This window comes from Opisthocomus hoazin, chromosome 1, assembly GCF_030867145.1.
Source record: "Opisthocomus hoazin isolate bOpiHoa1 chromosome 1, bOpiHoa1.hap1, whole genome shotgun sequence".
Lineage (NCBI taxonomy): Eukaryota > Metazoa > Chordata > Aves > Opisthocomiformes > Opisthocomidae > Opisthocomus > Opisthocomus hoazin.
The window spans coordinates 22174710-22318888 of NC_134414.1; the positions used below are offsets into that span (position 1 = coordinate 22174710).

At 45.0% G+C, this 144179-nt stretch overlaps 1 protein-coding gene across 1 annotated transcript; it reads left to right on the plus strand.

Moving 5' to 3' along the window:
• Nucleotides 1-24561: 24561 nt before the first annotated feature.
• On the plus strand, nt 24562-100852 carry LOC104333073 (E3 ubiquitin-protein ligase rnf213-alpha-like). The gene is given in 67 exon segments (XM_075418513.1): nt 24562-24649; nt 25963-26083; nt 27204-27286; nt 27668-27764; nt 27857-27896; nt 28221-28289; nt 28404-28580; nt 29210-29424; nt 30108-30400; nt 32707-32912; nt 34263-34436; nt 35077-35275; nt 36153-36217; nt 36613-36808; nt 37175-37294; nt 37373-37471; nt 37693-37821; nt 38021-38225; nt 39017-39196; nt 40737-40868; nt 41682-42262; nt 43279-43444; nt 43643-43860; nt 44450-44587; nt 45119-45298; nt 46228-47698; nt 48501-48694; nt 49363-49518; nt 50450-54040; nt 55001-55134; nt 55279-55374; nt 56667-56782; nt 58351-58479; nt 59187-59251; nt 59711-59855; nt 61099-61240; nt 61462-61635; nt 62304-62437; nt 62649-62806; nt 63080-63283; nt 66058-66248; nt 67153-67273; nt 67692-67792; nt 68360-68533; nt 69650-69825; nt 69904-70000; nt 70085-70199; nt 70837-71020; nt 72201-72412; nt 77435-77536; nt 77739-77954; nt 79474-79555; nt 79959-79993; nt 80092-80186; nt 80565-80715; nt 80868-81033; nt 81589-81680; nt 82103-82357; nt 82566-82701; nt 83683-83766; nt 84010-84178; nt 84312-84507; nt 87197-87274; nt 87804-88004; nt 88202-88291; nt 88702-88862; nt 90254-100852. Coding segments are annotated over 66 exon segments (14835 nt in total). The 5' UTR covers nt 24562-24649; nt 25963-25977; the 3' UTR covers nt 90432-100852.
• Nucleotides 100853-144179: the final 43327 nt, after the last annotated feature.

Below are 144179 nucleotides of genomic sequence, written 5' to 3' on the forward strand. Positions count from 1 at the left end.
AAAGAGCGGCTCTGGCACTCGGGTTGATTTCAGCGTTCTTGAGGCAGAGGGGCTGTGCTTGTGCTACAGATACTGTCATTTGGAAGACGTGCTCTCGTCGCCAACTGAACCAGCCAAAAGAGGATTTTAGTATGCGAGGGAGCAGGCACTGTAATAAAGCGAGATTAATGTGAGCTTAGTGCCTGTTGAATGAAGGCTGTCATCCATGGAAGACAAGGGGAACCCTTCCAAGCTGCGACTCCGTTCGCACGTGGAGGGCACACTCTGCCTACCCTAAACAGGGCATTGCTGGAGCTCAGGTCGGAGCATATTAAATGCAAGAAAGTTGCTTACAGATTTTACAGCTGTACAGGTGACAAATTACTGCAGGTATTTCTTCAGACATCGCTCAGTGATGACTTCAATCAGGTTGCGACAGCTTCCCCGATTGTCTTCTAGGAATTCACCTGCTAAAATAACATAGTATTTTAACCTACTTCTACTCCCATGCCACTTGCTCGCTGTGTGATATCTGCAGTATTTCTTCTCAGAGTTGCAATTCTATTTACCAACCACAGATTCTCATGAGTTACTAATAGCTCTCATTGTCTTATCAAGAGGTTTTTAACAGAAGAGGCCACTTAATCAACTGAAAAGGGAAGGAAAACCACTGAATGCCGTGTCATATTCAAGCTACAATTTTTCTTTTTTTTAAATTTTTTTTTCATTTTTTTCCTTTTTAAGAGATTGAAGTTGCAGTAGCTGAAAAGGGGTAACTGCTGTGCTCATTCTTGGCTTTCATGCAGAGTGCCCAAGTTTATATACTTCAAACCACAACATGATCTACAACAGTAACAAAAACCAAATATTCAATTTTGTTTATTTAACCCTGGCATGTTGACTGTACTCTCATTATTATTGTTTACCACTGCCAAGGGGCAGCATCCATTGGGTCCAATCTGGATCAGCTTTCCCCTGTGCTACACTCTGCACATATGTAGTCCCAGAAATTGATGAACAATTTGGCTGTGGTGGGAGGATGGACTAGATGACCTCTCAAGTTCCCTGTGAAGACTTGGTGTGCAAGGGCGGTGGCTGGGGACAGAGCTGACCTGAATGGCAGCGTGTCCAAGCGCATGCCTACGTTGTGTGAAAAACTGTACCTTGTGGTGGCAGTTGTAAGGATGTGGATTACGGATGCCTACACAAGCATCTGGACCATAGGCAGTACCCCAGAAACAAAGATGACAAAGATGGGAAAGGAAGCCAGTAGGAGATGAGCAGTGAGTTTGTGGCAGAGCCAAGACTTACCTAGCAGTCTGATTGCCATTGATTTACCTACACTGCCTCTCCTGGCTAATTTGATGGTCTGAATGATATTGTCAGTGAGGAAAGCAGTGTGAGCATGCAGGGTGTGCTGTGATTAGAAATGGCACTGCTGGGGAGAGGAGCATCAGAGCAGTCAAGCAGAATTTTTCTGTGTATTCCCTCTGTCTTCTCTCCTGAGAGGTACTTGCCTTTTAGTCCCAGGTCCTTTGCTTTCAGCTCTGTTGCTGCAGCTTGCACCGCTTCTCTAAAACGTAAAATGCAGTTGCTTTCAGAGTGAGTGAGGCAAAGGGAGGTAATGTTCCTTCTGCTCCTGAGTAGATAAAAATGCCACAGCACTGATTCTGCATTGCAGGGAGAGGACAACCTAGCTCTCAATAACCAAAACAAATAACACAGTTACTGAAATACTTGGGATCATGGGTTAGCAAGTTTTTTTTTGCCAATTTCTCCCCATTCAGAATGTAAATGCCCCATAAAAAAAATACTGCTTTTTGGCATTTGGCCACCTTTGTAAGTCAGTTGTCAGTAGCTAAATCAAACCAGTGTTGGAGTGATTTAACCCTGAATACAACAGAATGAACTGGGTTTTGGCTATTCCCCCCTGGTCTGAGAATAAAAATAAAAATCCAAAGATTTTTCCTAACAAATCAGAGATTATGTGGGCTTGTCCATCCCTTGCTGTAGCTGCTCAGGAGCATGAATTAGAGCAGCTGTGTACTGGAAGGGGGAAGGTAGTTTGAGCAGGGGCTCCCAGAGCCATTTACTTAGGCAGATCTGACAGGTGCTGAGCTAATGTGTCTTCCTTGCTGTTGAGGAAGCAAGCAGGGCTCGGTAGCAGATCCAGGACAGTTTCACAGAATCACAGAATGGTAGGGGTTGGAAGGGACCTCTGTGGGTCATCTAGTCCAACCCTCCTGCTGAAGCAGGGTCACCTACAGCAGGCTGCACAGGACCCTGTCCAGGTGGGTCTTGAATATCTCCACAGAAGGAGACTCCACAACCTCCCTGGGCATCCTGTTCCAGTGCTCCGTCACCCTCAGAGGGATGAAATTCCTCCTCATATTCAGATGGAACTTCCTGTGCTTCAGTTTGGTGGCATGTTCATTCTCTGTTACTTGTAGTGTGCAACTGGGGATCCCAGTCAATGGCCAGGATTTGGTTCCTGTGAATCAAAGGGGTCCCATGTGCTGCCTAGGGTCAGCTCATCTCCTTGCCACATTCTTGGAGTGCTATCATCTATTTTTGTTGTCCCCTCCTTAGTAACAATATCTGGGCTGGAAATAGAGGCTTCCTACATCTTTTCCCTCCCCAGTGCACTGGCTGGGCACAGACGTGATTTAATCTCATGAAATCTCCTGCTGTATCTGAGGGGAAAATAGGAACTAACCTAGAAGAATGGGTAACTTGCAAGGGTGCACAAACGCATTCAAGAGCTGCATACAGCGCTCACCCAGCAGTGTCTGGATGGTCAGTAGAGAAACCAGGTGGAATTTCTTTAGCTTAACACTAAAAAGCACAAGGTTGAAAAAACACAGCCTGTCCCTGTTTTCTTAAGGATCCAAATTCTTTTTTTTTTTTTTGGTGGCAGAAGAGCAAGAACTTAGGAAAGAACAAGATTTATGTATTTGACCCCTTCAGCCTGGTGAAGGGGTGAGCTACACTCCAAAGCAGACTTTCAGAAGCTGAGACCACAACAGTGATTGATTGTACATTAATCCCCAATAAACATTTTCCAGGACAAACGGCACAGTTCAGAAGATATGAGGAGGGACAACATGCTGCAAAGCACTAAGAAGCAAGCAAGCAAGCAGATACAGCAAAAAATGCAACGATATCAAGGCCAGCTTTGAAAAGAACATAGACCTTACAAGCCAGGCTTAATTTAGCCTGGAGTAAGGGAAGATTAATAATGAACATAGATTGCTCAAATGAATCATATCATAATGGATGCCCTGAATGTCTTGTGATGGATGGCTAGACAGCATTTAGTGCCTCTAACACTGGTGATTAAACTTGAGTACAAAGCAGATAGGAAGGGGGTTTGGGTCAGAGAAGGGCACAGGCAGCGTCTGCCAGTAGGAGGGTGAAGCCCACCTCCTGGGACACAGTCATATCCTCCAACCTGTGATACGGGGGAGGAAATCAATTAAAAGGGAACAGCCATTGCTCGGACAAGGACAGCAATGTCAGGCAATGCAGAGACTGATGGATGTGTTCAGGAGCAATCTTTATCACCTGGAGCTTCAGTGTGGGTAGTTGCAGAGCTACATTGCGTTAGGAGCTTGCATGAAACTGCTTTTCTGCCCTGTGCTCTGCTAACTTGAACAGCATTTTGAATTTGCAGTTTAGGTAGAAGCCTGAGCATTTCAGACCAATTCACAGTAGACAGAGATAAAACTATTAGTAGGTGCTCTGTTAATAATATCTTTTTACTAATACAGCAGTGGCTCTTCAATTTACTGGCAAAGGCAGCAGAGTTTCCTAACTGGCACCTGATAAATGCCGTGTCTGCCTCCCTGGGACACCTGCCAGTAAATAAATTCAGTGCAAGCTATTGAAACATTGCTAGGTGGTGAACAAATGTCATGTAGGGCTGGCTGGCTGGACCAGAGGAGCCACAGAGTTTCACAGACTGTCCCTCACTACCTGTCACTACCAGCCTCACCAGGGCAAGTTGTGTTCTTCTCCCATGTCTCTCTTCCCCAGGCCATGTGTAGCTGACCCACTGGAAAAATGTCAGAACCTGTGACTCTGGTGAAAGCTGGTAAAAGCTACAAAAAAACAAAAAAAAAGGGGGGGGGGAGAATAGCAGGGTTTTTTTCCTGCACTGACGATAGGCACAATCTGAAAAAAACCCAGAAAACCAAACAGAAAGAAAGAGGCTCTCATTACCCTCCTTGCTGGGTAGAAGCAAAACTAATTAACAAAGCAGCAGGAGAAGGGGTGTGCCACAAAACCTTGCTGCTAAAGCATGACCCTTTTTTTCTTTTTTGCCAATATTTTTGTACATTTTGAAGCCCTGCCCATCAGAAGTTGTAGGCGACAAACTCCAGTAAGTTGCTAGACCCTGTCTTCTCTTCTGGGACCAATGTTTTTGTAAGTGTGGAGCAAGAAATGGCAAATGTTCCTAGCTGCACCATGACTGCTCTTCCCTTTCTCACTGCACTATAGCCCATTGACAACTGTATTTATTGCTAAGAGGGAAAGCGTATTAAAAAGGAAGGAGAGTGTACCAGCAGCCTTCAAATGACATTCCAGTAAATGTAAAATGAAGCCAAACTCACAAAGTGCATCAGCTAACCGTGGACCACCAGCGACTGGTACCCGTGTCAGCACACCACAGGGGCAGATGGAGAGAGGGAACAGGAAAGGGAGGCTGAAAGAGAGGAGGAAGGAAGGAAGGAAGGAAGGAAGGAAGGAAGGAAGGAAGGAAGGAAGGAAGGAAGGAAGGAAGGAAGGAAGGAAGGAAGGAAGGAAGGAAGGAAGGAAGGAAGGAAGGAAGGAAGGAAGGAAGGAAGGAAGGAAGGAGGAAGAGAAAGGGAGGAAAGAGGAGAGGGAATGAAAGAGGAAAGGGAGGGAGAGAGGGAGGGAGGGAGGGAGGGAAGAAAAGAAGGAGGAAAGAAAACAGGGAAGAAGTAATATATTACTGCACTAAACACATGGGAACTGTGTGTTATACAGTGTCATAGATACACCAGTAAGCAGCATGCTTATAAAAAACCTGTTTCCCTAACAGGCTTTGTGATTGACAGCAAAAATTTACCAGTTAAATGTAACTGCCAAGCATCAATTCCTCTGTTAAAATCCGTCCAGGATGTGTATGACGAAAGTCTCATTGTGGTCCTGTAATATGTGTGAAGTGAACACAGCTCTTTAAATGTATTCTTAGTCTGATGCAGCCTTTCCTTCTCCAGGCATTGACTCTTTGTTGTGCCCACTGTATTGAAGGTATAAAACAAAATAGCAGAAAAAGCCTGAAAACTTCTCTCTGAAAAGCAACTCTACCAGACAACGCACTCCTATATTCAGCAGATCTTCTCTGTGTCAGTCAGATCCTCTCTTGAGTGATTAAACAAGCTCTCACTTTCAGAAGAGCTGACACAGCCCAGAAACTGATTTACATAATGCAGAAGAAGAAGAATTTATTCACTACATTTCTGCTGTGATTAACACTGTAATATGAGCTTACCGCTCAAATATTCTGCTCTGAACTATGCAGGTCTGAGCCTGTGCTCTTGGCTCAGGGCTGTGGTGCCTGCTGCCCCGCAAGGTACCACTGTCCTATATCCTCCAACCACAGGGCCACGCCAGTGCATCCAAAACACAGGGTCAAGAGAGGGAGAAAGGGCACAATAAATATCTGTGAATTGGGCTTGGATGTTGTAAGCATGGACAAAGCAGTAAACACTGTGAGCATCTGGCCTGGTGCATGCAGTCTGGCCATTCTGAGCCCTGTGTGTCGTTAAAGATCACCTTCTGTTCCATATACATCAGGCTACACAGCAGCACAGGAGCTGCTTTCCAGGTAGCGCTCCAGGCCACTGTCTTTCCTACAGCAGCAAACAAGCCCATTTGCCTCAGGGGAATAGACAGCAGTGCCAGGAGGGACAAGCATGCAACAAACTGTCTCACCCAGATCAGAAGTCTTTATTCGTCTTCAGCTCTGCTTGACGGAGCAGGCGGGTTTCTCATCTTTAAAAGCCCTTTGCTTCAGTTAGCTTTTATCACTCTGGATATGTTTACAGGATTCCTTGCTCCTTGTGTGAACACTTAAATTGAATTTATTCCTGTGCTTCCTCCCTTCTTTCCTTCCACTCCTCCCACACCTTCCCCTTCAGCAAGCTCGTCCTGAGGAGACACCCATTTTGAGGAAAAATCCTTGTCTGATTTTATGAGGATGTTTGTATGTATACACAGTCTCTGCAAGTCTTGGTGTGTTGGTGTGTTCTGCATGTCATATTTTATTGATTTTTGAATCTTAGAGCTGGGCTTCTATATCCTCTTTTGGGATCCTAATATGCAGTCTGAATTTTAAGGTTGTAAAGCTCTCTATAGATCGCACTGAGACCTGAAATAAAGCCCCCAGGAGCATGGTCTGGGAGCAGAGGTGTAACAGATGAGATTTTACCTCAGACTCATTTCGAGGTTCGAATTATTTAACTGTAGCTGCAAAACACTGCAGTAGGGCCGCTGTGAGCCTCCCAGCTATAAAAAAAAAAAACAGATGATGCCTGTTAGTGTTGCTATAGAGCCAGAGTGGCATTTTAGGATTTAAAGAGATATGTGATATCACAGATATTTTTTGTCTGCCCTAGCAAGAGATGTGGGCAACGGGGCGCTGGCACCAATTGCCAGGGATGGGAAGCGCTGGGGGCACGAGGTTCAGGAACATGCTGATGCGCCTTTGCTGGCGTTGGGGTTTGACTAGAACTATTTGGCAGCACCCCATACCAAGTAAAGATGAAAACACCCACGGTTCAGAAGCCAGGCTTCCCATGGAGGGAGGTCACGGAGGGCTGCTGAACACGTACACAAGTCCTGGTTTAACGAAGTGCTGCCTGGCTTTCAATATCAGAGGAGAGACCCTGTTTCAGCTGTGGGAGAGCCGCCCGACAAGTAATCGGCTGGTAACAGTCTCTGCAAGCACTGTGGGGTAGTCAGACAAAAAGGAAAGCAGGGATACAAGAGATGAGAAAGGTCACCGAGTGTATGAAAACCAGGGTTTTTTGACACATGGGATTTGCATGTCCCAGAGACTGACAACGACTAACGAGGCAATCCAAAGGATGAACAGGGGACTGAAGGTCTCCTTGAACTATTGATTACCAGTCACTGGGGAAGACTCTTTCAGCTCCACTAAAAAGATAACTTCCCTGTATTTCATATTGCAGTAAGGCTGAACTGAATACTCTTGTTGCTGAATTACTTCATTTTGGTTTGTTGCTTTTACATTGTCAAGGCTTTATTTCTGTTCAGCAGCAGGTACCCCTCACCTTGTAGCATGCTGTACTAACCATGCTTTTATTATGTATTTTTAGATCTTTCCCACCGCGTGCAGAGATCTGTGGGTCTTCTTTAGCCCAGAATATCAATAAAGCTTGCTACTGCCAAAGCTGCTGATAGAGGTACTGCATCTACTTATTCTGATCTTCCCTTGGAAAAATTACATTGTTGCAATAGGAGTGCAGAGCAGGGTTCAAGGTCCACTGCATATGAAAACAGAATTGATTTCTCCCAATGAATGGAGGTTTGCAGCTCTTAAGGACATTATACGATAAATATGTTGGCACATACTATGCATTTGGCATGCTAAGTAGTTCACAGAACTACTCCTTGCAGCATATTTTAATGAAATGCTGACAGTTTGGCATCTTATTGGATAGCTGCATTCAGTGGCATTGGTCACAAATGACGGATGTTAAGGAAGGCATACAAAGTACTCTGTAAGACGGCAGCTCCTCCAAGACTGTCTGCTCTATGTTGCTACACTGTTGGAATTTATCATAGCCAGCAACGAGAAATCAATAACAAGCACGTGGCTTTCCTCCAGTTCAGCATCTAGAAACTTTTGTCTCTAAGCTCCCACAAAATAATTGCATGCAGAGTATTTTTCCGAAAGAACCTGGCCTTATCTTCTAAAGGGATACCGCTAGCACCCCGTGTTAGATGAGCTAGGAGAAAGAGCAACTTGCTGATGGAGCAGCTCTGCCTCTTGCTCAGCTCCTGCTTTGCTGGCTGGTGCACAGGGCAATGCGGCCAAAGATGGAGGGAGCAGGGGAGCTGCTAGGGCCCCTCCTGGCTCCAGCAATATCTGAGACATGCCAACACTGGTGCAGAGCCTGAGACTAGCCCTACCTCTCCACTGCTTTTCTGTCTCTGTTTTTTTTCTTTCTGTGCCTGAGGAGAGGATTTATTCATGACAACAAGATAAAAAAGCTATAATCACAGGTGGGATTTTTTTGCTGAAATAGTTCCACGGTGGAAGTAATCAAACTTTACAGACAGTTCTTCCCAGAATATATCCTCACCTGCTCCTAAGCCTACCATTACTAAGGTGTCTTGCTAGAACAATGTTTTACTTACATTCACTGCGTCAAACAAATTAACAAATAAACTGGTAGCACCCTTCCTCTCCCGGGATCACAACTCCCTTTCAACAGGGAAAGGCTGGAGACGTGGCCTTGATTCCTCATATTGTTGGTGCCACCCAGTGTTGATAGACTGGAAGTGGCACTGGAAAGGGAAATGCTTGAGAAGTCACAGGTGACCAATACCTCTGGCGCCTAACCTGCAGCCACAGCCACACTGCCAGACCTGTTGTGACCATGCACTGTCTAAAGACTACAGTGCATGGAAGAAACATGAGATGAGGGGTTTTTTTTAATTTCTAATGCTGATTGAGATCAATTGGTGTGAAAATGTGCATGGGTGGGCATCTAGGTATTTAGTATCTACAGTAACTGGGTATCTCTCAAGTTGTTCTCTCAGTGTGAAACTTTACGCATGGGGATGCCTGGCTGGAGCACATCAACTGCACACAGAAGCGTAGTGACACATGATGAGTTCACACGTGTACATGGTCCCAGGTCTTAGGTGAAGGTCTCCATGTTGAGGATGCCTTTTCACAACAGCCCCTGTGTGCAAGTCCCTGCCACCAGGCACAGTTCTTGACTGAGCGCTGTGGCCTTTCTCGCTAGGTCTTCCCATTTCCACGTAGCTGATGGGCTCATCACATTATGATTTCATGCCCATTTTCATGGCTTATCCTTAAATCCAGCCTGGCCTAACTCTGTGAACACTTCTATCACCTGCAGTGCATGCACTGTTACAGATTCAGATTGAAGGAAAATGGAGAACACCTTGGTGATTCAGAGCAAGAGTCCTAGCTTCATTCTTTTAGAAGTGCAAGCAGTGTATTTCACTTTTTCAGGGGTGTTCAGTTCACTGAGTAGGGGGAGTGTGGGGCTGTAGATATAGACTATAATAGTACAAACACTGGTTGCAAAAAAATTGGTGCAAAAAATGTTATGACCTCTTTATACAAAAACTATTTCTGAGCAGCGTCTAAGTCAGGCTATGAAAAGAAAAAGGGCAACTCCATAAAGGAAGGGACAAAAGATGGACTAGTAATAATCTGCAGCTTGCCACTGGAGCAGGCATGGATGATACCAACAATGGTCCAAAATGGAAAATGTGAACCTGTCCCAGCAAAACATATATTCCTATCTTTCATGGATCACATCCATTTTTGGTAGATACATGAGGATCTGTCTCCTTTCTGATGTTGGCAGTATTGTGCAGGTTGCTACACCAATTCACTTCTCCCTGCATCGAACTGAGCTGCCCCCATGAGACATGCCCCTAAGACCGTGTTGAGCCTGGGAAGTCAGCTGGGGTTCAGGTTTGTATCCAGCCAGAAAGTGAGACATTTGCTGCCTCAGGGTTGTTTTGACCTTGAAAGACCACTCTCACAGGGATGAGTACACAGATGCCTTAAAGAAGAAGTGTCAAAGAGGGCATTGAAAGACTCCGTCCGCTCCCAGTGGTACTTTGTCCAATTTTGGTGCAACTGCTCTGCAGTTCGTCTATCAGAGAAAGGAGCCAAGCACACAGCCATCAGTACTGGAAACCAAAGCTGCTGAACTAGGGCCACAGAGGAAACACATTATACATCCCTATTAAGAAGTGGTGTGTATAGGAAAGCATGAGAAAATACCTGAGCGGTAGTGAAGGTGGAGATCCTTCTGAAACTCAGTGGAACTGCGGCTCTGAATTAGGGTGGTTCCAGTATTAACGACTTTCATTCCTGCCTTCTGAAGACCTCCTCATCCCCTTTTTCTTAGTTCTTTCTTGTTAATTCCTCAGTTTTGCCAGGTGGAGCTGTCCACTGTGCTCACCTGTCAGACAGAAGTCAGAGATCAGGTTAGGAAGGTGAAAGCCCTGATAGAATTAAATCTGCCCAGGGATGTCAAGAACAGCAGGAAAAGCTTCTATAGGTACGTCGATAAATGGAAGGCGAGGGAAAATGTGGGCCCTCTCTAGAAGGAAAAGGGAGACCTGGTTACCTGGGATATGGAGAAGGCTGAGGTACTCAATGACTTTTTAACCTCAGACTGCACTGGCAAGTGCTCCACTGCCCAAGTCACAGATGGCAAAGGCAGGGAGTGGGAGAACGAAGAACCACCCACTGTAGGAGAAGATCAGGTTCGATAGCGTCTTAGGAACCTGAAGGTGCACAAGTCCACGGGACCTGATAAGGTGTATCCGCGGGTCCTGAGGGGACTGGGAATGAAGTTGCTAAGCCACTATCCATCATATTTGAGAAGTCGTGGTAGTCTGGCGAAGTTCCCATTGATTAGAAAAGGGAAAACATAACCCCCATTTCAAAAAAGGCAAAAAAGTGAGACTCGGGGAACTACAGGTCAGTCAGTCTCACCTCTGTGCCCAACAAAATCATGGAGCAGATCCTCCTGGAAACTATGCCAAGGCATATGGAAAATAAGGAGATGACTGGTGTCAGCCAACATGCTGACAACATGCTTCGCTAAGGGCAAACTGTGCCTGACAAATTTGGTGGCCTTCTATGGTGGGGTTACTGCATTGGTGGATAAGGGAAGAGCAACTGATGTCATCTACCTAGACTTGAGCAAATCTTTTGACACTGTCCCGCAGGACATCCTTGTCTCTAAATTGGAAAGACATGGATTTGATGGATGGACTACTTGGTGGATAAGGAATTGGCTGGATGGTCATACTCTAAGGTTTGTGGTCAATGACTCAATGTCCAAGTGGAGACCAGTGACGAGTGGTGTTCCTCGGGGGTTGGTATTGGGACCAGTGCTGTTTAAGATCTTTGCCAATGACATGGATAGTGGGATTGAGTGTGCCCCCAGCAAGTCTGAAGATGACACCAAGCTGTGTGGTGTGGTTGACATGCTGGAGGGAAGGGATTCCATGCAGAGGGACCTTGACAGGCTTGAGAGATGGGTCTGTGAGAAACTCATGATGTGCAACAAGGTCAAGTGCAAGGTCCTGCACCTGGGCCTGGGCAATCCCAAGCACAAATACAGGCTGGGCAGAGAATGGATTGAGAGCAGCCCTGAGGAGAAGGACGTAGGGTGCTGGTTGACAAGAAGCTGAACATGACCTGGCAGTGTGCCCTTGCAGCTCAGAAAGCCAACCATATCCTGGGCTGCACCAAAAGAAGCATGGCCAGCAGGTTTGTGGTTAATTAGCTTCATATGTAGTTTCAGCCAAGAGGAGTAACATGGTACTTCCATGCACACTATCCAGAGCTTTGCATCATTAGTGTTTATTGATATGAGATGTGGGTCAGTGCACATGCATATATTTCAGAGTATCATGATGACTGAGTCACTAGAAGAAATTTTATTCTTTCTTGAGTGGTCAGGTGACAACTTCTTGCCTAAAAGTACGAGAAAAGACATCTGACCTGAGAGAGGAACATGAGCATCTCTAACCTTAGTACTGCCCAGCCTAACTATTCCTCGCCTTCCTTTTCCTTTGTTCTGTATGGGTCTCCACTCTTCCAGTGGCCATCATCTGCTCCTGAAACACCAGGTCTGTGGAAGACCATGTGGTACAACAGTGTTTGACTGGCCTATTGTCCTGTGACCTCAACTTCACTCACCTTCTGTCAAAGGATTCATGCTGCTCGTATGGGACAGCTGTCCCAAATTAGCCGCAGAGGTGAAAAACCATATTGTGGTTTCTAGATCATCGTAACTGGTTTATCCTTGGATTGCCAGGTCTCCCCTGTTCATTCACACTTTGGAGTCACACTTTGGCCATGGTTTCCCACTCTGTCCAGTTAGCTGAGATCTCTCTCCTATGCTTCTGCAGAATAATCCCAGAAACAAGCATTGCTGGAGGAAGACATGATTTTGTCCTGTGTCTGCTCTGCTCTTTAAGCGGTTGTTACATAGCAGTGACCGAAGTAAGAGTGGCTCTTTTACTATGTTTTACAATACATTTTCCCCGTTTCGTTTATCCTGCTTTTGACAAAAGCCTGTCTCAGCAGTAACTTGTTGCACTGCCAGCTGGCAGTCTTACAGCATGTATAAGCCTAGAATTGCAGTCGCAAACCTTGGGCAAATGGACAGCGATGGCTTACAAGGGATGGTTTTGACTAAAATGCCTTACATGCAGTTTGCTAATGCACAGACACTGGCATAAGCTCTCAGCTGCAGAAAGTCCTTTCCAGTCCTGTTGCCCAGAAGGACGCCAGCAGCAGTACAAAACAGCAATAAATCAATCAGCCAGACACTCTATAAGTGCATTGCATAACCGGGTAAATAAACAAGCGCTAGAAACAATAAAACACTGTAGCTATTTTCACCTTGTCAGGCTGAGCCATTCCAGACAATCAATAGGGGGTACAGGAAAGGTCACTGACTACCTGAATAAATCTCATCAAAAAACAACGGCTAAACAGCAGTAGCTCCCTTTGAGAAGTGAAAGTCATGGCCTTTAAGAGAATAACCCAAAGATTGCAAGTTGGCAGTGAAGAAACATTAAAGTACAAACATTACAGACTATAGAAATGCTGTAGAAAAGTAGGATATTCAAAGCATTCATCTTTTTTTCTCTGTTTCTTACAGCTACAGAGGTCTCTATTCCCTTTTGACACATGGAAGAGAAGTTCTGGAAGAAAACGCTTGCTAAACTAACCTATTGGATGCACTTGTAAAGCAATAGCTCTACATATATTTTGATGTTATGGAGAGCTTTTAGCTAAAAATGAATCTGAATACTTTTAGACCCCTAAAGATATTATAAAGCCTAACGTATTTTTACGTAGGTCAAGAGCCAGGTTTAAGCTGTTTTAGGATAGATTTTGAAGTTACCAAAGTCACCTACTGAAGTCAGTCTCCTGCCCAGTGCTTAAGAAAAATTTGGCTGAACGCTTACCCCCTGCCCAGAGGTGGTCATGCTGGCCACACAGTCACACACCTTGGTGGATGCACTTGGGCAGGCTAACATGGATACTAATGCTAAGGAAGCTACTACTTTCCAGCCTGTGTTGGTTGAAAAGGTACAAACTTCAGCTGTGAACCATTAATTGCTGATCTTAACCTACTGTCTGGCATGGTTGTTGTTTGCTGCTCCGTGCTAATCCAAAGCACTGAATACTTATTTCCCTGCTATGCGTTACGGTACAACCACAGTCCAGTAAATCTACAGCTTTCTGGAAATCTCCATGGCACTGTGGCACTGCATGGACCACACAAGGGCCTGCAACATGGCAGCAGATGCTGCTGTATGATCATTTGCATCTTTCAATCATCCTCCACCAGAGTCTGCAATTCTGCTTGGGTGTTTGGCAGTAGCCACCAGCTCTACATCCATCTGTGCTGCTAAAAGATAAAGTGATTTTACATTAGACTCAGAGGTTTGCAGACAGTTGCAGACAGGGATTCCAGTTCCTTTAAGTCCATAACTGTGCAGACACCAGGTCAGCCATCAGCTCTGTCCACTCAGTGTGCTGAGCCAAAAGTAGATTGGTATCTCCGAGTACCTGTGTTGCGTTAAAGGGGGGTAAGGGGAGTCTGATAAGTGGCAAAAGGAGAACCCACTCGTTGAGTCACGAGGTTCAGAGAAGACCTCCTTGCGTTCTAAGTTCTCTCTCAGAGGAGAGTCTAGGTGCAGCAGGATCAACTCCTAGTCCCAGACTTGGTCAACAGTTTATGTCTAAAGGGTTAAGTGTGTAGCCACTTAGAGATTCAACTTGTCTGTCAGAGCCCTTCCAAGGACTTTCACTGAAACAGTTTCACGAAGTTGAAACAATAGGTAATTTATTCAAGTGACAGGTATCACAGATTCGGGATTGCCGTTGATAAATGCACAGTCTACAAAAGTTGAGCTCAAAGTAATAGTTTAGCACTTTAGTTAACAATGTGTTCCCGAGGATATGCGTGACTCTTACCAAAAAGGCATCCCTTCTTGGGGGAGGAAGAGAGGTTCAGGCCCGTCAACCCATCCGTCAGGTAAAGTTCTTGCTTGGCTCCTCCTCCCAAAGAGAGTTTTCAAGTGCCAGTTTCTATATGTTTGGAAAATCTTTTGGCGAGGTGGGACTAAGTCAATTATTGTGTATCGATTGGCTCTTGGAATGCAATGTCGTGTCATCAGAAGCGGGACTCAGCAGTGTGACACGCCTTCGGAGCTGGCATCTTGGTATGCACATCCGAGGGCCATCTGTTCTTTATCCGAAGCAATCTCTGAAGCAATCTCTGGCTGAGTGGCCTCGGGGACACCCCACAGATCACTGGGTTTACAGTGATGGGCTATCCCCCCTAACTGCTGTCTGATAAGATAAGCACCAGTTAATTACTCCCTTTGTTAGCTCTTTGGCTCTTGACGCCTCGGTTGAGAGATGCCTCAGTTCAAGTTTGTCTTTCGTCTTGCATTTGACAAGTCCAGCAAGGCCATCGTAACCTGGAATAAGACAATTATCACAGGTGCTTCATATCTTTCTGTTGACATCAGTAACAGACAATTACTCTCACAGTGTGAAGACTTGAGAAGAGAATCAGAAGGCTCCATCACACACAATGCCATAACTCCAAACATTCCCCCCTTTCCTTCTTCTTTTTGTTGCTAAGCATGATGTCATATGGTATGGAATATGCCTTTGGTCAGCTGGGATAAGCTGTCCCAACTATGTCCCCTCCTGCCTCCTTCTGCACCCCCACCCTACTTGCTGGCCGGCCAGTGTGAGAAGCAGAAAAGGCCTTGATGCTTTGTAAGAACTGGTCAGCTATAATTAAAATGTCGCTGTGTTATCGACACTGTTTTTATCACAAGTCCAAAATATAGCCCCATACAAGCTACTATTTAACTGTATCCCAGCTAATATCAGCACTTTCTCCAGCCCTTATTCCATACCATTTATATCATGCTCAGGTCCCACACTATCCACTACATCCTCATTAACCACCACCCCGCTTCCTGTTCCTTGATATACACACAGATATCATTCCCTTGGTCTATGGACCACCCCTGTAAAATGCTTGTAAAATGTCCATAGATGTCAACGACTTAGGGCTCCATCTGTCGTGGTGGTCACTCAGGACAGAAGAAGTGGTGTGTTGTGTGGAGTTACTGGGCACTAAAGCCAGCTCAGATTGGGTCACTGCTGCACTTGCACTGCTTCTTGTAAGGCTTGTCCTCCATTGGTTCAGGGTTCCTGCTAAAGTAATTCCTATACCATGTAACTCAAATCATGTGTAAGAACAATTTAAAGGTATATCCATTACAATCTCCACCCCTGGTCCCTTTGGGCCAGGTTGTAACATTTAACATTTCAATTAACTTCCGCTCTTGCCCCTGATCCAGCTTGGACTGATCCACACACCACAGTCCCTTAGGGGTGTACATGCTCCAGCGCAGCCTTATCTATGTGTACAGTCTCTTCAGAGGTATACGTGCTGTGGCACAGACATATCCACAGCCACAGATGCTTCAGTGTGTCCCACTCTCACATGAACTCATCCACAGGTTACAGTCCCTTCGACTCGAGTTCTCACTGGAGTTCCAGCCTGTCCAGTACAGCAGCACAGAAACAACAGCAGTGCCCTGGCCATCTGCCAGCCCAGGCACATTGCCATTGCTGCTATCAAACTGTTCCCAGGCACAGCAGAGTAAGATGATAAGCAGTACATCAGTACAGCAAGCAGCAAAAGAAAAAAGCAGCTGTTAACCAGCACTGGACTTTAATATACCATAAGGCAAGCAAGCCCCATGGCAAGCACAGGAGTCTGCCCATTAATAGCTAAACAGCTATAATAGCTATAAATCTCATCTAGCACACTCCAATAAATCCATCATTATCTTGAACCATTCGAGCCCCACACTGGACACCAAAAAAGACTGTCACAGTTTAACCCCAGTAGGTAGTTCAGTACCACACAGCTGCTCATTCACTACCCCCTGGTGGGATGGGAGAGAGAATCATAAGGGTAGAAGTGTGAAAGAAACGTGTGGGTTGAGATAAAAACAGCTTAATAGGTAAAGCAAAAGCTGCAGACACAAGCAAAGCACAACAAGGAATTCATTCACTACTTCCCATTGGCAGGCACATGTTCAGCCATCTCCGGGAAAGCAAGGCTCCATCACACACAATGATTACTTTGGAATGCTAACACCATAACACACACACACACCAACCAGCCAACCAACCAACCAACCAACTAACCAACCAACCAACCAACCAACCAACCAACCAACCAACCTCTCCCCTCCCCTCCCCTCCCCTCCCCTCCCCTCCCCTCCCCTCCCCTCCCCTCCCCTCTCCTCCCTTCCCCTCCCCTCTCCTCCCTTCCCCTCCAGCTTTTTATTGCTGAGTATGTTGTCAGACGTTATGGGACATCCCTTTGGTCAGCTGGGGTCAGCTGTCCCAGCTGTGTCCCCTCCTGACTCCTTCTGCACTGCCTGCCTACTCACTGGCAGGGTGGTAGGAGAAGCAGAAATGGCTTTGATGTTGTGTGACCATTGTTAAGCAATAACTAAAACATCCCTGTGTTATCAACGCTGTTTTAATCATAAATCCAAAACATAGACCCATACAAGCTACTATGAAGAAATTTAACTCTATCCCAGCCAAAACCAGCACACGAGAAGTGGTCAGTGCTTTTTTAGTTACCTCATTAAGCATCTGGGTTTTAGTAAAAAGCTTATGACAGCAACAGCCAAAGCCTCCGTAGCTGTGAAAACAGGAGTTACTGAGAATCAATATGGCCAAACACTCGGCTTTTATTTAGGGACCTAGATGGGATTGCCTCCCTCTTTATTAGCAACATTCTAGAAGTGAATCAGTACTTAAGACTAAATTACAAGACTACACCTGCAATGCACCTGAAGACAAATTGCACCAAGTGAGAAAAAACCTTCACAGAGATGAATTAAATTAATTGAGATGATCAGATATTCTAGGCACAAAAGAGGGGTGGGCTGTTCTGTAGTGGTTGCTTTGACAAAGAGGCTCTTGGCCTGCTGTCCTGTCACTGTACATCGGACTGAGGCCCAGTCAGAAGAGGTGTTTTCAGCAATGCTCCATAAAGTGCTAATGATATTTGAATAAGGTGCCTGTATGAAACTTCTGAAATCTTCGTATGAAGAAAGCCGTGGTCCTTACTAACTAATAAACTGCTTGCTGCCCTTTGTCAGCAAATGCTCGCTTGCTGTTGGCAACATGCAGGAGGGAGACAGCACTATCTGTATCTGTGCAGGCTAACGCCTCCCTGCAGAAAAACTCACTGAGCCTTTGGGCTAACAAAATGTTCCACTTGCCCAATCTGAAACCATTGGGTGAAAATAACTACAGGAGATGCACCATTATCTACCCAATGGCACTAGAGGTTTAGTGGACCCTGGGTGGGTTAGGACCAGTAGCATTTTATGCCTCTCAAGAGAAGGTCACCATGGGCTGGGAGGTTGCCATAGCAGGGTAAGTCATGTCACCTGTCCAGTCGTAGTAGAAGTGATGCTATCTGGTGAGTGAGCAATTTGTTGGGTGGGGGAATCTCTGTTAACATATAGAAAGTGCAACATCAGGCAACAGTCGGATCTGTTATTTGTATGTGAGCATGACTACAAACAAGGTGAGCAGGTCCTGAACTGCCTATGGACCAGCTGCGTAGCTGTGATTTACACCAGCTGGAAGGACCTGAGCTGGGCAGGGCAAGTAGTAACCATTTGGTCTCTGCTTCAGGGAAAAGTCGTGCCAGGAATGTAGATTTGGGCAGTCACTTAAGATTAAACGTGGAGAAATACTAACTGTGCTGTAAATTCCAATGACAAAAGGAAAATGTGTGGAAGTATAACAACATAAACATAGGCTGTGTGCCCTCAAAGTGACCTGCTCTTTGAAAAGGTGTTGCCTTTTGCCATCAGAAAAAGATCATCACACAGTGGCTACATCAAAAACGCCATAAAGAAAGGAAAAGGCACATTGGTCAACAGTATCTGCAGAGATAGAGTAATTCAGATCATAACAGAGGGGAAAAAGAGTTTCACTGTTCTGATCTATTCTTAATATGTCAAAATGATTTAACAGAGAGTTTAATTACATGAAGGAATGAAGAGCATATTCCTCTTTCTTAAGAAAGAAAGGTTACTGATGAGATGCAGCCAGGGGAGCATGCCACACTAAGAAAATAACCTTTGCTAAAACACTTGGGAGAACAGAACTACAGTTTGAACTCTGCCCATTGAAAATAAGATTAAAGATTATTGCTCATTATAACTGCACGGTAAGAAAACAGAAGAACTTGTGTTGATATTCTCAGGGCTAAACAATGGTTTGCAGAATTAGAGATTGAGGCTTCTGTAAGTTAGTTTTATGGCAGTGAGGACAAATCTACATGGCTACAGACCAAGCATACCTGTTGAGTCTCTGTATGTGTGAACAAATAAGTTGCACCCACAATTTAGCAGATTGATTCCTAAATTTGGCATATGAATTTTGCTAATTCCATTTTGAATATTTTGCAGAACTTTAGGTGGTGTAGTAAAGCAGTGTCAGTGAAGAATTAGGAGAGAAAATACTGACAATTAAATAAGCTTCAGAACAAGCTATGAAAATTGCATAGCACAACCTGCACAAGATGTTTCAGAAAGAGCACCTACGTCTCTCTGATCTCCTGTACTGCTTGCGATGTGCCTTAGTGCACACAAAAGTACGCTTTACTGCATTATTTGCGTCTGCTGTCAGTCTCTCAAAAGCCAGGTGCCACAAACCAGATACAGGAATGTTTAGCTCCATCCTCCAACCTTACCCAAAGGAGGCAAGAAGCTCTAGAAATAAAATGTGTCCTCTGTGTCTACCACGTAACTCACACAACCTGCTGGTACAGCTATGCTGCGGGGCAGTTGCAAACCTGTAATTTCCTCCTGCAGATGAAGCCCCTGGGACGATTTACAGAGCACACAATTGCAGTTGCTTTGGCTTCCTTTCAGCATTTCTAATCAGATCCTGTCCATGTTTAGCACACATCCGCTTTGTGCAGCACCAGGAGCACAGTCTCTGATGGCCTGAGGCAGAATTTCTAATTTGTCCAAATAACATTCAGCATAAGATCCATATGATAATTAATTAGCTGTCATTAAAGCAAGAGATACCTGTGATGTCTCTGACATTTATTAAAGCCTTTTCATGGATTTTTAATCACAGTATTGCCATGGCAAGATTTCATTTTATTTAAAACAAATGTTGTGCCTTGCAAAATGTTTTAGGGCGGTGTTTTTTCCAGATTCCTGAGAGTCAATCCTAATGATTGTTTCTCTCTCTCAGTAGTTTAGTAAAATGATTGTGACAGCAGCACTATGATTCAAATTGTCCCCAGATCAGGAGCCTCATGCATCTCAGACACAAATGTCTGGGTTTGCTTAAGCTTTGGTACAGACATTAGGCAGCATTACTACACCAGAACATTCACTCCCCAGAAAACGCATGGGACCAAGGGTCTCTGAAATAAGAAGTGAGAATGTAAAATACGGAAAGAAAAGTGGGGGGAGGGTGGGGAGCAGGGGAAAGGGGACGAAGGACCAAAATCAACCACCTCAGAGAGAAAAACAGGAACATCAGATTTTCCAGAAATGCAAACTCCTGATTTAAAGCACAACAATTTTGAGATCTACACTTATGTAGATCTGATATGAATCAAGAAGGGTTTGACTTTTTATGAGAAAAATGAAGGGTTATCCTGTTGCATGTTTCAATGACTTGAACACCAGTTTAAAAAGCTCATTTTTAAGCAGGATCTGGGGATTTGAGACCAGATCTTCAGTGATATTTGGGTATGAAACTTTGACTGAAATCATCAACAGTGAAAGGAAAGGGAAGGAAGCCGAGCAGTTGGCTGTAGGACTCCTCAACCCTCTCAAAGACTGGTGGGAGTAAGAGGGGCCTGAGAACTGTGTTTTCTAGACCCAACTCCTGACTGGTGAAGACAGGGCATGTTTAAGATGTCTGCGGTGCATGGGGCAAGTGTTGGGCTATTCCAGAGAGCAGAGGATAGACTTTGCAGGAAGTTTAAACAAGGTATTTTGTGCTATTTCTTTCCTATCAAACTCTCTCAAATTTCCCTTTGGGAGGTCCTATGTTCACACAACAGAAAGTGAATACAGACATGAGTTAATACCTCCTCACTACTAAAGTCAAAGCGGTTGCTCTCCATCAAGGGAAAAAACATAGCCACAAGACCAACTTTAGCTCATGACCTGTCACAGCATGTTAGCACTCTTCAGCTTTTTAACATGGCATGGCAAAGTAAGATGCTAATTGCAGTGGCAAGATAAGGGGAAGAAACATATCAAAGCACATATATACTTTCTACACATACATTTTCACCTTCACACAATAGTTTTTTTCAAGCCTTTCCTGATCCAGTTTTTTGTTCTGCACTACAGTATCTGAACTTTACAGGTTAACCATATCTCTCACATGCATCATAACAGCTTCAGCGCTGCTTGACTTTATAGTATCATTACTTTACAGCTTATAGCTTGCACTTGATCACTACCCAAAACCAATCCTCCTAAGTAAGCCCAAGCACTGTAACTTTACAGAAATGCTATGTCTTCAGGAGGGATATTTTTCTAACAAGCAAAATAACTATAATCTTTTCTTGGTAAAGAACTAGCTGCTGAATATATCATCCTACCCACATTTCATTCACTTACGTTGAATGGTATAGGCCTCCCAATGAGCTAGTTTCTTCTACTTGCGCTTCTGCAGAGCTGAAAACCTTTTAAGGGCTGACACCTAGCAAGACCCCATTTCAAGAAACAGTGCTATTTCAGTCAGCTAATCTGTATCCCTTGCCACACAAATAATTCCCAATGGTATTTCTTTTGGTGGTAAAATGAAGTGGCAACTCCTAACAAGATCAGGAGATAAGATATCAAACTACATAATCTCTTTTAGCTCAAGGGGCTCAGACTTTTTGTAAGTGCTTTAGTCCATCACCAGGACTAGATAATTTTGCTACTTGAAAACCCCCGCAGAAGAGCTCTTCCTACCTGACGTTTGCCACATACATACACACACATAAGGATTACTCGGGCAAAAACTATATGAGTGAATAAAAATGACATAAAAGTGACAGGTCATTCAGATGATGTGCTCATAGGCTACTATAGGTGCTACTTGGAATAGTGATACGGATTTTAACATGATAACTTGAAAAATTTCACTATTCTTAAAATTTGGTACAGTGATGAAGTAACATTAATGTGATAAGGCAAATGCAATTTAAAGTTAACAGAGACAATAGTCTCCTAGATAATATAGTTTATGTTACAGAACCAGGCTTTATCTTTGCTTTTAGATAAGGAAACAGGCAAAATATATCCTGCAGTATCTTCTGCTTTGTTTGCAGAATCCCTTGATGCAAAGTGCTTGTTTAAAATCATGTATTGCAATGCTGATTTCTGTGATTCTCAGCAGGATTTAGGGCTTCAAAGTCTGAAAACTCTACAGGGGAATTTTACTTTTCCAGTGCCTTCTTTATATGAACTGGTTGGTCGACTTCTGTTAAATAAAAAAAAAAGGAAAAGGAAAAGAATAAGACTTAAACACAAGCTTTAGAAAAATGTAAACCCTAGAAGGCAAACCAAGCAAGAGTTTCAGTAGAGTAACACAGACATATGTTCAAAGAGGACATTATAATGCTCTGGTTTTGCTTCAAGCTCGGCATTCTTCCTTTCTCACCCTTGCAGCTGCATAAAGTAGCAAATATGGGAAAAAAAGTCAACACTGGCTCTTTTTCAACTCTGTTTCTTATAAGCTGTTTTCAGTGACAGACTGGCAGCTCCTCTGTGCTTTCCTAAGAGCCTAGAGATGCCTTTTCTCTGCGTTTGGCTGGCAGGTGCAGCAGAACCCATTCTGGCAGAAGGTATCAGAAGCAGTGGTTGCTCTGCCAGAGGGCTCCTGTGAGCCCTGGGACTAGGAGTGGGTCTCAGCAGCCAGCTCTGCACAGGCCTTTCACCACCTGTGGGCCCAGGGGTGGACACCAGCCACCCCAGTCATGGGTACGAAGCTCGGAAGTGCAGAGGAGCCCCCCAGGCGGGGGGCAAATCCTGAGGAGCACAGCATGGAGACCAACCGTCCTGTTCGAGCTGCCAGCACTCTGCAGCTGCTAGCACCGAGCTGGGGGCTGTGGCAGTTTGCCTGTTCAGCAGGGCTGGATAAGGCTGCGACAGGGAAGGTGCTCACCAGCAAAGGTTCAACAGCTCAGCATCTCCGTTACCGTGCAAGGCGGAGCAAGTATTGGACAGTCAATGCTTGCTCACAGGCTGCAGTCCTCGCACATCTCCTTGGTTCATTGATGTGTCAGCCTCTCCCTAGTCGTCTGAGACAGCAGCCTTATTGTTATGCTGAGCTTTCATCCCACTGCTCTTCCTCTTGCTCTGAACGTGCTTTCAGTGGGTAGGGTGAGGTCCAGCTGCCGTTACGCTCTGCTGAACTTACAAATGCCTCGTATTTAATTTGCCTGCTATTTTTTCTCAGGCATTGACACAGTTTCTTTTATTTCTTTCTGAGTCATGGAAGAGGCTATGAAGTAAACCTTGTACTGCAATGACTGGGGCATGGAGTGTGACTGGGAGGCAAGGTCTGGACAAACATTGTATCTTCTGTCTTTTTAGTAGGAGGCAAATTTGAATTTTCTGAATTCACAGAGTTGTAGTGATGTGGGGAATTGAAAATTAGTTCGATTTTGCTATAGCTTTAGTTTAATTTTGTTATATAACTTTGCATCTATGTTAAAGTAAGAGTTAAACACTGTTATTCAGTTTAGTTCTGTTCTTTGTAATCTTGCTAACAAGGACTGTTGTGGCTCAAATGTAGCTAACAAGGACTGCTCGTGAGACAGAAGAAGAGAAACAAGGACTGATAACCAGAACTTTGTTGTCCGTAAAGAAGCAACTCTCTAGCTGAAACTGTTTCTATGGTTTAGGACTCAGCCAACACAGACAACTCAGGAATTTTTGAGCCAAAGGTGAAAGCACACAGAGAGGAAGACTACGAGTCTTCATCCAGAAGACCCCCACAGACGACCACCAGACGACACTGCGCACGTGCTAAAGGGAGGTGGGGTATGATAATGAATTCCTAGAAATAATTACAATAGTCCAGCCTACTTAGATAAGCTTTGTAATAAATAGGTGCATGGTTTGTGACTCGGTGTGCAAGTTAGGAGGAGCGAACCCCCATGCACCCGGTGCCGCAATAAACATACCTGCTTTATAACTCTCTGAGTTGTGAAGTTTGATTCCGCACGTCAGTAGCTTCATATGACCAAACACCAGGCTATAAATGTCTAATTTCAATAGACACCTGGGTCCCCCACGGAGCATCCCAGGCACCACATCACCCACTGTGGGTGAGGATGAGCTGGGTCACCCACTGAGCCTGTCCAGGGCTGTCAGTCAGGACCTCGAGGGATCTGCAAGGGAGGCTGCAGATCAGGTCTCCCCACAGCAGCCTGAGGATTGCCCATGAGCAGCTCCAGAGCCTACTGCCCTCCTGATGGCAGCCCTGCTGGCAGCCTTGGGCACGTTCTTCAGCTGGCATTATTCCACTGTGCTGGGCAGTGTGGCATTGAGCTCTGGCTGTCAGCCCCATGTGCAAAGACAGAAGGCCATGGCTGGCATCTAGAGCGTCCATTGGGCCAGGGAGGGTCTGAGGGATCTACGGAACTAAGACACATCAATGATATCTGGGGACTTGTACAGAAGGACCATGCAGGACATGTGGCAGGAACCTCATGTTCCTGGGGACAGCCAGAGCTGGGGAGGGGGGGTGAGGGGGAGAAAGTCCCCAGATCCCTGGAGGCACAAGGGTGGTTGTAGGGCTGAGACACCTCAAGGGCCCCTGGGGCACAGAGGGATATGTATGTGGGGCGAGGGAATATCCATGGGATAAGGATTCCTAGGGCCACTGGAGGATCTGTGGGGCAGAGACACCAGTGGGATCGCTGGGGAAGCCAGGGAAACGGGGGAGAGGGGTGAGATCTGTGGGGCTGAGGCACCCACATGTTCCCTATGCTGGAGAAGCCCAGGGCTGCCCATGGCGTGGCAGGGCAGTCACACACCCCGGGGGGGCCCTTAACCCTCTGTGGGCCATGGCTTGTTTTCTTGCAGAGGAATTTCCTCCTCCACCCTGTGATGGGAAATAAACTGTGCTCCACCGCCTCTTGACCATTTCTTTCACTTTCGCCTGATTTCTGGGAAATGGTAGCAGGCAGACCCAGGCGAGTATAAGAGGAGGTGACAGCCCCAGCTCGGTGGGGAGATGCACCTGAGGCGGCCACAGCACAAGGTAGGGGCTGGGGCAGGTCCTCCTGGCTTTGCTCAGGCCTTTGCAGACTTTAAATCCAAGGGAAGCGGGAGGCTTTGGGTGGATGTTTCTGTGGGTGCTTTCCCCTCGCAGGAGACCTGTGTCAATCCCGGGGCTGCACCTGCTCTCTCCCAGCCAGCTTGGCCCCGGGGCTCACCATGCAGAGCCTCAGCTGCCCCCGAGCTGCCGCCTCCAGGCTTTGGTCTGCAGGCTGCCCAGCGGGGCCGAGGGAGCCTCCGCGTCTGGGTGAGGGCAAGGGGAGACCATCCCCGCCTCGGGTTCCCCCGTCACAATTCATGATCCGGCCAGTCTCCCCGTGCACCTGAGGCAGAGGCAGAAGGGTTTACAGGGCTGTTCAAAATGTGCTGCTCTTGCCCTTTCCTGCATGGCAGGAAAAATAATACTTGGAAGGAAAGGGGAAAAATTGTCTTTTGAGTGTAGTGATAAGACAAGGGGTAATGGCTTGAAACAAAAAGAGGGTGGATTTAGCTTACATATAAAGAAGAAATCATTTGCTATGAGGGTGGTGAAACACTGGCACAGGGTGCCCAGAAAAGCTGTGGATGCCCCCTCCCTGGCAGTGTTCAAGGCCAGGCTGGATGGGGCTTTGGGCAACCTGGTTTAGTGGAAGGTGTCCCTGCCCATGGCAGGGGGGTTGGACAAAATGATCTTTATGGTCCCTTCCTACCAAAATCATTCTATGATTCTATTGATTGTCTTCTAGTTCTTCTGTTTTGGCAGAAAAAACAAAACTGCAAGCATGGGAAAGGGATTGAGCAGGTTTTAAGGTTTTAGACACTAAGCTGCAGAGAGAGATGAGCAATGCACAATATAGCTGAGAGCAGTATTAGCAAGGAGGAAGGAGAGGACACCAGAAAAGGTGTGAAACAGTGCACAGAGAGAGACTCCAGGACAGAAACTTCAGTTGTTTTTCCTTTGCTTTCACAAAGCGGAGCTGGACTGGGCTGAACTGTGTTCGAAAAATGCAGTTCCTCAAAACGCACCCATGAAGTTGCATTTCAAGGAGAGGATGTAAAAAACACCCAATTTTTACCATGCTCCTAAGCATTTTCAGAGGTGTTGGCAAATCCCTATGTGGCTTGAAGAGGGGTTTGAAACCAGTGGGGTTGCAACCACTAAACAAGATTCTCCTCATTGCGTGGCGGGGGAGGGGAGGTAGAATGAGCAGACCTGGGCTTCTCAGACTTATCTTTGTGATCTTTTAACCTTTCCTTTAGACCTTTAGCTTTGAAGTTGCAAGTCTCATTGCTGAAGTTTTCTCCTTGGCTGCCCAGGTTTGAGCTGCTGCAATGGAGAGTGCAGCGAGTGACAGAGAGAATGACAGCACAGAGAAACCTCATCCTGTGCCTCTGTCTACCCAGGAAGACAGAACCAACCAGCTACACCAGAAAGCAGGTAACAGGAAATGTTGTGAGTGGAGGAGATACAAACAGTCACTAACCCGGTGTCTCTAACCTAGCAACTTCCTCTTTTGTACAGTAAGGGGAAGCCAAGTAAAACTAACTCTAAAACGATACTTGCCTATTGAAGACTTCCAGCTCCTGCAATGGAGAATGAACTTTATCCTGTGTTTAAAATACCTGAATGTTATTTATAAGGAAATGTATATGAATGTATAAAAAATTGATCTCCCATCAGTGCTACCAGAAAAAAAAAAATTATTCTTCAGTTACTAAAAATAAAAAAAAAGAAAGAGAGAAGAAAAAGGTGGTGAACTCTGTCCAGTTTCCCTAGGCCCAAAGATAAGCCGTCTGCAAGAAGCAGCATGTCACACTTGTGTGACAGCCAGTCTCTTATCTCCTGTGCCAGGGGTTTAATCAGGGAGTCTGCAGAACTAGAAGCAGAAGATGCCACATATTGTGCTAAAGGCCCTGTAGTAAATTTTGTCCCCAGTGGAGATACACACCCTGCCTTTACATTTGTATGCTAGTCCCAAACTACGGGGAGAAGCAGTGCTGATGTGCACATTTTTCAGGGTGCTGTCAGCAGGCTGGGTGGCTGGCTTAACATCACCTCACAGGCACAATCTGCTCTTACCACACAATTTTGACACGGGCAAGTTTACTCCTGGGTAGTTTTCCTTGGAAAGGGCAGAATGTGGCAGAATTTCAGCAGCAGGAATTGGAGCTTCCTGACTTCGTAAAACTTGGTGCAAGCCCTGCCCCAGATCAGTCCTTGTCTTCTTTTCTATATGCTTCCTCTTATCCTTTTCAATCACATTTTCTTTCCCTGCACTATTGTTAACTTGTCTCCTCTAAATCCAAATAACTGGTGGGATTAGATATGCCAGTCTTTAGCTGGCTCAGATGAGTCCATCCACCAGGGTAGAAATCTGGGCTCTGTGACTGCTGACCCAGCTCAGGCCTTTCAGTCGATTCTAACTGGGAAAGGGGAGCATTTTAAAAGCAGTGGATGCTCATTCATTATTAGGAGCAAAGTGAGAGGGCTTGGCATCGTTGTAGCAAATACTGTGAAGACGGAAACTGTACTCAATACAAGCATTTTCTTGCACCAGGAATGAAACCCACAGCACCAAAAAGCAACAAGCAGCAACTTCTCTGCACAGACCATCAGACAGATACCATGCTGGCTTCCCAGGTATAAGCTCTAGAACAAAACTTTGGGGTGGGAACCCTGTTCCTCTAGGTCTAGGGTAGTCAAGTTACATGATTTCTGAGCATCACTTAGCCAGGATCTGGAGCTTCAGGGGAATCCAGGGACCCATCCTCTAAGACTTGAGCTTCACCCTATTTTGTGTCACACAGAGAAACTGGCAAAATGAGTGGATGCTTGTAGGTTGCAGAATATCTTGACCACAGCTGTCTGGAAGGGGGCTTATGGCAGCGGAAAGTAGTTGGGAATGATACAACCACATTAATTAGATATCCAGAGCTGAAATTTATAGTCCTTCCCTGTGAAATCTGCTCCTCTGTGTTATTCTCTGGAAAGCGTGTCCTGATTTCTGAAATATTCCCAAAGGGAGGCTGTGATATGAGTTCATCCCCAGGACGGGTGAGAAGCGACCCCGCAACTGCATATGACAGCAGCTCCTCGGAGATACTGTCCACCAATTCAGGTACAGTGTGACTGGGAAATATCTTGATGAAGCAGAAATTGGCTTGGTGCATCTTCTGCTGATGTTGACTCAAGCATTCTCTTCACTTGCAGGTGACTGTGAAAGCAAAGAAAACCAAGGAGCCAATAGCAGGTTTGTTGATGTGGAGATCTATGCTGTGCAATTTCCCATCAGATCTCAAGGAACTTGAGATCTGGGAGCTTGCTGGGAAAATAACTGTCTTTGGGAGGTGTAGCTTTAGTAGTGTAAGGCTACTCCACCCTTCAACTCCTTCCACCAGCAGATGGAGATGGAGACAGGTAAAGGCCCTCCAGGACAGGAGCTGGTCTCTCTGCAATGCCCCTTGGTCTGCGGCGTGCAGTCTGTATCTGAGTTGTTCACACAGTGGCTTGATACTTGTATGTAGGAAGCTGGGACCACTGCAAATGCTTTATGGTAATCGGGATATTTGTACAGGACTGGAAGAACTGGTGCAGAAGATACTCCTCTTCCAGGACCCGCAGCCAGAGGCTGGGAGAAATGCATGTGAGTGTCTGAATGCTGCCCTGAAGTCCTGAGGTGGATGAAGTGAAGATGGCAACAGAGTGGTGGAAGCGGGGCTTGGTGTTGACCTTACAGTATTTATGTCCCTTCCAATAGCTGCCTGGAGAATCCGTATCTGTCCAATGAAAGACTTCAAACAGAAGAAACAATGACCCTAGAGTTTGTTGCGGTAATGTCAAAAAAATCCAAGTTTCCTGGAGAGTCATCCAAGATGTGTGTTGCTTTTTACATGCAACCTGGACAATACCAGGAATTTGCTGTTCTGAAGCAAAGGTAAAAATCATACCTAAATGTAACTTAATGTCATGTTTTTGGAAAGCATATAGCTTACTCCAAATTTAGGGTCCCAGCCTGAGATTCAGCTCCAGGCAAAGCCACCTAAATCTAGGTGTCTGTAGAAGTGAGTTACAGTGTTAAGTTTGACTTCTGTAGGTCCTGCGTCAGATCTACCAGATCTGCACAGAGGGCTAAAAGATTATGGAGCTTCTCAGATGCCACCAGATGCCTTGCACGAGAGAAAATGGAGTGAATAGAGTCACCTCAGGTCCGGCACAGTTGCAGCACTCAGCGGGAATATCTCTAGATGTGTTTCCCATTCTTTTTGCAAAGCAGCTGCAACTTTGGCTACAACCAGGGTTGTTCACATCAAGACTTCTTACCAGTTATTCTTATTTCTCTCCTGTCTGACAAACCTTCATGCTTTGGTCAGGTTATCAAGTTTTTGTCTGCCATTACAAAGGCCAGAGGCATTTTGCGGAACTTTGCATTTTGAGCATGAATGTTGGTTGCTCATTCTTGCTGCATGAACTGATCTGTACAGCCAAAGTCCATCTGGGGTTGAACCTGATGGAAGCTCCTTATGGTGTAGTGACTGATTCATGTTCTTCTCTATTCTGTTCTAGAAAAAAACTGTTCGTGGGCCGTGCAACGATCCCCATTTTCGATCTACAGAGAGGACCAATTTTTTATAAATATGCTATCCTTAAAAATATGCACTCATCTGACCGTGAAATGAGATTATGTGATTTAGAGCATATTTATGGAATGGACTCCAAGAATGTAGAGAGTCAATTACATCGAGTCATAAACATTCCCAAGGAAGAGATCAAAGCAGACGGTAAGTGTAGTAATCTCTTCAAAGGTAAAACTGGCAAGAAGGGTGACCAACAAATCCTTGCACACAGCGGACGAATACAACCTCTCCCTTGTTTTGTTGCACAGTGGGCAGCACCTGCATCCTGCAACAGAAGCACTATTGTGGGGATTTTTGACACATAAGCTTATGGGCTATTTATTTAACACAAAAAAATTCTTTATGTAACACAAACACAAACTGTTCTGGAAGGAGTGTTTTTTTTGCTTTCTCCCAGAATAAACTCAGACTTTTTAATGTTGGGTAAGGGAGAGTGTGTAATGAAGCCTTGAATCGTTTGCATCTACCACCAGGCCTTCCATTGCCATTTTGGAAGGGTGCAGGTGAGCCCGAGGACCAGTGTCAGATCTGCCACCCTGCATAGATGTTTTGAATATGCCAGAATTACTCAAAAAGTAGTAGACACCTATTCTTAGGGCAATTGAATCAGCCATGGGCTATGCACACCAACCCAATCTAAAGTGCAGGTGAGATCTCTAAGGCTGAATTTAAATAAGCATGGTGAGTTTTGTGCATTAGTGGCTCAATTATGGCTCAGCTGGGCTTGGCATTCATATAAAGCAATTCATATTGTTAGCACAGGGCCACTTTAAGACTCATCCTTAATAGGTTTGAAGGTCCATTCACAAACCCTGATTCCTCCCCAGGAACATGGACCACTTTTGAAAACATGAAGTGCTACTTTCATGAAAAAGGAAAAAATTCTTTTAAATGCTTGTCTGTCTTCAAATTCTCATCTTCGACAACAATACCCCAAAAGTCAGTCAACTGCGGTATCATAGAACTCTTTGCAGATGAATTTCTCATGTCAATCAGGCGCCAGACAAGCTTTCAGAATTTGGAAAGGAAACTGAAGATCTACAAGGAGACCTTCAAAATCTATCTTGGGGATGCTGCAAAAGGCAAACCTTATTTTCCAGCTGATCTTGCTGAGAAAGTGGTGAGTATACACCAAGCAGCTCCCAGGTAGACAGACCCCTCAAGAGAAATTTCTGCAGGTATCACTAATTCCCTGTAAGGTTCTGCACCACAGCCAGAGGACATCAAAAGGCTGGACCTCATTTTCATTACTTTTTCCAATTTCTGGGTTGGACCTAAAGACTGATGAGGTCAAAGGATATCTTCTATTGGAATCAAATCCAAATGGTGTCATTTCTAGAACTAGTTTTGAGACTGGGTCATAGAAAGACTACCCTGGTTTTGAGAATCCTGTATGGAAAATCAGAATTTCACATGTAGTTGTGTTCTGGCTTCAATGCTTCATTTTAAAGTCCAAAGTTAGATTCCCATTTGGCTAATTTCTCAGCGGTATGAACCAAAGATAGGGTGCAGTTTAAGGTTGCATATACCTAAAATAAAATTGGTATATGGAAAAATAACTGGGTGCATACACGCTCAATGTCTTAGCTCCTGTTGTACGTGCTGAGAAGTAGTTAACAGAGTCTTTGAAGGATTGGAAAGAGAGTCAACCATGCAGTAGGCACCGATATTTAGTCAGAGGAACAGCTTACCAGTCCTTATTGACTGCAATCATGGATTCACTCTGGGCTGAGTTTGCGTCTTACAGGTATTTCTTTCCTGAGCTGAGTACTACCTGCAGTGTGAACAGGTCCGTCTCAGCAAGCCCCACCCTCAGCTCCCTTTATTACCCTCAGAGATCCATCTGCAAGGGACAAAGGGGAGGATGTTTGTCTCATCCTAAGGTGGACCATCTCTTGCCACAGATTGAGTAGGAATCCTGGAGGAAAGGTTGAAGTCAATATTCTCTTTGCTCATGGAAGTAAAATCCTATCCTGCAGATGCAATAAAAAGGCAAAATCTCCATGGCTGCAGTAGACCACTGATGTCCATTGCTATTGCAGCATGGCTTTTGTCTGACATGGTACTAGGTCTGGCTGGGATGGAGTTAACTTTCTTCATAGCATGTGGTGCTATGTCTTGCATTTGTGGCTAGAACAGTGTTGATAAATGAATGTTTTGGCTGTTGCTGAACAGTGCTTGTACAACATCAAGGCTTTCTCTCTCCCCCTGCTCCCCACAGTGAGCATGCTGGTGGTGGATAAGAGTTTGGGAAAGGACATAGCCAGTACAGCTGACACAAATTGACCAAAGGAATATTCCATACCATATGATGTTGTCCTCAGAATAATAGCTCAGAGAAATGAGGAGGAAGGAGGGATGTTTGCAGGTATGGCAACATCATAAGACGAATGTTAAACATGCTGAGGCCCTGCCACTCAGGAAGGGGCTGGACATCTGCCTGACAGTGAGAAGTAGTGTATGAATTTTTCTTTTTGCTTTGTTTACATGCACAGCTATTGCTTTCCCTATTTAACTGTCATTATGTCAATTTTTGGGTCTGTTTTCCTTCTGTTTTCATCCCAGCCCACAGGAGAAGAGATTAAGTGAGAAGCCTGGTGGGTGTCTGGCTGTTGGTCAGGCTCAACCCACCAGTGCTGTTTAATGGAACCCTTGTTTGAGCTGAGGTGCCACATCCACCTGGCATTCTCTGGGGCTTGCCTCAAAAGGAGTCAGCAGGGTATATCCGGAAGAGGACTGAGTACCTTGGTTACAAATGGTTAGGTGGGGATGTTGTCTTACATTGTGGATGTATCCTAAGAGGTTACACATAGTGGAAAGCCTGAAATACACCTCGGCTACACAATATGCAGAGCAATGCCTTGTAAGTAATCTGTAGGGAAATCCCAGTGAGAGGAGCTGAGTCATAGGTGCTGCATCTCTGTTTAGGTGAAAGTTTGTTTTCTGCCCTTTGGGTTTCTCAGTCATGGTGTCATACTCCTATAACAAGCTAGGCCACTCAGACAATCACCTTTACTCCTTTTGACTTCCTTTGATTCCACAGCCCAGATGGAAAATTGAAGATCTGTTTACCTATACTTCACCTGTGGTAGGGCTTGAGCGTCCTAGAATGGGCAGCCAGTAGAGTTCTGGTGCCAGTCTGCATTCAGCACATAAGAACTGCTTGGTAAACTTATGAGAGCCAGGAAAATATTCTCCCTGGGGTAGTGCCATTGAGACAAAATGGAAGCTAAGAAACTTGTTAGTTGTTGCAAAGACAGGAACCTGTCTTTAAGTAAGTGGCCTAACTGAAAGGCTTTTGCCTCCAAATAATGATTCTTAGCAATTTCCATCTTCCATCCTCCTTCCTGAATCCTTCCCAGCTCCTCAAGTAAAGTTGTCTTGTCTATCTTTGTGAAACTCCCCTTCCTTATTCTCTTTGTCCAGTTGTATGACAACATAATAAAGTTCATGGACAAGATCATTGGATACCTGGAGACAGAGGAACATAAAGATTATGGGCTCCTTTTTGCCTTGCACACCTCATTTTGTTATAACATCTCACTAAGCAAAGACATAATCGTCAAGGCTGAAAAACTCTTCCAGGCCATTGGACCAGTTCAAGGCAAATTCAAGCATCTGAGAGGAAAGAGGTAATTAAAAGGCCTACAAAGTTGATCAGGGCTACAAAGATGATTTTAGGAGCCTGGAGCATCTCTCCTATGAGGAAAGGCTGAGGGAGCTGGGCTTGTTTAGCCTGAAGAAGAGAAGGCTGAGAGGGGACCTTATAAATGCTTATAAACATCTTAAGGGTGGGTGTCAGGAGGATGGGGCCACATCCTTCTCAGTGGTGCCCAGTGACAGGACAAGAGGCAATGGGCACAAACTGAAGCATAGGAAGTTCCGTCTGAACATGAGGAACAATTTCTTCACTTTGAGGGTGACTGAGCACTGGAACAGGTTGCCCAGGGAGGTTGTGGATTCTCTTTCTCTGGAGATATTCAAGACCTGCCTGGACAAGGTCCTGTGCAGCCTGCTGTAGGTGACCCTGCTTTGGCAGGGGGGGTGGACTAGATGACCCACAGAGGTCCCTTCCAACTCCTAACATTCTGTGATTCTGTGATTCTGTGAAAAGTGTGATCCTACTTTCTTGAGTTACAGATCCTTCTGTGGTCATTCAGTTCATTGGGCCATTTTCTCTATGGAGCAATTGTATGAAGATAGAGGTGGAATGGGGTCCCCCAGTACTCTTTCCCCTTCACTTCAAAGTTTACTAGCTGTATTTCTGCCACTGGCTGCCATAACCTGTGCAGCCTTTCCCCTCTGCCAGGTCTCCAATGGAAGGAGAGACAAAGGTCCTATTTTTGGCAGGGATTGGTGTGAGATTCAGACCCTTACATTTATGCACCTGTGCAGGTGTCTGGGCTTCTGTAATAATATTTGGAGATCCAAGACTCAGCTGGGCATCAGTGTCATTTCAGATGCCATGTGCTATCTCACCAAGCCTCCTGCTGACAATTTGAAAGGATTAATGTCTCCCAGAAGTTCTGGTTCATATTTGAAAGCCCTGCAGGTCTGTCTTGGATGTCCCAGTCATCTCAAAGAGAGTAAGACACTTTTGTGTAGACAGCTGATTTGAGCCCTACAAAAATGCATACATTGCACCACAAACTCAGATTAATGTATTCTGTCATGCTGTTTTGATATAAACTATAGCATTTGAGTTATTTTTCTTTTGATTTTCCTTTGCTACATAAAACTTATGGAGGGAGATTCTTTGGGGAAAACTGGGGTGAGATTCATTTGTTGTACATGGATGTCTGATGATAAGGTCTCTAAATCCAAGATCTCGCTCTCTCACACACCCTCTTGCATCTAAATGTTGGCAAGATGAATGCCATCGGGTGGAGGGGAAAGCACACAGCTCCCACTGCTATCCCAGGAGGTGGTTTTGGGAGCTCTGACCACTGATCGAGTTTTTTTGAGGTTCTGTTTCTTTTCAGCAATTATGTTTCAGTTGTGAAGGAAATGTGCTTTAGTAATAAAGGCAACACCTTGTGGATCTGGCTGATTCCACTGCTGTACGCAATCACAGAGGAGATGGAGGACCCCCTTTTTCCAGAAACCATTCCCTTGCAAGACTTGTTGCAGCTGAGAAATAATGAGGAGAACCAGAGGTAGGTTTGAAAGGCAGAGATCGTCAAGTCTGGGTCAGGAAAATAAGCTGTTGTACTGTTAGAATAATATTTTATTGCTTTTGCTTGTGGCCTTCCAACCACGAGAAACACTGTGTTTCTTTCCTGGGATGAAAGCCACTGCCTTTGTCATGCATGCTACTCCTGCCCTAGTCTCTAACTAGGAGAAGAGGATGCTCTTGAAGGTGAATTGAAGGAAGGGGAAGACTGAGCTGAGGACTGTACAGTCTCATTCAGCTAGACTGTTGGGAGTGGCCTCAGGGAGAGAACTACCCCTAGATCCTCATTTGGGCACTGTTTCACAGGGAGGAAGGTGGACTCACTCCAAAATCTCCTGTCTGCAGGGAAAGTGGACAAGAAGCAAAGGCATGTATGTGCACTCACACAAGATGGTGTCTCCTGGGTTGAAAGTCTCAAACAGAATTTCTTCTTTAAAAGCCTCAAAAATATGTCTTACTGTGTAAATTCACTTGCTGTAAAATCCCAGATAACCCATTCAGTGTCCAGCTACTTCTTCTTTAAGTTCAGTGCCATGTTTGCCAGCCACAGGAGCACATAAGATGGCTTAAAGTGCCTCCTGATGCTCCAAAGTACATCTGCTGTTGATGGTCCATTTTCACAGGAAAGTCCTGGCGATGATAGAGATTCACAAGTCATTCATTGAAAGCTGCTCTCCACTGGCAAAGACAGTCTTAGAGATGCTGGCACTGAAGAATTTCACCAAGGACTGTGTGCTCCAAATCAGGCTTCCACCTCAGCTCCTCCTGCAGACTGTGTTCCAACGCATCGTTCAAGTCATCTGTAAACCATCCCATGTGCATGTAAGGCAATCAGACAATACATTCAGTAACCAATCAACGTATTGTTAGTGTTTCTTTCCTAGGTTATGGAAAGTTGTGCAGTTTTGCACAGGTGAGACAGAAGTCTCCCTGGCTCCTGAAGAAATTTTCAAAAAATCCAAAGGGGGTGAATCATAGGAACCTGGAGTGAGAGCTCAATACCCATGTTCTGAGAGTAGTGGCAAAAGAGAAATGGAAAAGGGATCTCATTGGTTTTTGCCCTGGTTGGAAAATGACTAGCAAATGCTGTGTTGAGTGAATTCTAATTAGAATCTTGAAGCAATTTTTATATCCTGTCTGCAAAAGCAGTACCCAAAATGCACACTGTGAGGATCAAGCAATTGGAACTTTGTTTAAAGATTGAAAGGATGAAAGAAGGAAGTTAAAGTTCTGACTTGCTTTTCTGGGGGAGTGATTATTTTTAATTCAAAATTGGTCTTTTTTGTGGGAATCTACTTTCTGTCTTTCCCACTGGACTGTTGTAGACTCTGAGGCGCTGGAGAGGAATTCCACTTAAAATCTGCTTCTTGGTGGTTATTATAGGGTTTAGCCCCAACACAATCTGATTTGTACTTAAAAATACTTGAGCTAAGCCCTCCCACACCATCCTCTGAATTCCAGAGATCTTGGAGACAGCTGGCTTCTGTGGGATTTCAAGTGTTTGTTTTAATAGGAGCTAGATCTGCATTTCCATCTGGAAGTGGTAGGGTTTTTCTTAATCACATATTAGCAGAAAAAAATTCTCTGAAGATTTCACACTTACCAGTTTCCGGAGGAGACTGCCTCAGCTCTAGGAAAGGATGTGCTTTCACAATTGTTTTCAGTTTATGTTTTGTTTTGTTTTGTTTTTCCTGCTCAGGAAAAGGATTTGAACGGAGTTTTTAACAACATTGCTCACAGGATGGAATTATGGTTCAAGGACTTGTAAGTGCTAACCTTTTGAGAGGAGAAATACTAAGACAGCTCTGTGGAGGAGGTGGGAAGGAATGGCTAGACTTGAAGTTGAGCAGAACAAGGGACATTGTAGTAATTTTCCTTGTTAGTTGTATGTCATAATCCTTTCAACCCCTCTGGGGCTGAGGAGTATCATGTGGGAAGGAGGTCCATGTGGGAATCTGTCCTGTCAGACAGTCTACATCCATCTCATGTTGCAGGATTCAGCTCCAAATGCAGACCCAGAAGTGTCTCTTGTTAGCTGACATTGCAAAGCGTTGTCCAGCAAATGAAGGTCACTTGAGCTCAAGGGTGTGTTGACTGTTTTTTAAATGCTATTGTTAGAATAAGGACAAGAGGTGTACAGTGTTTTTCTGTGTCCACAGGAGCCTGCCGAGGGACATGGAGCAGTTGACAAAGCCCGCCAACACGGAGGATGTCTTGCTGTGTCTGAATTTAACATATGCATTGCTTTCATTTTCCTTAAAGCATTGGCATGCAGTACCATTTAGCTTGATAATGTCACTGCTACAAATACTTCAAGTGTTTGCTGCAAAATCAGATGTATTGCAAGCAAATCAGGTAAAAAATAACACCCATAGCTTTCATGAAGACATATACCCTTACTTTTTTAGCTGAGAAGGGCCAGGAGTTCATGTTTGCTTCACTGAAACATGGCCAACTACAGGAGAGACAGCAGAGCATGTAGCTACCTTTTTCAGTTATTTATTCTAAGCGTGTCAGAACTCATGCTGGGGTTTGCATGGACAAAGAGGTGCAAACAAAGCTGGTAGCATCTCAGAGTGTGTCAGCCATTTTTCTTCTTCGAGGCACTTGATAGCTGTGGAAAGGACTTTGTTTTCACTCTGCGCACAGCAGTTAATTATCAAAAGCCAGCGGGAAAATCTGGCTCTCCTTGCCAATTCTCTCCTTTTTTTATTTCCCAAGGAATTTCGGCAGATTGTGTCAGAAAGATTCAGTGAGTTTGCAGGTTACATAAAGGAGTGGCTGGAAAAATCTTTGCCCAGGCCACCCATGGAAAACAGACACTTCCTGGAAAACATCAAGGTGAGTAGCAACCACCCACCCTGGAAGGTCTGTCTGTACCTTGAGGCCCAGTTGACCAGCTTTGCTTTTCTGCCATAGGTGTGGCACAAGCTGTTCTTGTTTGAGATCCTCTGTGTGGAATGGACTCAGAAATGGCAAAGCCTGATATACGACATGGTTGAAAGGTGGCTGAAGAAAGTAAGTTATGGTTATTTAACTCCAAGTAGGGTGGTGATGCTCAGACTTCTCCTGCCTTCAGGATGTTCTGTTTTGTCACAGTCAGTGTTTGGATGATGGGAGCTGAAGCAGCCAGCTCCTTGGTAGTATAGAGGGGCATAAGTCCTACCCCACTGTAAGAACCCAATGATATTGACAAGGCCTCAGAAAGCAACTGCAGCTTAAACATTTCCTTACTCCAGGCAGATGGCAGAAAACTTCTGGACTTCTACTTGGAATTCATGCAAAAGGACGAGTTGTGGAATGCAGATCTGGAGAACTGCTTTACAAACTGTGTCATTCAAAAGATTAAATGCCTTGAGAAAAGTGAGGTACAGATTTTCTGTCTAAATGCCACCATCCCCTCCGGCACAGCTGGGAGTTTCTATCTCCTGCCACACCAAGCTGACCCACTCTGCTAGCTGTGCTTATTTGGCCTGTGCTGAGTGAGCGGGAAAGGAATTTTGTGTAAAAGTACAGGTTTTGCAAAGCCTATTGACAAATAAGAGGAGAAATTTCTTGTCCTTACAGGACCCCATGTTAGGAAAAATGATTTCCAAAGTCCTCAAGACTGACAGGTCAACTGTTGGAAAAGTGCTTTCTGCTGTTGTTGAGAAAATATTCTCAGACAAGATGAGCATACTGGAAAAAGCAGACAGCTTTGTTGAGAGCACGGGCCCAGTTCTTGCAGAGGTGCTCAGCAGTTCTGTGATCTATGACCTCCTCTCCGCTATCAGTGAGTTTCCCACAGAGTGGCTTTTTTTAAATTCTTGTTTTGGAAGCAAGCTTTGATGGGCTGTGAAAGCTAAGCAACCTCTGACACACACATCACTAAAATCCCTCACCAGACAAAAGTTCAGACTAGGAGCTGGGTGAAGCTTGCAATCAAATGCTTTCTTTCGCTAGAAGGCAATATGACGTTTCACCAGCTCTGTTCAAAGGTCTGCCAAGTTTGTATTCAACACAATATGGGAGAGACAAAATGTTCACATATCCTGGAAAACTGATGTTTCATTTCAGAAACTAAGAAGAATCTAAATTTCTTTTTCCAATTGAAATGGTGTTTTGTTGCACATTCATGGGAGGTGTTTCATTTTTTTAAATTAAGAATATTAAAAAATATTCGTCTCTAAAATAAAAAAAATAACAGAAACACTAGTTGTGAAACACCCCAGAGGTTTGTATCCTGCGTGAAGGGGGATTATAACCAATACTAGGCCAGAGTTCTCTGAAGATACATTTTGCTTTTAATGTACCTGAAACAACTGCAAAATGCTATTTTACATTGACTGGGAACAAAGCAATATTTTTCCCATATGCTGGTGCTGGCCACTTAATTGGAAAACAGTCAAATCTGTGCAGTCCAAGAAGGCGGCTGTAACAGATCCCCTTGCTATGCATGGCTTAGAGGCAGGGCACTGTGAAGCTGCTAACCATACCTGATGATGTATATCAAAAAGAAATCCAGTGGGAAAACTGCTGCTCTTGAACATACTGCTCTATCACTAGATTTTATTTATTTTACAGAAAAATCAGAGCACAAGCATCAGAATAAGATCAAGGACAAAGCAAAACTCCTGCTTTCCCAGTTTTCCAGTTTCTTCTGTTTTTTGAGGCACGGAGTTTTCTCAGGAGACATCCCCTGCAGCATACTGCCCATCATCTTTCAGCATGAAGAGCTATTTAGGAATATAGTGTGCCTCTGCGGTAAGCTCACAGTTTCCAAATGTATTTCCTGAAATGGTAGTTCCATGTGGTATGTTCTGCTATGCAATGGGGCAAATGGAAAACATATCTATTGGAAAGGTATCTAAAGTACAAAGAAAACCAAAAATTTTCAGCAAGACAACAAACACAAAGGCAAAAAATATAAAAGTTGAATACAGGCAATATTTTCAAGCTCTGTTAACACTAGGATGGACAGAAAACTATACCCTTCTTCTGTACAATGGATAGCAATTAAAATATTGCAGTGTTCTTGTGATTTATTTTTAGAATTGCATTTCTGTTGTCAGAATCATAGAATTATAGTATGTTTTGGGTTGGAAGGGACCTTTAAAGGTCACCTAGTCCAAACCCCCTGCAATGAGATGTCTTCAAGTACATGAGGTTGCTCAGAGCCCCATCCAACCTGACCTTGAATGTTTCCAGGGATGAGACATTCACAACTTCTCTGGGCAACCTGTTCCACTGTTTCACCACCCTCTTTATAAGAAATTTCATCATTATACCTAGCCTAAGTCTGCTCTCTTTTAGTTTAAAACCGTTACCGCTTGTCCTATTGCAACAGGCCCTACTATAAAGTTTGTCCCCATCTTTCTTATAAGCCCCCTTCAGCTACTGAAAGGCTGCCATAAGGTCTCCCTGGAGCTTTCTCCTCTCCAGGCTGAACAGCCTTTCCTCATAGAAGAGGTTTTCCAGCCCTCTGACCATTTTTGTGCCCTCCTCTGGACCCACTCCAACAGCTACATGTCTTTCTCGAGCTGGGGGCTCCAGAGCTTGGACGCAGGACTCCAGGTGGGGTCTACCAGAGCAGAGCAGAGTAGAGGGCAGCATCCACTCCCTTGACCTGCTGGCCATGCTGCTTTTGATGCAGCCCAGGATACAGTTGCCCTTCTGGGTTGCAAGCACACACTGTTGGTTCATGTACAGGTTTTCATCCACCGGTACCCCCCAGTCCAAGGGCTGCTCTCAATCCCTTCAACCTCCAGCCTGTATTGATAGCGAGGGTTGCCCTGACCCAGGTACAGGACCTTGCACTTGGCCTTGTTGAACCTCATGAGGTTCGTATGAGCCCACCTCTGAAGCCTGTCTAGGTCCGTTTGGATGGCATCCCGTCCTTCAGGCGTGTCAACTGCACCACTCAGCTTAGTTTAGTGTTTTGATTTTTGTTTTTCTGTTGCAATTTATGCTGGTTATAGAACAACCTTCAAGGTCACAGGCCAGTTGCAAAATCCATCTGTATTTTACAAAAACCTGGAAGAAAGTTCTCTCAGATTCTTCTGCAATAATAAACTTCATCCTTGTGTCTCAGAGTGTTTTAGACTTTTGCAGTGATCACATCAGAATGGCTCTGGGATGGTACTACTGCTTTTAGATCCAGTGACACAGCCTTTGTGCAAATCCAAGCATATGTTTTCTAACAGCAGTGGTTATTTTTTCAGTAGCTCTTCTCCTTCTCCAAGTGATTTTCTCAAAAATCCTTTATACCTGAAGTCTGAGCTTGGGTTTTTTGTTTCTTTCCCAGATTCCTCTGTCTCCAGCTGTATAGCAACAGTGCTGAAAGTCAGAAGGCAGGAATATGAGCAACTGGAAGAGCAGAAGAAACAGAGATGCTCATTTCTGCATTTATGTAGCAGCATAGAGGGTGTGATAAGAGGTACCATCCATTCTATTTGAGAGGATGGGATTGCCTATGTGGTTCTTCAAGGGGGAACTAACTCTTAAAACAAATAGCTAGAAGGAAATCCTTCAGGAAATGGTGCTGCATGACTGTCTAGTGGCAAGCAGTAGCTGGGAGGAGAGAGTGAGCAGGGAGCTCTTTATGAAAAAAAGAAGTGGGGAAAGTCTGGTAGGGGTTTATATATGGAAGTTGTTCAGAAAAGTGGGAAAATCTGTCTCATGGGAGAAGATTAAACAGTGCCAGGTATTTCATTTTTGCAAGAGAAAGATAAGATTGGATTACATACTTTGACAAATATTTGTAGGAGGAAAGTACATTTCAGACAGGAAAACAATTCCAGACAAGATCTGGGACCTGAAGAGAGAAGGACAGAGCTATCAAAAGGGAGCAGAAATGTATATTGGTTGTGAAGACTCACCCAGTGAGCTCTTCCTGCTAGACAGCAGAACTTACATGTCCCAGAGTTAAAGTTCTTGAATTGGGTGCAAGAATCAATAGAAGTGGCTCTCCGGATGGGGTGGGCCAAATGGTGCGGTAAGTCTCCTCAACCTCTACTTAAGGGCCAAGTTGTTTACTAATAGTACAGACACTACCACAGTTTCAAGGCCATGGTTTGCAGGCTCCTTTCCTCATCATGGCACAACTGATTTTGTCCCCCAAGATCTTTGCCACATACATAGACACACACCCTCTGGTGTTGCAGTCAGGTTCAGAATATTTCCATGCTTAGAGGGTAAATGTCTTTTTAGCTGGAGAGGAGCACTAATTTTTTGTTTCCACCTTGTTTAGTGGACAGCAGCGCTGTGAAAAAAAGCATCAGCAACAGAGGAAGTTTTAAGGATCAGATGTCTGTAAGCATATTTTCTGTGAATGGCAAGAAGAAAATTTGTAAATTGCACCTCCTTGCTAAATACAGTGACATGATGGAAAAAATTCATATCTTAGAGGAAAGCAATTATTTTCAGCGACTGTGGAAGCAAAAAGCAGAGCAAATCAAAGCCACAATCCTTCCTATAATGAAAATTCTTTCGATAGAAGAAGTGCAAGAAAACATCTATAAGCCAGCCATTGCTGACTTTCAGAGTACTTATCTGGCCCTCAAAGAGTTTTCCATCACCCTTGGGACTTTGCAGCGCCATTTTGAGAAGCAGTTAGCAAATGAGAGTCAACTCATAAAGGAGTTTAGAATTATGGAGATGAGTGAAGGCAAAGGGAATGGAAAAGCTGCTTGGGTAGATGCTGCAGTGGAGAAGATTAAAAACTACCTGACCCTGTCTACAGTGGTGAGCACTGCCAAGATGATTGATGAACTGCGCAAGACACTCGAACTTAATGGAAATTTTCAGATTCTCAGCGACCTAACAAAATATGTATGTAGGATACACATGGATATCTGGCCTATACTGAGTACTTTTGTGGCTTCTGGGTTGGCGGGTCTGAACGGGGAACCTCTACTTTTGTGTGTCTTAACTTTTAACTAAATCATACTGGACACAGTGGATGGAATTTTTCTTCTGGAATATAAATCTCTACTGTTGTAGCTGTCTGTCTTTTAGCTTGGCTCCTTTATAGTGGAGTAAGGGGAGTCAGGAACATGATTCAGCTAACCTTTAATCAGACTCCTGGTTGCCCATAAATGAGCTCCTGGTGCCATTAGGGATGCCCAAGGGCATCTGAGGCAGCTGTATGAGGCCAATGGATGCAGGCATCTGTTTGTGTCAGCAACCAAATGCTGCATCAAGTGATTTGGAATAGACAGGGAAGTATTATCTTCCCCAACCTCCATGGAAAGTTTCTGGCAGAACCAAGAGTTAAAAACTACAGGAGTTACCTAACAGATCCCAATCTATTCTCTACCAACTCCAGCAATTCTTCATTTGGCTTCCACGTCATCTTTTTTGCAGATCTCCAATCCTGATTGCTCCAAACCTGTAAAAGCTTAAATTTTGTGTTGTAATAACCTTTCTAGTATGGTAGCAATGATGGGACACTGAATGTGTGGCTCCAAAGGAGCAGCTGTGTGTTCTGTAATTTTTTGTACTTTGGATAGCTTTCCATATTTTGGGTGGGTTTCCCCCGAAATTTAAAATTGCAGCAGACTTTGTAAATTATGTGGAAAGGTCTTTTTCATGATGAGGACTTCAACGCAGATGTCAGACAAGTTTTATATCATGACTCTGTTCCTTTGCTGCAGGGACTTGTACTGAAATAACTAGACTAGGTTTATGAAATAGATTGGAACAGCAGACTCTGGGGAGCTGGCCCTTTGGAAAAGACCCTGAGTGGTTGATGAAACTTTGATGTACGGGGCAGAGGCAGAGCTTAACTTCCCTCTTCTCTTACTAATGGACATACATCAGTAAGTCTTGTTTTGGTTTTTTTGCAGGAAGAGCAGGAATTCAGGAATAAGAGACTTGATTATATGACCCAGGACTTCACGGAGGTGAAAAATAGTTTGAGCAACATTCCACAAGAGACACTGGACTTTTTGAGGGAGCTTCTTGAATGCACAAGGAAAGGTTTTGTCTCCTGGATCAAAACCATAATAAAGGGTGAGTTGTACTGAGATGTAATAGAGTCATCAGATCAGAGAGACAATAGAAAGGGATCAGTTAGTCCCTACTTGTCACAATAGACAGAAGCATTGTATGAATCAACTATGTGAACTCCTCAACTACGAGTCAGCTATGAAACTCCTCAAGTATGTGTTTCATTTTCGGATTTTTTTGTGGTTTGCTTTTTTTCTCCAGACAAAACAGAAATCCCTGTATTTGTGGAGCTGGCATCCATTTCCGCAGGTGAAAATGACATAGATATTGACAGAGTGCGGTTCTTCCGTGATGCCATAGCTGTTTCAGCACCCATTATATTTGACCTGAGACCCACATCTGGATTTGAGCAGTTCTGTGCAGCCCTGTCATTCATCAGAGAAGCCATTGCAAAAGACAATAATCTGCCCAAGAAGTTGGTGAGTCTACAAATACCATGTTCCAAAATTACTTGGACTTTTACCAAAAGACTGAATTGCCAAAGTCTGGTGTCATGACCTTGGGGAGTCAAGACATCCAAGTGAGCATAGCAGATGACACAAAACCTATGAGAAATACATGCTGCTTGGGACTGAAATCCAGTTAGGACACCTTAAAAGACCTCACTTCTCTATGTGAGGGCAAGTGGAGAAGACCCATCAGGTGTCACATACAGAAGAAGTGAAGTGAACCCAATCCTCTCCGTTTTAGGAAAGTCTAGTCTAGCACTATCTGGCATGATCCTCACCACAGAAATTATAACATTCTCCTCAGGGTTCCATTTAACTGCTACCCTTCCTCCAAAATGCCAAAGACTGCCAAACAACAGCAACTTCACAAAATACTTATTCACTGGCTTTGGCTTTCTGAAAGCTTGTAAGATAGATGCAGATTTGGGTGCAACAGCTGAGCTATGTCTCTTCAGGCACAACAGGCATAAAAAACCTCACTGTTACCAAAATCCTCCTTACAGAGCTTCCAACTGGTTATCAGGTTTCATTCTGTTGTGTTGGGTTTTTTCTTTAACAGAAAGATTCTTGTGATAACAGAGAGTGGTTACAGATGGTTCATGACTCTCATGGCTCCATAGAGCTTTCCTCAATCTCTCAAGCCAGAGACATCAACAGCAGAGGGATTTTTATCATCTCAGCACCTCAAAAGTTCAAGGTAATGGTTTTCCACACCTTGAAGAGTGCTTTCCGGGAGGGTTGTTTCTGCCCAAAGAAATTAACATTCTTGAAATCCATTTTCAAGGAGCATGTCAGATAGCCTATAGATCTCTTTTCAGTTTTGAAAGAAGCACAACCTCATGCCACATTTTCCATTAAGTCTTGGTTGTTCTTAAGGCAAAACAGGCATTTTTTTGTCCACAGTGAGGAGAGGAAGCAATATTTTATTAAAGAAAGGAACTCACTTGATCTCTGAGAAAGTAAAAAAAACGAAAGGGAAAGATTTAGGATGAGAAATACCATTCCATTGTTCAAGGAGATTGGTGCTTTCAGAATGCCCTGAAGGAGTGAGCCCTGCACAACAGAAGAGAGAAGGAATGATCCGCATCTTAAGACATGGGAAAATATGATGTGTGGCTGTGATATGCAGGGATGTACTAACTACTGTTCTTGAAGGCTCATTGCACAAGGATGGGGAATTGCATAGAGAAGAGGCAGGGCGGGGCTGATTCTCTTACTTGCTTTCCAGACTGCCCTTGAGGACTGTGTTTCAGTGCTACTGCTGAAGGACAGCACAGAGGAAGCATCTCAGACAGATCAGAAGGCTAAAGGATACAGTATGGCTCAGCTCACAGAGCTCCGGAACAAGCTTATGTTGATCACCACAAAAGCTGAGCAAGGCAGAGAGGAGGCGAACCGCTTCCTGGAGGTAAATCACAGTGCAACACCAATATGTGCTTGGAAAGCAGTGTCCATAAGGATTTGGTTTTTTTGCTAGATTTCTTTCATGGAGACTCATCCTTGACCTGCAGCTCTGAATCTTCAGGAACAGAGGTAGCAGACTACCAGATCTCATGTGTCAGGCAAATTATAGATACAGCCATTCCCTCGCAAGGTGATGGTGGAGCGTGTAGAAGTCCAGCTCTCTGAGGTCTTGGCTTCACCTGCATATTAATGATGTGGATATCTCCACCTAAGCAAGTCATCTAAGCTCCTGCTGTGGTGAATGAAGAGAAACAGGAAACTCCAGGGGTGTGATGGAGGTCACCCCAATGTGGGCACCCACGACTAACCATATGCTTCACATACCAAAAATGCATTTTCTTTATTTCGTATACAAGCTGTTTATACAGAAGGTGTTTGAAGTGAGGTGTTCTCTTACATAACTGAGGAACCACCTCAACAGCTTGCTGTCTGATCAATTGTAGGCAGTGCAGTGCTTCAGTCAGAGATGAAGAAACCCCACAAGGGCCAAATATCTCAAAGGTTGTGGTTTTGAGGGTGGGATACCGCTCATCATAATATTTCAGGGTGGGATTTGCTTGCTACCTGAGACAATGGATCTGTCCTTCATTTACGGACCCCCTTCCTGCAGTAGACATGTACTAGTCACTATGGAAGAGGTATTTTTGAAGAGTAGTAGAAGTCTTTCAGAAAAATGTCCACTTCTAGAGCATGTCCTTGGCCAAGGAATGTATCCTGAGTAGCAGCTGTACATAAAAATTGAGCCAAATACTTTTTTGTTGTTGTTATTTAACAGGTTTTAATAGATCTTTGGAAGAAAATGTGAGAGGTATTCAGTAGTCGTTGAAAATACACAATAATTCATTTCCCTATTTTGTCTTTGGCATGTTACAGATCCTGGAAAAAGTTCAAATGGTTGGAAAGTTGTACCTGCAACTTCTCAGTGTTGGCAATATCCTCTTCACAGACTGGAGGGCTGACATCTACTGCAATCCCCAACACAGAGTAAAAGTTTACACAGAATTTGGAATTGCTGGCATCCTTGTTCAGAGCACCAGACCTGTCCTGGAGGAGCTGGATGGCCTTTGCAAAGCAATGGAGTACTGCCTCGTAGAGTGGAAGAAATATCTGGAAACTCAAAGGGACACGTACTATCATCTCAACCTATTCACTGCACACCAGCTCTTATATTTGTGTAGCCAACTGGCCAAAGCCCACAATAATGTAATAGAGCCACAGATTCTTAATATGCTTTCTGTTCTAAAGCATGACATTAAACCAGAAGATATTAGAAAAGCCCTGCAGCAAGCCCTCATGATTCCACTCGACTCTGTCGATACATCACCAGCAGACAAGGAGTCTGTTACCTGGCATGACTATGTCATTCGTTTTCCCCAGCTCATCAAAAGTCTGGCTGAATCTGGCTATGATACTTCAGTGGCAAAGGCAGCCCTGCAGAGCTGCCTGCCAAAGTCTGACATTACAGAGCAGAAGCTCATGAATTTTGCCTTTGAACGAGGTGATGACAAGGAAGAGGTTGAAAATCTGAGCAAATTATATGATGAACAGCGAGAAGCCTTTTTGCAGAAGTCAAGGAGGTTTAAAAACATGAACAGAGATGTTGACCAAGCAACTTTTAGCACCCTTGCAGAAGATGAACTGACTACCACCTTTGAGAGTTTGCCATCCATCTGTGACAAGGTAAATCTGCTCTGGGACGCGTACTGTAAGAAATTCACTGGCCTTGTATCAGACAAATACATCAGCCTGGATGTCTTCGGTGAAACCCTGAAGCAGTTAGCAGCTCTTGAAACCACATGTATCAAGAGAAGTTTACCAATAGGCCTTGAAGCCACAAAACCTTCTCTCATCATGTGTAAAGAAGATGAAATGTTACTCTGCATGCTCTCCGTTTACGGACACACCAAGACAGCACCTTTCCCAACATATGATGAGGTGCTGGTGTGTACACCCAACACAGAGGAGGAAGAAGTGGAGCTGCTTGTCAGGAGAGCTCTTTCATCTGATTCTCAAAACCAGAAAATCTACTGCTTGCTGGGTGCTGAGAAATTAGTGTACAAAGTTTCCAAGCATCTGGAGTTCTACTTCTTCCGCATGTTGCAGTCTTCTAGAGTTCCTGACTACAGGTTCATTATCTTTTGCAATGCCAAAGCTCACAGTTCTTATGTTATCACAGCCTTCGACACCTACAAAGTCACTATCCCATGCTACTCTAAGACAGAAATCCAGGCATACTTGAGCACACATCTCAAAGTGCCCTGTGGGACAGCCCCTGTTGCTCAGGCCTTCGAAGAGCCCTATCAGCAGAATGTGAAGTTCATCTTTTCAACTCAAGCAGGAATGGGTAGGTGTTAGTAGTCCTACTATAAGTCATGTCTCAAACCAGGAGGCCCTGAGAGGAACATGGCGCACAACAGAGAGCCCTCCACTCTCCTCACCTGTGTTTAGTTTTGGGTAGTGAATTTTAAGATGGATTTTAGGCCACCTGGAAAAAGTCCAAAGGGGAATAAAAATGTAGTCTAGAAAACACGAGCTTTGAGGGAGCTTCCAAACTAAGAAGAAACAAATAATTGTGTGAGACTCTGGGAAAGAGCAAGAAAAAAGACTCTCTCCATGGTATAAGCTAGATCACAGGGATGGGAGTCAGTAGCCTACATAAGCCTAGATATCCTCTGAAAGACCATAGGCTAGCCCAGCTAGGCTCCACCTGCCATTCCAGAATGGAACAAGTGTTCTGTAGGCCCTTTGCAAGCCTCAGCAAGATGTTGCATGCATCCTACCATTTCTGAAGTGTTTCAAGACATGTCTCTCTAGACAGTAAGGTTCTCTGACATTTTGTAGGGCGGGTCTGAGGCAAGTTGGTCAGGATTCAGGCCTTCTTGCTATGTTGGTATTGGTAACCTCAATGGGGCTGGAGTTGGGGCATGAGCTTTGTCTTGTGATGGGCCATACTGCTAAAATTGTGAGCTTGGAGGATGTCCCTCATGTGACTGAGAGCCGGTCCCAGGTATTGTTCTAAAAAGGCTATTGAGACATGGCCGCTCAGTTTGGCAGGAGTTCAGATGTCTGGAGAAAGACTATCCTACGCATATGAAAGGGCTGACTGATTCTGAGGGTGAATCTTGGCCATCTCTTCTGTTCCTTAGGGAAGTCTCTCTTCGTGGATAATACCCTCCAAAGGATCCGTGCCCAGCTGGGTGATTTACCAGTGGTTCACAAAACCATTAGGCTGATGGAGTCAGAGATTGATTTCCAGTTTCTTTTGGAGGAGCTACTCTCTGTCGAGGAATTCCCGACTGAAACTCGGCCCACTGTCTTCCATATTGATGTGACGCCAGCGGTGAGAGTCTTTATCTTGGTGGTTTAATGTGGAGTGTCCAAGACCTCACAGGCTTTTTAGAGGAGGGTACTTGCACAGCTTCTTGTCCTGACGTATTCTCATCTACAGTGGTAGCAGCAGGTACTTCAAAGTAAAAGTTAACAACAAGAGCTCTGGGTACAGTCTGGAAGCTCAGGTGCCTGCCTTTGCCTTGTTCCATGCCCACACATGGGGAAGCTGTATGAAATGGATCCCATTTCATAAAAGCAATTTTTCCTCCTACAGTGGTATCAATCAGAGTGTAGGGCACTGGAGGATGGCTGAATTCAAATCAAATGATCAGACATAGAAGCCCCCATACGCAGGGAAAATGAGCAGTGGATTTTCCATCTCACATGCAGTCTGCTACCTCTCTGGAAGGGGCTTTATTTAAACAAAAGGTAGTGGGCTTAGGGCAGAGGGTGAATCCAGATGACCTAGTTCTACCTTGGAAGGCTGCAGAGCACCAAGCACCCAATCATATTGACAATTACAGCTGTCACAGCATGTGCTAGAATAGCAATCCTGCACAAGGATGGGAGCAAAACTGTAGCCTGGCTCCAGGTACTACTACCTGCCATGGGTAGCAGAGAAAGTGTGTTTTGACAGACATTTCTTTCACCAATTTTCAAATGTTTCTTCCCTGTCAGGTGTCAACAGGTCTTTACCAGCTGCTGATTGAGCTATTCATCCTCAGACACATCCTGAGTCCCAGTGGCTTGGTCTGGAAGTGCAAATCCTCTCACCTTTACTTGACTGAGTACCTGGCAAACGGGAAAGATGTTAGCCGTACAGGCAAACAAGAGGTACTGTTTTGGGGATGGTGTGCTCTAGGTCAGAGGAATAGTAAAGGAGGATCATAACATAACCAGGTCTGCACTTGCAGTAAATCTGCTGGAATACGAAGTTTCTTTTAAAGCTATGCATAATTTAAAGTCTGTCTCTCCAGTGGAGTGATGGCTCATCTACCTAGCAACAAGAAGTCCCAGCATGTGTCTACTCTGGAAACGAAATGTAAAGCACTATGCAAGGCTTGGGGGCTTTTTTCAGTCCATTCCTCGTGTAACATAGACATCCCACATATTAAAAAAATAACACAAGTCTCCCATATGAGAAATAAGGGAGAACACTCTAAAAGAGGAAATTAGGGATGTTATGGAAAGTTAGAACATCCTGAGTGTCCTGGGGAGGGTGAACAGGGAGCAAACGTCCACCATCGCTTCCAACACAAGAACTAGGTGAATCAAATAATGTTAACAAGATCAGCTTAGAACAAATTAAAAGGGGTTGATTCTTCATGGTATAGGTCATAAACCCGTGAGGGTCCTTCCCAAAGGCAGGTTGACACAGGTGCAAGGTGAGTCTGGCTAAATATTTGGAAGGGAAAGGCATTGTGTCTTTCTAACTAGAGAAAGCAGATGCAGACAGGGAGTACCCTGTGCTGAAACCTGTCTGTTTGGTAGATCATTTGGGTGGAAACAATCATGCTTGTTCTATTCTAGCTTTTCACTGGACATCCACTCAGAACCAGGACCTTACAGGTTATGGATATGTCAGTACATATCCATCTAGCAGCATGTGTGCAGCCTTGGACAAATTTGATCTACATACGATTTTCCCAACTTTCTGACCTATTTGTGTGCAGAAAAAAATAAGCTCTTGTACTGTAGGCAAATGCAGAAGTTTGGGCAACTGTCCTCATTGTAATCTGTGCAATCCTTATTTACTTTCTTTTAGATGTCCAGTGAAACAGAAGAAAAGTTTCTGGATCTTTTTCCTGCTGTGAAATGTGTATCACCGATGTGTGTACTGGACTTGCTGGAACACCCCAGCTCTGGTCGTCTTTCTGAAATGAAAGAGGAGCAGTTTGACCGAGACAAGTTAAAGAGTGAAGCTTTCCAGAGGTCTTACCAATACCTCAGCAGATATGAGAGGAAGGAAGACCTGGACAATTTCCTTTTTGTCCCTGAGAAGACTGAAGGGACAGAGAAAGAGTGCTTGAAGCTCTTACTGGAGTTCTGTGGAAGATACAACCCTTCCTGGACTGAGCTTAGCAACTTCACTCATTTCCTAAACTTCCAGCTAAGCAAGTGTGAGGAATCGGTTTTCTGTAGCCCAGCAGCTGGAAAGGATTTCCAGGGGTTTAAAACATTTGTGGTAAAATTCATGATAACCATGTCCAAGGACTTTGCTGTGCCTTCTCTTGACATCTCTGATGAAAGCGTGCGAAGTGCAGAAAATGATGCTGAGGAAAACAGCATTATGAGACAGTACCAGCTAAGACGAAAATGGGAACAAGAGTCTCACCCCTATATAGTCTTCCATCCAGAAAATGACTCTATGGAGTTCTTGGGTTTCCACATCAACAGTAATTTGGATGCTATTGATGCCTATTCTCAAGCTGTCTTGGAAAGGAATGTTATCAAAGAAAAACTATACCGCACTTTGAAAGACCAGAATGTTCCTTTCAATAAGAAGTTTGAAGACTTGCCCAGAACAATGCAGCTGGAGGTCCTCTGCAGAGTATTTGGTGTGAGCTGCATCCAAGATCCAGATGAATCATATCAGCTGACACTAGACAACACCATGAAGATGCTTGCCATTCACCTGCGGTTCCAGTGTGGGATCCCTGTAATCATCATGGGCGAAACAGGTTGTGGGAAGACAAAGCTTGTGCAGTTCATGTGCAGTCTACAAAGAGCAGGCAGGGACATTCAGAACATGGTGGTGGTACGTGTCCATGGTGGCACTACCTCCAAGACCATCCACAAGAAAGTTAGGCACGCAGTTGAGCTGGCACGCATCAATGAAGAAAAGCACAAAGTGGACACCATACTCTTTTTTGATGAAGCAAACACATCAGAAGCTATCTTTGCAATCAAAGAGGTGCTGTGTGATCACAGTGTAAATGGAGAGAAGATTCTCACTAAGAGTTTAAAAGTAGTAACTGCTTGCAACCCTTACAAAAGTCACACCAAAGAAACTGTAGAGAAACTTGAAAAAGCTGGCTTGGGGTACCTAGTCCGAAGTGAAGACACACTGGAGAAATTGGGCTACACTCCTTTGCGGCAGCTGGTGTATCGGGTCAAGCCCCTTCCACCTAGCTTATTGCCTCTTGTCTGGGATTTTGGAGAGCTGAATGAAAAGACACAGAACCTGTACATCAGAGAGATTGTAAAGTCTGCCATGAAGAACAAGATTGCCATGGGAAATTTGGACATCTTTACCAGTGTCATTTCAGCCTCTCAGAAGTTTCTCAGAAAGAAGAAAGATGAATGCAGAGTTGCCAGTCTTCGGGATATAGAGCGCTGCATGAGCATTGCGCTCTGGTTTTATAAATTAAGAGACCTGCTATTTCCTCAGATTGATAATAAGAAACACAAAAAGAAACAGGATCCAATGTTAAATGATGCACAAAGGGCCTTGATCCTTTCAGTGGGAGCTTGCTATTATGTATCTCTGGAGAGCCGCAAAGATTACCTAGAGGAGATCGCAAAATGCTTTTCTGTCCCTGCATCCCTGCTGCACCAAGAGATTGAGCTTTGTCAAGAGGTATTTCTTGATAACCTCTCTGTTAATGAGGCAATAGCCCGCAATGATGCTCTGAGGGAAAACATCTTCATGATAGTTGTATGCATGGACCTACGAGTTCCACTCTTTCTGGTTGGGAAGCCGGGAAGCTCAAAATCCTTGTCTAAAACCATTGCTGTGAATGCCATGGAGGGCAGGAGGTCCAAAAGCCAGTTGTTCAAAAGATGCAAGGAGATTCAGCTGGTGTCTTTTCAGTGCAGTCCCCATTCAAAGCCAGAAGGGATCATCTCTGTTTTCCGACAATGTGCACAGTTCCAGAAGGGGAAGAATCTGGATGAGTTTGCTTCTGTGGTCCTCCTGGATGAGATTGGTCTTGCAGAAGACTCACCAGAGATGCCACTGAAGACACTGCACCCTCTTCTTGAAGATGGATGTATTGATGATGAAAACCCAGAATCTTACCAAAAAGTTGGCTTTGTAGGCATTTCAAACTGGGCCCTAGACCCTGCCAAAATGAACAGAGGGCTTCTTGTATTTCGGACTGACCCTAGCAAAGCAGAGCTAGTGAAAACTGCAAAGGGCATCTGTGCTTCACAGCCTCACCTTGAAAGCATTGAGTATTTGTTCCCTTTGCTGGCAGAACTCTACTGCAAGGTGCTAAAAACACAAAAAAATGAGTTCTTTGGGCTCCGTGATTTCTACAGCTTGATCAAAATGATACTGTCCTATACCCAGGACAAGAAATACATCTCTCAAGAGGAGATCATTATAAAGGCCACTCAGAGAAACTTTGGAGGCTGCAGTGACATCAATCCTGTCGAGCTCTTCCGAAATTGCATCAGTGAGGTATATCTTCCCCGTCACCAGGAAACCAGCCACACACTCCGTTTGCTAAAGGAAAATATGGGCAAACAGCAGGCAGGACTCATGTCTCGATACCTCCTGCTGCTGACAACCAACCATGCAGCTTTCCACATCATCCAGATGGCATAGCTTATAGATGCTGAGAACTGTGAAATCATATTTGGCTCTGGCTTTCCACAGGATCAAGATTATTCCCAGGTATGCCGGTCTGTCAGCAGGGTGAAGATCTGCATGGAGACAGGCAGGCCTGTTGTTCTTTTAAATATACACAACCTTTACGAGAGCCTTTATGATGCACTTAACCAGTGCTTTGTTAGCCTGGGGGGAAATTACTATGTGGACCTGGGTCTTGGCACTCACAAAGTGAAGAGCCGTGTGAAGGACGAGTTCAGACTCATTGTGATAGAGGAGGAGAACATAGTCTACACCCAGTTCCCCCCTCCACTGCTGAACCGGCTGGAGAAACACTGCTTGGACATGAACACCGTTCTGAACTGGCAGCAGCAACAGCTGAAGCAGGACCTGCAGACCTGGGCCAGTCTGTTTGTCTCTGTTGACAGCAGCAGGTTCTCCAACATTTCGTCCACCAAGCTCAGTCCCAAGGAACAGGATGTATTCATTGGTTTCAGCAATGACACATCTGCAGCTGTTGCTTTGGAGAGCACTCGGAGCAAGTCCTGGGGAGACCTTGAGCCCTATGAAGAGTCAGTGCTCTCTGTTGCCAAAGGGAAACTTGTTCAGTGTGCAACCCCTGACTCCATCCTGCGCCTTAAATACTCCCTTTTGGAAGGTGCTGAGCAGATCCAAGACTTGTACTTCCACAAGCAGAAGCACAACAGCCTTGTCAGTGTTTTGGAAGAGACAGTCAACCGGCGGCCAAGGAAGGAGAAGACCACTGGGCTCTGTCTGCAGGTCCATGTACTTCACTGTAAAGTAATGAGAATGGTTTTTATTTTCCAGATGAGGGAGATTGCCACACAACCTCCATTAAGCTACTGGATAAGTTCCACTGTTTAACAGTGATGGGCTTCTACCTGTCCTTTTTGGTTCCTGCCCTATCAGTTGTATCACACACATGCCTGACTTCTGCCTTGTGGTCCTCTTTAGCCAGGATGCACTCTGCTTCTCCTCTTGACCTGGGTATGGTAGATCTGCTAACAGACAGGCTGTGGGTGCCAGCTTCTAACTCTGAAGACTCTGGAGGTTCATGGGTAAGATACCCAGGGCATCATTCATTGTCTGCAGACAAGTGACAAGCACCGATGCTATGGGGATCCCACCAAGCTTCCAGCAGGACTTTAGGTGGTTCTGGTAATTTTGCAGGTCCTGAATCGTGCCCACTGCCCATCTGACATCTATTTTCAGGAGCCATGCCAAGCAAAGCACCCTGATCAGTTGACCATCACAGAAGCTCAGGAACCTGTGTTGCATAAAGACACCTAAAAGAGTAGCAGTTGAATGCCCAAACAGGATCTACAGTACTGAGAGCCCACAGCTTTGGGAGAGAGTCAGCCCAGTAAAGTCACATGTGGTGACCATTGTGCTAGGCCCATAACGTTGCATGGAAAGGCTCTTCCAGTCCTCAAGGTTCAAAGTGCTCATGTACATCTCCCAGCAGGATTCCTTTGGCGTCACTGCCTCACAGCATGTGAGTCATTCCTAAAAATGCAGCTCAAGTCTAAGTCTCTTCTAGCACGAGGAATCAGGGGTTTTCTGGTTGTTAACAATGGTCCCACTCTTTTTCCCTGTAATCAGGGCACATTTCTGAGTCTTGCCATTAGGAAGCACTTGAAAAAGTCCATAAGGGAATCACTGGAATTTTCCCACCCATTAGGGATGGTAAAACAACAACTACACAATATTTTCCTGGAATTTATTTCCATTTCACTGCAGGTTTCTACACATGCAAGACTTCTAAATGAGAGAGACTTAGAAGAGATAAAGAAGACACTTAACCTTCAAAATAAAATCCACTGCCTCTTCCTAAGCCAGTTTGATACCGAATACACTTTCCGCCAGGAACTCAGGTGAGGAAAGATTTACTTCTCACCTTTGTTTGTTAATTTTATAAACTGGGAGTTTGGGGAAAGGGGGAGAGGGGGAACAGGGATAGTGGAGAACAGAAGTGGTTTTATGAACAGAACAATAACAGACTTTTTCACTGTCTGCAGGAATTATTTTGCACAATCATCAGAAGAGAAATTGCTCCTCATCCAGTTTCACTTTGATGAGCCACAGAGCAGCAAAAGGCTTCTAGCTTGTGCCAAGTAAACATCCTTCTTTCTTCCTTCTTTCTATCTGTATTTCTTTAGTCAGGTGCAAAGGTAAGGGAAGATGCAGTGGTCGAATAGCCGTGGGATATAGTGATGGCTTTAGTGACCTGTTCAGTGGAGTCTTTGCAGAGGTTCTCATGTACCTTTACGTGTATATCTGCGTGTGCACGCTTATGCCTATGTTCTGTAGCTTTAATTTCCGAGGCTGTGCTTGTGAAGATATTAAGGTAAAACATCCCTAACATCTCTGCTTTAATTAGTCTAAAAGAGCATCTTCTTTTTTCTGGGACCGTGTTTTATACTTCCTTCCCACATTAAAACCATCTTCCCCAACATGGCTGACAGCACAAACTACTCCACACAGGGCCTAACACCGGATGACTTTTTTCCCTTTAGTCATCAAGCCAAAGGACTTCAACTAACAGCTGGTGCCATTTGAGACATCCTAGGGATCCAAGACACCTCTCAGGGGTGAATGACAGGACACAGGGCCTACAGGAGACTTAAGCCCTTCTGGGGGCCATTGAGGGCTTAAGTCATTGACAGTAGCATTATATGAGATTGGTCTTAAGCCCTTGAACTACATTAGTGACACGTCTTCTGTCAGTATGATCCCTCTTACCCTCTTCTCACTCTCCTACATTTCCTTTTCATATACTTTCTTTACCATCTCAATTAATGTGCATGTTGTCTGCTGAAATTATTTGTTCTGGGTGGATTTGTGCTTTTCTAGAGAGGGACTTGAACTTTTCTGGTGCTTCTTCTAGGAAAGCTATGCTGGGTTTTGGCCAGTTTCCCCACATGTCCTGGATTGATCTGTGTTGTGGCTTTTGTTGTCTAATTTGTCTGTACATTTGTGGCAGATATTGCTAATGCTATTCCTATGATTGCCAGAAAGAACATATGATTGGGCAGAGACCCATATATATAACAAAACAAATTCAGATTAAAATAAAGATTGAGTATTCAGCAGGGAGGGAAATTTGTCATGAAAGAGCTTACTGAGGTATGTGACTGAGTCATTGCGTGGAGAGTATGTGGGGAAGATATGTGGGTGTGAGTCTTGAAGTAGCCAACACCATCGTGGTTCTTGACCTTGCTAGAGCGTGCCTGGGCTGAGCTGAGCTCCTCTTTTCCCTTTCCACCACTGTAGCGCAGCCACACCTTGAGCTGTTGGTCTTTCCGAAAGCTCTGCCTGAGCCCTGGAAATACAGGGGGTAGCTTTGGGACTCTCTGTCCAAATAGCTGAGAAAATTGACTTTTTAGCCTCTTTGTCCCACTTCCAGGTACTGTATCATAGATGAGAGAAGAAAATCAACAGGCACAAGCCCATCACATGTTGTGCTGGCCACTCAAGTCCCACGAGTTCTGGGAGGCTGCAGCTACCTGGCATTTGACAGTGGTAAGGTTGAAATTGCTATTTTGCATCAGGGAGAGTGTGGGAGGGAAAGGAGAGGTTGTGTAAGGGCAAGAAGAAGGATCCAGGGAACCACAGACCAGATAGCCTCACTTTGATCCCTGGAAAGATGATGCAGCAAATAATCCCGGAAACCTTTTCCAAACACATGAAAATCAGTAAGTCGACATGGATTTCTGAATGTGAAATTGAGTTTAACCAACCTGGTAACCTTCTATGATGAGATGACTGGCTTGGAGGATGAGAAGAGAATGGCTTTATCTTGACTTTCATAAGGCTTTTGACACTGTCTTAATAACATCCTCACTGACAAACTATTAAAGATGGACTAGATAAATGGACAGTGAGTTGGACTAACAAGTAGCTGAACTGCTGCACTTAGGAGGTTTTTCTCAACAGAACAAAGTCCAGCTGGACACCAGTCACTAGTGGTGTTACCTCAAGGATTGATACTGGGGCCAGTGCCGTTTAACATCTTCATTGATGACCTGGATGATGGGACAGAGTGTACCTTCAGTAAGTCTGCTGATGATACAAAACTGTGAGGAGTGCCTGATATACCAGAGGGTCATGCTGCCATCCTAAGGAACCTGGACAGGCTGGACAAATGGACTGATGGAAACCTCATGAAGTTCAACAGAGGGAAATGCAAAGTCCTGCATCTATAGAGAAATAACACCAGGCACCAGTACAGGCTGGGTGCTGACCAGCTGGAAAGTGGCTTCGCAGAGAAGGACCTGGTGATCCTGGTGGAATCAAGTTTAAGATAAGCTAGCAACATGTCTTTGTGGCAAAGAAGGCTAACATAGACTTCATCAGGCAGAGTGCTTCTAGCAGGTTGAGGAAGGTGATCCTTCCCCTCTACTCAGCACTGGTGAGGCTACACCTGGATTACTGTGTCCATTTCTGTCCTTCCCAGTATAAAAGAGACACAGACTTGCTGGAGCAAGCCCAGTGAAGGGCCACAAAGATGGTTAGGGGACTGGTGCATCTTTTATATGAGGAGAGGCTGAGGCAGTTGAGACAGTTCAGTCTGGAGAAGAGAAGGTTCGTGGGATCTTATCACTGTGTATATGTACATGATGGTGGGCCTAAAGAAGATGGAGCCAGACGCTCCAGTGGTGTCACATGGCAGGACAAGAGGCAATGGGCACAGACTGAAATACAAGAAATTCCATTCAAACATAAGAAAAAACTTCTTTATGTTGAAGGTGGTCAAACAACTTTTGGGTTATAGGATCATTTTCTTCCCTAGTTATTGGATGAGAATGACAGTTAGGGCATTTTTGCCCATTTGTACTAGCAAGAAGGAGAGGGGAGAGCAGAATGAAATAAGTGAAGTGTGTACTCCCTCCGATCAGAAAGGAACAGGAGGTGGTAAATTTTCCATCTCTCAATATCTTTGTTATCCAGGCGGCTGGCTGGTAGGTTAGGGGAGCCAAAGTTTACTGATTTTTCTGGATGGGTGTGGTGTGCACAAAGGAGAGCAGGTCAACTGCTCACAGCAGTTATGTAAGGTACTACTGTTCCTGTCATGCTTACTGCCTCCCCAGGTGAATGGATGTCAATCCACCTGGATGATCTGATGCCTCCAGACAACTTTACAGCCAATCTAGGCCAGCTCGCCAAAATGACTATTGCTGACATTTTCATGACCGCTTTCCAGGGACGTCTCCCGACAGGTAACCAGCCACTACCTGCACAGCTCTGTCCTTTCCTCTGTCTCCCATTTACTCCACCTACAGCTTCAAGTAGAGCTAGATGAAGTGGTCTGTGGAGGCACTGGCTTTGGGTCTCAGCAGGACTTCCTGCATTTGCTGTTTCTGCAGTCCTCACAGCACTGCATTTTTTTCCTCCTGGTCTACAAGTTGTGACTGCAGGGTAGCAGGGTACCTAAGCTAGTTCTTCAGTTACAGTTGCAAATTGGATGTACTGATGTGGCATTCAGCATACAGTAAACACACTTATTCACTCTGATTCCCAGCAAGTCTTTCTGCCCTCCATGACCAAATAAAACCACTAAATATTCCTGATCTGGTGAGTTCAAAGCCAACGCAATACATCCCTGCCATTGTTTTCAGGATGTATGGACAAAGGGAGCAGCTGGGTAAAGTGGTCCCCACCCTATGAACGAGAGCAGCTGGGGAGGGAGTCCATTTCCTGTGCTGACACCCGCTTTTCCTACGAGTCCCAACCAAAACTGAGATCTAGTTACTGGGCATTTCTCCCCAGATGGGACAAAGCCTGGGTTGAAATTTCTTAGATTGATAGCTTTGCAACTTTTCATTGATTGTGAAGAGACTCCAGATGGTTCCTTTGGACAGAAGTGTCTATTTTTCAGGTTTCTACATTTTTTACAAATGAGTCTTATGAGTGATTGTGATTTCAGGTTCTCCAGAAGAGTCTTCTGCTCCTGAAGATCCAGCCAAATCCAGTCTTTTTCCAGAAGGAAATGTATGATTTATTTCTTTTTTCTTATTTCAGCTGCCTGACATTACGTGGGAACTGGTTTAGGAAACAATAGATTTCATAGGCTTTTAGGGATCCAGTTATGCTGGTCACTGGTTCAGATAGTACATATGCCACAGGAAAAAAAGTAGTTGCAGGTCTTTGTGAATTACACAGTGAGGGTAAAGTGGTCCCCACCCTATGACAGACCAGCACAAGGCCAGAATAAGGCCGTTTAAGCCTATTGTGAACTTTGACAAAGCATGAAATCTCTTTCCCCATTTCTCCATCCCTTGCCAGGGCTTTTAGCACTTCTCTGCAATGTTTGGATTGATTTACTAGGGATGGGATGGCAAAGTAGACATATACCTGGCAGTCCATTGTGTCAAGTTCAGTAGGAATTGAGGGAGCAAATGCAATGGAGTGTTAGGCGACTTACAGACCTCCAATCTTATCCATTCCCAGCTCCTCAGCATCGACTCTATCATCAAACAGAGCATCCAGAAAGCTGTGATCCAGCTGGAAGACAAGACAGATAACAGTCGGCGTGCCACTGAGAGAATCATGATCATTCATAACTTGCTTTTCCAGGGTCACAGTAGAACCACATGTGAGTACAAATCATGGCCCAGAGTGGGTTAGCAGTTTTTATTTACATATGGCTGCATCTTGCACATTGCAAACCATGGAACAGGGGAAATTAAATGAGTGGTTTAATGATCTGTCCTGGTGCCTGTCTAGGCCAGTATAGGGGGAGGTCCCAAAGGAGAGAGGACTAGGATTGCTCAGGGCCTCTTCTGCTCTCCATGCACCCCATGTTGTGTGTTCTCAGAGTCTGAAACATCCAGATTTTTGCATGACCTTTGATGAAGTCCTTGGTAAAAAATCTGAGGCAAAGGTCACTTTATACTCTCCTGACTATTTTGGAGTCTAAAGCCACCCAATTGATTTCTACACAGAATTGATACAAATTATTTGTGGAAGTGATGTGGTGCCTTGATAGAAAACTGTGGCTTTAGCAAAATGCAAAGTGTCTGGTTTCATCATAAATCAAGCGCCAAAATCTTTGTAGGTGCATTTGGAAATTATTTTTTCCTGCAAATGGAAAGACTTTGTCACCATGGTGCATGATTTGCTCTTGATTGAGCAATAGGTTCCTGTCAGGTGCCTAGGATGTTTGTTAATGACTGAAAAAGAGAAGAGACTATGTTGCCACTTCAAAGATGTGATGGATCTGGGAAGTCCTTGCAATCATATGGTAAAACCAGAATTTAGTCTGCACTAAATTTTGGCTATAAGAAAATGTCCCTCAGGAAAAGATATTTTCTTGTGCTTGCATAGTGACACTTTCATTCCTCAGCACAATATAGAACAAATATTGCTTGTGGTTATATCAGTACTGAAAAGGAAACAATTCCATCATTTTTAATTTATATTGATACTAGTGTCATACCAATAAGAACAGAGTGTCAACTCTTCTGCAGCACTGTGACTATTCCTGTGACATACAATACTAAACATTTCTCCATATCAACATGAATATGAGAGTATTTATACACCAAATAATTTAATTCATACAATTATTTTTAAAAGACTGTGACAGAAAAAAGTGGATTTTCTTTCCTCCATCAAAAATAGCATGCCTTTACTAAATGTTGCCCCCAAAATCAACTCAGTAGCAACAAAGAGGAAAGGCAAGAGACTAGGGTAGAATATAAAGCCCCTGGTTTTTATAGTGGAGGAAACACAAGAACTTAAGTAGAGGTGTCTTTCTATGACTGGCTTTTCTTTAAAAACTTTGCATGGGAACCCCTTTTGTTCACAGGTTCTAATAAACATTGGTTTATAATTAGTTTCTAGTCATTTTATGAATGTGCTGAAAGTGCGAATTTGCCACCTCCTACAAGAACGTGAGAAAATAAGCTTTGAGCCAAGGGAGTGGATTTTCCGCAGAGCTGTCTCCAGTGAGTTCATCCTTGAAGATACTTCATTCAGGTACTTATATCTGTGCATCCCTTCCCAAATTTCTAACAGGTCTGTTTCTGAGAGCATTAAAAGAGCTGTAGTGTGTGAAGCACAATACTTAAAGGGTTTCAGACGTGAAAACCAGGAGGTATATTGCTCTCTGGTATATAGACGTAGATGTGAGTTTCTGATGAATAGGGGATTGGTCAGGTACAAAGTAGACATTTGACAGGCCATGTTATCGCTTCTAGGCGTGCGCTCTGGATGCATTTAGAAGACATTGTGGCCAATCTGTTTGCTCAAATTCTCGCAGTGGTGGATGCAAACAACAACCTGGATCATCTCTCTCCACTGTCTCCATTTTCAGAACTGTGGCTTCAGATGTTCCAAGAAGAATCATTCTTGAGAATTAAATATACCAGCAAGTAAGAGACTTGGTGGAAAAATACAGTATGTACATTAGGAGAATAAAAACCTGCTTTCATAATGCAACCCTCTGCAGAAAGAGAGAATAAAACAAGAAGTCTGAAGTTAAGATAAGCTCACACAGCTCATAACTTATCCTTGATAAGTCCTTTGTGTCACAACATTTGAATCGGAATCTTCCTGACCTCTTAAACCTTCAGCAGCTTAGAAACATTACCAAGACTCCAGTTCTTTGGAACAGCATTTAACACAGCGTAACATCAGAAACATTGTTCAGAATTTAGAAACTTGAATTTGAGTTCCCTAAGGTCAGAGCAGATGAATCCCTTCCCCAGCACAAAATACATTTAGTGTCCAACTATCACATTTTAACTGTTCAGTCAGCTTACTCTGAACAGCAGCTGTGGTCAGAGACAAGACAGATGTTGTCTGACTCAGCTGCCTTTCCCCTGCTGCAGTCTTTTCCAGCCTTCAGCTCCCAGTGACAGGAACATTTTCTGCTCCTGCCTTGTTTGCAGTGTTGCTGAGTTTATTTATAAAATATCTTTCTGTGCTTTTTAACCTTTTAAGCAGAACATATACCAGTGGCAGTCAGGAATTTCTCTGATGCTTCAGTTCAGTACAGATAGAGCATATTACATGATTGCTTCGTTCTGTGCCATTTAAGGAAACAAGATTCTAAGATTTCCGTGTTGTCAATGACTGAAGACCCGAACACATCTGTTTTTTGCCAGTTCCCATTCAGCTGGGTTTTGAAGGCCTACCTGGAGCAACTGTGGGAGAGAGTCTATAATATGAAAGGTAACATCAGACTTTTCAAGCAGGTATTGTTCTTTAACCCACGGAAGAAGATCTCAAAAGTTTGCCACAATAGCCAAAGGTTGTGGTAGGAGCAACCATAGCAGTTCTGTTCCCCATGTAACCATAATGACCTAGAACATTGGTGGTGCACTCCTGTTTTCCTGTCAACTTCTATTTTCTGTTTACCTGACACCTCTGTCCTTTCCTCTAGGTCATCCAAAAGTGCCAATGAAGGAACCAGCCAAATTGTTCCAAGCACTAATCAAGAATGTGTTGCCGCCAGATGGCAGTAATCCAGAGATGATGCAGTGTTACACGAATGACTTTCTAAGGATGACTTTTCCTGGGCAAGATATTTCTGTCTATGAGGTAAATGGGGTTTGGTGGAGTACAGGCTTTAAATGGCACTGGCTTGAGTCACAGTGCTGCAGATATCTATGGTTCCAAGAACCGGGGAAAAAAATTAGCTGCTCCTCTTCTGCACACTTCCCAACAACTGTTGGTGCTCAGTCTTAATTCCACCTTAAGAAAAATTTTTTTGATGGAGAAGGTTGACTGGACTGCTTCAGCAATGCTGAATGCCATTCTCAGTCCCCTGCTGTTTGTCTGGAGCAGAAATAACACCTTTCATTTTACCTGCAGATTCTGTCAAAAGCTCTTCTAGTCAATGCGAAACAGCTCTGCTTCTCTGTGGGGCAGGAGGAGATGAGCTTTTCCCCCATTTGGCTTCATATGGAATATTTCTACCTACGAGAGGAATATCAACTCTTTGTAGACTTGGTAAAAAGTGATGAGACTGTAACAAGCGAGCTGCAAAAGATGTATGAGAAGGACCCGCCAGAAATGGTGAGCAAAAGGGAACAGCTGGTGTTTTGCAGAGCAAAATGACACAGCCTGCTACTAACAATGGTCATGAGCAAATACTCAATGAAAGTGTGTAAGAAAAGAGTCAAGACTTAAGGGGATCATTCCTTGGAAGTATTTTCCAGCTTCCAGTAAGTCTTAGGGAGTTTTTGAGATAGTGGTCATACCCAGCTCATTCATACAAATATAGAATGGTTTGTGATGCAAGGGACCTACGGCTCATGTAGTTCCAACTCTCCTGCCATGGCCAGGGACACCTTCCACTAGACTACATTGCTCAAAGCCCCATCCAACCTGGGCTTAAACACTTCCAGGGAAGGGGCATCCACAAATTCTCTGGGCAACCTGTTCCAGTGTTTCACCACCCTCACAGTAAAGAATTTCTTCTTTATATCTAATCTGTGTCTATGCTCTTTCAGATTAAAAACATTACCCCTTGTCTTATCACTACAGGCCCTTGCAAAAAGTTCCTCTCCCACTTTCTTGTAGGTCCCCTTCAGTTACTAGAAAGCTGCTATAATATGTCCCCAGACCCTCCTCTTCTCCAGGCTGAACAGCCCCAACTCTCTCAGCCTTTCCTCATAGGAAAGATGTTCCAAACCTCTGATCATTTTTGTGGCCCTCCTTTGACTCATTCCAACAGGTCCATGTCTTTCTTATGTTGGGGGCCACAGAGCTGAACGCAGGACTCCAGGTGGAGTCTCACCAGAGCAGAGCAGATGGGCAGAATCACCTCCCTCGACATGCTCGCCATGCTTATTTTGATGCAACCCAGGATATGGTTGGCTTTCTGGGCTGCGAGTGTACACTGCCAGGTCACGTTGAGTTTCTTGTCAACCAGCACCCCCAAGTCCTTCTCCTCAGGGCTGCGCTCAATCCATTTGCTGCCCAGCCTGTATTTATGATTGGGATTGCCCAGACCCAGGTGCAGCACCTTGCACTTGGCCTTGCTGAACTTCATGAGGTTTGCATAGACCCGCCTCTCAAGTCTGTCAAGGTCCCTCTAGATGGAATCCCTTCCCTCCAGCATGTAAATCACACCACACAGCTTGGTGTTGTCCGCAAACTTGCTGAGGGTGCACTCAATCCCACTGTCCATGTTGCTGGCAAAGATGTTAAACAGCACTGGTCCCAACATCAACCTCTGAGGAACACCACTCGTCACTGGTTTCCACTTGGACATTGAGCTGTTGACCATGAACCTTAGAGTATGACCATCCAGCCAATTCCTTATCCACCAAGTAGTCCATCCATCAAATCCATGTCTTTCCAATTTAGAGACAAGGATGTCCTGTGGGACAGTGCCAAATGATTTGCTCAAGTCTAGGTAGATGACATCAGTTGCTCTTCCCTTATCCACCAATGCAGTTACCCCACCATAGAAGGCCACCAAATCTGTCAGGCATGATCTGTTGTTAGTGAAGCCATGTTGGCTGACACCAATCATCTCCTTATTTTCCATGTGCCTTACCATAGTTTCCGGGAGGATCTGCTCCGTGATTTTGCCAGGCACAGAGGTGAGACTGACTGGCCTGTAGTTCTCCGAGTCTCACTTTTTTCCCTTTTTTAAAATGGGGGTTATGTTTTCCCTTTTCCAATCAATGGGAACTTCACTGGACTGCCATGACTTTTCAGATATGATGGATAATGGCTTAACAACTTCATCCGCCAGTTCCTTCAGGACCCGCGGATGCACCTCGTCAGGTCCCGTGGACTTGTGCACCTTCAGGTTCCTTAGATGGTCTCAAACCTGATCTTCCCCACCAAAGGACCTGTGCTTCATCCTTCTCTAACCATTTTTTAATTCCATTTATACTTTTTGGTCTTCAAAACTTCCATAATTTAGTCTGCACTGTGTAGAAACCTGTTACGCATCCTTTTGCTTGTGTTGTTCTGGGAATGACATTCATCACTTCTTAGACGGGCAGACATTATAGGTGATGGTCGCAGTATTTAACTTCTGGGCTGGGGTCTAAGTTTGGATTCAGGCACTGTAGCTTATATGTCTGCAGGTATGTGTCTACATTTGCAATGGTCATCTGATCTGCTGTGATTGCTAGGGAAAACATAGGGTTTAGAGACAGTGGAGAGTGACTCACGACTGAAGGGAGGGGTGCAGATCAGTTGCCCACGAGTAGGCACCTGCTGACATTTCAGGTGCTGTCAGCCTCAAGCTCCTGCTGCAGTAGGGCATGGAGTTTCCTGTAGGCCTTGTGCCCTATCTGCCAGCTACATATAGATGTCTCAGAGATTCAAAGGCATTTCAACCGACAGCACAGACCTACAGTAGGGCAACTGAATCCCACCTAAATATTTAAGTCTTTCCAAAGAACAAGCCATTCAACAATCCTAAACGTCTCTCTGTAAAATGGAAGAACTGTTCTTTGGAGTACCTTTTTCTCCCTCCTGAACACCAAGGGGACTGAAGGCAACAAGCTTAGAATCTTAGAGCTGAAAGTTTCACTGTGGAGGGAAACCAGTGCTCTGATTCAAGTATTCAAACAGTATTCAAGACACAAGTGCAACACAGTGTTGTACTGTGGTACAGTTATGGATTCTGTCCTGTTCTCACTTCCCTACCTAATGAATTTCTCCTCTGGTATTTGTTGCTGTGTGCACCAAGCTAAGGTTTTCAAAGAATTCCTCATCACAGCCTCCAAAGCTTTTTTTTTTTTTTTTTTTCCACCAAGGTGCAATGGGTCTAGGTCATCTATAAAAGCTTCTTTTTTCTTCTCTCTTTTTAAATATAATTTCAGTTTGTCACTCTTGACACCTTGAACATTCTCCTGAAGAAAGTGCAGCCCACAGACAATCTTCTGTCGTTTGAGGGCTGTAAAGAATGGCTTAGAAGGGTCAAGTCCATTAAGCCCTGGATGCAGTGGATCAGTACGGACAACTACCAGATTCATCTTTACCAGAAGAAAAGGGAACTCCTGAGGCGTGTGTTGTAAGTCCGACCCTTCTCAACAAGCTTATCTTCGTCTTTCAAGTAAAAAGTCCTCTTTCAGACAAGCCAGTTTTTTTTCCTTCAAGTTGTTGTCATGTGTTCACCAAAAGATTCTGCCAGCTCCCACCAAAAGATTTGAAAACTAAAATGTTTGAAGCTTAATAATACAGTCTGTGGAGAACAATTGCTGATAGCCTACCCTTTTACTCTGGAGTTCCTAATTCAGTGTTTCAATGAACAGAAAGACTTCAGCCAAATGTCTGGGGCCTTACCTCGCCTCTTCTATGAGCTTGGTGCCTACAATGTGAGCTTAATCCATCCTTTCTTTGGGAACCCATAGTAATTAGTTTGATAATCTTGATCCCTGAATCTATTGGCTCCTTTGTAATCCTTTGCTCATTCTGTTGTCTGGTTATCACAAAAGTATTGGCAAATTCACTCCAAAAAGCTGTGTTAAGAACTACGCATTTTGATCACGGTCATGCACCCTTCATTCCTTGACAATAAGACCTATTTTCCTGAACATCTGACTGCATGCTTGACCATGCCCAGGATGCTTGCTGTAGTAGATCAGATATCTCCATAGACAAAACCCAGTAATGACTCAATAACTCAGTTTGGTCTGGGGACACTCCAGCAAGTGAGGTAGAAAGGACCATGCCATATTTTTCTCTCCTTGTTTAGTCTAGTCCTCCAAAGCCAGCTCAAGAGGTCTTGTGTCCTCAAATAATCTCACAGTACCTGGGACCTGTCATAGAAATCTTGGTTGGAAGCGACCTCAGAGGTCTGTAGGCCAACCTCCCACTTAAAATTGCATCATTGACAACAGTAAAGTAGGTCACCTCTGGCTTTCAGTGGCAAGTCTTGAAGCTTTTTTCAACATCCCTGTGTGTGTGTTTTCCAGACATCAATGGACCTGCACCAACATTGTCTACATGTTCTTTGACCACCTGCTGCACAATGAGACACAGATAGATGAGAAGCTTCTGAGACTTCTTGTGAAGCAGTTCATCTTCACCTGGAATGTATGTGCTCAGTGTAGCTCTTGCCTGGACAACTGATAGCCTTAGAGACCAGCAGAGTTTGGAAGGAGCCTTATCTTCCAGAGATTCCTCTGGCTCCAGTGTGAGGGAGGACATAGAAATAGGAAGAGGGTGGGAAGAGGGTGGAAACACCATCCAGCACAAAAAACACTGAGATTTCAGAATCATCATGAAAGCACCCCAAAATCGGAATTTTATTTAAAATAAGGTTTGCTTGAAAGCTTAAGACGTATTTCAGGCCAATTATAGCTGGCATTACATGAGCAAAGTTGCTTGGTGGGTCTGTTTGACTTTGGTGTTTTATTATGTGATTTTGTGGTGCTGACATCCCATATTGTTCGTCTTTCATATGCCAAGAAGATACTTCCATTAAGCTTTCACTATCCTTTCTTTCCTACAGCGTCTGACTGAAACGCAAAATTTTGAGCCAGCAGAAAGTTTTGAGTTGGTGACAAAAGTGCTCAAGAAATGCAACCAAAATGCTGACACTGTGTACCTTGTGTAAGTCCATGCCAAAAAAAAAAAAAAGGCAAGCTGTTCTGGGGACATTTTACATCAAAACCATTTTTTGAAAGGCATGGGCTAAGATTGTTACTAGTCAATGGGGATGAATCTCCACAGGCCAAAGGATTCCCCCCAGAGACTCCTACTGTCAGGACATGTAACACCCAACCTCAGAAGGCCATCGAACAAAGTCTTAGTCTTCCCTGTGCAGTGTTGTGCCTGGCTGGTGACAGAGACAACCCTGGAACTGAATCTGGTGTAACTGATGTAGGTACCCACAGGCCTAGTGAGACCTTGAATAAGGCCCACCCCCTTCACCCAGCCACGCTTAGCATGACAGGCCACATGTCTTAGATGGGATGGTCCTTGGTGGAGCCACTCCATTATTAAACTAGTAGATGTTGCTCTTATTTCTCTGCTTGCAAGTAAGGCTAGTTAAAAAAGACCATCCAGTTTTGATGCCCACAGCAAACACTTGATGTGAGGATCCCACACCCACCCTCAAGTCTGGCACCAGTGTAAAATCAGCTGTTAGTTGTGTCTTCCTTTGGTGGCATCTTTCAGGAAAGGTGTGAAGGACTGCAAGAGCTGTCTACTGGAGATCACCGACCCAGCAGAGCTGCCCTGTGGTCACATTTTCTGCTCGCAGTGCATCTGTGAGTGGAGAAGCAAGCAGTGTAAGATCTGCAAGAATAACTTCCCAGAGGATTATACACCCACAGCTACAGCAGCCACAAGGTATCCTGTAACTAGTAAAACAACTAGTTTTGTTGTTTCAGTCTCTATCACTTCGTATGAAACACTGGAATAGTTACCAGAGTAGAGGCTACACAAATGTCATTAACACGTGAGCTCCATGGAAATGTCAGTATTTACCATGTGTAGCAAACCTTTGGTGGTGCAAGTATTCACGTGAGTGATCTGGGGTAAATTCTAGCCCTTTTACTTCCATCTCAACAGGACGTCTATCCAGGCATACATACTACATAAGAATCCATTTTCCTTTTTTCTCTAGCTATTTTGAGTGGAGATAGGAAAGAGGGAGAGCACAGGGGAAGAAGAAAGTTTGTCCTCAGTATTCAAGAAAAAATGCTGTAGTGGGTTTTATGGGAGTCAATTTCCCTTTCTATTTAAAAAGTGTAGTTCTCTACAGTTTAGGTGTACTTGGTCTCCTGGTCACATTCAGAGAAGCAGAAAACCATAGAACCATAGAATTATTAAGGTTGGAAAAGACCTCTAGGATCATGAAGTCCAACTGTCAACCCAACACCACCAAGCTTGCTAAACCATATCCTGAAGTGCCACATCTACCCTTTTTTTGAACACCTCCAAGGATGGTGACTCCACCACTTCCCTGGGCAGCCTGTTCCAATGTTCGACCACTTTTTCAGTAAAGAAATTTTTCCTAATATCCAATCTAAACCTCCAATGGCACAACTTCAGGCCATTTCCTGTCGTCCTATCACTAGTTACTTAGAAGAAGAGACCAACACCTGCCTCCCTACAACCTCCTTTCAGGTAGTTGTAGAGAGCAATAAAGTATTCCCTCAGCCTCCTATTTTCCAGACTAAACAACCCCAGTTTCCTCAGCCAGTCCTCATAAGACTTGTTCTCTAGACCCCTCACCAGCCTCGTTGCCCTTCTCTGGACAAGCTCCAACACCTCAATGTTCTTCTTGTAGTGAGGAGCCCAAAACTGAACTCAGTATTCGAGGCACGGCCTCACCAGTGCCGAGTGCAGGAACATGATCACCTCCCTACTCCTGCTGGCCACACTATTCCTGATACAAAGAGAAGTTGTTGCTTTGCTTTGTTGCATCTTGATGGTAGATCTTGATTTTATTCCCCCCTACAGGGAAGCTGTTGCATGTCACAACAAATTCAGGAGGAAATGTAACTCCTTCTTTGTGGAGTTTGTCACCACTTCCGTCTTGGGAGACAGAGACCCACCATCCCCAAAAGTCATCACTCAGCTAATCCAGTTTGTGGCCCGCAAGCCACCCAGCCCTGAGCACCAGACAGTAAAAAGGGGTAAGAGCCTGACCTCACTGGGACAGTGACCTGATCTTGTACTGAAGGAAAGTAATGAATGTCATCCTTCATTTTTAGTGTGCAAGTCAAAAAGTGAGCTGTCACCTTTTGAAGAGTGCATGGACACCAGTCCAACAATCAAGTCCTCCCTCTTGAAACTGCTCCTGCGACATGGGTTAGCATGAGCTAGCTCCCAGCCTGATCACTGAGACACAGGGGCTACATGGATGCTCACATTCTATCTCTTTTTTTGTCACAGGTTCAACAACATAAAGGTTCACCTGGAAGAATACCTTTCTGAGATGGAGGAAAAGATAACCTTCAACAAAAGGAACTGGAACCATTTCAACTTCATGGTTGTGCATTGTCTGGAGGTAAGTGCAAATATCCTTGAGATGTTCCTGGAATCCACATTCAAACTAACCATCATTTCCTGTCATGCCCTTTGCAGGTCACACTCTTCTCTCTCTTTCCCCTCAATGGATTCTGAGGCTGTCTGGAATTGGCTGCTGACCTCCTTTGGTTATGTGCCTAAGTGTAGTCTGGAAGAACCCAGGCCTGAATTAATAGGGTCCAGTTACAGTCTGAATTTCAGAGCTGGAGCTCCTGGAGGACAGGAGTGCCCATTGCCTGATTTGTAAGCCACAAGCGCCTCCCTTGAGCACAGCTGATACTCTAAGCAGAACTGCCCCGGGTCTTTGTTTCACTTTGAACTGGTGCACTACAGATATGCACAAGCATCTCTTCATCATGTGATTCTCCACCAAGTGAATCATGGAGGCAGTCCTCTCTTGCTAGAGAAGCAGAGTTGGGGCTACCCTCAGAGGTGATGAAAAATAGTCCACCTGCAAAGCAGGTCATTGCTGGGGACTTGAGATTCACAGGCTACAGCATCACAGCAGAAATGAGCTCTGCACCTTGTGAAAAGGCTTAGGAAAGAAGAAGGGACTACCCAGAACTTATGGCAGCTTTGGACTCCTAACTTTTCCTCTCTCCTTTTCTGTTGAACAGGATTTTCTGTATCCTTCTTCACAAGAAGATATCAGCCAGCTTGCTGAAAGCTGCCTCTCTACTGCAGACCTTTCTGCTTTGTGCTCACAGAAGGCCTCAAAAATTGACACCCTCCAGTTCATAGCCCGTCTCCGTTTCTCCATCAGCCACGTGGCCACTGTGCTTGGCAGACGGGTGCTCTGTGGTGAGTTCTTCTGCTAGCAGTGGAGAGCATGAGATATGTGTTTTCTCATAAGCAGGTTTAGAACAAGCCAAACATTTCCTAGTACAGGAGGTTTCTTCTGAAAAAACAAAAGGGAAAAAGAAGAGGAAAAAAACACAAGGTTTTGTCTAAATTTAAGGGGTTTAACAGACAATTTTTCAAGAGGTGATTTAGGATCAAAGGGCTAATTTATTTCTTTTAAATCTAGATAATTTTTAACCCTCTTGTTCTGATAGTGTAAAACTATTTTTTGCAGCATTGAAACTGAACGGGGTTAAAGTTGCTAAATGTTGTATATAATCAGGTTGCATCCAAAGATGTGCACCCAAAATGTATATATTACCTAGAACTTGCTCTGAAACCATTTTCATTTTTCTGGATTATTTTCTCAGTATTGAAACATCTAATTTTTGTTCAGAGTTAAACTTACTTGAATATTGGCATTTCATCTGAAAGAATAATTCTCCAGGCTTAATGGGTGGTGTGCAGCAGTGTATCATGATAGTCATTTAGATGTCTACAGGTAGGTGCATGTGCTTGGGCTCTGTTTTCCAATTAGTCTGTGAGAATGACAAGCAGAGTCAATGCAGTTAACACTGAACACATGTGAGTCTTTTGGTTTAGCAGAGGATGTATTGCACCTTAAATTCTGTTGATTCACTTCCTTACATCTTTGTCAGCTTTGAAGCGTGTCCAAGTAAAGTCTGAGTAAAGAGACCAACACAATCTTACCTCAACCCATATAATCAATGGAGATACAGGAGACCTTTTATAAGGCTGAGATATAAAATAGCCCAGAGGATTCCCACTTCTCTCAGCAACCTAGAACACAGCCATGAGATTGCTCTCTACCTTCTGGACAGCCTTTGAGAGCTTTCCTTTCTGACCTAAGATAGATGCTAGAGAAGATTACCTGACCATGATCCTATATGGGCCAAAAATGGGAAAACAGTGGGCCATTCACTCCCCATATTCATTGCCTAGTATTCTACTTCCCTCCATGCTGTAGGTGTTAAGAAGCCCCAGATACTATGGTTGTAGGCCATATTTCTACTCTTAGTGAAAAAGTGTTTTTGCAACCTAAGCATGTAGTATGCTTGTAAAAACGATCTATGATACATGACTGCATGGGAGTGAACCTAATGGGAAATCTCACTGGTAGCTGCAGATCCGAACATACCATCTCCTGGTGGGAACAAGCAAGAAGAGCAAGACCTGGTGAATGCAATGAAGAAACTGGTTGCAAATGCACAGACACCATGGCCTCAAATATTCCTCATTAGAAATCTCTATCACAGCTATGGGTTCGTCCCAATGCAGAAGATCCTTCAAGAAGAAAAATGGATTTTACCCAGAGGGGTTGAAATTTCACAGGTGAGTATATTCCAAAAGCCCATCTACAGGTCACTGAATTTGTGCCACCCAAGCATACACATGTACACTGGCTTGCCTTTGCAGACAGGTCTGAGGGTGTACAACTGGCTAATTTGAGCCTTGCCTGGTGAAATATAACTTGTATTGTAGCCTGTGTAGCCAATGGGATAGTATTCACCCAACTAAAGTAATGAAAAATTGCTTTGAGGGGCTTTCTTCCAGTCTGGGGAGAGATACAAGCTCCTCTAGCAAACAATCATCCATCCTTCATACCTGCTTAGCATGTGACTGTTCCCCTCGAAGGACCTATTTATGTATTTGGAAGATTGCAGAAATGAAACAACTGCACAGCAAAATTCAAACAGAACCAATTTCGGCGAAGCTACTGAAGGTGAACGGTTCTGGAGCAGAGGCTCGCGCCGAGGGACCCTTTCTCCGGTGGCAAAACCGCAGCGGCGAGGCGGCAAAAAGCGCGGAGAGAGAGAGGAGACCCCAGCACCCCCCCCCACCCCCCCCCACCCGAGCGGGAAAGCGGGAGGTGCCAACGAGCGGCAGCTCTGACTCAGCGGGGGCGGAGTCGAGTGTGACAGCGGCCAAACCCCCTCAGGGATAAGAGCAGCCCCCAGGGAGCGCGGGCGAACAGAGCCGGCAAACAGAGGCGGCGCAGCAGCCCGGGAGCGGCGCAGCAGTTTGCGCGGCAGTTCGAGCGGGCAGGGCGAGCGGGGAAGGCGACAGGCAGGGTACAGCCGCCCCTTCTGGCAACTCAAGTAGTGGGCATCGCTCTTCCAGGAGATATTCTAGCCATGGTTACCACCCGTGGTAAAGCTGTTGCTCGAAGGAGTGTGGGGACCTGTCCAGGTCTCTGGCTGCAGTGAGTGCCTGAGCCTGGCGCTCGTACCGGCGGACAGCAGAGACAACTGCTGTGTTCGGTGCGAGCAGGTGAACGACCTGCCTCAGCCTGGTGGCAGAGCTGAAGGAGGAATTGAAGAGGCTGAGGAGCATCCGGGAGTGTGAGAGGGAGATCAACTGGTGGAGCCGCACCCTGCCCTCCCTGAGGCCGAGGCAGCAGGAGGCGGCTCCACAGAAAGCAGAGAACCCCCTACCCTCTTGCCACCGAGCAGAAAGAGGGGGCCTAAGAGATGGTGGGGAATGGAAACGGGTCCCTGCTCGGGGGGGCAAGCGAATCTCCCCCCAGCCTCCCTCACCGGCCCAGTTGCCCTTAAGCAACAGATATGGGGCTCTGGAATGTGAGGGACTGGCCACAGAGGATGTGGGTGAAGGTGAGGCTCCATCCAGGGGGTTGCCTAGAACGAGTCAGACAGCCCACGTATTACAACTGCCTCAACTAAGAAAAAAAGGAGGGTCATTGTCATAGGTGATTCCCTTCTGAGGGGAACAGAGGGGCCGATCTGCCGACCGGACCCATTCCACAGGGAAGTCTGCTGCCTCCCTGGGGCCCGGGTTAGGGATGTTGCGAAGAAACTCCCTGGTCTGGTGCGGCCTTCTGATTATTACCCCTTCTTGGTAATGCAGGTTGGCGGGGACGAGATAGCAGAAAGAAGTCCCAAGGCCATCAAAAGGGACTTCAGGGCACTGGGGCGATTGGTTGAGGGATCAGGGGCGCAGGTGGTGTTTTCCTCCATCCCATCAGTGGCAGGGAACAGCACTGAAAGGGGCAGGAAAACTCACCTGGTTAACAGGTGGCTCAGGGACTGGTGCCATCAGTCAAATTTTGGCTTCTTTGATCATGGGGAGGTGTACACAGCACCGGGCCTGCTGGCGACAGGTGGAACTCAGCTATCTCAAAGGGGAAAAAGAATTCTTGGCCACGAGCTGGCGGCGGTCATTGAGAGGGCTTTAAACTGGGTTCGAAGGGGGAAGGGGATATTGCCCAGCTCACTAGGGATGAGCCTAGGCTTGGAGTGCCAACGCCAGGGGTGAGATTGACAGCCCAGCTCAAGTGTGTTTACACCAATGCACATAGCATGGGCAATAAACAGGAGGAGCTGGAAGCCATTATACAGCAGGACGGCTACGACTTGGTCGCCATCACAGAAACATGGTGAGACAACTCGCATGACTGGCATGCTGTCATAGATGGCTACAGACTCTTTAGGAAAGACAGACCAACAAGGAGAGGTGGGGGAGTTGCTCTATATGTGAGGGAGCAACTGGAACGCATTGAGCTTGGCCTGGGGGCAAGTGAAGAAGGAGTTAAAAGCTTGTGGGTTAGAATTAAGGGACAGGCTCATAAGGGTGACATTACGGTGGGTGTGTACTACAGGCCACCTGACCAGGAGGAGGAGGTTGATTGAGGCCTTCTACAGGCAGCTGCAAGCAGCCTCACAGTCACAGGCCCTGGTTCTCATGGGGGACTTCAACCACCCTGACATCAGCTGGGAAGACCATACAGCTAGGCAGGCGCAATCCAGGAGGTTCCTACAGAGCATCGATGATAACTTTCTGATGCAAGTGGTGGAGGAACCAACAAGGAAAGGCGCGCTGCTGGACCTCGTGTTAACAAACAAGGAGGGACTGTTGGAGGATGTGAAGGTTGGAGGTAGACTCGGCTGCAGTGACCATGAAATGGTCGAGTTCAGGTTCCTGCATGGAGGAAGCAGGGCGATAAGCAGGATCAAAACCCTGGACCTCAGGAGGGCTGACTTTGCCCTCTTCAAGGAGCTAGTGGGAGGAATCCCATGGGCCAGGGCTCTCGAAGGCAGGGGGGTCCATGAGTGCTGGTCGCTCTTTAAACAACACTTCTTCCATGCACAGGAGCAATGCATCCCCCTGAGAAAGAAATCTAGCAAAGGAGGCAGGAGACCTGCATGGTTAAACAAGGAGCTTCTAGCGGAGATCAGGCGGAAGAGAAAGGTCCATGGAATGTGGAAAGAGGGGCAGGCCACTTGGGAAGAGTACAGAAACGTGGTGAGAGCATGCAGGGATGCGACGAGGAAGGCCAAGGCCCACCTGGAATTGAAGCTGGCAAGGGATGTCAAAAACAACAAGAAGGGCTTCTTCAACTACATCAGCTGCAAAAGGAAGGCTAGGGACAACGTGGGGCCACTGCTGAATGAGGCGGGTGTCCTGGTGACGGAGGATGCGGAGAAGGCAGAGCTACTGAATGCCTTCTTTGCTTCAGTCTTCAGTGCTAAGACTGGCCCTCAGGAATCCCAGGCCCCGGAGGTAAGAGAAGAAGCCTACAAAGAGGACGACTTTCTCTTGGTCGAGGAGGACTGTGTGAGGGATCGCTTAAGTGATCTGGATGTCCACAAATCCATGAGCCCCGATGGAATGCACCCACGAGTGCTGAGGAAGCTGGCGGATGTCATTGCTGAGCCACTCTCCATCATCTTTGAGAGGTCCTGGAGGACAGGAGAGGTGCCCGAGGACTGGAGAAAGGCCAATGTCACTCCAATCTTCAAAAAGGGCAAGAAGGAGGACCCAGGGAACTACAGGCCGGTCAGCCTGACCTCCATCCCGGGAAAGGTGATGGAGCAGCTTATCCTGGAGGCCATCATCAAGCAAGTGGAGGAAAAGAAGGTTATCAGGAGTAGTCAGCATGGATTCACCAAGGGGAAATCGTGCCTGACCAATCTGATAGCTTTCTACAATGACATGACTGGCTGGGTAGACGAAGGGAGAAGCCGTGGATGTTGTCTACCTTGACTTCAGCAAGGCTTTCGACACAGTCTCCCATGATATCCTCCTAGGGAAGCTGAGGAAATGTGGGCTGGATGAGTGGTCGGTGAAGTGGATAGAGAACTGGCTGAATGGCAGAACTCAGAGGGTTGTCATCAGCGGCGCTGAGTCTAGTTGGAGGCTGGTGACAAGTGGTGTCCCCCAGGGGTCAGTACTGGGCCCAGTCTTGTTTAACTTCTTCATCAACGACCTGGATGAAGAGTTAGAATGTACCCTCAGCAAGTTTGCTGACGACACCAAACTAGGAGGTGTGGTAGATACACCAGAAGGCTGTGCTGCCATTCAGCGTGACCTGGATAGGCTGGAAAGCTGTGCAGAGAGGAACCTGATGAGGTTCAACAAAGCCAAATGCAGGGTCCTGCACCTGGGGAGGAACAACCTCATGCACCAGTACAGGCTTGGGGTGGACCTGCTGGAGAGCAGCTCTGTGGAGAGGGACCTAGGCGTCCTGGTGGACGACAGGTTAACCATGAGCCAGCAGTGTGCCCTGGCTGCCAAGAAGGCCAATGGGATCCTGGGGTTCATCAAGAAGAGTGTGGCCAGCAGGACGAGGGAGGTTCTCCTTCCCCTCTACACTGCCCTGGTGAGGCCTCATCTAGAGTACTGTGTCCAGTTCTGGGTTCCCCAGTTCAAGAAAGATGAAGAGCTACTGGAGAGAGTCCAGCGGAGGGCTACGAGGATGATGAGGGGACTGGAACATCTCCCCTACGAGGAGAGGTTGAGGGAACTGGGCTTCTTCAGCCTGAAGAAGAGAAGGCTGTGAGGGGACCTTATAAATGCTTACAAATATCTGAAGGGTGGGTGTCAGGAGGATGGGGCCAAGCTCTTTTCAGTGGTGCCCAATGACAGGACAAGGGGCAATGGGCACAAACTGAGGCACAGGAAGTTCCGTCTGAACATGAGGAAGAACTTCTTCCCTCTAGGGTGACGGAGCACTGGAACAGGCTGCCCAGGGAGGTTGTGGAGTCTCCTTCTCTGGAGATATTCAAGACCCGCCTGGACAAGGTCCTGTGCACCCTGCTGTAGGTGACCCTGCTTCAGCAGGAGGGTTGGACTAGATGACCCACAGAGGTCCCTTCCAACCCCTGCTATTCTGTGATTCTGTAATTTCAGACTCCATATCTCTACAGCACCTCAAGTTAACCCTTGTGATACAAATACAAGTTTTAAAAGATGGAAAAACAGTTTCTGACATTCACAACACAAAACCTTGATCATTTGTGAGTGGTCCATCTGAATGCTTCAGTGGGCTTGAGATAGCCTTCTACGTACTGGTGGTATCTTCATTATGATAACGTAACTCACATCTGTGTTTCACAGCATATGGGTGCCTGGTCAAATAGAACACTGATGTTTTCAGTGCTGGACAAAGCAGAAAATGTAATAAAAACCAGAAATCCCCAGGAAGTCCGGAAACTGATGGTGAGTATCCATTGCGTCTCCTACAGAAGATTTCTGTGGGGTGTTTGTAGAAAGCTATAGGAATTTCCTTATGAATTGGAGACAGAAGGATCATTGCATTTATATAGAACACCACTTTTGAAGCCTACCAGCAGGCACCTCATGAAGAGGTGCCTTATGCGTCTCCTTAGATTCCATCTGGTTTGTTCAATTTCTTTTCTAGCCTGTCATAAAACAAATGGAAAATATTCTCCAAACACCATTGTTCCCAGAAGACCCTCTGGAAAACAAGATGAAGAAGATTGTGGATGCTCTGTTCAGACACAAAAAGAATATCTTGATGGAGGTGGTGTTTCACACTGCATTTACTCTGGCCCTATCCCAAAGTCCCCTCACTCAACTTTTCAGTAATATCTGCTTTAAGCCTCATGTGGTGAAGGTAAGTCAAGATGTAGCGATACAGATACTTTGCTTCGTGATAACGCTGTCAGGGGTGAGATCTGCTTTTATACAACCAGCTCTGTCAGCTTACAGCCAGATGTGGTTTGGGTCAGTTTGCAGCTTTCTGGGTAGTTGCAAATACTATATGGAACCTTCTAGTTTTTCCGCTCCCTTCTGGACAGTCCACTGAGAGCAAACTGAGACTGTCTGTCACTATCTGTATTGAAAGTGGGGGACACAGCCTGATGCAGATGCCCATCTCTCTCCGGTGAGTCCAAGGGAGCCTGGGGGCCTGGCGAATGTTCGTTGTTGAGCAAGCTTATATGACTCAAATTCTAGCTCAAACTCTTCATTCTGACCACAAACACACCATCTGTCAGGTAATGACAAACCTTCTACTAGATTAGGGCCCTCTTTACATCTGAACATGCATAAATTCTTCCTACTCTTTGAGGAGTGCAGAAAGCAATTGAGATGCCCATTGCCCATCTCTTGGCTGTGAAGACAATGGCAGTGTCCAGATCCTGCCCCTTCCCTCTGAATCCTCGGTTTGGCAGGCCGATACCAAAGAAGGGACAAAGCTGCTTACTTGGACATCGATGTTCTTGTAAGCCCAGCCATCCCCAATGTATCCATCATATCCCCAGTGTGTGTGCCGAGAAGGACTTGGGGGTACCGGTGGATGAAAAGCTAGACTTGAGCCACCAATGTGCGCTCGCAGCCCAGAAGGCCAACCATATCTTGCATCAAAAGAAGCATGGCCAGCACGTCAAGGGAGTGGATTCTGCTCCTCTACTCCACTTTCATGAGACCTCATCTGGAGTCCTGTGTCCAGCTGTGGAGTCCTCAGCACAGGAAAGACGTGGAGCTGTTGGAGCAGGTCCATAGAAGGGCCACAAAAATGATCAGAGGGATGGAGCACCTCTCCTGTGAGGAAAGGCTGAGAGAGTTGGGACTGTTCAGCCTGGAGAAGAGAAGGCTGCAGGGAGACCTTATATCAGCCTTTCAGCACTTAAAGGGGGCTTCTGAGAAAGATGGGGACAAGATTTTTAGCAGGGCCTGTTGCGATAGGACAAGGGGTAATGGTTTTAAACTAAAAGAGGGTAAATTTAGACTAGATATAAGGAAGGCATTTTTTGCAATGAGGGTGGTGAAACACTGGCACATGTTGCCCGGAGAGGTGCTATATGCCCCATCTCTGGAAACATTCAGGCTTAGGTTGGACAGGGCTCTGAGCAGCCTGATCTAGTTGCAAATGTCCCTACTCTTTGCTGGGGGTGTTGGACTGCATGACCTTCAAAGGTCCCTTCCAACCCAAACTATTCTATGGTTCTATCCCCAGTTGATATAATGCTGTGTCCCTTGGTCTATGTCTCAGTCAAGCTTTTACATGTACCCATTTGCATCTGACTTTTTTATCTCCAGAGCTGTTATTTCTCCAGTAGATGAGAGGCAAACAAGAAAAATGGTTGCATGATTACTCAAATCCTTCTTTACATCTGTGTTTCCTTTCTAAGGGGTCCTACCTTCCCACTATGCCTGGAGACCTGCTTTTTAATGAGAAGAACTGGAAAATCGGTCAACATGATACAGTCTGGAGTAAGTGCTGGGGAAATTTTACTTCAGTCTAGCCCAGCTGCTCCTATATGGATGGCAGACACAGGAAACTTGCTAAAATGTGCCCTGAGTCAGCCTGACCAGTGGAGGGAGGGAAAGGAGGAACAGGTGGATGGAAGGAAGGGTGGCTTTCTTTAAAGATATCTCTGTGCTTCTGTTGAGTACTTTACCGATCTCCTTTCGGCTGCAGCAACTCCAAGTCCATTTATGGCAAACTCTGTGAGAACCATGTCATGAGTAGATCCCAGTAGATGGCAAAAAGGTCTTACTCGAGAAAGGCCTCGGCTGTTGCTCTCCCAGTGAATTTCTGGCCAAGCTTTCATCATGGAGGATTTTGTAATTTGGAGGCAATTGACTGACTAATCTCATTTCCTTTCACACACAGCTTGTCAGTGTGGATCATACTGGATCATCACCAACGTAAGTGTCTTCTGGCTTTTTGTGATGCTGAGGGTTTTCTGCCTGCTGTTCGGTTTTCTGCCCCACATCTTACACTGCTGTCACTTCTTTACCTACAGTGCGGGCGTCCTGGGGAAGTCAAAAAATGCCTATGTGGTGCCAAAGTTGGAGGAATTAATCACAAACCTGTGAGAGGTTTCATGAGGAAGGAAATGTAAGTTGATGCTCCCTGCCCTACAGCCCAAGAGAAATGAACATGGCTGTGTCCACTTGATCCTCTTTCCATTCTCTGGGCACAGAGGAAACACTGTAGCTAGGCAAAGCAAGGTATTTGTGACCTAGGGTCCAATCACAGGAGGAAATCTTGGAAATTACCTGCTGGGAGGAACAGAGAGGAAACAAAGCATGAGTAGCACTAAACAGCTGGAAAGGGCATTTCTTCATCAGCAGTTCTTCCCTTGCAAAAGTCACATCTCACCCCAAGTTCACACTTGTTCTGACCCAGTGATGGTCAAGCCTCTGTTAGTGTTAACTTACACAAGATGAGCCCCGTCACTGAGAGTGTAAGCTGAACTACATTTCCTTATAACAGCACAGAGGATAAAACAGGAAAAGGATACATCCTTGGGAGCCCTTTTATACGGAGAACTGAATTGGAGAGGGACCTGTCACCTGCCTCTGTCTGTCTTGCAAGAACTCTACTGCATTCGTCCATGCTGCTGGGGATCTACACAGATAAAGAGGTGAGACAGCACCTACTTCTTTTCTCTCCCTTACCTCCTGTCTGTCTGTCCACCCCACTTAGCCTGGACCTTCCACATGATGACTAGCTGCTGCCCTACTCTGAGAGGAAGCTTTCTTGAGAGCTAAATTAAGAAACCACTCTGTTTTCCAGGCGATTCTGAGTCTGATGACAAAGAAGCCAAAGGATGTGGCAAAATTCTTCTGGGACCACCTTGAAAAAGATATTGAATGCCTAGCAGAGGCACTTAGCAGAAACACGGAGGATGCCACTGTAACTGTCCACCTGTTCCTCCAGCACTTAAGCAACAGTACAACAGGTAAAAGTACATTCCACACATTGTGAGGGTACCCACAGGCTTACATCAGGTTGGTTTTCGCACAGCCACTGGAACTGGTGGCTCTCATCCCATGAATGCAGCTGTTCTGCACAGACTCCAGTGTCTACAGCAAGGCCTGTTGTGACAAGAGAGGGAGTAATGGTTTTAAACTAAAGGAGCATAGATTTAGGCTGGATATAAGGAAGAAATTTTTTTTCAGTGAGGGTGGTGAAACGCTGGCACAGGTTGCCTAGAGAGGTAATGGAGGCCCCATCCCTAGAAACATGCAAGGCCGGGTTGGACGGAGCTCTGAGCAAGCTGGTCTAGTCGAAGATGTCCCTGCTCACTGCAGGGGGGTTGGGCTAGATGAACTCTGAAGGTCCCTTCCAACCCAAAGCATTCTATGATTCTATGATGATCTAGTTGAAGATGTCCCCGCTCATTGCAGAGGGTTTGGACTAGATAACTTTTAAAGGTCCCTTCCAACCCAAACTACTCTATGATTCTATGATTCTGCTGAGAGAGGGTCCTTATTTTGCTTTGCATTTCCTACAGGACAAAACATGGCCTTGAATATTTTGCTTACGCAAGAAGACCGAAGGCAGTGGGAAAGCTGCTTTAAAAGCCTGACTCAGCCATTCTTCCAGGTAAGTGAGGATCTGGTCATTGTGTTTCCAGGTATCCCATATACGAACTACCACTTTACCAGTGATGAAGTGCAGAGCCCACATAGGCTCTGGTGAACACCCAGACACATCCAGTGAGCTGGGACATGCCCACATGCAACAAACAATTTTATCACCTCTTTTTTAAGACTATTTTTACATGCTGATTCAAATATCCTTTAGAAAAAAATTGGCTCTATGACTTGGAGGGCAAGAAAATTCCCTGTTGGTTTCTTTCAGGGAAAGTTTGTTCTTGTCTCAGCTTCATTCTTCAACAGGAAGTTTTTACTTTTTCTTCCGTTTCTTCAGAGCCACTATTGTCTTCCCTCATGAGAAGACTTGTAAGTCCTCCCAAACCCTTTTACAACAGAAGGCTGCTCCTAACAACCTTTCAAATTCCACAGGCCTTGGAGAAGAACCTTACTTCTGTCAAGCAGCAGAGGATGAGAGATCCTCAGGGCTCCAACCTGCTCCTACAAATAGCTTATGGCTATATGACTCCTTTCAAAGACCAGCCAAACCTTGGACTGATTGGCCTGTCCTGCATGTGGAGATTTGAACAAAAGATGTCCATCCAGACCCTGATAAATCTTCTTCAGCAAGAACACAGAGAAGATGAAGGAAACCACTACCCTGTTCTTCTGGAGCTCATGTCTAAGGTTTGCTGTAGAAACATTCCTCCTCCTTCAAAGCAGAAACAGGCATCATGTGGACTCACCATTGTTGGTGTCAGTGGGGCACTAGTCTCATTTCCCTGTGTTTCCCAGTACAACGCCCTTCTGCTAAATACCACACAATGCCAGACACAATCCCAGTTCCTCTGATAAGTGCATGGATAGCAAAGTCATGCTGAATTTTCCCTTTCAGCTCCAAAATATCCAGCATGTCCAACACCTGCCTGACATTTTCAGTCTGCAGAAAGCCCTGATCCACTTCTTCCAGAACAGCCATGGACGGGAAATATGTTCAGTACAACAGTTCCTAGACCAATATGAACTGTCAGGTACGACATGGACCTATTCCAATCCCAGTAAAGTGGCTTCTGCTACTCCTCAACACCCACATGCTACATTTTGATGTTATAGCAGGACCTGTGATTTCTGCTGAAAGCCGTGGTGGAGCAGCAAACACAGGACTGTTCCATGAGGGAAGATGAGCCAGGAACTAAGGGTGACCACAGCACAGACCAGGCAGCAACCAGGGTGTAATCAAGGCAAGCCCAGGGTAGTGACAGAGCCAGGTTCTGTCAACAGCTCAGTGATCATAACACAAGGCAAGGTACTAAGTCCAGGAGGAGTCTAGGAAGTCCAGTCAGTAAGTTACGAGAGCAGGAAACAGGGCTGCTTACAACTCAGGCACTGGCCTGAGCTTACACGTGTCTCCTGTGCCCATGGGGCAGGGGTGAGGTAGAGTCCCCAGGTCAGGCTGCTCGGGGCTATTAAGGCCTACTAGTGCCCTCAGGGCCCTGACACAAGCTCACAGTGGCGACTCTCAGTCATCTCCATCTTCATGGCCATCTTTAGGGTTTGGGGGAGAGGTTAGAGATCCCTGAGACATTGGAATGATCTCTGAAACACTGGAATGGGTCTTGGGCAGATTACATCCCACCCTCAGAGTAGGTATAGTCAGCAGGACTTGACAGACTTGTCGAGACATTTCCTGCTGTTTCATCCATGAATGGGCAACACACACGTGACAGGGTTTTAAGACTGTAAGCAGGTGTATTAGCATGGTGCACATGAGGTGGGATTCAGCACCCTGTAATGCCAGATATGGTATAATATGGGCTAGAAAGAAGTTAGTTCTGGTTAGGTTGGAGCTACAGATGTGAAAGGCAACCAAGGCCCAGCCTAACACAGTTTACTGAGCAGTTGCACACCGTAAGCTATATCTTTCAAGGAGAAAAAAATAAATCTTCTTCAGTTGCTTTCTTTTGGGAGCATGCATTGACACTGCTGTTTTTCTTCCCTCTCTGTGCCTGAAGACAACCAGCGTTCAGCTTTCTGCCGAGCTATAGGAACCATGCAGAAAGTCTGGAGCAATATCAGAATGAAACCAATGTGCTCAGGTATTTTGACTTCCCAGATATTGTTACTTTCCTTTCTTAAGCCATTGATGAAGGCGGAACCCATACCAGTTGCTGAGCTTGCTCTGTTTTGACTCTCTAGCTGGAAACAAAACCCTTCCAAAAATACAAAACCTAATATAAAAAACCTCCACAAATATTTTAACAAAAGCTAGCCTAAGTTTCCCCCTTGGGAGAATTCTTCCTAATCCACGAGGCAGGAGAGAAACTCTCATTTCGTTACAGATGTCAGAGTCCCCCTGGACCAGTTGCCAAAGGACATCAATGCCAACACTGCTGTCCTGACACTCCTCCCAGCTCCACTTTCTGTTGGTTACCTTGTGACAAGGCTCCTCATACAGCTCCAGAACAGTTGTGTGGACACAGCTACGCAGATCACCAAGGAAAAGCAATGGTAGGTTTCAAACTATCCCTCTGGAGGCAATTAGGACGTATCTAGAGCTGTACCTGTCACTGATTGCAAAGTGGGATGAGGTAAGAAGCAAGATGCCATCCTTAACAGCAAAAGGTAACTTCTTCTCTCTCAGGATCATCTCTGCTGAAGAAGTGAAACCATCTTCAGTGCTGAAGATAACTGAGAATGATCTGATCACTGCGGCACTGGCCAACTCCCAGTATGTGATAGAGGAAGACGGTACCGAGACAACACATTTTGACTTCCAGACACTGCAGCGGCAAGTGATGCAACGTTTTATCAGTGGGAAACCTATCATCAAAGCTCAGGTGAGCTTAGCATGATGCACCTCCAGCACAACCCAAGCTGCAGTGCTTCAGGCCAACAGATGGTGTAGGATTTTACCTCCAGCACTTGGTACTTACCTGTCCAGAGCTGGAGCAAACACACTTAAAGGTGCATGTACATTTGGCAGCCCACCACTCTGCATCTATCTGCATTCCTTTTATTGTAACAATTGTGTGTGTTCAAAAACCACACTGTGCTCAGCAAACCTTGGTGTTGTGAAAGATAATGCAAGCCTTTCTGTTTAAAGCTTGAAGGGAAGGTTAGCCTGGATTTTCTTTTAACACCACCTAATAAGATTCAAGAGAGTTGAGTTCCTGGGCACAGTATAGGGCTGGAGTCTAATGTTTGTCTCTGAACCACACTGGAGAAGCCAGTCTTCTGCTGTGATATTCATCCTCACTTATTTTAGCCTAGGGCTTTCCTCCAGAAGCTCTCACGGGACCAGATTTGCAAACAGTTATTCCCATCTGAAAAGGCAGGCCAGAGACACTTCAGCCGCTTTGAAACTTCCCATAACCCTCAGGTGGTCACGTAAATTTCGCCTGGGGCTCTCCTATGACTGCTTGTTGTCCCAGCTGCTTCCCATGTCAGGGTGTTCAGATTTGTGAAACGTGAAAATCTGGCCTGGAGAAAATGGGAGAAAGGGGTTCAAGGGCATTATAACATGGCTGTCACACAGTGATCAGGTCCACGTGCTTATTAGTGGAGTAGTATAAGCAGAGAAACTGACACACAGTCACTGAGAAACAGAAAGACTTTGGCTGGAGGGAACTCTGCATGTTTCTGGTCCAGTCGTTTTCTCCAAGTAAGATTAACTTCAAAGCAAGAGCAGATTGCTCAGGGTGTTGTACAGCTGAATTTTGGAAATCTCCAAGGATGGAGATTTACCACCTCCCTGCCCTTCTGTTCTGATATTTTAGCACCCTCACCATGAAAATGTTTTCTGCATGCTTACATAGGAGATCCCTTGTTGCCCCTTGCCCTTCTTGCCTTTCCTGAGATCCCCCTTTTAGCAGTGAAAAGCAATTAGATCCTCCCCATAAAGTTCTCGTTTACAGGATGAACAATCCCTTGCATCCTGTTCTGCAGCTCCTCAGTTACCTTGTTGGGCTCTGCTGCACTCACTTCAATTTGTCAATGTCTCTTGTACTGAGGAACCCAAATTGAACACAGTACTCAAACGTAATCTCATAAATGCTGAATAGATGGAAAGAGTCATTTTGCTCATCCTGCTGGCTACATTCCTGCTAATATAGCCTGCTGTGCGCATGGCCTTTTTCACTATAAGAGCATGCTGCTGACTCTTGTTCAACCAAGACACACAGGTCTTTTCTGCAAAGCTGCTCCAGAGCTGGTCTGCTCTCAACCTATGCTGTTGCATACGATTGTTTCATCCCAAATGCAGGAATTTGCATTTGCCTTTGTTGAACTTCATGGGGTTCCTGTTGGCCCATTTCTCCAGCGTGTTGAGACCCCTCTGCCTGGCAGCCACACCCTCCAGCATATCAGCTCCTTTACCCAATTTGGTATCATCCGCAAACTTGCTGAGATGTCATGTCAGCTGTCACTGAAGTATCTTAACGACATAATCCAGCTCCCTCAGCACCACTGCATGTGTTCCATCTCGTCCCATGGACCTGTATATATCCAGCTGTACTGGTTCTGGCTCAGATAGAGTTAATTTTCATCTTAGAAGCTCATATGGTGCTGTGCTTTAGATTTGTGACTGAAACAGTGCTGATGATAACACACTAATATTTCAGCTATTGCTGAACAGTGTTTGCACAGCATCAAAGGCCCTCTGCATTTCTCATTCTGTTCCCCCTAGTGAATAGACTGGGCATGTGCAAGAGGTTGGGGGGGGACACAGCCAGGTAGATGACCCAGACTAATGAAGGAGATATTCCATGCCACATAATGTCATGCTCAGCAATAAAGCGGGGAAGAGGGGGTCTCAGGGAGGTTCCTGTCCTTTGTTCAGGACGTAGGCAGGCATCGGTCTACCCATGGGAGGTGGTGACTGATTGCCTTTGCATGACTTATTTTGTTTTCTCACTTCTATTCTTCCTTCTCTCTTTTGCCATCCCACTAGCGTAGACAAGGGGAGGGACGTGAGTGAGCAGCTCTGTGGTACCTAGCTGCCACAACGGCAACTTATCTCAGGAGTCCCTAATTTGGTCCTCTTTTTTTGTGACATGACTTTAAACTTTGCCAGTAAACACAGAGGACTGAAAGCAGACCTTTACAGTAAAATGTGAGGCAAAGAAAGCACCGAGTATCTTGATGAGTGCCTTGTCCATATCCTTTGTCAGTAGGTCCACTTCCTTATTGAGCAGTGGGCCCAGTTTTTATCTGGTCATTCTTTTGCTACTGATGTGCTGATGTAGAAGCCCTTCTTGTTGGCCTTCACATCCTTCAGCAGTTTCAACTCCAGATAAGCTTGGTCTTTCCTAACTCCATCCTTGCATGCCAAAGCAATGTCCCTACATTCCACTTGTATAGTGACTCCCTGCTTCCGCCTACCCCACACCTCCTACACAAGGCTGTCATTGCCACCGGCCCTGCAGCCAAGACGTAGGTAGCTGCCTCCGACTGCATGGTCATGGGCTTCCCATCTGGCCTGTGCCAAGTGATACCTTGTGTCTTCATAGACACTCATTTGCTTTTCAGACGGCTCCATGCTTCGCGCTGAGCAGCATGAAGACCCTGTACTACACGAAAACAAAAGTGAGAGAACAGCTACAACAGGTACAAAAGGAGTTCACCATCCTCTTTTTCCAGACAAGATTTCTTCTGCCTTGGAATGCTTATTAATAAGCCACCCCAGGGGACAGAGAGCTCAACAAAAAATATGGGACCTGCAGGATGTGTAGAAAGGTCAAAGTCCAAATCAGGCAGATGGCTGGAGCCTCACAAGGCACCAGTTTTCTTTGCTGGCTCTAAAGGGAATCTAGGCAACTCACTCAGACTCATCTGTACAAGTGCCTAAACAAGGGGATGTGGTGACCGCAGCACGCCATGCACTGGCATGGTGGATCAGCACAGGTGGCAACAGTTGGGTTATTTTTCCTGCTTGCAACTAGGCTGGGGAACCCATATCCTTGTAGAGTCCGTGTCTTTCCCATGGACGTCACCCAGGTATCTCTAACTTTTCCTCTGATAAGAGGGCAGAACTGGCGCTGAAGGTTATACGGTCACTTTGCTGTACAGACTCACCTGCAGGACCCAGACGTCATGTGTCAGAGTCACAGTCTGGCTATATTTCTCCTGTTGATAGGAATCACTGAGTGTGAACCAGCTGAAATGGATCATGGAAGAAGCCCAATCGATAAATACTATTTCCCAAACACTTGCCACCTTGAATGTGGCTGCCGAGTTCCTGGCTGTGACTGGGGGGGATCCAGAGCGCCAGTTGTCTGAATACGTAAAAAATGAGCTGAAGATGGATGCAAATGCAGAACAGTTCAGAGACATGCCGGTAAGCAAGGCGCTTTGCTTTTACTGAATAGGAAATTGGCTGAATATTTCCATCCTTTGTACCCTCCCCTAAGGATTAAGACATCCCCTTTTAGGTCACATGGTTTTTTGCGAGCTGAATATGTCCAGCTCAGTCGTGGCCTTTCTGAAGAGCAGGAACAGGATGACTGATTGTCCATCTGTTTTCTCCTCCTCCAGGTGGTACCAAACACTCAGCTGAAGCACATCCTGTCTCTGTGGCAGACGTTGTCAGCAAAGAGATCTGTGCTGCTGGTGCAGATGAATCAGGTGAGGGAGACAGCCTGGTGCACAAAACAGTCTACAAGATCTACAGGAAGAGAGAAACTTTTTGACAAAGTTGCTTTTCTGTGGAAAACTTTGGAAATTTTTAGGAAAGAAAAAAAAGAATTTTTTTGTGATTTTAGTATCTTACCATTCAGCAAGAGCAAATCAATATTCATCACTTCAGTCACATAAGACCCTTGGAAAAGGGCCATCCACAACATGTAATGACAGAAGCAGTGGTGCTTTCTGGAGTGGATCATATCAGCAGTTGGTGCTGTGGTTTCTGATGACCCTGGAATAAGAGCCAGGAACAAAGAGAGTCCAAATTCTACATCTTCTGGCAGATGTAGCCCCTAGATGGTCTTTGCAGGCACTCCCAGGTCATCCTCATGCTGATGTTGTTGTCATTGCAGAATCCCTTCTGCTTGGTTTCCGAGCAGTACCAGAAGGAGTTGAGTGCAGAGGAGGACAAGGCTTTGAATACTGCACTCTCCACAGTTAACCTGGACTTGTTCCTCATTGAGCTCCATGAGATGATCATTGCGCCTCCAGATGACTTTGATCCACAGTGGGGGTAAGAGCAGATTTTTCCTGGTTTGTTCCAGGGTAACTGCCAACTCTTTAGACCCAGATGGAAGGGGTCTTGAAGTCACTTTTAAGGTGAGCTCTTGAAGCTTTCTGGAGAGAAAGGCCATGCCTTCCAAAAGTGGGAGTTACTGCAGCTGTGATAAGCATCATTGAGTCTTACTGTTATGCCCAGATAAAGAGAAGTGGGAGTAAAATACAGCAGAAACTCCAGCACCTTCAATCCATCTGGCATGACATGGGGAATCAAGGGAACCACTAAAAATCATACCATGATGGAGACAGGTCAGGAAGGCCCTCTAGAGGTCTCTGGTCCATCCCTTTGGTTTAAGCAGGTCTGACTTCAGCACAACGGCAGACTGTTCAAGGTCTTGTCCAGTTGTGTTCTGTCTATCTCCAAGGACAGTGCCACCAGCATTCTGCATTGTCCCAGGGCTGCACCACCCAAGTGGAGAGTGTTTTTTTCTTTATGTTTAGCCAGGTTTTCCACTGTTGCATCTTGTGCTTGTTAACTCTTGTCTTTTCACTGGGGACTCCAAGAAGAGTCTGGCTTCCTGTTCTTGACACCCTACCACTATCTAGTTAAAGATGCATTGAAAGTTCCCCTTTACCTTCTCTGCTGCAGGCTGAATAACCCAGTTCTCTACCTGCTTTTCATATGTCCTGTGCTCCAGATCTCTAACTGTACTGGTTGCGCTCCACTGAACTCACTCCAGAATGTTTTTCTTGTACTAGGAGCACAAAATCAGACACAGTCCTCCAGATGTGATTTCGCAAGTGCCAACAGAGGAGAAAAATCACTTTACTTAACCAGATGACTAAATTCTTGTTAACAGAGTTCAGCAGGTGTCTGGCCTTGGGGGAAAAAAAAAAAAAGGGATCATGTAAGGAAAGAAAAAAGGTGCACCCTACACAGGACCAATGAGATACCCCAATGTGAGGATATGTCCACACCACCTCCCTTTCCCTCTTTCTTGCATGAGAAAGGTCTCCTAATGACACAGTGACAGCAAGACAGACACCATGAAGGAGGGAGCTGGGGATCTATCAAGCTGAGTATAGACAGGTTCAGCATGTTGTGTTGTGTTCTACCTGAAATGGGAGAGGCAGTCAGTGAGGCTGACTGTTAAGCTCAGCTTTGAGGAGGCCATAACCTCTATTTGGGTGCTGTTGACAATGTTGACCAACAGTTGCCCACATTTTTATCTGATACCACCAGAGATACCCCACAGAATACTGCCTGGCTTCAAGCTGCAAGGCCATCTGAGGGCTACCAGCACGGACTGTCATTGACTGCCAGCATTGTCTGTCGAAGGTCAGGGCATTTGGAAACCCAGCAGTCCTCCAGACACTTAAAATTACGATCTGTCTCACCCACAGGTTAAAGGAAACTTTCATATCCTTCCTGGAAGACAGGCAAGATGATGCCTCCATTGCAAACCTGACAGGCACTTTGAGTCCAGACCTACTACTGAGGAATGTTGTTTCCATCTGGAAGAAAGCTGTGAGGACCAGCAAACTTCACAGCCTTGCCTACATCCAGAAGAGACCAACCTAACTCTTGCTAAGTCCCCCAGGAATTAACTCACCTGCAGCTTCTCCTACCCAGTTGTCAGTGCCCCAAGTGCCTTAATTGTCCTGACCAATTGCCCCCAGGATTTCCACCCATGCACCCACTGTCCACTGGTCCAGGAGCTCCACTTAAGCTCAGCCCTGAGCTTGCTGTCCCTGCCCAAGCTATGCTGTAGGTGCATTGATGTCCAGCCCTGTGACCTGACAATCCTGATTTGCTCACTAGTCTTCCAGCATTGACCCTGGGCCTGTCTCATCGCCTCACCTTTCTGGCTCTGCCCACGTTCTGTGGTATTGTGCCTGCTCAGTGGGGACACCATCCTGCCTCTGCTTGGGACACCCTCTGCTCCCAGCTCATTTTTCTGTGTGGAACAACCCCACGCCTGCTGGTCCCTGACAAAAATCTCCCCACTAACCATTCAGTTTTCTGCCAGTTTTTTGCATATAAGTTTCAGAGCAGTTAGCAAAAGCAATCAGCTGGAATGGCGGAAGGAAAGGGTACCTCATTTGAGTGCTTAGTACTGTGTTTATGCTTTTTCCTAATAGCTCTGACAGCATACTCAAGGCAGCAAGAGCAATGCAAACAAAAATACACCTAGAAATAAAAGCAAAAGCAAGAAACTTACAGCAGCTGCAGAACTGCAGCATGGATCAGCAGTGGTACTTCCACATTTGGGCACTCTGCACCTTGAGAGAGATGATGAGCCCCCCCTTCAGCTGGCCCAGATCAGATCTTTAGCTTTGGTCATCCTGACCTAGAAGTATAGGCTGTGCTTCCTTAGTGGTCCCAACTTTGTTTTCTTAGGTATCTCCAAAATCGATCCCAGTTCCCAAGACTGAATTTCTCTGGTGATGAGTGGTTGATGATTGGTGAGCTGTGTATAGTCCTGGGGCTTCGAATATTATCTTGTGCCTGTATTTTCAAGGCCTCCACTCTCATCCCATGCCTGTACTCCTCTTTGCGTTTTTATTGTAGGGTCATACGTACTTTATTCTGCATATAGTAACCTCCTGTTACTTGTGTTAGTCACCTTATATATATGTGTGTGTGTATACATATACATATATACATGAAAATATATGTGTATATGTACATATGTATATACGCATGCATATATACACACATACATGCATGTGTTTAAAAATATATACACACATGCACACATAAACACTATTGTAATGGTAGAACACACAGTTGTACAGCACTAAAGCTCAGACAGCTTAGGTGCTATAAGCTCATGGAGAAAGAAAGGAATTGATGGGTCCTTCCAGCCCTCGTGCAAAGCAAAACCTGGGCTTCCCCTTCTCCCTGCCACAACTTTGCAGTTAAGCAGCAAGAAGTAGAACGACCGGCTCATGTCCTTCCATCATGCCACGCCAGTGGAGGACGACACAGGGAGGTGAGCCAGGACTCTGTGGGCATGAACAAGCTGGGCTCACCCGCAGTGATGTCTTCTTGGAGTAGTTCTATGGAGACTTGGACTTGCCACAGGGCTGGGGTTAAGAGCCAGGGGCGCTGCTAGGACACCGGGCTCCAAAACTGGCCACAACCTCCCATGGGAACTGGGAGTGTACTGAAAACTGTGCCAGTACAGAGATAGGATGTAAGAACAAAATGTCCAAATATTGTTGCTGTGGTATGCAAGCTCTGCGCCTGAGCTGAGAAATTGTTTTTGCTTAATTAAACTTAGGTAGGGGAATAAGGATAAAGTAAGATAAATCTGCCCCAGAAGCATATGGGTATGAATGTAACAGAATTGAGACCAACGAGTAATTAGGGATGATTTACTTGGGAGGAGACCAAAGGGCGAAAAAACGGTGTAAGAGAGGTAAAAATGTGGATTCAGGAAAAGGAAAAAAATGGGCAAGGAGGTATAAGATCAGGTGGAGAACAAAGCAGGGTGGGAAGCCTCTGATCGAAGGAGTGCAGATGCCAAGCTGTGGACCCAACACCACTGGGGATGCTGGAGGGAGCTCTGCTTGGAGAACACGCTGGTCTCTCCACCAGGTTGATCCACAAGACTTCATGTGGGAGGGTGCAGTGAAGATGTGTAAACTAATAAGGAATGATAGACTTGGTACCTTAATACTAAGTGCAGGAAGAAAGACCATAGAATTGCAGCTTAATAAGTGCTTCATTTTAAGATTTCTTTATAGTAACATAATATCAGGACTAATACTAGTAATAAGCTACAGAATTGTCACTCTGTATTACTTGCAGTGACATAATCGTGAATTATGCTACTAAGAAGTGGTGTGTTTATGTGGCAGTTCAGGTGTTATGAGCTTTTTCGAGGTGTGTTTCCCTTAATTAATAAACATCATCACCATCTCAGTCCGCTACTTCTCAACTCTCCAATCCAAAGGAGAAGAGTTGGACTTGGGGAGTAGCTGCTTCCCACCCTTGAGAAGAACGGGAGAAAAGGAGAGGCAATTTAGACACACATTGGACCTTCCCTCGGGGAAAAAGGGCTTTTAATAGGTCTAGGGAGGGTTTAGGGAGGGAGCCTAGCCCTAGACGTAGCCCTTCACACAGGGCTTCTAAAGGCCTGTGGCCACACACACCCTATGGCATAGCAGAGAGAGCAGGGATGATAGGAGCTACTCAGCACAGGTAAAGGGATGTGAGAGGGAGAGACGATGTCTCCATTTCTGAGAGAGGGAACAGTGTCATGGCAGGGCCATACCTGCCCCTCTGCCTTTTCCTCCAATACAAAAATAAAACTCTATATGTCCAGGTTCGGAGTGGAGAGCACACGGGGTGGTGGGTAAGCTAGCATGTTTGGACTGCAGTATTCCCCAGACCATGGCCTTGATATTTGACCAGCCATTTCTCCCTCCACTTGAATGGGAAACTCCTTTTACATTCCCTCCCAACACAAGGTCTCCCACATTGGTCAGATTCTCCTTGGATGAACCTTGGTGAAGACAAAGACTTACCATATCACTTAATGTTGGCCAGACAGTTAGCTGATGGCATCTCCATCCTTGGAGTCATTAAACACTCAGCTGGTCATGGCCAATGCCAGTCACACTCGGCTGTTGGAGGCCATCAGGGCAACCTGGGATGGGGCTGAGTTCTTCACCTTCGTCCATCCATCTATGACTTCGTGCAGAGCTGCCACAGAGCCCTAAAATGCCACAGGTATTACACGGTGCAGGTCAAGGTGTGCCAGGACAGGCTGGGAAACAGCTAAGCTTTGGCCACCACCTATATCAAGGCCTTTCTTTGCAGCCAGGTTTGGGTTGAGGAGGAGGAGGAAGAAGAGGGAAAGATGGAAATTTATATAATCTGTCAGAATTCACCCAAGAGAAAACTAAATTCTTCCAATCTCACCCTAGGCAGACAAGTCTGGTTTTAGTAACACATCAAAACTTCCCCTTTTCACTTTGTGACACATTCCCAGCAAAATATAAAACTAGAAATCACAGAGCAGTGGGATGATTGATTTAACTTAATAAAGGGACATGGTAGAAGGAGAAAGTAAATCATACAGATGGGATAGATTTTTGGCTACAAAATTGATGTGCCAGCCTGCATACACAGACAAAACGTACAACTTACAGTTCTCTCCGCGTCACTGCAACTAGCCCTCTTATTTACCGCACTCCTGTAATCACTCCTGCTCAAGCATCCTGCTTGTACGCTCCGACTACTATCAGGTTTTTTGCTCAGAAAAACCTTTTTTTCCTGTGCAGGAGCGAAAAATCTTAATGACATTCCTAGTGTTCACCAGTGTAGGTCTCTGCTCACTGTGTTACAGCTTGCACAGTGGACCACAGCACCCATCTTCAAACTGATGTTACTGGAATCAGTAAGGAGACGTCACAGCCCTGGAGACCTAGTACCAGCAGCATCCATTTGTTCGCATGAGCTGAGCGGGGGATTTACCACAGTTCCCTGACTTGTGGCTGCTGAACTGTCTACAGCAGCAGCTGGGGATGTAAACCTCTGTCTGCAATCCCAGTCATCACCTCTCCATCCCCCCGGGGCCAACTGCCTGCCCCTGAGGCCCCAAAGCCCAGCTCTGATACAGCCCTCACAGCTGCATGTCTGTGGTTTAGGCTGATGTGGGCACTGCACAGTCATCAGAGGAGCCACGAGACATTCGTAGAGCAGAGCCAGGAAAGGACACAAGGTGACACCACAGGTAGAGGTAGGGTGGTTGAGATGAAATCACGACCAGTTCAAGGGTTCACAGAAAAAAAAAGCATTGTGGGAAGGTGTAAAACCTTCAAGAAGCAACCAAGGAGGTGGAATAAGGAAACTCAGGATCATTGAGAATGTGCCCTGGGGCTTTAGAGACCAACTCTTCTCCCAAGTAACCAGCGATAGGATGAGAGGAAATGGCCTCAAGTTGTGTCAGGGGAGGTTTAGATTGGATGTTAGGAAAAATTCCTTTACTGAACGAGTTGTAAAGTACTGGAACAGGCTGCCCAGGGAAGTGGTGGAGTCACCATGCCTGGAGGTGTTCAAAAAAATGTGTAAATATGGGACTTCAGAACATGGTTTAGTAGGCATGGTGATGATGGGATGACGGTTGGACTTGATCTTAGAGGTGTCTTCCAACATTGATGATTCTATGATTCTTCTCCCCTGAGATGGTGCCTGTGCAGCCAGCAAAGTCACTGGGTGCTGTACAGGGGAGGCAAGCTCCCTGTGCTCAGCTGGCGAGCTCTTCAAGCCCCAGTTACCCTGCATGTGTCAGCTAGCAAATACTAGTTTTGTTCTTCAGAGCTCTGTGTGTGCAGCACCTCCTTGCATGTGCTGAAGGGTGGCCAAACAAAGTGACTCCAGGAGGTGGCTCAGATCTCACTGGGGCTCCTGCACTAAGCACCACAACCCAGATACAAACAAGACTGCTCACAGGCTCCCACATCCACAGCAAAGTTTAGGATCTGGGTCATGCAGTTATGGCAGCTGGTGAACCGCATGGGCAAAAGTGCTCCAGGGGTGGGAGGAAGAGCATTTTCAGTCTGCCAGGAGAGCACTAAAGTCAAGACTTTAACCTTCAAAGTTGTTCACTATGGGCTTTGTGGAAAGTTGCAGCTACATTGACTAGTCTACTAAAAGTGGTTAAGGGAGGGCTTGGAGAGAAAATTGCAGGTCTAGAAAAGGCAAGGATGGATTTAAAATAAGAGACTGCATTGCCGAAGGAACTGAGGCAGACATGCATGTGCCTTTGCAGCAGAGAACCTGCCATCCACACCAGTGGCGGAGCAAGTCCAGGCAGGATTCAATGGATGGCTCACAAGAGCTAATACAGCAGAAACTTGAGATTGGGATCCAGACTGGCAACAAGCATCTGTGAGAACAATGGCAAAAGAGACTCATCATCATGGATCTGATGCTTTGGTGTGCCAGAACACAACTGAGTCTTTGGAAGAGTTCTGGGGGCACATATTGACCCCTGGGCCAGGGAGCGGGCTGGCTCATGCAGAGTCACCACGTTACTCGGTCAAAACCTGCCCCTGCCTCTGACTGCTCCTCGGCAAGGCTCTGGACCTCAGTCACCGCTGGTGCATAGCTGCTGCTGAAGGGATGTAGGAGTGGGTTTGAGCAGACCAGAGTCAGAGCCTGGAACAAGCCAGAGTTCTATGAAAGCTGCTAGGACCTTGAGTGGAGATGGCTGTACAGGGGTGGAGGGACTCGCAGGAGCTCCAGGAATGGCCGTGAGTGATCATAACCCCAACGCAGTGCCATCCAACCTTATCCCAGTGTCAGCAGCACCAGGGGAAGGAGCTGGGGGAGAATGCCAGGGCTCACTGCAGAGGACTGAAGAGGCACTGCTGCCCTCCCTCACACTGGTGTAGTTACTCGGTTTGGAAGACGAGAAAGCTGAGGAAGGATCAGAGGGGTGTTTTTTTAATCAAGAAAGCAGGTACTGAATACAGGATCAGATTCCATGCAGGAGGTCCTGAGGGACCAAGACAGCAACCTAACACTGAGGTGCAAATTAAACCTGCAGTGATGGATGGATTGGCACCAGCTGCTAGGGCAATTACTGAACCTGTAAATCAACAGCATTTGACTCAGCTCTAGCTTAAGAGGAAAATCATTGAGGCAGAATAATTTTACAGGGCATAGATAGATAGAAGATATAAAGAGAAAGAAGAAGAGGGTCTGTGAAGCAGTAACATTTGCCACTAATTGTTTGCTCGATAGAAAACAAGGTTAATGGAGAAAAAGTGGTATTTCAAAGTTGAGCCAAAGGCCACTGATTTTGGTAGAGTGCCGGAGACAGCGACAGAAGAGGGAATTTTAGCAGGTCATGGAGCTGAGGACTGAAGGAGAAAACAGAAGTGCCAGGCTAGCGGCACCTGTTTTTGGAACAACAACCTAAACTAACCACAAGAGCTGGACAAGGAACAAGCAGTAAAGCCTGACTCAGATAGACCTGATTCTTCACAGTAGGGATGCTCACCTCTTCAAAACCTCCAGGTGCTCCCTCCCAGACCTGTCCATGCTTTACAGGAGCAACAAGAAACTAGAGTGCTGATCAAAACAAAGTGAATACATGCAGCCCCAAAATGCTAACAGGTGCAGAAACCTCAGCTGGCTCAATGCAAGAGCCCCGTGGGGATCCTGGAGACCTACCAAAGAAGCCACGACCTGTACTTAACATGAAGTAGAAACACAAATTTTAGGACTGTTTCATACTCAGATGGGGCAGCTAGTGCTTTAGGCTTCCTAATGCTCCAGCAACCTGCCTTGTGTGTGTTACAGAAATGTGGGAGAATTTTCTGGAAAACAGTCAAGCATCAGTTACACCTCCTGTAGATGGTATTTTGATCCATGGACGCTCTTGTGTGGATGTGAGAGTGAATAAAGAGATAGTGCTGCAGGTAACAGGAAACCAAGTTTCAGTTTAGGTGACCAAAGGCCCAACTGGTACAGCGGGAACTTAAAGAGCTGGGTATAATTACAGGTCAAGAGGGCAGATTGCTGACAAAGAACAGGTAGAGCTCATTGGAACACACACGTATGCTCAATAATATCAGGATCATGGGACTTGTAAGGAATATTTAACTTTAAAGAGGTTTTATCCTCATGTTAACAGACAAAAGTCAGACACTGACCACATCCCTCAAGGAGGAGAGATGGTGGCCATGGGGCCTGGACCAGGCGGGGGCACCGAGATGGCTGCAGGAAGATTTTGCTCAGGCTCCTGCACTGGCATGCCCCAGCATGGGAGACCCATTGCACAGTCAGTGACTCATCACTGACAAGATGGGGATAGTATTGATGCAAAAGGAAAAACTGTGTGTGGGGCAAGAGCTCTGACAGCCCTGGGGCCAGCGCTCACACCGTATGGAAGAGCACGCACCGGGGACACAGGGAAGTCACCCCCGGCACAGACCGAGCAAACGCACAGTGCTGCGAAAGCTCGAAACAGTGGGTAGCAAACCACAGCTAGTGCTGCGCATGCCAGCCTTGATGAGTCAGGGGAAAACACTGAGAAGAGCAAAGGTTTTTGCACCTCTACCAAATATGGGAATCTGAACATGAAAATCTCAGGAAGCAAATTTCACTGTTAAATCCAGACTCAGACTTAAAAAGAAGGAGAAAAGAAAAATGGCTAATACTGTTTGCTGATGGATCCAGTTACTGTAAATATAGACAACCTGAAAGAGGATTTGCAGCTATTTGGCTAAGCGCAAAAACATACACGAAAACGAAATACTCCTCCTTTCAGCTCAAGCAACTGAAACTTGAGCTGCTAAAGAAATAGTATGAAATCAGGACTGGGAAAAACTACTTGCTCTTTTTGTAGATTTGCCAAACTATTGCTGTCTGGCTGCAACATGGCAAAACAAAGGAACACGTTCAAGAGAATTCAAGCTAATACTACAAGTTGCCCTCTGGGAACAAGTGGCCCAAACCCTAAGGAAAAGACATGGTGATAAACAAGTCATGCATGTGAAAGCCCACCAAAAATCAGACTAAAAGAGGGAACTGAAGTTACAGAGTATGGATGCACTAGCAAAGGCTGCAGCCCTAAAAGCTGTGGAGTACACAGAGACGCAGGGATAGAGCAGCTGCTCCAAAATTAGACAACATTTTAGGAGTCAAGCAATGATTTCACATTAAAGGATATTCCCAAAGCTCCAACTCAAGAGGGCAGCATGAATGGAACGTTAAAGGAAGCCTTGAGAAAGACAGCCAGCAGCACAGGAAAAGACTGGGATGAAAAACTTCCAGTCACTCTAATGGTTTATGTTCTGCCCCTGTCGTACATGGACCTTCTTCTCACATGGCAATGACTGGCCAAGAAATAAGACACCTCAGTTGTAGTACATTGATAATGAAGTACTGGATTGACATCAGCTAGAAATACTAAGTATTCAATAGCTATATATTCAATTAAAACGAATCGTAAAAAGAAAAAAAAACCCAAAAGATAGCTATCCAGATAGGCTGCAACTCAAAAAGAAAAGAAGCAGCAAAAAAGGCAGGGGACTTGGAAAGGCCCCAAAGGACAAAAAGTGCAATGCAGGAGGGCAGGCTGTGTGCCAGCGCTTCAATGAAACCTCACAGGGGCTTTCCAGGTAAGGGCAAGATCCAGTTGTAACCATGGAAATTGTCAGCCTTACAGTGTAACACACAGAAGTACCAAAACAAAGAGCAAACCCATCCTGGAAGATGAGATTTCATTAATCTTAGTTTAAGCTTTGGGGAAATGTGCTCAAAAATCTAATAATCATCTTGATGGGTTTTGTTGGGTTGTGTTACAAGGTCCTCCACCACGGGATGAGAGCTCGAAGGGAAACAGCTCAGCTTACTGACATTACTCTTGACTCCAGTACGTTCTGTCAAGCAAGTGTGTAAGTATGGAAAGAATCTAGGACAGGTGACTGATAAATAATAAAATACTGTGATTGAATTGGGACAGAAGTAACAATCTCAGACTGTACAGATAACTATTAGAGGAAATTTATACCTGTCTAGTAACTGGGGCTTAACCAAGGCAATTTACATAATAGTTCAAATGCAGACGATTAACTTAAAAACTTAATTGGCAACTGATAAACTTAAGCCTTAAACAGTTTTAAATCAACATCTCCTTTAGAGGGAAAGAAAGAAAGGTAAAGACACCAATTTTTAATAGTACTGAACACACTAGCCATTAAATATCTCTTTATCTGTCCGATTTGAAACAAAGCATTAAGGAGCAATGTTAAAAGCTCTCTGCAGTAAGACTGACTATGCCTAGAAAACACAAGGATTTCAGTAGCTGTTGTTCTGTTGCACTAGAATGTCACCCTAGTGTTACTGCTTCCTTATTTATGCCAAATATAAAGAAAATTTGTTTACTAGTGGAAGAAGATGGAACTGATGGATATCAAGCAAATAAATAATATAAGCTATTGAAAGATCACAGAGAAATAATGCTTTGCTTGCTAGAATATTAGCTAATAAATTAGAATAAGATATTTACTTTGCTGCATGAATTAACCCACTCTGTGGATGACCAGTTCTGGTGCCATCCCCTGTCATTACTAGCTGTAGTTTATATAGATTACTGATGATTGTATACATTATAACAAGGTGAGACAAATATATTTTATAAATCTACTAGAAAATATACAAATGTGAAGATTGCTGTCACTGAAGAGCAAGAACTAAACATCAGTGAAACCCACTTTTATGTGTCTGCAGTTGTTATGCAGCATAATGCTTTGCAATATGCATAATTTGATTGGTATATGTCCAAGCTGGAGAGAACGAGTCACAGCTGATATCTTTGTATTGCTAGCACTAAGGCTGCCCTGTCAGATAAAGAAACACTGGCAGGTTTTGTAACACCTCCCAAGCAGCTAATGCAGCTTTCAGCAATGTCATCCACCATGTAGCAGCTCCTTGAGCACCACAGCACCTCCAGGACAGGGAGCAGAGCAGCATCACATCCTGCATGGCCAAGGCAGCGGGGCAAGGCTGGCTCCTGTGGACTGCGAAGACCCTGATCCCGGCCGGTGGCTGCAGCTCGTTAGGCAGAAATGCAAGCAGAAGCTCAGCCTGTTATCAAGCCCTAATATCACGCGTGGGGATGGCACCCATGATCAGACCATATCATGTCATGGATGCTGGGAGCTGCAACCTCTGTTTGCAACCCCGGCTGTCATCTGCTCAGCCCTGGACAGGGCAAACCACCCGCACCCCAGGCCCCAAAGCCCAGCTCTGATATAGCCCTTGTTGTTTCGTGGCTGCAGCTCCAGCTGCCTTTGCTGTTGCACAATCATCAGGAGAATCCAGGAGACCTCTGCAGAGCAGAACCCGGCAAAGACACAAGGGTGACACTGCAGGCAGAGGTGGGGTGGTTGAGATGTCATCGCTACCAGCTCAAAGGTTAGGAGGAAAACCCCAACGTGGAAAGGTGCAGCACTGCGTATGTCCTGCTCACAGCCTCTCTTCGCATGTGCCAAACGCTGCCCGAACAGGGTGAGCCGGAGGGACAGTAACAGCAGCCAGCAGCACTGGCAGCTGGGCTGTGGTCGCTCTCCTCAAAGCCCAGGCCCCCTGTCCTTCATGGCGCAGTAGATCTGGTCTTGAGAGTGTGTTGCTGGGGGAAACCTTTACACCTCAAATCAGCCTTGGCTTGCACTGGCCTTTGAACCTGCAGAGGAAAGGAGAGGTTACAGATTTTATTTGAATTGGGTTATTCAATTCTGCAATTTATTTTGAGAGTACAGAAGTTTAAAAAAAATGTGCCATTTCTGCCTCTACACACCACGTTCACTTTGCCTCTGCCCAACATAACCTCCTTTGAACATGTATATGGGCATATATCTCGGGCATATACGAAGGTGTGTCACATGTATCCCCCTGCAGCACGAAGAAAAGACGCTATCCAGTTAGCCGTGGTCTCCATTTACACAATAGTATTCAGCAGCTGGTATTTTAGCAGGTTACGACAGCCATTTCCTGTGTCTGGGAACTATCCACAGAAGCTATTTTGATCTGTCGCTTTATGGGAATGCTTCAAAAGCCCCAAGACTATCCACGGCCATCTCTGTGCTGTTGGAGAGCTGTTCACCGTCGCTTTCAACCTGCCAAAGGCCATCCTGTCTTAAGCCTGGTCTTGTACTTCCCTCTTCAATACGGTGCATGAGCTTCTTCTTGTGGGGTAAAAAATGGGGGGAAAAAACACTGTGCCAGGTGCTTTGATCTTCCTTGACCTCCAGGACTTCAGACCTTGTAGCCATGGTGGATTCATACCCTGGAGATGGTGGCTGAGACATCACAGCCCAGGATGGAGCCAACACAGACCTGGCAGGGCACGCTCCCTTGCTCTCTGCTGCTGCCCAGAATGACACACAGCTAGAAAGAAATCACAGCAGTTTGAAGATGGCCATTTCAGGAACCTTGATAAGGTTTTTCACTCTGCACGAATTGATTTCTGCAACGGTGGCTCCAGAGGTCTCAAAATTGCTCTGTGAGCCTCAGAAGCACTCAGAGACAGCCCCTGCCTGCAACAGTCTATGGTGTAAGTAGATAAGACAAATTACAGATGACAAGAAGGAAATACCAAATATCCAAATTTTGCACAAGGGGAATTGAAGCTATTTAGATACTTCTAAGGCAAAATTTTCAAAGGCACAAGGTAGGATCCAGCACCCAAATACCAACTGATGGCCAAGTGCCTGGTCCAGTACGTGCTCTGAAATCCTTCCCTAAATGAAGGTCACAAAAGAAAGTTTGCAACAGCACTAAGTACCCGTCCCTGAGCTCCTGAGACATGGCACTTTAATCACAAGGCCACCCTCCCTTTTGAAGAATAGCCTCTCTGCACCGCACTCGTGTTCAGCTGAGCACAAATCATCTGTATGCACCTTCTCAGAACACCATTACAAAGGAGAGTGAATACCAAAGCAAAAGCACAATTTTTGTTTGAGCTAACACTGATGAATATTTCTTTGCAGAATTTGCCAAGCTCTATTATTGATTAAAAATAATTAAAAGATAACATTCATTTCACATTTATTCTGCTATGGTTGCTGGAGTGTTTCTAAGTGGACAAACTTCCCTGTGATTGTGTCGTTCAGTTCTCGTAGTGCTGCAGGCTGAAAAAGGGTATAAATATGCAAAGGCTGCTCCATTTCACTGTTGCACGGATAAGAAGCAGATGGATAGATGAATAAAACTCCTTCATAGAAACCAAGTGCCCTTGTCAATACAGACTGCACCCATCTGGCTCAGCACTGCACCCAGCTTGATGAAAAAGAAGGTGAAAATCGTATTTAAACCTTATCCCATTTTTCTGAACTCAGTATTTGGAGCTTGGTGCGTTATTTCTGTTTCTGCCACAGCACACACCACATCCCACTGGACGATCCTCTCCAGAGCACAGAAAGACACTCTCCCACCACTTGCCTCCATCCTGCTTCTAAGAAAAATGGGTACAGAAGCCCATGTGCTATATCACCACGACGGACCACATCTGCAGTGGGGTGGCTGGGCCAAGACTGCACCATTCAGCCACCTTGTGAGGGTCCAGTGGGCTCTCCCACAAGGTGCCAAAGGCATTGCTGGCCCAGGCATCGACCATCCCTGTTCAGGAAGCAGGACCAGACCTTCCTCTACATCCCTGCTGTCCAAAGCACCCATCCACAAACCGCAGCAGAGACCAGGACTCAGTGCACAGACCAGTGCCCCACTGGCAAGTGGCTGGAGGTGGTCTGGGTTGTGCCTCCCGACTGCTGAACTGACTCCATGCCTGCATGAGCAGCAGAACCAGTATGTCCCAGTATCCAGCATCTCCCTCTCAATCTCAGCCACTGGCTATGTTCTCTGGTGTCTGATAAGGCAGGACCTCCTTGTTTTTTCCCCTCTATAAGAAACCAGGCTTCTCCCGCTATTTTCACTCACCATATCCTGACATTTTGTATTATTTGATACATCTGCCCTCCTGTCCAGCTTGATTCAAACTGGATGCAAAAGTTCCTAGAGGGAGAAGAACAGGGGGAGCGAGCAATGGCATGATCCCATAAACCTCAATTCCTGACAAAATTAAACCAAGAAACAGTGATTCATAGTCTTGGTGTGGATCCATTTGCCTCATCTCCTGCACCAATCCTCCCACCATCCCATGTGAAAACAAAACAAAAGCAAACCCAGTAAAATGACACCAAAAGAAAAACCAAACATATTCTGAGCAGACAGGTATTCTGCCTCCATGAATCAAGGAGAATTCTTCTGATTACACACCCTGCTCTAACACAGGTCACAGCTCTGAAGGAGTGACCAGGACGAGCATCCCATGGGACCTGTGCTGGCAGGAACCAGAGCAGGAGGTGTTCCCACAGCCAGCTCGGCTCCAGGATTCAGCAGGAATTCAGGGCAGGTATCCAGCTGAGTTTCAGCTCGAAGTACTCCACGGTCTGGGTGTCTTCACTGGCATCCCCCACCCCGCAGATCTGACCGAGAGGGATTTAATGATACATGCTCACAAAACTGTGATGACCAACCAAAGGAGTGAGCATTAAGTTATTTTTCCATCAAGATCAACTGCCACTTTAGGGTAAAAAAATATGTTGACCTTTTTGTGCAGTTCTCACTTCCAATGAAAAATGAAAAACCACAAAACTTCAGCTTTGAATGTTTCGCTACTATTTTTTACATCCACTCATTTAGTTTCTTTCCTTACCTACATGCAAACACGTCAAGTCCTTGAGCTTAACTTGCAGAGTACTTGCTGACGCCTTACAGACCGGCAGAGCTCCAGGACCCCCAGCTGTCAAATGCTGTGTTCGACAACGCAGATGCTTCCCCTCTGACAAGAAAAACGAGATCTGCACCTGGGAGCTGGCTTGTCTGAAACCCACCAGAAACAATCAAATCACTCCAAGGCAGGTAATTAACTGTGGCTCATTCCCAAAAGCAGGGCATCATTACCATATTCTAGAGCCCCTGAGTTACCGTTGTTCCTTAATCACCTTTTCTGAGGAAGATGTGGGGAACTTGTGTGGAATAAGCACTTTCTTTCAGTAACTATTGGCTTCAGTTTAAAGCGATGAATGCTCAAATCACTGGTATTGAGCTGTTTATGAAAAGGCAGAAAGGCACAAGAGACATTACACTAATAAATATTCAGCAGGTGCCTGGAGAATAAGAGCATAAATACACAAAATTGCTCCGCTTCATGGTTATATTAGAAGGCATGGAGGAGGGTAAATCCTTTTCTTTCTATTGCTAAGGGGATTTCTTTTTTTTAATTCAGTAATTTTGTTTCTTCTCAAGCTTTCAGTTCAGCAGCGCACAGATGATGCAGGTCCAGTGCTGCCACTGGGAACCAGGTACTGGCTGCCGTCCGGTGCCAGCCCCTTCTCCGACCCCCTTCCTGGGGGGCTGCTCTGCCCTGGGGGGCACACAGGAGGGTCCTGGGGGAGGCTGTCACCCAAGGAAAAGCCAGCTGCTGGAGATGGGGCAGAGCTGGTGGGACTGAGAGGTCCAGCGTGGTCTTGCCTTGCTACCTAGAGTGGTCTCACATCTGGGCACCTGTGGTGCCCCAAATCGTATGAATCTCTGCAAAGCTCATCCTTTTCTTCCTAAGCTTTTATAATATGGAAACTACTGAAGGGCAGATGTGCTTTTAGCGAGGAGGGAGCGTCATGGCTGTGTAATGCCACAGACAGCTACAGACGTGTTCTTCCTCTCAGGAAAGAACCCCTCCTTGCCCTGTATGTCTGGCTTATGTAGAATAAGCACAATGGTGCCTTATTCTGATGTCTCTATAAACCTAAGCATATGCAGCTATTCCAAATCACACCTATGAATTGGGGGGGGGGGGGGGGGAACAGCAAACCCCATAGCCGCTGCGGGGACAGGGGAGGAGAGCAGGACTGAGCAGGGCATCCTGACCTGCGCAGCATGGTCCAGCTCTATTGCCATTCACTCTCATTCGCTTGCACTGACAGCTGTTTGGTCACTGCACCTTCAAAAATCACGTGTAACCTGGAACTCCTTGCCAGAGGACAAAATCACAGGTAGAATCACTTCTCCAGCAGGGAGGGGACACAAACGATGTCACCCCCAGTTTGTGTTCTCAAGTCCAACTGACGTCAAAAGTTAACCAAGACTTTCCTCTATATGTTGCTTGTGCTAACAGAAGGCACTAACTGACCTTTGGTTTTTGTTTGGAAATTCAACTATTACTCACTTTAAGTGTTCCTGGAACATGCACTTGCTGCCTTTCTGGAAATCTGTAGATCTTCCTCCTGCTTGTATGGAATAGTGCTGCTGCCATGAACTCTGCAGAGCCGGACAATATCCACTGTGTCCTTTTCCCTCAAACTTTAAACATTTCACTTCTGCCCTGCGTGGGGTCAGTTTTGTGATCAGCAAATAGGTTTCTCTACTTCTTAAAATATAGTGTCAACAATGCAGTCAATGTACAAAACCCTAATTTGACAGGCAGACCCTGCAATGTAGTCTTTCTTTTCTTTCCCAAAGCTGTCAGAAAATGTCCTGTAATTCCAAGGAAGGGAGATGACCCCAGTAACGTTTGAAATGTGCCCATGCTGCAGACAGATGTGTCAGTACTTTAGACAAGTAACTGGTCAGTTTTTTGAGCCTAATGCCGGTAATATGATTCCAAAAAGACCATACATCACCAAAGAATTTTGTTTAAAATGCAGACATAGAGCAGAATTGTAGAATCATGGAATAATTTAGACTGCAACAGACCTCTGCTGGTCACATAGGCCAGTATCCACTCAAAGGAGAGACAACTTCAAAATAACATTAGGTGGCTCAGGGCTTTCAGAATTTGCTTTTTTCAGTGAGTAATTCTTGTCTCTTCTGTCCTCTGACCCTGAAATTGCTATTCCACATCTTGCCTAACACCTCTGCAGGCACAGGGGCACCGGACAGGCCTCTGGACTTATCGCTCTCCCCCCTCTCCATCTGCAGCATCTGCACTGGCACGTGTCAACATTTTCAGCTTCTCCTCTCCATCTCCCTCTCCTTTTCCCTCTTCCTCTCCTCTCCATGCTTTCTGGGGACTAGGGAGAGCTTAGAAACCTTAGCAAAATTCTGTCTGAGGCCAGGGTGAGTAGGGAATATCACTAGAAAGACACCAGGACCAATTAGGAAAAAAAAAAAAGGGAAAAAAAAAAAGCATGACTAGGGAGAATTATTAATATTGCCCCATATCAGTTTGAATGATGGATTAAAATCCCCATCCTTTCCCTGAGGATGTGGGATACAGGGAGCACTAAGCCCTGCAGCAGGCTGAGAAGCAGTGGGTTTGAGGCCCTGAAGCCCCCAGGCCAGACCGCAGCATCCCAGGGGACGGACCGCAGCATCCCCGGGGCTGGACCGCAGCATCCCGGGGCCGGACCGCAGCATCCCCGGGGCTGGACCGCAGCATGCCCGGGCCGGCGTCGGGCTTTGAGCAAGGATGCGCCGGGCCGGGAGCTGCTCCGGCAGCCAGCAATACTCCCACAGCTCGCCAGATGGTGCCGTCCTAAAGGCTGAAAAAAAAAATTAAAAAAAATCCCCTGGTAGACGCCAAATCTGCTTTTTCCGCGAGATACCCTTCGTGTGCCCAGACCCCGCCGCTGAGCAGCGGGAACAACGTCCGGGGCCGCAGGAGGACCCGTCTGGCCGCCTTTTTGGCCAGAGATACCCAGAGATGCCACCTGAGCACCCACCCCTGAGACCCCCCCCTGCTGCAGAAGAAATGCCCCAGCTCTCACCCCAGTGGGCCCAGGGATCCTGGGGTGCCCCCAGCAGCAATGCTGGTCCCGTGCGCCAGCAGCTGGGTGCAGCTGGGTGCATGCTTTCTTGCAGAGTGCCAGAAAAAAGCAAAAAGGAATACCCAGATGAGTAAACCGCAAAATTACCAAGAAAATGCTGAAGTATTTTCTTGCCTGACTGCACCCACATGCTGTGGCTGTGAGTGCCGAGGCTGGCAGCATGCAAACCTCTTGGAGGGTGCGGAGCCCAGCCCCACGTGCAGCCAAACCCTTGACCCAGGGGAAGCCAGCCAGCACCAGCGGTGTGAGGAGATACCCAACCCGTCCGTCTTCTACGCACCTCCTGGCATCTTATCCCATCTCTCCTTCAAACAGAAAAATGAAAGGCTCTCTCTCAGAATCACAGAATCATAGAATCACAGAATGGTAGGGGTTGCAAGGGACCTCTGGGGATCATCTAGACCAAGCCTCCTGCCGAAGCAGGGTCACCTACAGCAGGCTGCACAGGACCACGTCCAGGCGGGTCTTGAATATCTCCAGAGAAGGAGAATCCACCACCTCCCCGGGCAACCTGTTCTAGTGCTCCATCACCCCCAAAGTGAAGAAGCTCTTCCTCATGTTCAGATGGAACTTCATGTGCTTCAGTTTGTGCCCGTTGCCCCTTGTCCTGTCGCTGGGTACCACTGAAAAGAGTCTGGCCCCGTTCTCTTGACACCCACCCTTCAGATATTTATAAGCATTTATAAGGTCCCCTCTCAGCCTTCTCTTCTTCAGGCTAAACAAGCCCAGCTCCCTCAGCCTTTCCTCGTAGGAGAGATGCTCCAGTCTCCTATTCATCTTTGTAGCCCTAATCAACTTTGTAGCCCTTTTATTTACATCTTTCCTCTCAGATGCTTGAATTTGCCTTGAAGTGGGCTGATGGCCTGGAAGAGTTTTTCAGCCGTGACAATTATGTCTTTGCTTAGTGAGATGTTATAACAAAATGAGGTGTGCAAGGCAAAAAGGAGCCCATAATCATGCTCCTCTGTCTCCAGGTATCCAATGATCTTGTCCATGAACTTTATTATGTTGTCGTACAACTTTCCTCATAGGAGAGATGCTCCAGTCCCTTCATCATCTTTGTAGCCCTTCACTGGACTCTCTCCAGTAGCTCCTCATCTTTCTTGAACTGGGGAGCCCAGAACTGGACGCAGTACTCCAGATGTGGCCTCACTAGGGCAGAGTAGAGGGGGAGGAGAAACTCCCTCGACCTCTCCCTCTCCTCAAAAAGGGTCTGGCTCCAGGGCAGGAAAAGGGTCTCACCTCCTCCTGGCAGCACCAGGAGAGAGTTGCAAGCACATGAAATATGGTTATCAACCACTTTATGCCAGGTTTCTCTCATTTTCACCAAAGAGGCATGCCAAGAGGCAGCATAGCCTCTGCTCCCTTCTCCCCTGAGGTGCTGTGTTTCCCAGGATGTATCACACCTCTTTCCCGATGGCAAGGGGCCATGCTTCCGCCACGAGGCATCCCAGGAGATGTGCTGCCCCAGACAGGTCTCACTTCGGCAGAGAGCACCACCTGAGAAGGAAAATGGAAGGGTCAGTCACTCAAATTGCTGCTCCCTTGACGCACAGGCAAGATGTCTCCGGTAATGTTTTGGAACAAAAATGTGCGGGGTGGAGAGAGTGGGATGAAATAAACCCCCCAAAATCCTCAAAAGAAAAGGTTTTTGAGTTGCACTTCTAGACCTTCAGAATAAGCACCGTCATTGCTGCCAGTGAAACCTCCCCAAGCAGGAACTGGGGAGCCAGCACACAGCACCATTTCCTTGGAGCTGCTGTGCTTTACTCATTGGGTTATTTCTGTTTACTTGTATTTGGCACCTTGTAAGAAAACATATAAAATTCACGCAAAGCTTAATCAAGTTACATTAAATGTAAATGGTTTTTATGTGGTGTAAAGGTCCTTTCTTGCATTTTCATGAATATGTGCTTCACAGCAATAATTGCTGTGCTCTGTACCACAGTGCCGGTTACTGTGCCTTACTCTGTTCTCCAAACTCATGGTTTTCTGTTCGCTCATTTGTTTAGCTTTTAACACGGCACAAGCAAACAGCCGTTGAAACACAGTGACCCAGTCTGTTGGAACATGAGGTTTTCCCTCCATACCAGATCTTCACACTAGTTTCTAGAGAAAAATCCCTCTTATGGCTCTTTCGGGCCACATTAGTGTCACCCCATGTCTAAGGAGGAGCCAGAATAGCCCATTAACTTTTGCTCAGACAAGGCACGGCCACCTAACTAACATGATGTCCAGAAGGGGCACTGACAAAGCTGTGTTTCCTGACTGCAGCCAATATGTTCCTCTTGCTTTTCCTGCTCTTTCACTCTGATTTTCCTTGGTCTCAGAGCAGCCACAACTAGCATACTCCAAGCTGCTGTGTGAACTAACCCTACAAGAAATGACGTTACTGTGGTGAGCATGGGGCACATGGCTCTCAAGGCAGAGGAGGAAGAAAACCTTTTTGGTCAGCCAAGGAGCTATCAGTTCACCCACCCTTTAGACAGAGGATTCAGAGTGAACTTGGGTCTTACCCTGAGCAGTGCCGTAGCGGGTGAGCTCAGAGACCGTAAACAGGAGACCACCTCATCATCAGCCTCCAGAACTGCTTTTCAGGGAAACCGTTTGGCAAATTGGGTCATGCTCACTAATAGTCTGGTGATGACCAACACTGCGCCGTTGCAAATGAAGCGTTCACCACAAGCAGTTCAGCCAGCGCTGCTGACAGCTCCAAACGGAAGATCAGGGACTGAGGCTTTGTCTAAAATCAAAATTTTCTGTAATTTAATGGAATTCATTTAACAAACCAAATTAATTAAACCAGTGCAAATCCCCAGCAGGCCACCTTAATCTGCTGCGCCTTAAGGCTTGTTTACAGACACTTTTATGCTGCATTGACCATTCCTGTATAGCTTCTTTATATCAGCGTTACTCATCTGAGGAAGGACCTCATTATATCACACCAGGGGATGCCCTGATTTAGCTAGAGTGATTTCCAAACAAAGTTAATGAAAACAACTTAAGCATTGCGCGTGTGAATTCAAACAACTACCCATTTGATTCAAGCTAAACTAGGTTCAGACGAAGTTAAGCTGTCCCTACAATATTGTGTTAGTCTTAGATCACTGAATATGTTTTCACCTTCTCCAGCCGAGAAACAATGGCCTCATTAGTAAGTGAGACTGTAGGATGAGGTGTGCGTTAGCTCTAAGCTGCCATGAGTAGGCTCCAAACCCAGTTAATACATTAGCTTAAGATGAGTGTCATCAGCACAGCACAATTACAACAGAAACATACTGAGAAGATGGCCAATTCTGCATGTCTCCTTATTTTAAATCATCCACAAACTCACCTCAAATCGCTTGCAATTCACTGCTGAATGGCATTATTGTGGAGCAGCAGCAGCAGCATCTCTTCTCTTTCCTCCCCTGGGGCATTGCTCCACCGTCATGTCCTAACAACCATAAGCCACTCCATCCAGCACCACCAGCTAGGAAGATTAATGCAAAACCATGTCTGCTTTAATGAATTCAGCCTCTCCCAGCACAGGCACAAGCTAAATGTGCCCGAATTGTCTTGGCACCAAAGCTATGACATGGTCTTCTTACCTGTCACACGACTGCATGCCCTGATGATAGACACCTCCTCAGAGAGAGGCCTGCCTACCGTGAAGGGCTGCATAGCTGTGTTGTGTCTGGAGAAATTGGAAACTAGATAAAATCAGTGTCTGTAGAACAGTCTGTTGACTTCTGATGACTTGACTCGAGTACCAGAGATCAGACCTTTGCTCCTGGCTCTGCCACCAGGCTCTCCATATGGCCCTAATCCCCTCCTGTGACTTGGCGCCCCTTCTGCCTCTTTGTCTCTCCTGTACGTGGAAGTCACAGGTGTTTGGGGGCAAGAACCAAGACTTCACCCTAGGAGGTTTTCAAGCTGCAGTTGGATGAAGCCCTCAGCAGCCTGGTTTGACCTCAGAGCTGACCATGCTGTGAGCAACAGGTCGGACCAGAGGCCTCCTGAGGTCTCTCCCATCCAGAGCTACCCTGTGGTGCTGTGATTCACAGCAAACAGCACATGGAGTCACTGTGGGGTTGGGAGAAAGGGGATGGAGAAAAGCTTCCAAGAACAAATATTTTTGGTTGTAAGATCGTCCTTAGTACAAAAAATACTTTCTGCATTCTTAAATATACCAAATTCCAGGACATTCAACAAGGTGTTTATCTCACAGAGTACTTTGGGCAGTAATAGTTAATGAACAACAAATTCCGTCTTCTGTGAGTTCAGACCAAAACTTTCAACTTTATCTGTTGGAGCTTAAACTTGTCTGCACAAAGACAGAAAAATGAAACTACAACTACTTCAGCTCAGTGCAGATTAGGCCATGAAAGTCTGAAGTTAGACCAGTATAAATCTAACCATCATGAAGGGCAGAGGTTATCTCCTGTATACAGCCTCCTCCTTCTCACAATCAATTCGTTTCCTCTGAAGAATCAGAAGAATAGTATCAGTAACCATAGCGACACTGAAATATAAGTATTATTTTTAGCTTCATGATGTAGGCTGCACATAATTAGAGAACATATTTTGAAAGTTTTCATCACAACCTACTTTAATTATTCACAGGTTTATTTTAATAACAAAACCTGTATCTGGGGTTTTTTTAATCATTCTTAAAATTTTCATTGAGAGATGATTGGTTTGCACTCATTGTAGCTCACAGTGAGGAAGTCAGTGGAAACTGAGCTCTTCTGTCTCCCACTGAAGCGTCCTCAGCACCAAGGAGATAACTTCAGTCCACTGCCCTCATCTTTTCTGGCCCCAACACAGAGCCTGAAACCCCTGTTTCAACCTGTGGAAGAGGCCCAAATGGTATTTCTGAGCACTACCCCACCAGCCAGGCCAACGTCTCCCAAATACCCAAATGAGTGGCTTGCTGCCACTACTCCCGATGCTGGAGGACAGCCCAGCTCCATGCATGAGAGATTGTCCTGTGGGCCCCAAGACACTGGGATGTGGACAATCAGACCTCAGTGCCGGGGGCCTCTGCACCATGTCCCCCCAAGTTCCTGGGGCACAACTGGCCCTGCTCAGCATAGCACCAACCTGAGAGGAGGCCCCGCAGCAGTATGCCCAGCACACTGACCTCTAAACCCCATGGACACCACCGTGCTAGACACTGTCTCCAGGAGATCAGCACGGTGCTTGGGAGACACCAGGGCCCAGGGACCCTTCACACAAAGGGCTGTAGACCACCAGAGAAGGTTGCAGCACAGACCTCTGTCTCAAGTGGCGCTGCAGAGGTGATGGTGCTCTGCAGCTCCAGGGGCTGTCCTGCAGGGTGCTTTCCTGTCCTGAGATATGGGACATGTCAATGCATGCTTGTTATTGCGATCCCCAGCCAGGTCAACTTTTAGAATTACCGTACTTAACTTCAGGAGCCGAAATAGAAGTAAAATAACTTATCATCAGTCCTGGCTAACCAGGGAGGTCCCATCTGACTGGAAGCTAGATCATGTGACACCCATCTATAAGAAGGGCTGGAAGGAGGATCCTGGGAACTATAGGCCTGTCTAGTCCGACCTTGGTCTTGGGGAAGGTTATGGAGCAGATCATCCTGAGTGCCATCATGCAGCACACAGAGGACAACCAGGTGATCCGGCCCAGTCAGCACGGGTTTATGAAAGGCAGGCCCTGCTTGACCAACCTGATCTCCTTCTATGACCAGGTGACCCGCCTAGTGGACGAAGGAAAGGCTGTGGATGTCATCTACCTGGACTTTAGTAAGGTCTTTGGCACTGTTATCCACAGCATCCTCCTGGAGAAACTTACCGCTCATGGCTTGGACAGGTGTATTCTCCACTGAGTTAAAAACTAGCTGGATGGCTGAGCCCAGAGTGTTGTGGTGAACAGAGTTAAATCCAGTTGGTGGCCGGTCACAAGCGATGTTCCCCAGGGCTCAGTTTTGGGGCCAGTTCTGTTCAATGTCTTTGTCAATGATCTGGATGAGGGGATTGAGTGCTCCCTCAGTAAGTCTGCAGATGACACCAAGTTGGGTGGGACTGTCGATCTGCTTGAGATAGGAAGGGATCTGGACAGGCTGGATCGATGGGCCAAGGCCAACTGTATGAATGTCAACAAGGCCAAATGCTGGGTCCTGCACTTGGGTCACAACAACCCCATGCAACACTACAGGCTTGGGGAAGAGTGGCTGGAAAGATGCCAGGCAGAAAAGGACCTTGGGGTGTTGGTCGACAGCCGGCTGAACATGAGCCAGCACTGTGCCCAGGTGGCCAAGAAGGCCAACGGCATCCTGGCTTGTATCAGGAATAGTGTGGCCAGCAGGAGTAGGGAGGTGATCGTGCCCCTGTACTCAGCACTGGTGAGGCCGCACCTGGAGTACTGTGTTCAGTTTTGGGCCCCTCACTACAAGAAGGACATTGAGGTGCTGGAGCGTGTCCAGAGAAGGGCAGTGAAGCTGATAAAGGGTCTAGAGAACAAGTCCTGCCAGGAGCGGCTGAGGGAACTGGGGCTGTTTAGCCTGGAGAAAAGGAGGCTGAGGGGAGACCTTATTGCTCTCTACAACTACCTGAAAGGAGGCTCTAGCAAGGTGGGGGTCGGTCTCTTCTCCCAAGCAGCAAGTGACGGGACAAGAGGAAATGGCCTTAAGTTGTGTCAGGGGAGGTTTAGATTGGATATTCGGAAAAACTTCTTCTCTGAAAGAGTTGTCAAGCACTAGAATAGGCTGCCCAGGGAAGTAGTGGAGGCACCATCCCCGGAGGTATTTAAAAGACATGTAGACACGGCACTTAGGGACACGGTTTAGTGATGGAGTTCGCAGTGCTAGGTTTATGGCTGGACTCAAATATTTTAAGGGTTTTTTCCAGCCTAAATGATTCTATGCTTCTATGAAAAGTGTTTCCTTTTTTTTTTCAAAATAAAAGCCTCTTTAATCAGTTAATTAGCCAAGTACATTGGGAAAATAAGAAAAAGGAATGAAGTAAAGTTTTTAGATGGCAGAGAAGAAACACCAGTCTGCACAGTGCAGAATCACTTTCACCAAAAGACTTGACTGGACCAAAACTGGAAAAGCAGAAACTGAATGAAATCCTGTGAGCTCCTGACATGCTACTGCTTTTATGCAACTAAGAGACATTTCTCACATTTGTCTGACCTGAGGCCTGACCCTGCTATGAGCAGGAGTTTGCACCAGAGAACTCCTGAGGCCATTACCAGCCTGAGCCATCCTGTGATCTGGCTGTGATCTGGTTTAACAGTGATCCTCCAACATTCAAGCCCTCAAGCAAACACCAACCTCCTCCACTAAAAAAAACAACGTAAATAATTCATGTTCTTCTTCTGTTATAGACCCAAAGTCTTTCAGAAATTCTTTGGCAGTTTGACTGTTTATAGACTCGCTGTTATATTTCTTGCTTCTTCTGTGCTTAAGAAATGGTATCTTCACCTTTGTGCCTTAAGCTCTGTGTTTCTTTTTGGCCTGCCTTACCATGATTTCATATTTAACTTCCCAGAGTTAATGTCTATTTCTTCTTTTCTTTGTCATTAAGTTCAATTTTTTAAGGAAGGCCTTACTTACCCCACTCTTGAATAACGATAGTTTGATGGTGGCTTTTTTTGTTAGTTTTCCTACAGATGCTATTGAGAGGGATCATGCATTTACTCAAGTCTCTGATATTTTCAGACAATTCTTCTGTCACCTGTGAACACTTCACCACTTTGCCTGTTTCTTTACAAATGTAATCATATTTATATTGTTGTTTGTTGTTGTTTTTTTTAAATTTAGCATTGTGGCTTTGACAGTAATATTTTAAAACCAGGCCTGTATACAGCTCAATTCAGTGGAGAGCTGCTGCTCTACCTGTCTTTTCCCTGACTAGCTCCTCTATGGTGCAGTCCACAAAAGTATTCCCAGCATCACGTTGCAATCACACTGCAGGTACTCAATTCATATAAAGCAACTCAAATATCTCATTCTCATTGTGCTTTCTGCATTTGTCATCTCTCTAATTTCTGTTAGTATGTTACAGTCATTCTTTCCATCCGTCCTGGTCTGAAGTATAGTCTTAACACTGCATTTTTGCTATTTAGGTGTGGAGTTTTTATCCATGGTGACTTTGTGTTTTGAGTCACACACTTAACCTATTTATCTGATTTGTCTGCATGTCTTCTTTAACATGTAGCACCACTGTTAGAGCTGGGCAGCCACTCTTTCTATTTTTTTGTAATAACTTTTTCCTAGGTGTTACAATATCACAATATTATTGTTTTTTCCTTTCCATTTCTGAGGTGTCTGCTATGTCAACTTCCAAATTAAAAAGCAGACATACCTGTTCCCTGATTTCAGCTTTTAGACTCCTAGCCTTTCAATGGAAGCACATACCCCTTGATATAGTTACCTTTGTGTATGTGTGTATGTGTGTGTGTTTGCACATGCACATATGCACGCACCTTATTTAAATAGGACTTTTTTCTTCAGACTGATCTTCACTGTTTCTCTCCTGGGTTATTGGTTCCTACACCATCACTCATTTGAAGATGTAGAGTTTTTCAAGCCTTCACCGCAGAGGACACACCTTTCTGGATGCTATACCTCTTTGTTTTCTCAGAGTTCTTTATTAATCTCCCACACAACTTTTTCCATTTTGAATGCCACTTTCCATTTCTAACATTTCTAAATGTAGAACCTACATTTTCAAAAGCTTCCAGTGAGTATGAACTCTGCATCATTTCTTTTCCTCATTTCCTAAATCGCAACCCGAGACTGTTTTTCAGTCTTTCTGTACTGCCACGTGGCACTAGGAGCACTTCAGCAAAGACGGCCATGGGAGAAGGCAGACCACCATGCAGCTATTACCTACAAGTCTCTGTAGAGGTCTACAAATTGTCCCACTGTTGTGTCCAGCTGCCATCCCAAACCTAGTTATGTACATGCTTGACAACCAAAGTATCCTCCATTTTAACTTGCCTCTTCCCATCCATGGGGAGAAATTCCTCACGGCACTCCCAAAGGGAGTATCGCCAGTGCAAGTGGGTACAGAGTCCTCACTGGGCAGAAGGGGTCTACCAACAGAATAATATCCCCCTCTGACATCTTGCTGCCTTTGTGCCATTGGACTGTTTTCTCCTGTAGCTGCCTGGGTCTGCTGGCCTAGAAGTGAGATTTTTCTATCATTTCCCTCAAAGTCTTGATGAAGAACATTTTTCTTTATTCCTGGCTTTAGTTTTTCATTAAGAGTTTTCTTTTTTTCCCTTAGCCGCACTAGAGAGCAGTTTGTACTGAACTGAGCCCTTCTTTCCCAAATGGAAGACTTCTTGCCTCTGATAAACTAGGAACCTGCATGGGGATTTAAATCTGCAGCACAATGAAAGACAAACCATATCAGTTACGAGTTATCCTACAGAAGACTGTTCCTGTACCTGAACAAAGAGAATATGACAAAGCCCTAGAAGTGTTTATCAGGTTTGAGAGATTGTGTAACAGCGAGAGCTGGTGAACAGTGTGTAGCATTTATATATGTCCTGTGAATCATAAGATGCTTCGAACTACGGTTTAATACTGGAAAGTTATCCCAAAAGAACGATCTGCTTTTCTCCAGAAGCAGGGAAGGGGCTTTCTTCAAACACACAGGTACAGACCATGTTATTTCACCAAAGAAATAACAAGGGGGAGAAGGGAAGAGGCACAATTATTGTAAGGCACTGTGAAAATCAGTAGAAAAAACATATCTTGGGCCTACGAGGTAGACAGACCCATTATCTTGCTAAGAGGCTGCCAGGATGTGCTGAGTTTGGGAAGCTCATCCCCATGATCCAAGTCCCTGATAACAAAAAAAGCCGCAGGAGTGCCTCTGGTGGGTGCCTGCTGGCTGGACATTCATCACCCCTGGGCGACGCCGGGGCTTGTACTCGCGTGACAGTGCGGGACACCAGGCTCAGTGGGAGGCTTTGCGACGACTGCAGCAGCTAGAGCTCTGGCTCCTAATCAGTACAAGAGGTATGACTGTAAACAGCTAACTGTCTTCTCTGCAGCATTGGCCCCTTTGTGATAAAAAAAACAAAGGTTCCATTATTACAAAAATAAAATTGCTGAAAATAATGTGGGAATGGCAATTACAGCTCACTGTGATCCACAGTAGGGAGGAAAGTTGTTTCATTTTTCTCCAGGAATTCCCGTCTGCCATTTTGGGCAATGTCGTAGCACTGGACTGCTTTGATCAAACCCTTCCTATGCTGTCAAACTTGCTAATAATTGATGAAGTGTAAAGGACTGAAACCTTCACAAAGTATGCTGTAATGGTACGTTTTTTAAAGACGTTGACTATTTTCCATCTATCGGCACTTGAGAATAGGCATGTCTTTTAATTACTTAGCAGCTGTCACTTTAATGCTTAAAACCCAATTCAATTCAGTGCGTCAGTGAATCAATTCCTGTGCATGTGCTTCCAAGGGATGTGCTCGTTGCAATGTCTGGCAAACCATTTCTGTGACCTCTTCATTCACATCACGCAGCAAATTCCACAACTAAGCTGAAACTTTAGGTCCACTTAAGTGATGCACTCTGAGTAACAGGAGACAAAACCACTAAATCTTCTCTTAAGATATTAATACCCATGTCTCTTCCATGGAATGTCAATTGTGCATACTCTGATGTCAATACGTGAAGTGTTTGGGATTAACATCCACATTTTAAAAAGCAGTCACTGATTCTGGCAGCCTCAGTATCTGAGGGCGAACCTGAGAAACTGGACCTGAAACTGGATACAGGACCTGATTTGCAGATGGCACAAAGACTCCTGCTCCAAAAATCAGACAAATTATTCTTGATTTTTCTGATGCAAGACTAATCCAAGAGTAGCCGTTGCTGACTGACTATTCCTGCACTGTCACTTTTATTCCAGAATGGGTTACAGGGCAGTGGGAAAAAGCAGGAAGGCTCAAGAGGAGAAAGAGAGTGGTCTGCTTTTACCTACCAGCCTATAAAGTCTCTCACCATCTTCCAAATCTCATCAGCCCTTTCAATCTCTGTTCGCTCAAGAGACAGCAGAGTCTCTTAATATCCGAGAACAAGAACATTGCCACATCTGCCCTCCACACCAAGCTGTTCTGCACCAAAACGGCCCATCAGCCGTCACCGCAGGTACGCAAGGGAATGTTGCAGCACTCAGTGTTACAGGAGTAGCGGCTACCTACAGGCTCTGAGGCAGGCAGCAAGCTGGCCAAGCCCTGAGCTGTCTGAGGGTAACCTATAATCAAAGGTGAAAAAAGCACTCCCACCAAAAACTGTACCTGGTGTTGGAGGGTGAAGTTCCCGTCAGCTATTACCAGCATCAGGGAAAGAAAAAGATGCCTTCAAAATAAGCGATGTCTGATGGAGCTCTCAGACTTACACATCAAAATGAGAAGAAAGCTAAATAATAGGCTGCGTGTCTTTCCAGATACAGGTACTTCTGTTTAAGAGATACTTTTTGGAGTCATAGGTGATGGGTTTCTTCTTCATCTCATTGAAAAAACCTGAAGCTGTGGACATGAAATTACATCATAAGCAGCCTTAATCAATTTAATGCCACAACTCTGTTCCCTGAACTCGATAATGCAGAGTTTACGAAGACAAGCCCCTTGTTACTTCTGAGACAATCAGACTTCTTAACATGGCATTTGGAAAACTGGAATTACTTTTGTGGTTGATCATAAGTGCAAAATTGTGTCACTACAATTGGGATATGAGGGAATTATGTCGATACATTTGGGATGTGAGGGCAAAAAGGGCAGAAGATAATGCAAACATACCTATCGAAAGGGAGATCATTCCCTGCCATAGGTCGAATTTTACACACTCATTGGAAAGGAGATGAGAAATAATTCTGCAATAAAAGACTTCTTCGCATCAGATAAAAGGGACAACTGTAAAAACAAACCTTGAAATCCCAAGTATGTATACTTAAGTTCTTACTGTGGTGCTGCTTGTGAGAGCCAAGTTTAATATTCAAGGTCAAAAGAAAACTTGTACAGAAAATCTCTGTCTAAGCCAAGATTGCTCATTAATCTGATTGATAGAAAAAATAGCATGGGAAGGAAGAAGCGTGCCTTTTTACTCCTAAACATAAGATCAGTACATTTAGCGGTCAATATTTCTGGAGTTTTAATTCAACTGAATGAAAGGAATTGATTTTTAGAGGTTGGGAGTTGGCACATTTGTCAAATCCAGCAACTTAAGTCAGGATGTCAAGGTGCATACTTAAGAAATAAGATGTCCCAAATGATTTGTCAGCTTTGAAAGGTACTGGCCAGGATTTGCGTTTTAGTATTTGATCATTCCAAAGACTCCTGAAATGCTTTGTAACCATAGTGAAATGTAGGGCACAGTTGGTAACAATTGCCCCCTTCTTCGCACTTCTGTTCTGTTTTGTTACTTAAACCAATGACCCTGGATTTGAAAAGAGAAGCCAAAGAAGAAAATTAAGGTTCTTGGTGCCATCAAAAAGAAGCTATAGGCTTATGTAACTGAACAATAAGGTCCCTTCAGCAGAATCATACTCACTTGAACATCTCTAAAATCAGAGGTGATCATCAAAATACAAGCCATTACACATGATTCATTGGACTGGAAAATAAATGTTAAAATCACACTTCAAGAAAAGTTAATGTCAAACAGAAGGAAAAAAAGGTAAGCTTTCTGCATTTTGCAATCTGTTTTCACTACTCAACAATCTCCAGGGATGCTGAATTCCAAACTAGCCTCTCCACTGGCACCTTTAAAACTAAGATCATTTTATTTCAAGTCCTGGAACACAAGATATTGATACAAGTAATGAAGTACAATTAAGGCAACTGCAGAAAGAGTGGCAGTGATTGGAAACAATATGCGCAGTGGTACTTGTCAGTCTTGAGTTCTGCTCCAGATGAAATGAGCAAGATAATAGGCTGAGCACCCTGCTAAACTACGCAGAAATTAGTAACCAGACCAGCATTAGTTACTCAGTGCAGAGACAGAAAGGTATGTAATTTTAAATGGTCTCTCCAGGTCTTTCAATTCATTAACACAATTTTAAATGTCAGGCTTATTACCGAAGTCTCAATTTTACTTCACAATAGACCCTTACTTAAAATCACAGCAGATGCAGCAATTTTCTAAGTACAGAGCAAAAGACTCCAGAGCTGTTGCAAATGTTCCTGAAGATTTGGGACTTTGGAAGTATTCGCGTCACATAACTTCAGCTGTCTAAAAGTTAGGTATCCAGTCTCAGCTAATGATTAAGTTTGCTCTCTAATCAACAGGGGAAGTGAATCACCCTTTGAAATGCCTTTCTCTGCCTCTCTGGCCATTGACAGAGGCTATTTCATAAGCTTAGCCTGGACTTGCTTCTAGGTGACTGAAGTTAGGTGAAGTAAAGCCTGTCTGCCATGACTTCAATCCTCCACAGGTACAGACCTCACAGAGGGGGTCTCAGGGGTGTGCAGAAGATGTCCCAGCTGACGTCGTGCCCTGGCGACATTGATTTCTCCATCACAGTTGCAGTGTATGAGAGGAGCCTGCCACTAATCAGTCAGCAGTTTCGGGTACCTCGTTTGGCACTTCACATAATGCCATGTTGCCAACGCTGACTTTTCAGCTGTAACCAGCATATGTGCAAAAAACAGATGGCATTAACTGCGTAATGGAAATACTGTATTTAGAAATAACTATTTCTTAGTAGAAAACAAGCTTCAGAGTTAATAACATAGAGGAAATTCAACCTAGTGAGGTAGACGAGATCTATAATCAGTGAAGTCGCGTTGATCAAAACAGTGCTTTAATAACTTCTACTTTTTAAACACTGTCACAAACATGTCAATGGATGTCAGTCAGTTTATCATTCTCTGTAGTTAGAGATTAGTTCCTGGGAAATGACTGCAATATCTTAGCATGATTACACAGTATTAAATAATTATTCAACGTGAAGTAATGCTCTTCACCAGCACTGCCAACAACTCTGAATGTTGTTCTGCCTAAGTAAAGAATAAAAGTTCTGGTCCATAATTCTATTCTTTTTCCCTCCTTTGTTCAAATGTAAGGATGTACTCTGCAGTCACGACAGGGTTTGTTTAGCGAAAATACCTGCTGGGTTTACCAGATGATGCCCCTGTCTCAAGGTGTGGTTAGCTAAGGAGATAAGAGTAGTTAACCAAGGGTAGCAAGCAGTTGCACAGTATCCATGTACATTTAGGCATGTACTTAGAGATGTCTACAAGTGAATTAGGCATCTAAGGGCCCACTGTGGTCAGTGGAGATACGGGATTCAGTTCAGCTCAGCGCTGAGTGCCATCTGACATGTCTGGTCCCCAGCTGCTGCTACAGAGGGCACTAGTCTCCTGTAGGTCCTGTGCCGCATGCACCAGCTCACATGGATGTCTTGGATACTCAGGCACATCTCAGTCAGCACTAGGCACCTACATGCAGACAACTGGATTGAATCCTCAGGAAGCTCAGCCAGCAGATTTCAGCAAATAATTCAGTTCACCCTGACGTATTTACCTACGGCTTGATTCTCTTGCACTAAAGCTGTCAACCCCCTACATTCAGTTTTCATAGTCTCAAACAGAATCCTTCCCTGAATGCTGGGCAACTATGTCTTGTCTTTTACTATCTTGCTGAAGAGGCTGGAGTGGCCTCTGAAGAGTTTTATTTCTCCTCTGCGCCTTCGCTTTGGTAACTAATGCCCCAGTTCAGAAAAGCATTTTTATTTGGGGCACAGTTAAGCATGTGTTTATATTTTAAACATTTGTTAAATCTTACTGCTTTGAGAGGGGCTTTAGTATGCCCTTATCTGTTCTCCTGTATTACTACACAAAATAGCAAGACCTGTTTCGATCATCTCATTTCACCGTTAATAAAATAGTCCATTTTCCAGGGCCACAGAAGAAGAGAAAGAAGTCAGGACAGTTTCTCAAGGGCTTAGCAATACTCATGGGCCCAAAAGGCCTGGAGAAACTCTCTTATCCTCTCTTCTCACAGGTGCAGGGAACGCCAAGGGAAGTTGATAGTGCCTGCAGCTCTCACGCAGCAGACTCAGAGGTAAATTTTCCCTGGTGTTGCCTCCCCCCTAGACCTGCCCTCCTTTCACACAGCTCGCTAATCACATCAGCCTTCACTACCCCGTCCCAGTCTCCCTGGAATACATCTGCCTCTTACTCCACATACTGCAAAATCAGGGTGCAGAGGAGGAACAGCAAAACATAAGGACAGAAGGAACAGCACACAGAGTATAAATCAAAGGAGTTGTATGAGAGGTTGATGACTCTGCTAAATTCATTCTTGCTGTAACCTCACTACAAGTAATAAACTGTAGAGACAAACTCATCCCACTGCAAGGGGCTCTAGCAATTGTCTCCTATGAGCTCAACCCACAGGCTATGGAAATCAATGCATCTCCTTCTCGTGACTTCAGTGATCTTGACGCGACCTTGGCATCAATTCTTCTGCTTCTTGTGTTTTCTTCTCTGTATTCCCTCTGCTGCAAATTTTTACTGCCTTAAATATGCTGTGAATTATGGCAACCAGCTACAGAAATCTGATTCTTTCAGGAGTCTGTATTACGTTCTGCCAGATAATCCATCTGTGCAAATCAGCCTGAAAACAGGAATTTAGCCCTACTGAAATTAAGCTGAAAGAAAACAGAAAGAAACTACCATTTGAAATGTAGATCTGCTACTGAATTTTAAAAAGATGTGGCCATGAGCTTAGTTAATCTGTTCCACCTGTGACACTCTCCTATAAATAATACCATTTTCTCTGGGTTCACATGTCTTCATAAATCTACTGCAAGTGAACAGTGTTGAATTTTAGCTACAGATGCTAAAATTCTTTATTTACCTATTGAACCAGCCCCACGTGCCACTTGGTCTTCTTCTTTCAAACTTAGGTGGCTGGACCAGGCTTATACCTGAGTAAAAGGCAAAGTCACTTCCCATGTCCCTCCTACCATGGGTGACATGCCAGTGATGCACCCAGCTACAACGCATTCAGCTAAATTGTGTTATCCAGGCAACAAAGAGGCATAATCACAGAATCACAGAATGTTAGGGGTTGGAAGGGACCTCTGTGGGTCATCTAGTCCAACCCCCCTGCCGACGCAGGGTCACCTACAGCAGGCTGCACAGGACCGCGTCCAGGCGGGTCTTGAATATCTCCAGAGAAGGAGACTCCACCACCTCCCTGGGCAACCTGTTCCAGTGCTCCGTCACCCTCAGAGGGAAGAAGCTCTTCCTCATGTTCAGATGGAACTTCCTCTGCTTCAGTTTGTGCTCGTTGCCCCTTGTCCTGTTGCTGGGCACCACTGAAAAGAGTTTTGCCCCATCCTCCTGACACCCACCCTTCAGATATTTACAGGCATTTGTAAGGTCTCCTCTCAGCCTTCTCTTCTTCAGGCTGAACAAGCCCAGATCCCTCAGCCTTTCCTCATAGGACAGATGCTCCAGTCCCCTCACCATCTTTGTAGCTCTCCGCTGGACTCTCTCCAGCAGCTCCTCGTTTTTCTTGAACTGGGGAGCCCAGAACTGGACACAGTACTCCAGATGGGGCCTCACTAGGGCAGAGTGGAGGGGAAGGAGAACCTCCCTCGACCTACTGGCCACACTCCTCTTAATGCACCCCAGGATCCCATTGCTCTTCTTGGCAGCAAGGGCACACTGATGGCTTGTGGTCAACTTGTCATCTACCAGCACTCCCAGGTCCCTCTCCACAGAGCTGCACTACAGCAGGTCCGCCCCAAGCCTGTACTGGTGCATGGGGTTGTTCCTTCCCAGGTGCAGGACCCTGCACTTGCCCTTGTGGAACTTCCTCAGGTTCCTCTCTGCCCAACTCTCCAGCCTGCCCAGGTCTCGCTGAATGGCAGCACAGCCTTCCGGTGTATCAGTCACTCCTCCCAGTTTTGTGTCATCAGCAAACTTGCTGAGGGTACACTCTGTCCCTTCATTCAGGTTATTAACGAAGAAGTTGAACAAGACAGGGCCCAGTACTGACCCCTGTGGGACACCACTAGTTACAGGCCTCCAACTAGACAGCACCGCTGATGACAACCCTCTGAGCTCTGCCATTCAGTCTGTTCTCAATCCACCTCACTGTCCATTCCTTTAGCCCACACTTCCTGAGCTTCCTTAGGAGGATGTTGTGGGAGATAGACAGTGTCAAAAGCCTTGCTGAAGTCGAGGTAGATCCACTGCTCTCCCCTCATCTACCCAGCTGGTCATGCCATCATAGAAGGCTATCAGATCAGTCAATGATAATGGCTTTGAATTAGTACAGCTGGGGACTTTAGCCAAGACAAAAAGTGCTGCTCTTCTTTCCCAAACTCCTGTGTTGAAACACATTCCAACAAACACAACAAAAACAGAAACAGAAAAAAAAAACCCAACAAAATCAGAAAAAACATTTTTGATTTTCCGTAGTGTAATGGGTCTAATTCCATACTTCCATCATTCCCATTTATAGCCACACATACACAGAAAGAAAGATGAAGCGCTGTGCTCAGGAAAGGGTACAGTTAGAGAGAAGCACAGGCTGAAGAGAAGCCACACTCTTGCAAAAAGGCACAAATCATCCCAGGAGTGAATAAACCGGAGGTGAGCCAGCAGGAAAGGTGTAGAAGATATTCGCAACCAGCTCAGAGCAGGTGAGGCCTCAGCAGACCTTTGTCCATTCTCATCATCCTTAAGGACATATTGGAGAAACATGTTTCAGGGACAGCTGAGTTATAGTTCATTTTTCCTTCAGTGAAAGGACAAATAGGTGACCTTCAAGGAGCCATCCAGCCGTGGTTTTTTTTCAGCTGTAATTCTCAGTTATGTAGGAAACTGGCACAAGAAAAGGGGCCAGTGTGTCCAATATCACACCCGGGTTCCCATCCAGGAATTAGGAGTACGGCATGTCCCATGACATCCACAGCTTTGATGTCGCTAGGAAAAACCTCTGTTCAAAAGGATACTGATTCTGTTTCCATTTTTAAAACAAACAGCAGTTGGATTACTGTGCTCTTTCGTATAAGCTAACCAGCAATTGTTTAAGTGGCTTCTTCAATAAATGCATGAAAGATTTCTGTGGCTGAAAGCTGTTAAGTATTACAGTTGATTTACAATGAAAGCCATGAGCAGAAAGCAAGCTCTGTTGCATTGCTTTCTAAGTACATAGCAAGGAGCATCTCCTACGACCAGGCTGAGTCTGCAGACTTGATAAGTAAGGTATAATGCAGGAATAACCTGCTGGATTTCATATTCTACTATACCCATGTAAATATTCAGCAATTTCACTGACTTCAACAGAGGTTGAAGTTAACCTGACTAATCCATGCTAGAGCTTTATCTGTATTAGATGGAAGTCCACTGGAATAATTTCCTTGATTTTGAACGACCATGGGATTAGGCCTTTGTATTCTTCCTGAGTCAGAATCTGGCCAGGAGAGTTAAACTCAGATTTTATACTCAGGATGCTGCACATAGTACATGTACTGCACACTGGACATCTGGGATACAAGTCGTCTTCTCTCAACAGTAAAGAACTGACCTCTTACTGCCTGCTGTAAAAAATATTGAATCATTTATTAAATTACGGTTATTAGGGCTGTCAGACAGGTAACAGTAAATGACTGAGAATTATTTTTTTTTTACCTTTGCATCCTATTTCATTGCTGCCATGCGACACACGCCCTTGCATACCAACTGAATGACGAAGTGCTGCATGGTGTAGCAGCAAAGAATTGTTGCTTTGTTTAAGGGCAATGCTGGGCAGGGGGACTAGGATTTTGTACAGTAATTAATGTCCTTCCTTTGAGTCCTCAGCTTTACCTGATTTAGCCAGTAAACAGGGCAGTGAGTGTTCCTCTGCTTTATCTCAAGAAAAACATAAATGGGTTCGCTGGAAGGCTTAACTGAAGGGGTTGAAGACTTCTTATCCTCCAAGATGCCCATTTATCTCAGTCCTCTCAAGGCACAATAATTTTAGAAATGACTAGGTTTCTGATCCCAGTTCCACTACTAATGGGAAAGTATCTGCATCCCAAAAGCTGCCAGCTTCAGTCAGCAGGCTGGAACGAAGGGCACAAGACAAGCACCATAGTGAGACTGCTACCAGTACCGGAGACAGCTGGAGAAAGCTAGCCCGCATCTGTTTGCCCTGCACAGCCATCACTCCTGAGGTTCCTTAACAGACACATTTTCAGACAGACCAAAACCATCATGGTCCACTTCAGCCCCTCCAGAAGGACTCTGTGAAATAAAAATTAAGGGTAATACATCATCTTGTGGATTACAAATTTCCATTATATATTTCTATTACCTAGGCTTTGTGAGTAAACAAAGAACATCAACCACTAAATTGTCATTCTGCATCAACTCTTGAGCAGTCTGTGCTTTACAGATTGCCACTCAGTAGGTGATACAATATTGTTCATCACATTTTCTGGGAAATGACACTACATTTTTCACAGCACTTAAATGTGATTTGTCCACAGCACAAGTGTACATGGTGAACACTGCAATTGCCGTTTCTCGCTAATTACGTGGAAAAATCCACCGAGGGAAAAAGAAACTCTTACAATAGCTTCTTAGCTAACAGGAAAAGGAAAAGGACATGTAAGTTAAATGTACATCTCTAGAAATAAATAGTATATTTTCTACATCCACAAAAAAAGGCAGACTACTACCAGCAAATTGTTTTTCGCCCTCAAGGGCTTTGAAGAAAGAAAAGGGAAGGTTAGATTTACCACAAAGTGCAGGGTACTGAGTCAGTGCACACAGCATGATGAATCCTGCCCAAGGCATCACTGCTGAGGCAAAGCTACTGGTATTTAAGGTTGATTGAACAGCGCAGCAAACAAGCATGTGTTAAGGTGCTCTGATTCCCACAACAGGGTATGTGGGCGAAGGCTTTTGTGGGGTTGCATTCAGGAGATTACACCAGAGATGTCAGTAGTTCTGGTTCAGAAAGGGGACTGAAAATAACATTAATTAAGGTTTTAGCTATGTTATTAACTTTGTGCCCATAATTTCAAGGACAAAATGTTCTGACTGAATTTGCCCTCTCTTGCCTACTGTTTCTACAAATTAGATCTGCGTACCACTGCAAGTAACAACCATAGAAGCATTCAGAGGTGTTAAATGCAAGTGAAGTTCAGCCCTGCCACTGGAACTGACCAGGAGAGGAGTTCAGCTAATGGAAAAGCTACGTTTCATAATGGGGAAAAAAATATTTTTATTCAGTTTTTAGGGGTCACCCATTTTCCATTTATTTTTCACAATCCTCTTAGTCAAAAAAACCTAAAGGCATAATAAATGATAGTCCAAATTTTCAAAATATGATTTTGTATACCAATTTTTGACATCTTTAAGGGGCATGTTTTGCAGAAGATGAGCACTGATTTTATTCACTGATAGAGTTAGTGGAAAAGAAACATCATGACAGCACTGGCCTGAGTGACCAGTGTCCCCTTCAAGGCATTCCACTCTCCTAAATTCATTTGGAGTTTATCTGAATGGTCTTTCAGGTCTAGCTAGCAGGATGCAATATAAAGTGGACTCAGATCAAGCCCACGCAGGACACCAACTAACAGCAGGTCTGGTTGTGATGTAGAAAAGCCAAAATGTCTGCAGCAGGCTGACTGCAGTCATCAGCAATGACGTAAGAACAAACATCTTCTTCTGCACATCTGAATTACTCCCAGGAAAAAAAAATCCCACTCCTGGACCAATTTTAAAAGTAAGGTGAGTACCTGCCACAGGCAATTCGGGTAGTGAGTTAGGAAGGAGGAGATATCACAAACACCTCAACACTCCTTAATGCCTCCTTGGATTTGCACACAGCTACAAAACTGCTCATTGAGTCCCTCATCGTCAGCCCTGCTCTTCTGAGCCTGCTAAAACAGACTTTGCTGCCTGTTTTTGCCTTTTCCCTCTGCCTAAAGGTCTGGGATTGGGCTCTCCACCCTGGGTTGCAGCTGAAGTCCCTGGTGTTGGCTGTCACACTGTTCTCCTGGCTCCTGCCTATTCCTGGCCCAAAGCCCAGGGCCAGCAGCTGGGCAAGGAGCTTGGACTTTAGTGCAAATTAATCCCATTTCTAACTCTTTCCATGGGGGAATAAAGTATGGATACATGGCTAGGGAGAGGGGGAGGGAGGGTCAGAAGAGAAAGTAAATCTGTGTTTTAAAAAACAGCACCGATTTTGGGGGGGGGGGGGGTGGGGGGAAGAACCCTGAGTCACAACTTTTCAGCAACTGAATCTGGTAATTTCATGAACATCTTTCTCATCCTTATTCCCACCCCACCTCCCTTGAGCTGCTGCCCTTCAAAATAATCACCTAAAAAGGGCTACTAGCAGCTAGCCCTTGCCGAACAGGAGGGATGGGCATCCTGCTGCGCAGAGACCAAGGAAGGTCCACGGGCCGAGCCTGCCTTGTGCGCAGATAGCTGGAGCTCAGGACCGTGACACCTTGCAGGACAGGAGAGAGAAGGGCTTCAGATCGCTGTCCCTCTGGACCGCCCTTCACCCTGAGCCAAGATGCTTCAGATATACCATTAGCAGCATCTTGCTCTGGCTCCTGCAATTCTCTGCTGACACATTTGACCTTTTAATTTGGAAAGGAAACATTCAGCCTGGCCTTCTACCTTGGAAAGGATGCTGACATCTGCCACATACTTTCACTTGGAAGAGAAAGTAATTCCTGGTCTTTGTAACACAGCAGAGAGCTGGGGTGACCCATGGGACAAGCTAGATGGATATTTTGGGAATGGTGATTCTTAACTAGAAGCTCAGCTTGGAAGGACTTTCCATGCTTGTGAGCCTGCAGTCAGCTTGGTATTTATTTAGCTGCTAGTGTCTGAGAGTTGCTCTGACACTAAACAAGCTCCAGCACATTCAGGGCTTCAAATATTCCTCTCAGATCACGGTACTGCCTTTGACCTTGAGGGAGCTGGAGTACACCTGGCTATGGCATGAGTCCAGACTGTTCTCCAGTGAGGACATCTTCCACTGCACATCATGCCAGGAGCAGCAGGGCCTGGCAAGCTCACACCAGGGCCACAAAGGGCTTTGAGGGGACGTTGTCCATGAACCAGGCACTGTACTGGGAGGGCAGACAACACAAAGCAGAGCACCGTCATGAAGCAAACACATTGTCACTGCGCACAATCAAGCGCTGTTGTCTTTAAGCTGATTGAGATCTAATTAGTTATACTAATGAAGCCGTAAGAGCTCCAGTGTATGGTGATCACAGTTCGGTCTGTGTCTGCACGATCAGGGGCAGCCTTCAGGCCAGCAGAGATGGAGGAGCGCGTTGTATTCTTCCAGTTGGGCCACATGTTAAAACCACTGCAGGAGAGACCAAAATGACTCCTTAGGTGCAGAAAAGAATGCTTTTTGGATGGTAACACACTGCCTGTTTTTTTAAGAGGGCCTTATAAATGCTTTTGCTTATGTCAAACAGGGAAACGAGGAACAACAGGTAGGAACAACCAGAGGCTCGCTCACTCCCAACAGCAACAAAAACATTCACATGCTTTGCAATATAGTAATACATGTCCTTGATGGCACAATTATTTTTCTGCTGTCCTTTACTTTGGGGAAGCTGGCGTATATGCATTTACTTCTCCATGCTTTTTGAGTGTCATCTATGCTGAGCATGCAAGACCGTTAAAGTAAGAAAAAAAATGGCAGAGATTCATTAAATACAGTGCCCCAGTTTGATCAACAGTGCTTAAGTAGTCCCCGTAGCCACATTTTCTGAGCATCTCACAGCCTTTTCTCAATGTATTATTCTCATAGCACTTCTGTAATGATGTACATATGACAGAGGAATAATTAAAATACAGATAGTGAGGCCCATTAGACTATCCATTACACTACATCTGTAGAAGTAAATAAAACATGCCAGGGACACTTCTGATCAGCTGACACGGTACAGCTCACATCCATGTAGATGCCCTCCTTTGTCCAACACAGCATCAGCTGGCCCAGTCTGAGGCCAAAATGACGCGGGAAGTGTGCTATGAACTCGGCACAAGTGGAGGTGATGGTTGGACAGTCACCCTGAACTGCTGTTTGGGAGCACCTGCTCCCCGGCCAGGGCTGCATATGGAACCAGATGCCTGCAGCTCTGCTCCACGGCTGCTCGGAGCCGTCACCTGCAGACAGCGATGCCACTAGAAGTGACAGCAGTTGAGGATACTTTATCCAAAAGCAACACACATCGGAGCTCCTGTGATCAACACCGTCTGACAGGTTATAGCAACAGTTTTCTGCAATCAACACAGGTGCAGAATTATCAGAAACATGACCCTGGCTGGTTTGCGAATTACTGCAATAAACCTGTGATAATTTTGTTTTAGTTTAATGTAAAACCCATTAGCAGTTGCATTTGAAGAAAACTGGGCTCTTCCCGTAACCACTAGTGCGTACCCTCTGTGATCAGTCATTTTTCTCTTAAATGTTGATACCATTGTCAAATGCTTTCTCTGGACAGAAAAACGAATCGTCATTTCATAAGGCCTGGCACAAAATCACTGAGCAGAGGGGAAAAATAATCCTCTACCAAAATCTTTCCTGGTGAAATCACATTTATCAAATGGGGGGAAAAATCTGGCTGGATAGAACAATTTTTCAAAATATCTGTTAAGTACTGCACTTCCTGCGAATCAAAAGCAATAAATAGCAGAAGCAACAGGTGCAGAACATCAGATGGTATGGGTAATTAATGCCACCCTCCCTCATACTACATGGATGCTGGGGTCCAATGAAAAAAAAAGACATTTAAAACAGAGCTCATTTGATAGTTACTCACTAACTAAAACAAGTTCACAGATGATTATGCAGAAAGTATTTCATGTTATATTTATAGATATATATAAAAATATATATCTAAAACCTCCGCCAAGCATTAGCTGGAGCTCTTAAAAATACATGAGTACACGTAAGATATCTTTACTCCAGCACCAGCTGAAGTTATTGTGGTTTACAATAACACAATTAAAAAAAAACTCCCAAAAGGCTCAAGTTTCCTACGCATCCCCCACAACAGAGCAGTGAAGTATGATGCCATCAGGCCAGGAATGAACAGTGAGAAGCTTCACCATGAAGCCGCTTTCTCAGCTGAACCAGGCACCTCCAAAGTAAAGATTTTGCAAATCTGTCTGCTCGGTGTAAAATGCTATTTTACCTGCAATGCTCAGTGGAGTTGCCAACAGCACAGAACTAATTGAGGTTTTATCAGCCTTCTAGCATGTCATGGTATCCCACTGTCAGAAAGTCAGACCTGGGGGACCACAGGGAAAGAGAGTTATTTACCACCAATACGCTATCACTCCCAGATTCATTTTTGGTATCTTCATAACAATTATCTGTAAAGCACCAATCATCACTTGTATTTTTCACCCTTGTATAAATATAAACATTCTGTCTCAGAAGAGATATCCAACTAATACGTTCACATAAAATTTCATTTTCAGTGGCTACTCTTTGCAGTTATAAATTGTACTCCAAAAGACCACAGAGAGCTTTACGGAGGTTCACGAGATGGCTTCCTTGAAGTCTTCGTTTAAGGCTTCTGGAGAAAAATGGTGACATAAGCACAAGTTTGAACCCAAATCAGAATCCATTTCAAGACAAGCAAATTAGAGGGTGAGACTCATCAAATTGGATTCAGTGAGCAACCTGACAGCTTTGTAGCTGAACGAAAAAGAAAGAACCTCACATACTTCTGTGTATTTGACCTTAAACAAACCAACGACTTTCTCACATCTTCTGCTTTAGTCTAATACAGTTTTTTCTAATTTTTATTTTTAGAAATGCAGTTCTCATAGTACTAATACTCCTAGTCCTACGAGTGATTTTAGGGTAGCTGGAAAAGTAGAGACAAAAATACACCAGAATTAATGGTGATCCTGAAGAAGATTGTTTTCCTCTCAGACTCCTCAGAGCCCCAGTAGATACTTTAGGTATCCAAGAGTGGGCTGAGAAACACGTGTGAGCAGTCAGACTGACGCCAATTGTCAGTGGCATGCAACAGAGCAGCAGGGAAACTCTCTGAATCACTAGAGCTTCCCCAAAGTCATGCTGTCAGGTTTCACAGCTCACATGGGGTACCACGCTGACACACTGAAACTGCCAGTGGTACTTAGGCAACCTAGTTTTAAGCCCGCTCAGATACACCACTCTTAGCTAGAATGAAGTCATGGTCTTAATCCAGTTAGAGAGAGCTAAACTGGGCATCTTACAAATTTCTGCCCTATATGGATGAGAAGCCATTGACCTGAAGGCTGCATTTTTACTTGTTCTTTCAAACTTTAGCCTTCGTCCGGACGCATAACTCTCACCCAGCCAAACAATAAATCAAGAAGGAAACATTCGTCTACTCTCAAATAAAGAGAGGGTTAACCCCGGGCTATGGCATAATTTCAATCAAATTTAATTAATCCTCCGAATAAGGACTGATATGGGGAGAGTTGTTGTGACACCTAAGGCAAGGACCTGACACTTTCCTAATACAGAAGATTGTCGCCTGCGTAAAAATAGCAGATTAATCATACTGATTAAGTGTGATGCAAATATACATGCAGTAATACTAGCAGACGATCCCAAAAATGTATTAACAGAAAACGAGGGAAGAACAGCAAGTTTCATTCAGGCTTGCTGCAAGCTCTGTTCAGATAACAGGATACAAATTTGACCTTATGCAAACCATCACTGGAGCATCATCCCCCTGCCACCATAGCCTTCAGCAACACATTTGAAGAAGCATACAAAAAGGCTTGGTTCAGCCTAGAGCTAGTCCTGGTACACAATATGCTAATATTTTGGCAAGATGCTTATAAACTGTTCTCCAGACGGCTAAGTCAAGCCCAAGCTGCAAGGTTCTAATCTTTGGTTAGCAATGCCTTTTGCAGAAAGAGGTAAGACTAAATTCGTGGTTTGACTGATGTCAGGCAACTGTCTCTTATGTGAAAGCCTCACTACTACCTACTAAAAAGCAGCAAATATGAGAACAAGTGATTCTCTTCTGAGTAAGATCAAGCGAAGAAAAAGACAGTAGCCCTGTGATTTCTTTTCAGTACTCTTTTGGTTCCCTCTAACATGACATTAGATTTTCCCAGGAACACCCAGCTCTGTCTCTAACAGGTTATAGCTCTAAGGAGCAGCCTGGGCATTTGCTTTTTCCATGGTAGGGAACCATTCCTCTGCTCAACAAACCAGCACAGTTTGGTTCTCTGCCAACCAAAAACCGCAAGGGAGAGAAACTACCCAAAGATACAAAGCAAACATAAACCTCAAGCAGAATGCCTGGACACCAAAACCTGAACAGACCCACTACACAGGGGCAAAACCCACAAACAGACACAAGTTAAAATCAAAGCTGTTTAATGTTGCCGTCAAGCGATTCCTGCCATCCCCAACCATAAGGATCTTACAGCATCAGGTGGATCTGGGACACCAAGCAGCTCACTATTTCTCCCATCTATCCCATGAAGAAAGTGGCTCTGCACTTACCCCCTCAGCAAACACCAAGACAGATTTGCCTGCAGTAAGACAAAACCATTGTGGATTTTACAATAGAGTTCTGTCCCATCTCAGATGGGATTTCAACAAAAGCACAAACACAAGTGCTCTGGTACCAAGGCAGATACCCAGCGCAGATTCTTCCCACCTCCCTACCTCCTGCTGGGTTGGTAATTGTATTAATGTTGTTTTATTACCAACCTGTGTCTCTCCTTAGGACACTGAGTGGATGTTTCTGGTACACAGTGGAACCTCCACCACTAGCTGCTGAGCTCTTTCATGTTTGATCAATATGCAATTCACTGAACTCCACAACCCTCTGAAGCTGAGGCTACACTTGTTAGCCAGACCGTGTTGTGGCACACATCTAAAGTGTATTGGTCTGGGGCCACTGGCATAGTGAGCAGCGTGGACTCTTAGCACTTCCCAGAATAGTACTCCTAACAAGTGTTCATTCTCATTTGAACATTTGCCGCAAGCAGTGAGGCAGACGAGCCTCCCCCACGCTGTGCATGTTTATGTATAAATGTAAATCTTTCCTGCCTTTCATCTGTGAAAGCTGAAACATCACCAAATGTCCTCGTTTACTGAAAACTCACATGCTGCTGCTGACAGAGAAGCAGCTTTCCATCCTGCACTATGTACATTTCTCCAGACCCACACGAAACTAATTTTGGATTTTAATAAAAAATTGTGGTATGATTTTTACTTGAACCAGGGTGGCGATCACAATATATTGTAGTTAATGTGTTGTACAGACAGTGAAATGCAGGAATATTTTTGGGGACTTGAAGACATTTAAAAAATTAATCACCCCTTTTTAGGGCAGGTCTAGCATGAGGCAAGTATATTTGGGTTAGGTAAGCATTTCTGAGCTGTCTTTTCACCCCTGTCTAAGGTGCCACCCTTTCATAACATGTTTTGCATAAGTAATTTGAGGAAACTGCACACGCAGCAATCAAGCCAGCGAATTTTGCAACAGGACATATTAAAACATGAAATCGGAAATCATCATGCCTCTTTAACGTGTTAATCTTTTCACACTGTCACTTTAAATAGATGGTGAGATTTCACCCCATAACATTGTGTCTAAACAATACCAAATCTGCTAACACAGAATCAATCCCACTAAGTATCAACTCTGCCCTAGGTTCAATAGTCTTCAGTGCTCAAGCAAATTCAGACCAACTTACAGATAGAACAAACACCAAGTAAAATCAATAGTGCTAACTAAAATTAACCCGACATTTGACAAGAGAGGAAGAGAACCAGCATCAGGGCCTTTTCCACATCCTACCTCTCAAATGCTACACAGTGACCATGGTTTCAGTCTGTTCATAACATTGCTTCTGATGGTGCTTCTAGAGAGAAGCTGCCCTTTAACACAGGTCACCTACAATATGGTTAACTCTAGATTTTGAAAAGCACTAGTGACATGCTTAGTACTTGCTATTAAGTATCACTTGGAAGAAGTCAAAATTAGGGAGACTGACTATAAAATTGCTTGATGTTCATGAAAAGTGAGCTGTACAGTTTACTGTACACATCCCTGTGTCAGTGCAGGCAGTGCCACAAGACCCAAAGAGCCTGCCCTCATCTCACTATCTTCTGGGGAAAGGGCAGATGGGACATAATTTTCCCACATGGGGAAAATTTCCAAGAACTGAAAAAAATCTCCACCATAAGAAGTATTTGTGTCAACGTTCAAAAAAAAAAAATATTAAATGACTTGGGTTTGACTCGACCCACTACTAAAAGCCCTTAAGTGCAACAATAATACAAACAATAAATAATAATCGAATAACTAGAAGAAGCAGGTTGTGCTTTATGTCATCAAGTCCTGAACAATGTAAAGCTTTATGAAGAAGAAACTCACACCCAAAAGGCCATACAGAAACTGAGAAACAGTCAGTACATCACAATAAACTGATGCAGATTTGCCAGTAACTTAATTTTAAAACTGTATCCGGTAGCAGTAACAATAGGAAGAGAATACTGCAGGAGAGATTTATTAATGAATAAGAACATGAATTCAAAGCACTTTGCAATATATGGTGCAAGTGGAAAATCTTACGTATTATTAGACAATACCATAAGCCTTCAGTCCACATGTCAGGTCACACGCCATAGCTGGGACTCACCCAGGATCTTGGCTCTGCATCAAAACAACTGATCAAAAAGCTCACTCCAAGCCTCCAGTGGGCCCTGCCCCCAGGATCTGGAGGTGCAAGAACAGTTCAGACTTGAAAATCTAATTCAGTTCTGCCTCCACAGAGAAGAGAATGTCCTATCTTCCCTCTCAGATAATTTTGAACCCAGAACATCAAATCAGCAGGACCTAAATAGGATGTTTCTAGATGAATAAACAGTGGCAACAGTGTACACAGTAAATTTTCCATCTTCTGTCTTGTTTTCTGCCTTTCAAAATGTGATGATTTTTCTAAACCAATGATATTCATGTGAAATACAGAGTCCTAGGTTACATGTGCATTATGGTCATTATTACTATCATAACGCTAATAAAATCACGGTATGAAGAAAGTGGTATGGATTTACTGAAAACACCACTTGCAGATACTCGTGCATTCTTCCATTCAATCCTAATATCAGTATGGTCATTTGCATTTTCTTTGTATTACCTTTGACCTCAGACAACTCTCTCCACTTGAAGTTTGTTCCATTATTCTCACAAAAGCGTTCTGAGTTTCTTATACGTTGATTGACACATGAACAATTAGAAGATTCAAAAACAATTATCCTCCATCATAAGATGTACTACAGTAATATGGAATTTTTTAAGGAACTATTATAAACCTTTTAAGCTGTTTATAAAAATAGAACTGAAAAGAGTAATATTTCTGAACATGGAGCTACAATGGAGCACATTTTTAGATCAACTTGCATTTTAGATAGATGCAAAAAATCCTCTCAGTATTCCTCCCCCACATGCAAACTTGAAAATTTACTCCACAACTTCAAGAATGAAGGCAATACCTTCTTAAACTAGTGACTGAGATTATTAATAAAGTTTCTCAAGAGCACTTCTCACATCTTATGAGGATCTTTTTCAAAGCATTTTAGACATAAATCATAAAGAAACAGCCAGCATGATTTTGCTGACATGATGCTTGCTGATTTTGATACTCTTCTACCAGGCCTTGTGGCTCACTGGCATTCAGCGCTCAGCTTTACAATAAGCATATCCTGAAGCGAGCACTAAGTAGCTGCATGTGCTGCTTTTGCTTCAGTGGTGATGTAATGGAAGAGAGCTCTTCCTCTGATTAAGTTGCCCACCCACCGTCCTAAAAGATAAGCTGGGGTTCACGCAGTGTACATTTAATGCCATGCAGTCTCTCTTTCACCACGTGCTTAGTTTCAAGTTCCTTATTACGAGAACTACATGAACCAGCTGGAAGGAGTCCAAAGAGGAAGAAAAAGGATGATTTGAGAATAAAGAGTGTTTAAAGAAATAGTGGACTTGTTTAGCCTACAGAAGATGAGAGACAACTTGATAAATAAGTGTAAAGGGTACAACAAAGAGGAAAAGAATAAACTGAACATACCTGTCCAATGGATAAGACAGAGAAAAACAGCTTTTGATATAAAAGTTAGACATTCGGGGTGTTCTTTCCATCAGACAGCTCTCATCACCTATCTGTAGACAACTGAATCAAAATCCAGATCTCCACTTCTTCTAGCAGAAACTTAGAAACCTACAGTATTTGTAGACATATACCAGTAGACATCTACACTCGAATAATTAATCCCACAATGACTATTTGAAAGACAGTACAGACCAAACAGTACAGACCAGTCAGTGCAGGAGCATTTTGGCTACAGAGTATATGGTGTCTCCATCACCAGGCATTCTCAAGAAGTAGGACAGTCCTTCAGGACTAATTTAGGTGGAGATGATCTTGCCGTGAAGTATAAAGATGAGCCAAATGATGTCTCTTATACTATTTTCTATGACTTCTATGATTCTGCTTATAAGGATGTACAAGGGTGGCCAGGAAGGGGATAAATAGGCCCCAAGAAGATCAAAGACTAGAGCAGATAAAAAAGTGATTGTATAAAGTCATTATTGCCTCCCAGCTAAAATATAGACACTTGAAGCTTCTGTTGGTTCAAAAATTGGAAAAGAAATCAGAGTAAACCAAAATCTGAAAACATGGATGCTCAGTCCCAACTACCATAGTATTGCTATCCCAAATCACAGAATCACAGAATCACAGAATCACAGAATAGTAGGGGTTGGAAGGGACCTCTGTGGGTCATCTAGTCCAACCCCCCTGCCGAAGCAGGGTCACCTACAGTAGGCTGCACAGGATCTTGTCCAGGCAGGTCTTGAATATCTCCAGAGAAGGAGACTCCACAACCTCCCTGGGCAGCCTGTTCCAGTGCTCCGTCACCCTCAGAGGGAAGAAGTTCTTCCTCATGTTCAGACGGAACTTCCTGTGCTTCAGTTTGTGCCCAATACAATAAATAGATATATAAATACTGAAATTATTTAATGTTTATTTGCTTTCAGGTCTTTGTTCAAAAAAAGGGGGCAGAAAAATTACATAAATGGAAGGAATAAAGAAACTAGAGATTCTCATCTCCCAGGAGATGAGGTACAAAGAATGGCAGTCATTAGAAGAGAAGATATTACTGCTGTCTCATTAATAGTATGCAAATCCACTAAGAAAATGGTAATGTGTAGGTAGCAGCTTTTGGCCAAATTGCACAGTTCCTGAAAAAAAAAGAATTCTCACTGCAGCTGAAAGCCATTTTGTCCATTTGTGGTTACTGTTGTGTTGACTTCCGAGCCATCATGAAGCAGAACTATATATGAAACACCCCCACCCCCCCTCAGGAAAGAAAGCACAAGCAATGATGCTTTTTTTGCGTCAGCAGCATCAGACTTAACCAAGGCAAAGGAAACAAAATGGTATCACTTCACCTTACAAAGCACCAACCACCCATGGCACTGAGCTATAAAACTTATAATAAAAAATACCATCAGGCAAAACAGCAAAATATGACTAAGAGCTGTATTGGCTGCAGAAGGACACAAAAGATCTTGTTTCTCTGTAGCGCTCTGCCAATTTCTGCCAGCCGTGAAGAAAATAAAAGATCTAAGGTCAGCATTTGATTATCTGAGAATTATCACCCAAGCGCTCTTCAATTTTAATTTTTGGCATTTAAAATATTTTTAGATAAACTGAAGGAAATACCAGAGTAAAAATTTCTTCCAAATCAAGGAATCAAAAAACCCAACTAAGAATGGAAACACAAATTATTTTACTTAATGAAAATTCTGTAAAATTTATGCATCCAAAAGTGCTTAAAGTTTTAATTTTTTTGACTCAAAATCTGAAATGGTGTAGCAACTACTTTTGTTTGAATTTTCATTGCTTCAAAATACAAGCATCTAAGAGTAAATAAATGGGATGAAGGCATTTTACAGTCCCATATCCTTCTCTCCCTTATTCATTAAACAGCAGCACAACAGCAGCAATAGGTAAATACATGGGGTAGTAAAGCCCTTCGTAAAAATTCTTTTTCTTAGGCTAACATTGGGTTTCTCCACCACCTCCCCCCAGCACTCCCCCCAGCCTAAAGGGGATCATAGGTATGAAGAACCCCTCAGCACTAATATTCTGCCTCTGGCTATACAGTGTCTCACAGTTCTCCAACCAGCTGCTGCTCAAGGTGACTTCTTTCTGTCCTTCCTGGTGTCCAGAAGCCAACATGTACACATCCTGCTAAGTGAAAGCCTGTTCAATATTCCTGTCAGTCAGACTTTTTAAAACATCAAACTCTTGCTTTGCTGTTCCCTGCTGGGAAGAAGATTCCCATGCTAGTTTTCAATCATACCTCCGGATGTGTTGACAGTGGATAATTCTCCTTCTCGCTGATGCTCTGGAAATTTTGAGAACAGCTAACATGACCCCTGCCCTGACCCACTTCGGGGATCCCCCAAGTGATGTCTCCCAGCTGCAGAAAGTAGGTTTGCATCCGCTTGATTCACTTTCTGGCAAGCACAGCAAGGGAATTTCTTCACTGCTTCCCCCACCCCCAGCATTATTGACACATTTTGTGGCCTCAGAGTGCCATAGGATTTTTGCTTGGCTTTTTCATGAAGAAGAAGGTGATAATGGAGTCAGGCATCTATCCACGCTTGTCTGTGTCCACGGATGTAGGAGGCAATCTTTTTTTTTTACTTGAAAAACCCAGCTCTGACTTTTCAAAGGCAGATTTCTGCCTCCTGCTTATTCTTTTGATTACTTCCCAGGCTAAGCATCTCCCGCAGTGCTGCAAGGTTGCAGAAGTACAGCCCTGGACAAGTCAAAGGGTTTCAGAGCTTTCTCAGTGAGCAGGCTAATAAACAACAAAGTAAGAATGCTCACACCGCGACATGCATCTTGGTCCAGCCCAGGACCTCTCTGTGACAGCAGCCAGCTGAAGACATCCTCTGCCAAACACAAGAACTAAGCAAATGTATAAAGGCTCCAGCAGGGCTGGAATTTGGGGCTTGGGGCTGTCTTAGGGACCTGCTGAAAAAGAGATCTCTGCACTCTAGTTTTTAACAGCTCTAGATGCATTTTTATTCCATGAACATATCCATTTGCCTTCTGAAAACATTGGCAGTTTCAGGGAATTTCTCCTTTTGCCTGTCTGAAACCTGACATCTGACAATTTTATCTGATGCTCCCTAACTCCTATATTAGGAGAGACAGTGAGTCTGTTCACGGGGTTTGTGCCACCCACCATTTACAGATCCCTTTCATACCCTCTCTTGGCTGTGTCCTTTTCAGGCTGAAGAGTCTGTTTGCTCAGTCACACCTCATGGAGAAGCTGTCCCATAACCCTGGTCATCCATATCACTCCTCTCTAGTTCTACTGCATCTCTTGTGAGCTATGAAGGGAAGAGCTGCTTGCGGCATTGAAAAAACCAGAGCACCATAAACTTGTACAGTGGCATAATGATGCTTTCTGTTTTCTGTTCTTTCATTAATACCTATTTCTTTCAGCCATGGCTGAACACTGACATTTGCATTACAACTCCAATGTCCTTTGCCTCACATGAGATCAATAATTCTTCGTTGCTGGATAAAGAACTGGCTGAATCTTCGCTGGATAAAAAACTGGCTAAATGGCCGAGCGCAGAGAGTAGTGGTGAATGGAGTTAAATCCATCTGGCGGCTGGTCATGAGTGGTGTTCCCCAGAGCTCAGTTTTGGGTCCACTCTTGTTTAACATCTTTATCAATGATCTGGATGAGGGATTTGAGTGCTGCCTCAGTAAGTCTGCAGATGACACCAAGCTGGGTGGGACTGTCGATCTGCTTGAGGGTAGGAAGGCTCTGCAGAGGGATCTGGACAGACTGGATTGATGGGCTGAGGCCAACTGTATGAAGGTCAACAAGGCCAAATGCCAGGTCCTGCAGTTGGGTCACAACAACCTCCTGCAACGCTACAGGCTTGGGGAAGAGTGGCTGAAAAGATGCCAGGCAGAAAAGGACCTTGGTGTGTTGGTCGACAGCCGGCTGAACATGAGCCAGCAGTGTGCCCAGGTGGCCAAGAAGGCCAACGGCATCTTGGCTTGCGTCAGAAACAGTGTAGCCAGCAGGAGTAAGGAGGTGAACGTGCCCCTGTACTCAGCACTGGTGAGGCCGCACCTGGAGTACTGTGTTCAGTTTTGGGCCCCTCACTACAAGAAGGACATTGAGGTGCTGGAGCGTGTCCAGAGAAGGGCAACAAGGCTGGTGAGGGGTCTGGAGAACAAGTCTTACAAGGAGCGGCTGAGGGAGTTGAGATTGTTTAGCCTGGAGAAGAGAAGGCTGAGGGGGAACCTTATTGCTCTCTACAACTACCTGAAAGGAGGTTGTAGTGAGGCAGGTGTATGGTCTCTTCTCCCAGGTAACTAGCGATAGGATGAGAGGCAATGGCCTCAAGTTGCGTCAGGGGAGGTTTAGATTAGATACTAGGAAAAATTTATTTACTGAGAGAGTGGCCAGATATTGGAATAGGCCGCCGAGGGAGGTGGTGGAGTCACAATCCCTGGAGGTGTTCAAAAAATGTGTAGATGTGGCACTTTGTGATATGGCTTAGTAGGCACAGTGGTGTTGGGTGGTTGGTTGGTCTTGATGATCTTAGAGGTCTTTTCCAACCTATGATTCTATGATTCTATGATTTTTGTTTTTATGATCCTGAGTAACCAAATATTATCACAAAATTTTCCACTTTATTCCCTGCCTCTTCTTCTGTGTTACCTGTGAATATGTTGATCTGCACATGTGCATAGGCAACACATGTTCTGTGTAGAAAAGCACATTATTAATCTTTAACAAGAAATCAGTACAGGAAGAAAATCCTTATTCTCTGAAAGGATGACTATACAATTTGTCAACGTTGTCCTTAAAGGGAAAAAAGTAGGTTTACACTCCCGGTGGACATTGCCCTTAAAAGCTCTGCAAGTAATTTTCAGCAATATTTTCAGTAATATTCAGCATTGGCAATTATTGCAATAGCTTTTCTATTCTAGGGTGCCCAAAATGTGCATGGGTCTGCTCTCACAGACATGCTAATTTAAGGGTGTATCACCAAAAGTTTGTAGAAAGAAGTAGTATCTAATTAGACTAGATAACACGGTCAGAAAAACAGAAAACCTATCACGCATGCTGTCTGTTGATTAGATGTGCCAAGTAAACAAATGCCAGTTGTTCTTGGTATAAGCTATTTATGTATAAGTGAATGTTAAACTACCACAAGACTTTGCAAAAGTAAATCGTGCCTAGAAGATAAGTAACATAGTACAATATACATTAAGAATTCTCATGGGTTCCTAGCAATGAAGACTGGAAAATTTAGGGTTGTGTGCATAAGGTAGGTCTGGGATACAACATTTTATGAATTGAGTCTTTTTATCTACTATATGTCTAAAGAATCTCAGATTTTTGTTAACATTATGTAAGGTTTATGTGGAACATGTTTGAATAGACCGACAACAGTCATCTAAATACTGTTTATTGCATTTGACTCGCATGAAATTATCATAGTTGCCTCAGCAGCTCACTGTAGTACAACTCACCAGTCTGTGTCCATTGTGGGCTGCCAGGAAAATGAGAAAGCTTTTGGTCTTTGACTACACTCAAAGAAAAATGGGACAAAGCATTTTTTGGCCTCCAAAGAACACAGGAACGACGGGGGATCCTACTTGAACAGAAAACAGAATGTACAAGGGGACTTCATAAAGGAAAGATGATTAATACGAAGCCTCAGATTATAAGTAATCACAGAAAAATAGGTCTGGAATGGACCTTGATTAGTCACCTAGTCCATCCTCCAATTCCAATGCCAGATCAATAGTACTTACTATTTGTCCAGTATATACTTAAAGACATCCAGTAATAGAGACACTATTACACCCTCTGTAATACAAAGCTGTGCCTCACTAATGTTACCATTAAAAAAGTTTTTCCTCCTTGATGCAATTTAAGTCCATTACCTCTTACGCTACCTACCAACAATAGATTATTCCCTTTCTCTTTGCAGCGGCCTTTTAAGCATATGAAGCCTCTAAGTATGTCTTTCTTCTGCCTTCTTTTCCTTAGCCTGAACAACTCCAGCTCCCTTAGTCTTCCCATCTTCTGCTCATTCTTGTTGCCACCTGCCCTATCTCCTGATGGTTCACATACTTCTTGAGCTATAGTGCACAAAAGTAGCCCTTCCACTGGTGTCCTACCAATACCGCATAGAGCCCACGGACTGCTTCCCACGCGTACATCTTCCAGGGATGTTTACCGGTTTTGCCTTGAAAACACACCGCTGACTCATATTCAGCTTGTGACCTACAGCAGACTCCAGATTCCTTTCTGGGAGATTATTTTTTCACCAGTTGTTCCTTTTCCTGAGTTTGTGCAATTTGTTCTGCCTACCTAGGTTTAGCAGCTTGCTTTTGTCCCCACCAAGGTGTGCCTTATGTTTTCTAGATCAGTTTTGTATTTGTCAACATCCTAATCCCCTCCTCCAAAATGCCTTCAATCCCTCCCAGAACTCAAGAGAACTGGATTCAGATTCTAAAGGATCCAACTTGGTAGACCCATTATGACACCAGTCGTTGATACCTACTCTGTAGGTATGGGTATCTACCTAGTCAAGTCCTAGCTCCATAGCAGTTCTACACAGATGATGTTTCCTTAGATTTTTACCAGAATACCAAGGTACAGTACTAAACAACGTAACATTACATTTTTGCATGGCTCAGTTGCTGTGGTAACATAAATTAACAAAATGTACATTGTCATAGCAGCTTCGTCATATAAAATCTGTAGGCTTTTCTACGCAAATAATGGCAGAGGCAGCAGAAGATTCTGAGATGAAAAAGTTACTGTACAAATTGTAGTGGCTGAAAAGGGAAAATAATGACAGGTGGAGGCTAAAGTAAGAGCTCACATATCATCTAGATGTTTCAAGGA